The 135,728-nt window shown below is 42.8% G+C and overlaps 1 protein-coding gene across 1 annotated transcript; it reads left to right on the top strand.

The window, feature by feature from the left end:
- The first annotated feature begins 14,526 nt into the window (after positions 1-14,526).
- FGD6 (FYVE, RhoGEF and PH domain containing 6) lies at positions 14,527-97,036 on the top strand. Its single transcript, XM_075860107.1, has 21 exons — positions 14,527-14,670; positions 28,845-30,990; positions 53,136-53,274; positions 55,852-55,919; positions 56,015-56,045; positions 67,409-67,560; positions 68,934-69,090; positions 69,449-69,536; positions 72,522-72,572; positions 73,661-73,719; positions 73,860-73,931; positions 75,805-75,873; positions 76,766-76,849; positions 76,937-77,016; positions 77,273-77,375; positions 78,683-78,826; positions 83,960-84,062; positions 88,753-88,877; positions 89,895-90,023; positions 93,217-93,365; positions 96,709-97,036. The coding sequence occupies exons 1-21, from the start codon at positions 14,661-14,663 to the stop codon at positions 96,743-96,745; spliced, it is 3,996 nt and encodes a 1,331-aa protein (XP_075716222.1). The 5' UTR covers positions 14,527-14,660; the 3' UTR covers positions 96,746-97,036.
- Positions 97,037-135,728: the final 38,692 nt, after the last annotated feature.

Here is a 135,728-nt window from a genome sequence, read left to right as displayed (position 1 = left end):
AGCCAGCGGGTGGGTATAATTATGTCCCGGCTCCAGGAAGGGCCCCAAGAATGGGCCTTCTCCCTGGCCCCTGACGCCCCTGAACTTTCCTCCGTTGACCGTTTCTTTTCTGCTCTCAGACTCATTTATGACGAGACTGACAGGACTGCCTTTGCCGAGAGTCAGCTGGTGACCTTACGTCAGGGTAAGAGACCTGTGGAGGAGTATTGCTCTGACTTTAGGAAGTGGTGCGTAGCTTCTCGGTGGAATGACCCTGCCTTAAGGTGCCAGTTTAGGTTGGGTCTGTCGAACGCCCTGAAAGACCTGCTAGTTAGCTATCCCTGTTCTGACTCCTTAGACCAGGTTATGGCTTTAGCGGTATGACTTGACCGACGTCTCAGGGAACGACAACTTGAACGGTTTTGTGTTTTCCCCTCTGACTCCCCCATGATGCCTCCCGAGGTCCCGTTGCTTCGTTCTTCCACGGAAGACTCGGAGGTACCTATGCAACTCGGGGCCTCCGTGTCCCCCCAACAATGTAAAGAGTTCCGCAGGAAGAATGGTCTCTGCTTCTATTGTGGGGATGACAAGCATCAAGTGAACACCTGTCCTAGGCGTAGGAATAAGCAGCCGGAGGAACTTCCGCGCCTAAGTGACCATCGGGGAGGTCACTTGGGGCGCACAGGTATTTCCCGTAAATATGAAACGTAATAAAATCTTGCTTCCCTTTCAGGTCTCTTTTGGTGGTAGGTCTGCTACCGGCAGTGCCTTCGTGGATTCAGGGTCTTCTGCTAATATCATGTCTGTGGAATTTGCTATGTCTCTAGCTATGCCTTTGATTGATTTGCTTAAACCTGTCCCGGTAGTGGGTATCGACTCCACTCCCCTTGCTAATGGTTATTTTACTCAGCATACCCCTGTTTTTGAACTCCTTGTTGGCTCCATGCATTTGGAGCAGTGCTCTGTACTGTTGATGCAGAGATTATCGTCCGATTTTGTTTTAGGCCTTCCCTGGTTGCAGTTGCATAATCCCACGCTTGACTGGAATACTGGGGAGCTTACCAAATGGGGTAATGAATGCTTGACATCATGTCTTTCTGTTAATTCTATTTCTCCCCCTGAGGAGGTGAACACGCTACCTGAGTTTGTTCAGGACTTCGCCGATGTTTTCTCTAAGGAGGCCTCCGAAGTGTTACCTCCTCATAGAGAATACGATTGCGCTATCGATTTGGTACCAGGAGCTAAGCTCCCTAAGGGTAGGATATTTAACCTTTCTTGTCCCGAACGTGAAGCCATGAGAGAGTATATCCAGGAATGCCTGGCCAAGGGTTACATTCACCCCTCTACTTCTCCGGTAGGTGCTGGCTTCTTCTTCGTAGGGAAGAAGGATGGTGGTCTTAGGCCATGCATTGACTACCGTAACTTGAATAAGGTCACTGTAAGGAACCAGTATCCCCTTCCTTTGATTCCTGATCTCTTTAATCAAGTCCAGGGGGCCCAATGGTTCTCTAAGTTTGATCTACGGGGGGCGTATAACCTTATCCGCATCAAAGAGGGGGATGAGTGGAAGACTGCGTTTAACACGCCCGAAGGTCATTTCGAATACCTCGTCATGCCCTTTGGGTTGTGTAATGCCCCCGCGGTCTTCCAGAATTTCATAAATGAGATTTTAAGAGATTACCTGGGGGTATTTCTTGTAGTGTACCTTGATGACATACTTGTGTTTTCCAAGGTCCTTCGGGAAAACAAACTGTTTGCTAAGACCGAAAAATGTGTGTTTGGGGTGCAAGAGATACCATTTTTGGGTCAAATCCTCACCCCTCATGAATTCCGCATGGACCCCGCCAAGGTCCAGGCTGTGGCGGAATGGGTCCAACTTGCCTCCCTGAAGGCGTTACAGTGTTTCTTCGGGTTCGCTAATTATTACAGGAGATTTATTGCTAACTTCTCGGTCATCGCTAAGCCTCTTACGGACCTCACTCGCAAAGGTGCTGATCTCCTCCACTGGCCTCCTGAGGCTGTCCAGGCTTTTGAGGTCCTTAAGAAGTGCTTTATCTCGGCCCCGGTGCTGGTCCAGCCCAACTAAATGGAGCCATTTATCGTGGAGGTTGACGCATCCGAGGTGGGAGTGGGGGCTGTCTTGTCCCAGGGTACCAGGTCCCTCACCCATCTCCGTCCCTGTGCCTACTTCTCCAGGAAGTTTTCGCCCACTGAGAATAACTATGATATTGGCAACCGCGAACTCTTAGCCATTAAATGGGCATTTAAAGAGTGGCGCCACTTCCTGGAGGGGTCTAGGCACCAGGTAACGGTCCTTACCGACCATAAGAATCTGGTTTTCCTAGAATCTGCCCGGAGGCTAAACCCGAGACAAGCTCGATGGGCGCTATTTTTTACCAGATTCAACTTTTTGGTTACCTATAGGGCTGGGTCTAAAAATATTAAGGCCGATGCACTGTCGCGTAGCTTCATGGCCAGCCCTCCTTCGGAGGAAGATCCTGCTTGTATTTTGCCTCCTGGTATAGTCGTTTCTTCTATTGATTCTGATTTAGTCTCTGAAATTGCTGCTGATCAAGGTTCAGCTCCCGGGAACCTTCCTGAGAACAAGCTGTTTGTTCCCCTGCAACTCCGGCTAAGGGTACTTAGGGAAAATAATGACTCTGCACTATCTGGTCATCCAGGCATCCTGGGTACCAAACACTGCATTGCCAGAAACGATTGGTGGCCTGGGTTGCCTAAAGACGTTAAGGCCTACGTCACCGCTTGTGAGGTTTGTGCCAGGTCCAAGACTCCCAGGTCCCGACCAGCGGGCTTACTACGTTCTTTGCCAATTCCCCAGAGACCTTGGACTCATATCTCCATGGATTTTATCACCGATTTGCCTCCATCTCAAGGCAAGTCGGTGGTGTGGGTGGTAGTAGACCGCTTCAGTAAGATGTGCCACTTTGTGCCCCTCAAGAAACTACCCAATGCTAAGACGTTAGCTACCTTGTTTGACAAACACATCCTGCGTCTCCATGGGGTCCCTGTCAATATTGTTTCGGACAGAGGGGTACAATTTGTTTCATTGTTTTGGAGAGCCTTCTGTAAAAAGTTGGAGATTGATCTGTCCTTCTCCTCTGCCTTCCATCCTGAAACTAATGGCCAAACTGAGAGGACTAATCAGTCTCTAGAACAATATTTAAGGTGTTTTATCTCTGACTGTCAATATGATTGGGTCTCATTCATTCCCCTCGCCGAATTTTCCCTTAATAACCGGGTCAGTAACTCGTCAGGGGTCTCCCCCTTTTTCTGTAATTTTGAGTTTAATCCACGGTTCTCCTCCGTTTCACCTGGTAGTTCCAACAATCCCGAGGTAGAGGTCGTTCATCGGGAACTGTGCACAGTCTGGGCCCAGGTTCAGAAGAACCTAGAGGCGTCCCAGAGTATACAAAAAACTCAGGCTGATAGAAGACGTTCTGCTAACCCCTTGTTTATGGTCGGGGATCTGGTGTGGTTATCATCTAAGAACTTGCGCCTTAAGGTCCCGTCCAAGAAGTTTGCTCCCCGGTTTATAGGGCCGTATAAGGTCATTGAAGTCCTCAATCCTGTCTCCTTCCGACTGGAGATGCCCCCATCTTTTCTTATACACAACGTTTTTCATGCCTCCCTCCTTAAACGCTGCTCCCCGTCCTGGGCTCCCTCGAGGAAACCTCCTGTTCCCATTCTCATCCCTGAGGGGGTGGAATTCGAGGTGGCCAAGATTGTGGACAGCAAGATGGTCCAAGGCTCCCTCCAGTACCTGGTCCATTGGAGAGGATACGGGCCTGAGGAGAGGACTTGGGTACCCGCCCGGGATGTTCACGCTGGGGTATTGGTCAGGAAGTTCCACCTTCGTTTCCCCAATAAACCAGGTCCACTTAGAAAGGGTCCGGTGGCCCCTCATAAAACGGGGGGTACTGTAAAGGATCTGCCAGGCACCTCTGTGTATACGCCCATGGGTAATCAGTCTGCACCTGGTTCTATGTCTCTGAGACTGACTCCATCTTCCACCACTCAGGATGGCAGGCTTAGGAGTGGGAGAGCCTATCACAGCCTGGCCAGACGGAGCTAGTTCCGCCCTCTGTCTATTTATACCTGCCTTTCCTGTTCCTCCTTTGCTTGTGATTCTTCTCATGTGGTTTCCTGGCCTTGCTGCAGCTCCTAGCTATTTGACCTTGCTTCATACTGACCCTGGCTTTCTGACTACTCTCCTGCTCTGCGTTTGGTACCTCGTACATTCCTGGTTTGACTCGGCTCGTTCACGCCGGGTTATTGCTTAGGAAGTTCCATCTTCAGTTCCCCAAAAAGCCAGGTCCACCTAGGAATGGTCCAGTGGCCCCTCATAAAAGGGGGGGGGGTACTGTAAAGGATTTGCCAGACACAGCTTATGTGTCAACGGCCGTTGTTAATCAGTCTGCATCTGTGCCTAGGTCTGCTAGAGTGACTCGTTCTGCTACCACTCAGGCTGGTAGGCTGAGGAGTGGGAGAACCTATCACAGCCTGGCCAGACTGTCCTAGCTCCCGCCCTTGGTCTACTTATACCTTCATTTGCTGCTTGTCCTTTGCCTGTGATTCTCTTGCTTCCTGGCTCTGCTGTTCTGCTTTTCCTATTGACCTCTGCTTCATATTGACCCTGGCTTTACTGACTACTCTCCTGCTCTGCGTTTGGCACCACGTACACTCCTGGTTTGACTTGGCTCGTTCACTACTCTTGTTGCTCACGGTGTTGCCGTGGGCAACTGCCCCATTTCCCTTTGCTTGTGTCCCCTTGTCCGTTTGTCTGTCGTGCACCTACTGAGCGTAGGGACCGTAGCCCAGTTGTACCCCGTCGCCTAGGGCGGGTTGTTGCAAGTAGGCAGGGACTGAGTGGTGGGTAGATTAGGGCTCACTGTCTGTTTCCCTACCCCCCTGTCATTACATTACCATCTCTCCGTGCTGACAGAATCACAGGCTTCTTGCAGGACGGGCTGTGTGCGGAGCTTCCTCCCCTGCTCATCGGCTCCTGTTAACTCCGTCTGTGTAACTAAGAGCAAGGGACAGAGTAGAGGCAGAGCCCAGTGGCGCACCCTGCATATTACCACTACATTGTGACTGTGTAATACTAGCCTACTAAATAATCCATAAGGGGAGAGAAGAAAACCTGGACGGCACATCCACTTGCCATACTTGATCTATAGCAGCTCAGTAAAATATAAAAATGTATGAACATGAGGTTCTTAGTTTACATTTTGATCAAACTATATAAGCCCACCTGCTGAATAATACCTTTGCATCATAATCACATATTACCACCATATAGTGACTGAATAATACCACCACACTGTTACCGAATAATACTTCCCCACCATGACCACACATTACCACCACATACCATAGTGAATAAATAATACCACCATACGGTTACTGAATAATATCGCCATACCATGACTACATATTACCCCCACATTGTGACTTAATAATACCACCATACTGTTACTGAATAATATCTCCACACCATGACCACACATTACCACCACATAGTGACTAAATAATACCATCATACTGTTACTGAATAATATCTCCACACCATGACCACACATTACCACCACATAGTGACAGTCATGCAGTTACTAAATAATATCACTATACAAGGAGCAAATATTATTACCATACATATTACCATCATGCTGTTACTAAATAATACCTTCACACCATGACCACACATTTCCCTTACATAGTGTCTAAATCAGGGGCGTAACTAGGAAAGACTGGGCCCCATAGTAAACTTTTTACTGAGGTCCCCCTCCCTTCGGTGCCATACACTGCCCCCTTCTAGATAGTGCCCCCTGTAAATAGTGCCCCCTGTAGATTGTGCCATACAGCCCCCCAGTAGACAGTGCTTTACAGCCTCCACCTGTAGTGTCACACCCCACTTGTAGATAGCTCCCTCAACTCCTCCTTGAACATAGTGCCACACAGCCCCCTTTGTATATAGTGTCACACAGCCCCTCTTAGTAGATAGTGTCACAATGCCCCTCTCTTGTATGTAGTGCCACACAGCCCCCCCTTGTATATAGTGCCACACAGCCCCACCTTGCATAAAGTGTCACACAGCCCCCCTCCCTTGTATATAGTGTCACACAGCCCCCTTCCCTTGTATATGGTGCCTCACGGCCCCTCTCCCTTGTATATAGTGCCCCACAGCCCCCTGTAGATAGCGCCACACACAGCCCCTGTAGATAGCGCAACACAGCCCTCCTCCCCTTGTAAATAGTGTTATACAGCCCCCTTAGTATAGTGCTACAAAGCCCCTCTTGTATATAGTGCCACACAGCCCCTCCATTAGTATAGTGCCACACAGCACCCCCTTGTATAAAGTGACACACAGCTTCCCCCTTGTGTATAGTGCCACACAGCCCCCCTTGTATATAGTGCCACTCAGCTCCCCCCTTCTATGTAGTGCTACACAGCAACCCCCCCTGTATATTGCCACACAGCCCTCCCCCCAAAAAAATATTGTAGTTACCTTGCCCCGTTCCCGCGACGAACGGAGCACTGCATAGCCTCTGAGAGGCACGCTTGCGCAGACCAGCGTGATGCAGTGACGTCCTGGGGACGCAGATACAAGTGAATGTGACTGTCACTAGCACCGGAGCCCCCTCCGATGCTAGCGACACCACCTTGCATGAGCGGGCCCGTGCCGCCCGGCCCATAAGTTCTATGGGCCGGACGGCTTGGGCACCATAGCAGCCGCGGGATGTGGGCCCTGGGCAATTGCATCATAAGGACGCAGATACTATTGAATGTGGCATCACTACCGCTGTAGCAGCCATAGCGGCTGCTACCAGCGCCACCAGGCATGGGGGGGGCATGACGGAGGGTGGCACGGGCCCCCTCATGTCGCGGGCCCTGTAGCAGCCGCTACGGTAGTTATGCCACTGGTCTAAATAATACCACCACACTGTTACTGAATAAGGGTATGTGCACACACACTAATTACGTCCGTAATTGACGGACGTATTTCGGCCGCAAGTCCCGGACCGAACACAGTGCAGGGAGCCGGGCTCCTAGCATCATAGTTATGTACGATGCTAGGAGTCCCTGCCTCGCTGCAAGACAACTGTCTCGTACTGAAAACATGATTATACTACGGGACAGTTGTCCTGCAGCAGGGCAGGGACTCCTAGCATCGTACATAAGTATGATGCTAGGAGCTCTGCTCCCTGCACTGTGTTCGGTCCGGGACTTGCGGCCGAAATACGTCCGTCAATTACGGACGTAATTAGTGTGTGTGCACATACCCTAATATCTCCACACCATGACCACACATTACCACCACATAATGACAGTAATGCAGTTACCAAATAATATCAATATACAAGGAGCAAATATTATTACCATACAGATTACCACCATACTGTTACTGAACAAAACCAAGTATACCAAGACCAATATTGCAAAAAATAACACTATAAAAGGGCCAAAAAATACTGTGACACCATGATCACATATTACCATAGTGACTGAAAAATACCACCATACCTTTACCAAATAATACCTCTAGATCATGACCACACATTACCACCAAAGTGTTTGAATAATATTACCATATTGTTATTTAATAGTACCACCATAAAGCTACTGAATAAAATCTCAACACCATGACCACATATTACCCCCACTTAGTGTCTGAATAACACCACCATACTGTTACTGAATAATACCTCCACACCCGTGACCACATATTACCATCACATAGTGTCTGAATAATACAACAATACTGTTACTAAATAATAACTCCACACATTACCACCACATAGTGACTAAATAATACCACCACACTGTTACTGAATAATACCTCTACACCATGACCACATATTACCACTACATAGTGACTAAATAATACCATCAAACTATTACTGAGTAATACTGCCACATATTACCACTACATTGTGACTGAATAATTCCGCCATACTGTTAGTGGATAAAAGCCACTATACAAAGACCAATATAACCACCATATGGTGACCATATAGTGGTAGATACCAGATTTTCAAAGACGCTCTGCAGACCATACAGGTGAATACAGTACTGTTACATCCACTGACTCACAGGTGATGTCTTTTTCTTCTTCATCCTAGCCAATACCGCCATGATGACTTCTCCTGGCCGCTACTTGTCTCTGCAGAACTTGACGCATAGACATCTTTGGATCCTCGCTTTTCCAGCACCTTCCCCAGCTATTCCCCACCCTCTACAAAACTTGCCATCCAAAGTACCTGAGATGGTAATAATGCCACCCTTGGTACCTCACAGAGTAATAGTACCCCTCGCCGCTTTTGTGCCCCTTATAGGTCACACGGTAAGTGCTGCTTTAGTTCCCCGATACAGTAATAGGGACCCTTTAGACACACCCACTCAGTAATAATAACCCTTTTTTTTTAACATTCTTTTTATTGAAGAATCAGAACATACATGTAGTAATCAACAATATGTATATATAAAACGTATAATTTTGTGCAAAATAAAGATTTTACAAAAAGTACAATAGAAAAAGTGCAATTCTTGCAGTTTTCTCTGATCCATCAATTATCTATTTTTTCCTTTAAAACTGACACAAATAGTAAAACACCCAAATCACATACAATGTGTATAAACATTTCCCCCCTCCTCCCTGTGCACCCTCACTTACCCCGTTGTCAGGGATTCCGAATTATGAATCCTTGATCTGCCTAGTGTTCCACTTAAACTTTCTTTGTGCTACCCTGTGGTGTATCGGAAGGGTTCCATCAATTCCTGAACATCTACATCATCCAGAACATGGCCAATAAAAGGCTTCGAATTCTTAAAAAAACCTTCAGGCCTCATGCACACGAACGTATTTTTTCCCTCCCGAAAATACTGGCGTAAATACGGGTCCTTGGTCACAGGTATTCGACCCGTATTGCACCAGTATTTACGGACCCGTGCCCGTAAATAAGGGTCCGGTGTCACCAGTATTCCACCCGTATTTACGGGCACATTTTCGCTGCAAAATTGCACTGCAATAATCGGCAACCCCTTCTCTCTATCAGTGCAGGATAGAGAGAAGGGGCAGCCCTTTCCAAGGTAAAAGAAATTCATACTTACCCGGCCATTGCCTTGGTGACACGTCCCTCTCTTGACATCCAGCCCGACGTCCCTGGATGACGCGGCAGTCCATGTGAACACTGCAGCCTGTGATTGGCCTGTGATTGGCTGCAGCGGTAACATGGGCTGAAACGTCATTCCGGGAGGCCGGACTGGAGGAAGAAGCAGGGAGTTCTGGGTAAGTATGAACGTCTTTTTTTTTTTTACAGGTTGATCTTTATTGTGATCGGTAGTTTCTGTCCAAGGTGCTGAAACATTTACTGCCGATCGTTTAACTCTTTCAGCACCCTGGACAGTGACTATTTACTGACGTCGCCTAGCAACGCTCCCGTAATTACATGTGCACACACGTAGTCATCCGTAATTACGGGAGCCCCATAGACTTCTATGGGCCTGCCCGTGCCGTAATTACGGCCTGAAATAGGACATGTTCTATATTTTTCAACGGCACGGGCACTGTAATGCCGGGGTAGGGAGACAGATAGGTGAGCCCTAATCTACCCACCACTCAGTCCCTGCCTACTTGCACGGCACGTCCTAGGCGACGGCGTACAACTGGGCGACGGTCCCTACGCTCAATATGTGCACAACAGACAAACAGACAAGGGTACACAAAAACTAAGGGAAATGGGGCAGTTGCCCACGGCAACACCGTGAGCAACAAGAGTAGTGAACGAGCCAAGTCAAACCAGGAGTGTACGTGGTGCCAAACGCAGAGCAGGAGAGTAGTCAGTAAAGCCAGGGTCAATATGAAGCAGAGGTCAATAGGAAAAGCAGAACAGCAGAGCCAGGAAGCAAGAGAATCACAGGCAAAGGACAAGCAGCAAATGAAGGTATAAGTAGACCAAGGGCGGGAGCTAGGACCGTCTGGCCAGGCTGTGATAGGTTCTCCCACTCCTCAGCCTACCAGCCTGAGTGGTAGCAGAACGAGTCACTCTAGCAGACCTAGGCACAGATGCAGACTGATTAACAACGGCCGTTGACACATAAGCTGTGTCTGGCAAATCCTTTACAGTACCCCCCCCCTTTTATGAGGGGCCACTGGACCATTCCTAGGTGGACCTGGCTTGTTGGGGAACTGAAGATGGAACTTCCTAAGCAATAACCCGGCGTGAACATCCCGGGCGGGTACCCAAGTCCTCTCCTCAGGCCTGTATCCTCTCCAATGGACCAGGTACTGGAGGGAGCCTTGGACCATCCTGCTGTCCACAATCTTGGCCACCTAGAATTCTACCCCTTCAGGGGTGAGAACAGGGACCGGAGGTTTCCTTGAGGTAGCCAAGGACGGGGAGCAGCGTTTCAGGAGGGAGGCATGGAACACGTTGTGTATTTGAAAAGACGGGGGTAACTCCAGCCGGAAGGAGACAGGGTTAAGGACCTCACTGATCTTGTACGGCTCTATATACCGGGGAGCAAATTTTTGGGACGGAACTTTAAAGAGGCTCTGTCACCAGATTTTGCAACCCCTATCTGCTATTGCAGCAGATAGGCGCTGCAATGTAGATTACAGTAACGTTTTTATTTTTAAAAAACAAGCATTTTTGGCCAAGTTATGACCATTTTTGTATTTATGCAAATGAGGCTTGCAAAAGTCCAAGTGGGCGCGTTTAAAGTAAAAGTCCAACTGGGCGTGTATTAAATGCGTACATCGGGGCGTTTTTACTACTTTTACTAGCTGGGCGTTCTGACGAGAAGCATCATCCACTTCTCTTCAGAACACCCAGCTTCTGGCAGTGCAGACACAGAGCGTGTTCTCGAAAGATCTCGGCGGTGCCTGCCCCCTTCGGCTTTAATGCATGCACTGCGCATGTCCGGAACTCCCGTCACGCGTCGGGACTCCGGATGTGCGCTCCAGCTTGCGGGGCCGGATGTGGGGCATGCCTTGCTTCCGGTCGCGTCATCGGACAAGCGCCGACCTCCATCTCGGCGATAATGTGGATTCACTGGGGTATGTGGACACACTATATAAGAACCACATATATTGTGGGTTGAATGTACCCCCTGAGGAAGCGACTAAGAACAGCGAAACGCGCGTTGGGGTTTTCTGTGGGCGACTCAGCACGGACGTGCATCGATATCCCTTACTCTTTTCTGAAATGGGTAAGACTGCACTGCTATAACTGCTATAACTGCTCACTAATCTCATTATTGATCCTCCCCGTGTGACTCTCTCTTGACTTAAATAGTATCTTTTATGCTTATATAACTGAGAGTACACTGTGGATGATCAGTATATAATCCACATGGATGTAATATATTATAACTACTTTTGTGGGTAGTATATACTGGTTTGCGGTATACACCTTTTCGTCTGTGTTACATATAATCGTTCTGTGCTGAATGTCGTACCATAGTACTAGTACTAGAGTCTTTGAATGATGTGTTTTTAAATGTATGTTATTTTGTATTAATAAAATTGATATATTCTTATATACTCCTGACTATATGCTCTATTCTTTCTTCGGTATGGTTCTATATTACGGAGCAGTCTATCCGATACATTATGGGGGAAGTTGGTCTGATAAACTTTACCTAGCCTGTAACCAATATATGCTTGGAGTCTATTTATCTAAAATGAAGGTATAAGTAGACCAAGGGCGGGAGCTAGGACCGTCTGGCCAGGCTGTGATAGGTTCTCCCACTCTTCAGCCTACCAGCCTGAGTGGTAGCAGAACGAGTCACTCTAGCAGACCTAGGCAAAGATGCAGGCTGATTATCCACGGGTGTTGACACAGAAGCTGTGTCTGGCAAATCCTTTACAGGCACCTTCCCGTAAGCATATGGGGAGGTGCCCGTGGCCAATAGAAGTCCATGGGCCCGTAAAAACGTGCCGTAATTATGGGCGTTTTTACGTTCGTGTGCATGGAGCCTTAGTGTATTTATCTTTGCTACGTTCTGGATCATTTTTATCTAATAGCATTAAATGTTTAATTATATATTTTATTTCTTCCATTGTTGGAATCTGCGGTTGCAACCAATATCTCAGCAAACATTTCTTTGTTATAATGCCCCCGTTTATGTGCCTACTCAGTAATAATGCCCCATTTTTTATAACCCCACCCAGTACTTTTATGCCCCCCTACAGTAGTGAAAACACTGAAAATAAAACACAGAAAAGAAAGAAAAACTTATACAACTCTGTATGGCTGTTCCCACGATGAGTTGGTCTACGAGAGTAAATTGTGGGGCAGGGAGCCAACAGCTCTCCACTCTCCTGTTGTTTTCGGGCCACCCCTGGCGCAGTGGGCCCCAGGACCTTCCCAGTTTTGCCAGGTGCTAACACAAGCACATTTTAGGGGCAAATGGGGCCCCAGAGCTGAGGGACCACCCAGAGCCCTGGGCATTGGGCGGTCGCCCCGTCCACCCCTCTAATAATCCGCTACGGTGTACCTCCCAAACTTATTGGCTGAGAAGCACCGCATCATCATTTCTCCTTTCGGCACTAAAGTACCGTGGGCACAAGTATGTGGTGCCTATTGGCAGATCAGATCGAGAGGCACATTAAGTTACATGTAGCACAAGATTATGCTCCTTTCTCCCGGCAGCCATTTTTCCTTTTTGTTTTTTCCTCCCCACGGCCCAAGATTCATAACTTTTTATTTCTCTGTCCACATATATTTTTATTAGTTTTCTGCCGTATGAGAGCTTGTTATTTGCGGGACGAGTTGTAGTTTTTAAAGGCACCATTTATTTTACCATATAATGCAGCAATTACTTCATTGTCTTTCGGATTTTGCTTTTATGGAATTCACTGTGGGGTAAAAAATGACATGTTAACTTTATTCTGCGGGTCAATACAATTACAGTGATACCAAATTTATAAACCTTTCTTTTATATTTACCACTTCTACAAAATAAAAGCCATTTGGTAAAAAAAAATTTTTTTATTGCTGCCATATTCTGAGACTTTTCTACATTTCCGTTAATGGAGCGGTTGTGAGGGCTTCTTTTTTTGCAGGGTGAGCTGCAGTTTTTAATTGTACCATCTGACTTTTGATCACCGTTTTTCAATTTTTTTTTGGTAGGTGAGGTGATCATAAAACATCAAATATGGCGGTGTTGTTTTTTTTACGCTGTTCCCCGCGAGGGACAAATAATGTTATATTGTAATAGTTTGGACTTTTACAGATGGGGCGATACCAATAATGTTTACTTTTTATATTTAAAAATGTGACAGAAAACGCACACAAACGCAGCAAAATGCTGTGTGTGAATCCAGCCCTAGGGTAAATTCAGATCGTGCGGATATATATCGCAGTTACTGTAATTACAACGATCATCGCAAAATTTGCGGTGGTTCTGTAATTAACCGCAATTTTACTGCACCGTGTAAATATAACCATATTCCTTTAAACTGTGCGGTTTTAAGAAACTCCCATTTTCTACAGTGTAATATATGTAACGCACCATAGCGACAGAACGTCGAAAAGCTGTTGTGTGAATACGGAAACTGACTAGATAGTGACGTGTATTGTGAGGCATTTATGAAGGTGAGCTATCTTTAAAAGTTATGTTCACACAAAATGTAGTCAATTTATGAACGGTTTTCCCGCGTGTAGATGAGATTTGTTTGAGGCTGGGTTCACACGACCTATTTTCTGACGTAAACGAGGCGTATTATGCCTCGTTTTACGTCTGAAAATAGGGCTACAATACGTCGGCAAACATCTGCCCATTCATTTGACATACTGTGCAGACAACCTGTCATTTACGCGTCGTCGTTTGACAGCTGTCAAACGACGACGCGTAAAAATACAGCCTCGGCAAAAGAAGTGCAGGACACTTCTTTGCAACGTAATTTGAGCCGTTCTTCATTGAATTCAATGAAGAGCAGCTCAAGATTACAGGCGTCAAAGACGCCTCGCATAATGCGAGGAGCTTTTACGTCTGAAACGACGCAGCTGTTTTCTCCTGAAAACAGTCTGTCATTTCAGACGTAAAAGCCTGCTACCGTGTGCACATACCCTTAATCTCATCCACTCTGTTGCTACTGTAATATCTATCATATGCTGCATTTTTCTGCAATGAAAGCCGTTGCGGAAAATCCGCAGTATTTACGCTACGTATGGACTTATCCGTGGAAGATAAAAACTTTGCATAGGAAGGACAGGTAGTGTCACAAAAGAGCTAGTTTTATGGCTGATCCATATTCTGTAGTGTCGTCGTGATATCTGCACAGACCTACAGCAGAAGCTCTAATTCATGTAAGTGACCGTATATGTTATATATGAGCCATATGCCCCTAGTACTGGGTAAACTCAAGACTAGTATTGCATTGTGCCCGAGCAGTCAGCCCATATGCGTTATCTAGTCAGTCAGAACTCAAGTAGGTAGAGGAGCGTCTTGTGGAGCGCTTTATTTGCCACTGACGTCACTCGGGCACTCCCCTCCTCCTCCTCCATAGTGGGAAGCGGCATCTCCCAGCTCCAGCAGGCGGCCCCTCGTCTGGACCGTGGGGCACAGAGCAGAGTTTGCTGCCCGGGCACCCGCAGGAGTAATGCACCGACCACACGTTGTTATTATGGATTAAAAGCGACACTCCATGGGAGAACATGAGTTCTGGTGAGTTGTGAGGCTGGGAAGAAGTTCGTGGAGGATGGGGGATTTTCCATTCTCACACTGCTCAGGATGTACAATGAGGTTTAGGGCTGTGTGCAGGAATCGCTGCCGGACGGTGCTCGGAGGTCTGGACGGTCCTGCAGGTTCTATTACTCGTATACAGCCATCCATCCATCCCGTATTATCAAGATGGGGGTGCAATAAAGATCGCCCGACACAAGCGGACGACAAGTTTATTTTAACCATTTCAAGGGGTTTTCCGGTTTCAGTGCATTATGACAATTATCTGCCTATATAGTGTATGTACCAGTCCCTCGCCATTTTCCATATGGGTTTGCTGTCAGTGAATGGAATTTTTTTGTTTGCATCCAGAGGCTGAAGCAGTGTGGCTGTACTAACCACGTCTATTGTAGCTAAAAAGTTTGCTGCGATTCTATCTAATCAAGGCAGCACACATCAGCAGCACAACTATCGTTCTGCTACAATGTATCAGTGTAAATAAAAGGTCTTATGTCAAAGAATCTTGCCTAGAATGGATACAATTGTAGCAAAATTTGAATGTAAATCAGAATGTTTATGATGTTCATTGACCGCAGAAAGTGGTGAAGGATCCAAAGTATATTAGAAAGTTACTTTTCATCACACACAAAAGACTTTACTCCATATTCCTCGATATGTCAGAAATAAACCGCAACCTGATCATGAGGTGACTATATAAGGCTTAGGCTCTGTTCACATCTGCATTGGAGGTTCCGCTGCAGATTCCATGACATCATATTTTCTATCCCGTCAGGGCTTGTCCACACGTAACGGAATTGCTGCAGAAAATTTCTGCAGCGATTGTGTTGAAAATAGTAGCTGCGTAATAGTAAATGAACATTCCCAATATATGTTTCGCACTATGTGTGGGTGTCAATGTGTTATACGAGTGGTGAACAAAGTTACATGTCGTCCCCGTGGACAACACATCATTGCGCCGGTGCACACGCGAAGTGGTGGTTGACCGAGCAACCGGTGCGGTTTTTCCCCTGCACAAACCCTTTCATTAAAAGCCTCAGTCCTTGTGTCCCCTTCTGTTAAGTTGTTAATTATTTTGTGCCAGTTAATGGTTGCCATGGCTCATCCCCCATCTTTCCGAGACTCCTCATGGGCAAGCCTTCGGCGTTCTGCTGGGTTGGCATCTAGTGGTGCTGGTGTACACCCGTTATTTCGGTAGGCATGCGTATCCTGGCTCTCTTTAGATTGGTAATAAGAAACGAGCCATATATTGTACTTTCCCTTAGTCACAGTAGTAACATTCTTTTGCCATGTAAGTTGCCATGTTTTTGGTTGGGTCACATTGGACATTACAAGCCGTCCAGTGTCTTCAGGAAGGAAATGTTTCGTATTACTGTCTGTCTATAGCATGACTATAGGGGTGACACTTGAAGAGGTGAAGTGCTTCCCCTTGTATGCCGGCTTGTTCTTCAGAAACAGGATGTTTATTTTACATACTGTAGTTTGCTACTTCCAACTGGAGACATTTCCACATGTTCCTGCAAAACATTTACAAAATATGCGCTGTACTGTATCAGCATAGCAGATGGCTGAGAAGTCAAAGAGCGTTGCGAAATAAGTGTTCTGCCATAGTCCTTCAGTTCTAGTTCATACAGAGCTTTACGTAACTTAAGACCAGCGTTTCAAATACAAGTATATGCATATATTCGCGCTCCAGCCGCCTAGTGACACTTACTGTGAATAGGTAGGAAAGTGTCAATCAGGGGGTGTGTGAATATATGGATATACTTGGACTGTGCCGCAAGTATAATTTCAAAATAGTCCTAAACTACTTAATATGAAATCGGCGCATCTGTCGTGTGAAGTCCCACATGGCAAATTTTCCTCATGTTTCCGCTGTGGAAAACGTTACAATGTGCAATGGGGAAAAATATTCCGCAACAGATTTCTCAATTTCTTGCGTTGCAGAAATTTTTTTCCTCAGGATTACATTGTAACGTTTTCTGGAGCGTATTTTTATGTTGTGGAAATACAAGGAAAATACGCCACATGTGACTGCACCCTTAGGGTATGTGCACACGACCTCTTTTCAGACGTAATGGAGGTGTTTTACGCCTCGAATTACGCCTGAAAAGACTGCTCCATTACGTCGGCAAACATCTGCCCATTGCTTGCAATAGGTCTTACGATGTTCTGTGCAGACGAGCTGTCATTTTACGCGTCACTGTCAAAATACGGCGCGTAAAATTACGGCCGCGTCAAATGAAGTGCAGGACACTTCTTGGGATGTTTTTGGAGCCGTTTTCTCATAGACTCTATTGAAAACGGCTCCAAAAAACGGCCGTAAAAAAACACTGAAAATGTGACAGATAAAGGAAATGAGAGATTTTGGTTCAAAGAATGATTATCTTTCCCGGGACATCACAGCTCACAAGTCGGCATTGTCAATGGAGGCAGTTAAAAGGACTATGTCTGTAAATGGATGCCATTCAACCATGATGGAGTATCTATGGGAGCTGTAATTGGGTCTTAGGAAACAGCTTTTTTTTGTTCTTTATCGGTTTGTATTGGATAGCAGAGTGGCTCATTGTATACAAGCCGATAAAAAGTCAAAGCAGCCTATTTAGCAACATTTAGCAGCTTGAAAGCAGACTACTTCAGTTCCCTATAGAGCTGTCGCAATTTGTACAGCAGAAGGCATACTGGCTTTTAAGCTCTCTTCACATCAGCGCTGGTCTACGTACCATCAGTTTTCAATTGCGCGATTCTTTCTTGTAAAGAGGAAAAGATAAAACGGAAAGCTGATGGACCTATTAACCTATTATGTCATTGGAGTCTGTCAAGATCTGTTTCAGAACAGATCCCTCATAGCTGTCTTCACTCTGATAACAGAAGCCGTGACTCTAGTGTGAACAGCGCCTAATAAGGCTCCTTTCACACTAGCGTTAAGCTCAGCTTAGCTCTCTTCCGTCAGAGGAAGAGATGAACGAGAGTCCGAACAGACAGCATCGCGTCCATTAGAATTACCATTGATTTCAATGGTAATTATTTTGTTTCAGAGGCTCTCCGTTGGCTAGGTTTCCGTTTTTTTTTCATGGAAGCAAAAGTTCTGCAGACTGCTCTTTTGTTTCCGTTTCAAAAAACGGAAAGCAACTGATGCAAAAGAATTACCATTGAAATCAATGGTAATTCTAAGGGCCTGTTCACATCACCGTTCGCTTTCCGTTCCGGGGTTCCGTCGGAGCTTTCCGTCGGGTGAACCACGCAACGGAAAGTGAAAGTGACAGCACAGCTTCCGTTTCAGTCACCATTGATCTCAATGGTGACGGAAACATCGCTAATGGTTTCCGTTCGTCACCATTCCGGCTGGTTTCTGGTTTTCCGACGGAATCAATACCGGAGTCGACTCCGCTATTGATTCCGTCGGAAAACCGGAAACCAGCCGGAATGGTGACGAACGGAATCCATTAGCGATATTTCCGTCACCAATTTAGATCAATGGTGACTGAAACGGAAGCTGTGCTGTCACTTTCACTTTCCATTGCGGCGTTCACCCGACGGAACCCTCCGACGGAACCCCGGAACGGAAATGAACGGTGATGTGAACAGGCCCTAACAGAACGGTTGCTTTCTGTTTAATGTATCTATCCTCTTCCTCTGACGGAAGAGAGGTAAACTGATAGGAACGGTAGTGTGAACTTGGCCTTACAGACACTGAATGCCAGAACTAGGCTACTGCGACACTTAAAGGGAACTTTTCTGTGACTTTATGCTGCCCTCTCTGAGGACAATATAAAATAATGACAGACACACTGATTTCAGTGGTCTGCCACTTTCGTCTGGTAGGATGTGACATTGGATAATTTACGTTGAAGCATGACTCAAGCCCTGGGAGGAAGCACTCCGACATATTCATGAGCTGCTGTTTCCCCTACTCCACCACTGATTGACAGCTTTCTCGCTATGCACAGTAAGGGTATGTTCACACGCTTAATAAAATGCGGCTGAAAATTCGGAGCTGTTTTCAAGGGATTTTAAACCGTTTTTTAAGCAACTAGCGTTTTTTGCGCCGTTTTTTACGGCTGTTTTTGGAGCTGTTTTTCTATTGAGTCAATGAAAAACTGCTCCAAAAGCGGGATCGGAACAGAACGCTCTATTTTCCGTTGAAATCAATGGGCAGATGTTTTTAAGCGTTCTGCTTGCCGTTTTTAAGGGTGGACATACCCTAATTGGGAGTAAGCTGTCAATCAGCGGTGGCTGGATGAGGGGAGCGACAGCTCATATGTATGCAGGATTTCTTCCTACGAGTGCTCGCATTGTGCTGCAACGTTCTCAATGTAAGTATTCCAATATTACATAACCATCAGACATAACTGATAGACGCCTGAAATCAACGTGTCTGTCATTACTTTATGCTGACCTTCGAGAGCAGCATAAAGTCAGTGACCGGTTCCCTTTCCGAGCAATTCTGTCATGTTGACAATTCGTTACAATCTGCGGGCAGCATTTTATAGGTAGCTGAGTAGGCTGATGTATATTTTTGTAGCAATAAATTCAGTATAACTTGTAATTTCTTCATTTAAACCTCTGCTCATTCTTGGTTTAGGAGTCCAGTGGGCGGTCCTACTTAGTGATTGACAGCTATCTCTATATTCACACATACAGTTAAGTCTGTCAATCAGTGATTAGAATTGGCTCCATAAATATAGCATTTGGCCTGTGTTCCTCCATGTAAGTTTCCCATACATTTAAGATAATTTTCGTCCGAATGCACGTTCAACCGACCGCCATTTCTTCCAAATGCCACATACACATGCACACTCTGCTGAGCGTGCGTATTTATTCAATGGGGGAGACGGGAATAAAAGGATATCCGACACCTCAGGCAGCGGCTTATCTCCTGCGGGTGCAAAGGATCGGGTGTGTTGAACATACCCTATCCTTCTTTCCCCCGACATCTGCCATCAGGGGAAAGTCAAGAACACCCCATTCATGTACACATCATGTTTGGCCCACTGTCCTCTGATGTTATGGCTATATGGTACACTCGTGTAGACTACATAGATTATGGCTATCTGTATAATACCTTAAATGACCAGGGTTCCCTCACCTAATCTTTCCAGTTCTACACTATATTTTATCCAAATACTATTCTATGTAAAGAACCATGAAAACTGATGGCACAATGTAAATAATAGTAGAGTATCAAGATGATCGCTCAGGAGCCGTTTTTGTTGGGGAATCCCTTGCCGTCCCATAGCAACGCTTCCGCAATTACGGCTACAGATGCATGTCCGTAGCCGTCCGCAATTTTGCATGGGCGGGTCCGTGCTGCAATTGTAGACAGGAATAGGAAATGTTCTATATCTTGCTAATCATTTTCACAGCCCGGACACACATCCGTAAATATACGGAAAGGTGTCCGTGGCCACTAGAAATGAATGGGTCCGCAGATTATATGTAATTACGGATCCGTTTTCGTAATTTTCGTGTGCATGGGGCCTTATACTTCACTTGGTCTGAATTTTGAATAATTTCCCATGTTGTATTATTATTTTAAGCTATAAATTAACTAAACTATTTGTAGCATGAGGAATCTCTTGTAGTTACCCACATGCCTTATAGCGTTGGCCTCCTTGTGACCCTTAGACGGGCTAAAAATATAGGTTGACCCCTAACCTAATTTAACCAGCTGTTCAAAGATGCTTTTCTTCCAAGGACGCTTTTATCCCCAAGCTGACGACTTAATCCATTGATGGAGTATTGCTTGCCTCCTTTGTGCATATTTTATCACCAATAAGTCATCTTGGCAATAGTAGACAGTATTTTTTTCTATGTATGTATTAATACACATGCGTACTTTATGTGCCCTGATTTTGATTTTTTTGGGGGGTTTTTAATGCCCAAAATTACCCCATTACAAGGAAAACTGGGTTAAATAAATTGTATTCTGTTTAGGCGTTACATGTATTCTAGGCGCAGACATAGCAGTTAAAGTTTTTTGTAATGTTTTATGGGAAAACAAATTTGTTACGTAGTAAAACGCGTTTTACTACATTTATTGTAAATGTTTGCATTGTGATTAACGCCATGCACAAACCTTGTAATGTAACATATCTAGAGATTCAGTGCCAGACAGCCGATCATTAGGACTGCAGCTGTTTGTTTATATAGAGTGCCACCGCAGACAAGGAATATGTGCATAGGGATCTGGGTCACATTCCTTGTCCGGGTGAGCAAAGCTACGTCTGTGGCTGCGGTCCACTAAGATCTGCTCCCGAAGACTGTAAAGTATAATCTGTAGTGATGCATGTACAGTTCTCACTTTATGAAAATGGTTCTGATGGTCCTGGAGATGGCAATTCACCACTATCCTTGTACAAATACAGCTTTAGGGCATAATAAAGCCATATTTTAGTATCCATATTATGCCCACAATACTCATCCACTGCTCTTTTTAACTAAACGGTCTATTGTGATGTTCTGCACCTTGTTATAGCTGGTGCAAATTCTACTTGGTACTTGGAAATCCACCTAAGCAAGTCTGGCTCCGCCAAAGTCTTCTGATCAAGGTTGAAATTCTAGGCTGAACATTTATTTTGAAAGTGAATATTCACTTTAAAGTTCAACTCCAGGTAAAAACTGAAAATTCAGCCCTTTGCCAGACATAGAGCTGTACTTGCCCTTAAAGTTAAAATGACCTGACCGGCGCTATTCTCGGGATCCCCCTCCTTTTCGTTTTTAGGCCTGGGCATCTTAAGCCTTTGCTGGCCATGGCATTGCAAGTTTGTTTTCCTCCTCCTGGAGGGGAACTATCTCCTAAATGACTCCTATTGGATGTAGCTTCCCTGTCAGGCCTCTCAGCCAGCCAGCACCCTGCTCTATAGATGGGTTTCTCTTCCTTCTTGAGGATATTCTGGCTTGGCTAAAATACCTAATCAAGGCGCTCGACTGCGCTATTGGTTCCATCAAAACAACGGAACCCTGTCACAAGGGTGACCAACGGAAACCATTAACAACGTTTCCGTCACCATTGAGATCAATGGTGAGGGAAACGGAGGCTAAGGTTTCCATTTGCCTTTCCGTTGAGGGGTTAACCTGACGGAAACCTCAGACGGAGCCCCTAAACGGGAGGGCAACGCTGATGTGAACAGGCCCTAAGACTGCTGAAGTTTGAACATAAATTAGAATGCAAATGTTTAATGGTGCTAAAATCGTGACACCCTCCCTTCTGCTGGTGCTCGCTTTTTGACAAAGCAAAAGTCAGTTAGTCATCATTAAAAGTTTCCTTGAGGCTATTGTATCTGGGTGAAAGAAAGCCATTGTTCTCTCTAGTATCAAGAGTTCGTCAAAAGATCAGGCTATTTTCCTAGTGGATGTAGGTTACTTCCTAACTTTTCTAAAAATAACTGTTTATCTGACATGGTGTTTCAGTAGTACGCAACGTGATGTAACAGATTTACTACAATTTGTGTATTCTGTAAGTATGGAATGTGTATGTGGGAAGAACATAACACACTATCTCCCCATGCATGGAGAGAATTGGACACTTACAAACATACATACATGTAGCTTGCTTCTTATTAAAATTGAATATCAATCCTACCAATAAATCTACATGCAAGTTGGCATAGTTTTATCCTTCGCAAATGATTCTCTGTATGTGTCGTCTACAAACAAAGGTGTGTTCACGTTCCAGCTCTACATAGTATACCTCAAAACCATTCATCTACTCCTATAAGATTGTCTTTAGGAACACCCACCTTACCACTGGTAACTTCTCTTTTATTTCCTAAATAAAACTTACTTTAGACTTTTTTTTGTGAAACTTTTGCTCTCTGGAAGTAAAAAGGGGCATCCTTTTATTTTGATTTTCCCGGTTTTCAATGGTGTGTGAAATCTTAAAGTAGGGATGTGAGTTACAACAAAAAGTAGATGATTTAGTGTAATTTCCTGTAGAAGTAATTTTGTTTCCTTTGAAACTGATGAATAGTTGAGGACTCGGCTTATAGCCCTAAGGCAGACTATGGTAGGGGGTTTTCACTGTAGCATTCCTTTATTGCCCATATTCTTTACTAAAGTATGTGTTTTATCCTTTTCCGTTCTCCTAAGGGCTTATTCAGACGAGCGTGTAACCCATCGTGTGACGGCTGTTAAAACAACGGCCGTCACACAGACGTATGTATTTCAATGGGGCTGTTCACGCGGCCATTCTTTCAACAGAGCATGTTAAGGGTCCGTGGAAAAATAGATGTCCTATTTTCCTGCGTTTTCATGCATTCCTCCATAGACTCTAGTCTATGGGGGAATCCGTGATAACGCGTCTCGTACGGGTGCACCTCTGACTTGAAAAACTGTCGTTTTTCACCTCCAAGGTTGCCCACGCTCGTGTCAATGTAGCCTTCAAGTTGTGAACACTTGTTTGTTCTCATTGTTCAGAGATATTATTTTATCTCTTTTTGGATGACGTTTTTATGTTTAGGATACATTTAAGAGAAGTTTCGTAGTGGAGAATAGCACTGCTTCTAACTTGTAAGTAAGGGTATGTTCACACGAGGTCATTACGTACATGATTACAGTACAGGACAGTTGTCAGGCAGCGAGGCAGGGACTCCTAGCAACGTACATAACTATGATGCTAGGAGCCCGGCTCCCTGCACTGTGTTCGGTCCGGTACTTGCGGCCGAAATACGTCCGTCAATTACGGACGTAATGATCTCGTGTGAACATACCCTTAAGGTGGCAATACACCTTAGCCTAGCATTGGCCGAACCCGCCGATTTTGGTGGGACTGGCCGACCATTTAATGTGTTTTAAATGGTTGGCTGACGTTTGTTTGGTAGATTTTGGGGGGGATATTTGGCATATTGAATTTTGACATGCATGATCCTTTGTTTTCAAGGATGATAAGCTGCCATCAGAGGTGTCTGGCAGTGGCTTATTCCCCTCTACCTATCGAGTGTGCATGTGTGTGGGAGAGTCGGGAGGAATAGCTATCAGTCGAAAGAGCGTTCGGACGACCACTATTAAAGGTGTATGGCCACCTTACATCTTATTAATTTTCTGTCAATCAGTACTATATTCGTATAGATAGAGGTTGCTCCATTTTCTTTGTCATAGTGACTTTGCATTTTGACGAATGACAGGCAACATCTTCTTTTTGTTCCCCTTTATTGGTTGTCCACACATCTATCCGAATAACCTTGTGCTTTCAATCCTTAATGAGCTTTCAAAAAATGAAATGTTACATACCTGACGACAAAACTACGTATTAGACTTTACATGGTTGTATTTAGTCTTTATTGTGAGTCATTTTAGATCTGTGTAGTCTTGCCCTGTAAGATTGTTCTAGCTTTTATGTGCAGTGTTTCCGTATTTTCATACTACATCACACATTCAGCACACAATATGGCAAAACTTGACGTGTATTTGACAAAAAATCCAAGACGGAAATCCGAGTCTGAAACTGATTTCTGCCGGGGATGCGCCAGGGGATCGGTATACTTATTACCCCACTCATGTGCGTTGGATGATCACATAATGTGAGCGGATTTAGTTAGGATCTGGGCAGCAGATTATGCACTGTCCAGTGAGAAGCAGTACAGCAGAGATGCTTCTCTGTAGAGGACAGCGAGTAATTACAGAACTACTTAACCCTTTCTAATAAAGGCAGTCGTGATTAGAGCTGATGTTTGTGTTAGAGGAGAATCAACTGTAGCCCTTTACATGGTAATCAGGCCCACAGCAAGCCCTAGAAAAAATGAAAAGCAATAGAGCTTCACAGATCTTGGCAAAATAGTGAAAATAAAAAATAACTGCTTCTGAGCTATGATGGCATCATCTGGTGAGCTTTGAGATACATACAGGTTTCTGTGTTAGTTCGGTAAACACCTTTTTAAAGTGGTTTTCTGCTTTGTTTAATCCCTAGTTGTTAATTTACGAAGAAATTCGCTGTAATCTGTGGGTAAACCATGACAGTAACTTTTTTTCACTTTTCCTGCAGCACCGCCACAGAGCAAATGTAGGCATTACACACTGCTTATTCGTATCAATGGATTGTCTGTGTAATGCAGGACGGGACGGGTCCTCCAGAACAGGAGATTCTCTTTTAGCCACTTTCCATTCTGACAAACGGGGGTCCCCGCTATTAACTAAGAATTCCTTAATAGGGTAAAAGAAAATGGATTTTCTAAACGGGACAATACCTTTTAAATAAATCTGCAGAACATCACTGGTTGAAGGCATTTAACCCCTTCCCGCCGCAGCACTTTTTCAGATTTTTCAGTTTCGTTTTTTCCTCCCTACCTTCCAAAAGCCATAACTTTTTTTTATTTTTCCGTCGATATAGTCCTATGAGGGCTTGATTTTTGCAGGACGAGTTGTACATTTTCATAGCACCATTTATTGTGCCATATAATGTACTGGGAAAAGGGATTTTTTTTGTGGGGTAGAAAATGAAAAAAACAGCAATTCCTCCATTGTTTTTACGGAATTCACTGTGCAATTAAAACCACATGTTAACTTTATTCTGTGGGTCACTACGATTACGGCGATACCAAATATATATATATATATATATATATATATTTATTTTTCTATATTTTACTACTTTTGCAAGTAAAAACATAAGAGTAAAAAATAAAATTTATTTTGTGTAGCCAAATTCCGAGAGCCATAACTTTTTTTTATTTTTCTGTCGATTAAGTGGTATGAGGGCTTATTTTTAGCGGGATAAGCTGTCGTTTTTAATGATACCATTTTTGAGTACATGCGATGTTTTGATCACTTTTTATTTCATTTTTTGTGGGAGATGAGGTGACCAAAAAAATAGATTCTGGTGTTTACATTTTTTTTTTTTTTTTTTTTTTTTTTTTTTTTTTTTTTTTTTTTTTTTTACGGCGTTCACCGTGCGGGTTAAATAATGATATATTGTAATAGTTCAGACTTTTACGGATGCGGCGATACCAATTATGTTTATTTTATTTTTTTACTATGCTCTAAGGGGAAAATAAGAAAAGGGATTTTTTTTTTTGAACTTTTAATTTTTAAAAAAATTTTTTGCAGAAAAAGACAACAATTTTATTTTACTAATTTTTACTTTTTTTTAATTTATCAACCAGCGATCGTTAGATTGCTTGCACGATATACTGCAATACTAATGTATTGCAGTATATCCTGATTCTGACCGGCTTCTATTAAGCCCTGCCGGAGGCAGCGCTTAATAGGAGCACAAAGATGGCGGACCTAAGGGCCTTCATTAGGCCCGCAGGCAGCCATAGCAACCATCACCCCCCCCCCCACGAGATTGCGTTGCGGGTGGGTCCAATTAGCTGTTAGAGGGGGTTGCTCCCTCTTTCTAACGATTAAAATCCTGCAGTCGCTATTGACCACAGCATTTAACGAGTTAAACGAGCGGGATCGCGCTCGAGCGCAATGCCGCTCGTTACTCTGAAGTGTCGGCTGTAACATATAGCCGACACCGGCATCGTATGGAGCCGGGTTCACTCCGTGAGCCCGTTCCATACTTCCCCCGACTTTGGCGTATGGATACGTCAAATGTCGGGAAGGGGTTAAAGGGGTTGTACAGGAGTAGAAAAACCATGGCAACTTTCTCCCCAAAACAGCACCACATCTGTCAACAGGTTGTGTGTAGTATTGCAGCTGTCTTATTCACTTCAATGGAGTTTAGCTGCAATACCAGACACAACCCATAGACAGGTACGGTGCTGTTTTTGAAAGAATGCAGCCATGTTTTTCTAACCCTGAACAACCCCTTTAAGGACTAAAAGTGACAAAGTAGAATTGGATTTAAAGAGGTTTTCCAGTCCCTAAAAATTGATGGCCTATCCTTAGGATCGCTCGGGGACCAACTCCAGGGAAGCTAGCTGATTTGAAGGGGGTACAGCGATTGTACGAGCGCTGCTTCCCCTTTAGTTTGTACTTGCTCTCTGTGAATCGTCAGCACAGATTTAGCAGCGATTCACAGTATTGCAGCCTTCTCCCGATGAAGTGAATGGGAGAAGGCTGCAATACTTTGAATCGCCACTACATCTGTGTCGACGATTCACCGTGAACAAGTAGAAATTAAGGGGGTGCAGTTCTCGTACGAGCGCTGGACCCCCTTCAACACAGCTGATCGGCGGGATTCCAGGGGACCCCGAGCAATCAGCTATTGATGGCCTATCCTGAGGATAGGCCATTAATTTTTAGGGACCGGAGAACCCCTTTAAGTATGAATGCAGAAGTATAGGGCTCCATGGAAAAACAACGTCACTAGCTAGTTGCAGTAAGATCAAGGGATGACCTGCATCAACTTCAATATTTCACAATGGGAAAGAAACATGTTCAGATATTTTTTTTTAGTGCAACCTAGACTAATTACATTACACATTGATGTATGTTCAAATACCTCCTTATTTCTGCTCATCATAGGGGACCGTTTTACATTTTATACAGCTTTTGAGAATGAGGTTTAAGTTATAAAATTAGGAATATATTAACTCTATATTTAACGTGCTGCTTAGAACAGATGCCATATTAAACACCCCCTGCTGTTGAGTGCAAGACCTTGACAGCTGAGAGACAATTTCAGGGTCAGTTTTAAAGGAGTTAAGTGCATGGACTATACTGAGCGGAAATTGGAGGTTGAATGTTAGGCACAAATTGATGCAAGGACTTTCAAGGGCAATTTTTCATTTATGTAATATTCCCTGCACTCGGGTATTTTTGTTGTCTTAATTGGTTGGTTTAAAAAATGTTGTTTTTTTTTTATCAGTAGGAAACTCTGTCTATGAGAATTTTGATTTACTGCACCCTTTCTTTTGTGCTTTTTGGGAAATTCTGCCCAACCAATAAGTTCTGCCTGCACAAATACCGCAATTAGCCTGTCATAATATCGCAGCCTATATATGTAGCTGGCTGCTAAGAAATACAAACATGATAAATTATTCTGTAGTGAATAGGATTTTATGACATCCCATTCTCACAGAGCAGTTTAAAAAATAGCCATTCTGCCATGTATGCTACATTTTAAAAAAACAAACAAAAAAAACAAAACAACCACAAAATTCCCTATAAGAGGTGGGTTGTGGTGTTTTTGTAATTTTTTTTTTTTTCATTTTTTTTTTTTTAAAAGTAACAGTATTGAAAATGGAAAACAGTGGATTTACTTGATAGTATTCCAGTCGTTCTAAATGTTATGAAACAGGATATTTTATGAAATGTTTAATAAAGTAGAGTTGACTTTATGATGGATGCTAGTATTCACAATATCCTACAAATTTGTAGAAAAGGTGTACTGTCTTAAAAAACAAAAACTCCTTTAATAGTTCTATGGGGTGCATTTGAGCATTTCAAGGTAAGCCACTTTTTTATTTCTCTGGTATTTGGTAAATTGATCCTTACAAATTACTAATACAAATGCATTAAAAGGATAACATTTAGCTCACATGTATTTCACAGCACTGCGTTCATTGTAAGAAAAGCAATACTATGTCAATGTTTATAACCTATTGAAAACAAGCTTTGCTTTTATATTTTATTGCATTTAACAGCCATTTTTATTGCCATTTAAAGAGGCTCTGTCACCAGATTTTGCAACCCCTATCTGCTATTGCAGCAGATCGGCGCTGCAATGTAGATTACAGTAATGTTTTTATTTTTAAAAAACGAGCATTTTTGGCCAAGTTATGACCATTTTTGTATTTATGCAAATGAGGCTTGCAAAAGTCCAAGTGGGTGTGTTTAAAAGTAAAAGTCCAAGTGGGCGTGTATTATGTGCGTACATCGGGGCGTTTTTAATACTTTTACTAGCTGGGCGCTCTGAAGAGAAGTATCATCCACTTCTCTTCAGAACGCCCAGCTTCTGACAGTGCAGATCTGTGACGTCACTCACAGGCCCTGCATCGTGACGGCCACATCGGCACCAGAGGCTACAGTTGATTCTGCAGCAGCATCAGACCTAATGAAATAATAGTAATTTGTGGTTTGTGTAAAAATGAATTTAGCACTTGAAGGTTAAATTTATTTTTATTCTTTTTACTTTAAAAGGTTGTTCAGCACACTTGTGCTTTATTGGATACTATGCTTCAGGCTCTCTACTTTTATTATTAATAAGAATTTTGAAGTTATAATAACAATTCTTAAGTTATTAATAATTTTTGATTCTTTTTCCCCAACAGATATTAAGAAGCCTCCAGTAGCCCCTAAACCTAAACATGCTGTGGGTCGGAAGCCTAGCCCACCACCTATTGCACCCAAGCCAGATATAGTCCAGCCTAAAGCGGTACCAAAAAAATCAAAGCCAACAATTGCTCCAAAACCAAAGGTCATTCAAAGTTCATCTGTTGCAGAAGACCGGCAACATAATACCGTCACGTCAAGTATTGAAAGCCAGGAGGAGCACAAAATCTCTGAAAACATCATATGTAAACTAGAAACGCCAGCCGATAATGAAAGTTTTCCATATATTATTTCACCATGCTCATGTAATAGTGACTGCACCCACAAACTTGGAAATGGGGAGTACTTGCAGAAAAATCAGAAAGCAATAGAACAGCTGGAAAATATAGAAAATACAAAGATGTGTGGGCAGCCCATGCCATGTGTAAGAACAAGACGAAAACCTTGTAGTCAACAGTCAAAATCTTTAAAAACAAACCAAGTTAGTTTGAAGACCAGCATTATAGAAGAGAAGTTCAGGGATGTATCCACACGTAACGACATTGTCAATGGTTATACCTGCAAGCAAGAAAATGCTCAAGAGGATGTAAAGATTGTCACTTGCAATGTTATTGCAGGTTCTGGTGGGTTTGATATATTTATAAGTAACACAGAAAACTATAGCAAGTCACATTATCAACCAACCGCTTCTTTTTTCAATGGTGCTTCTCCGTTTCATTCAGTTTCTGAATCCATGGATAATGTGATACCATGCAATGGTTTATTACTTGACAATGGACCATTAAATACTGAAGGCAATGGAAAACCTAGCCTTCTAACACGGACTCCTCCACCACATAAAAAACTTCCAGTTCCAAAACCAAGAAAGCTGCGGACCCCATGCTTGGTGCGTCAAGATTGCGTGGATGGAACATCAGAAAGTAGTGAGAACTGTGTTCAAACAAAACTTGAACCGGTACAAAATGAAGTTGACCATTTCAAAATACACAGTGATTTTTCTGAAAAACCCATTGCAGATAGGGAAGACCGTCCAAATTGCAAAAATATGCACCACAACCGTAGTGAAGATCAAAATGGAGATTTAAATCTGAGTTCAGATATTGTATTGATTCCAAATGATACCGAAAGAGAAAGTACTGGGAAATATGTTGAAGAACTTACAGATTCTGAAGAAAACAGTAACTTTAAAAGGTGTAGTACTGAATCAATGAGTTTACCAAAGCAGCTGAAACTTATTTATGAACAATTGCCTGTGAAGAATACTGCCGCAGGTAAACATTGTATAAAAAATGAACCAGCTGTAAGTTCACCAAGGGTTGCCCCTAAGAAGCCACAAAGATACAGCTTACCTGCAGCTGGCCTGCTCAAAAAAGCTGCTTCAGAGGAGAAACTCCTAACTTCTAGCAATGAGCGTGCTTCAAATGGCACTACAGGATATGAAGAATTATTCTCAAAACCGTTACCCACTTCTGAAAAACCAGTATGGAAGTTGCAGCACCCGATTTTACCTTTCTTAGGTAGTCCAGAGACATTCAAGACTTCTTCAAGTAATGAAGCACGAAATCCCTTAACCAAGCCTCGGGCTAAATCTTTATCTTCTGTTGATATGGATAGAATAGAAAAACCCTTACCCGACAGTCCTAAAAGAAACTCCTTAAAGAAGTTGCTCAACCTCAAATTATCTGTATGTATCATAAAAAGTGACTTTCAGAAATTTCTTTCTCGAGGCAATCTCCTGGCAGACAATGTGACATCTGATATATTTTCTTGTACTGGCCATTCTACATCACCTACTTTAGAAAAAAAGATGAAACCTGCAAAGGCACAATCGGCTGATTCGTTCAGTCCTTTATCGAAGAAACGACAGAAACACAAGAATGAGTTCAACAGTGTGAACAACCCAGCCTCCGTGTCTTTGGATGAGAATCTTCTTTTAACACAGAGACCACAGGTGGCATCTTCAGTGGACAAATCAGACCCCGATATACCTGAATATGAAAATGTTTGTCACTATGAAGAAATCCCGGAATATGAAAACTTGCCATTCACTCTAGTTTCAGATGTTGATGAATGTGATGCAACCATTTATGAGGTGGAGGACCCAAATGAAGCTAGTTCTTCAATGCTTATGCATGTCCCCCACAGGTATGATTGTACTAGCTCTGCTACTTATGTTTATTTTTTCTTAGGTAACCTCTAAAATAGTCTCTAAATTCCGATATTTTCAACACCTAAGGAAAATAAAGCATTGAGGTCGTAGTATTCACTATAAGGCCTAATATGAAACCAGACACCTCAGGAGAGGTGATAGGTCATCTTTAAAGGGATTGCCCCATCACAACAACTTCTTTCATGTTGGAACTGTGTTAGATGGTGTCCATTCAGGTCTAGCTTCTCGCCTCTGATGTCCACGTGCCTTATTAGAGACAGCCGCTTTTAACTGTTTTTTTTCAATATATACCTATAGTATAACTATGAATATGTCTGGGTGCATTCTTTTTTGGCTATGAACAGGGTGGATTTGCTGTGGAGAAATCAACGAAATCTGCATCAAGAATCGACACCGTACTTTTACATATTTTAAAGAGGTTATCCGGAATTTTAAAATGTATGCATTATTCTTAAGATAGACTATCAATATTCGATCGGTGGGGGTCTGACTCTCAGCAACCCAGCCAATTAGCTGTTTGAAGGGGCACTCATTCAAGTGAATGGGACAGTGCTGCAATACCTCACACAGCAGCTACGAAAGTAACAGCGTTTGAAAATACAAACAAAACCTTTGCAAATAATGAGGAGACTGAAGTGCTCGGAAGATCGCTGCATCCCCTTCAAGCAGCTGTTTGGCAGGGTGCCAAGAGTCGGCCCTCCACCGATCTAATATTGGTGGTCTATTTAAAGGATAGGCCATTAATTCTGATTGCACCATGTGTAAGGGCAAAGTTAAAATCCGTGGTGAAATCTACCACCTTTCCGCAGCAGAATAGAGTAAGCTGGGGATTTGAAACTGACCGGAAACCCTAAAATGTGTGCTGATTCTTTTTAGCAATGTGTCTGAATCTGGTTTTGAAAACCCCTTATTTACCTGCATTGTATTCTAGTTTGCTGCGGATTCCATACAGCAAATCTATCCCATGTTGACATGCCATTTAATAACCTATGAAATTGTTTCAACCAAAGTATGCTAGAGGTTGTATTAATGCGGACCAACATGACTTGCAGAGTTTATCCCCACTCCCATGTTTTAGGCTTGTTCAGCTGACTGTGTGTGTGTATATATGTGTGTATGTGTGTGTGTATGTATGTATATATATATATATATATATGTGTGTGTGTGTACACATATTGGCCATGAAATGCTTCCACTCGACTGACTCTCCTCTCCGCCCTGTCTGGCCTGCTCCTCTTTCTTTTACTTCACTTGTAGAGACATGCATTTTGTATACGGTTTCCTCACTCTGTCAGCACTGCTCTGACTTGCCATTCAGGAAGCGCTGTCAGCTGACATTATTCCAAAGATAACCATGTTTTCCACAGGGTATGTTTTTTTTTTTTTTTGTTTTTTTTTGGGGAAACTTCTCTTGAACTATTAACCCAAGACCATAATACTTCTAGGTGATCTTTTGCATAAATTACTTTTTAGTGACAATGCGAGTACTTCAAGTATATAATACTATGTTCGAATACCTAACATCTTACAATTGGAATGAGACCGATAATGCCTTTGCGACATGTGACGCAGCTGTACTGAACAGCCTCCAAGGGGTAGTATGGAGTGGGCTCAAGGGCTGATCCTGCTCCATACTCAGCGGGTGTCTGCTATATCTTAGGTTGGGATCCCACAGTGCAGATTTGCTACAGATTTTGCGTGCGGTTTTTAAGACTAAACCGAAGAAATATATAAAGAAAGGCCTTATAGGTCTGCTCTCCTGGATCCAATTCTGGTTTTGGCTTACAAAGTGCAGGCAAAGTCTGCAGCAAATCTGCACTGTGGGAACCCATCCTTACAGCGACACCTCAGTGCAATAGCCGGGATTAGAGAACTCCGATCCCGTCCGTTTAACAATTTAGATGCCATCAGTCAATAGCGACTGCGGCATCTAGGCCGTTAGAATGAGGGGGGGGTGGCGGCCCCTTCCAGCAATCGTGGGGTGCTAATAATTGTCATGGTAGCCTGGGGGCCTAATGAAGGCCCGAGGTTTCCCATATTTTTGCTCCTTTTAAGCTCTGTAGGAGCCGGTTAAAGTACATAAGTATATTGCAGTGTATTGTATCAGCGATCAAAGGATCGCTTGTTCAAGTTCCCTAATGGGGACTGAAAAATAAAAGGGAAAAAAGTTATGTCGTTTTTTATTAAACAAAACAATTTCAAAATTGTTACAAGTACAAAATAACTTTCCAATTATGTAAAAAAAACAAAACACTACCATTATTGGTATTGCCTCATCTGTAAAAGTCTGAACTATTCTAATATAACTTTATTTTACCCGCACAATGAACGCCGTAAAAACAAAATGCTGTTTTTTTTTAGTCACCTTAGCTCCAAAGTAACCCAAATTGGTGCCATTAAAAACTACAGCTCACCCTGCAAAAAGCAAACCCTCACACCACTCAATCAATGGAAAAATAAAAAAATGATGGCTCTCAGAGTATGGCAACAGAAAAAACATTTGTCAAAATAATTATTTTCTTTGTAAAATTAGTTAACATGTTGATTTTACCCCACTGTGAACACCGTAAAAATGAAACCCAAAAACAGCAATTTCCCTCTTCTAAACCAGTTTTTTTTTTTTGTTTTTTTTTTCAGTTTCCCAGTACATTTTCTGCTATATAAAATCGTGCAATCAAAAACTTCAAGTCATTACACAAAAATCAAGCCCTCATACGGCTTTATCGACAGAAAAACGAAAACTTTTTGGCTCTTGGAATGTGGGGATGAAAAAAACAAGTGAAAAATGGCTTCCGCGCCAAGGGGTTAAAAATACTACTTGTCATGCTCCCCAAAGATGTCGATAGATATAAGATATTTCTTGGCAGATCCCACACAGTTTGAGTGGTGTCTGCCAATGATCTAATGTTTATTCACCCCCTCCCTTGTCAAATGTCAGCAGAGCCCACCAAAAGCATTTCTTCCAAGAAGGAACTTATAATTAAAATCTCCCATGATTACTGCAGCACCCCCATGTGCTGTGCACTCCATCTGTTTGTATAGCTGAACTTCCATCTTCTTAGTTATATTGAGGGTCTATAGATTACACCAAAAGTAATTTTTCCAGTGTTTACCTTTGTAATTCCACCCACAAGGTTTCAACCTCCTCACAATCTTCACCTCTAATGTCTCTTTCACACTCGCCTTCATATCACTTCTCACATACAGACATACACCACCGCCTTTCCTATTTGTCCTGTCTTTCCGAAACCGTGTAAAACCCTGTAGATTTACAGCCCAGTCATGTGAAGAGTCCAGCCATGTTTCAGCAACACCAACTATATCTATATTTTCTTCCAGTACCAAGGCCTCCAGCTCTTCCATTTTGCTTGCTAGACTTCTGGCATTTGTGAACATAGACTTTAAAGAGGCTCTGTCACCACATTATAAGTGGCCTATATTGTACATGATGTGATCGGCGCTGTAATGTAGATTACAGCAGTGTTTTTTATTTAGAAAAACGATCATTTTTAACAGAGTTATGACCTATATTAGCTTTATGCTAATGAGTTTCTTAATGGAAAACTGGGCGTGTTTTACTATATGGCCAAGTGGGCGTTGTGGAGAGAAGTGTATGACGCTGACCAATCAGTGACCAATCGGCGTCATACTCTTCTCCCCATTCATTTACGCTGCAATAGTGTAGCTAGATCACTATGTGCAGTCACTTACTCACATATTAACGTTACTGAAGTGTCCTGATAGTGAATAGACATCACTACAAGCCAGGACGTGATGTCTATTCAGAATCCTGACACTTCGGTAATGTTTCTGTGAGATTTACAGCACAGCAAGCGTAATCTCGTTTTAAATGACCGTTTACAGCGTAATCTCGAGAGATTACGCTTGCTGTGCTGTAAATCTCACACAAACGTTACCGAAGCGATCTAGCTAGGTCATTGTGCAGTGTAAATGAATGGAGAGACGTGTATGACGCTGATTTGTCACTTGTCTCCACAACGCCCACTTGGTCATATAGTAAAATACTCCCAGTTGTTCATTAAGAAAGTCATTAGCATAAAGCTAATATAGGTCATAAAAAACACGGTTGTTAATTACATTACAGCGTCGATCATATTATGTGGGAGATAGTCCACTTATAATCTTGTGGCAGAGCCTCTTTAACTTGGCTAATCAGAGTAAACCCTATTTTTTTTTTTTTTTTTTTTTACTTTGACATAATTTCTATAGTCCTAAATACAAGATTTCTTAGTTTAGCATTTTAAAACTATGGGAATGGCAAATACTTCTAAAATAAGGTTGCGTTAACATTTTATCAAAGGTGAGATTATTTACAGGTGTCAACATATGGCTAGGATGTAACGACAGATCTTTTTGGATGTATCCTGTCCATAGGGTGTCTATATGGATAAGCTGCAAGTAAATAAACATTCCAACCCCTGCTATGATCCCAGAGATCATCACGTGGGACCAAATTTCAGCTCAAATGTATATGGGGAAGTTATCTAAAAATAATAGAACCCTTATAACCCATATAGATGGTGCCTCTGTTCCCTAATTTCCTTTTTGTTGTTGATGGCTTTGCCTAATGTCATAAATTATATCCTATATGAATTTCATTGTGGGTAGACTTTTTATGTTCAAATAGCTTAGGTTCGTATTCAGAAAATGTTTACTGTTTTCTATACGTCATGTGATGTCCCGGTATGTCTATTTTATGGCTTGTAGCACAGAGGTTTTTGCTGCGAAACCGCGGCAAAAAACAGCCAAAATTCACTGCCATTGATTTCAATGGGAGGTAGAGGCGTTTTATTTACCGCGAGCAAAAAAAAACGCTCGCGGTAAAAGGAAGCGACATGCCCTATCTTGAGGCGTTTTCCGCCTCAAAAACCCTATTGAAAACAATGGGAGGCGGCAAAAACTGCTTGCGGTTATTCCATCTTTCTGTTGAAGAGATGCCTCAAAAAATCACGCCAAAAAACGCTTGTGGTGCAAAACCACTTAAAAAAACTGGAGCTGATTTTTCCAGGCAGAATTTTCTGCCTGCAAAAAACTCTGTGTGAACATACAGATGGCCTTTTCTGTAGCATTTGTCCTTGGGGAAGGTTCACATTTGGTAATCCTCTAATGACCCTCGTTCATGGTCAGTGAGCTGGTCTAGTGAAAGGAAACATCTGCTGAATTTTCAGCCGTGCTATGCATTTTACCCATCATTTTGTCCTGCTGATGGTGAACTAATTATTTTTGGGACTGGTAATAGTTCCTTATTAGATGTACGTACAAAGAGTTTCCGCATTGTAACTTTGTTATATGCAGTAAACCTAATTAGACAAATACATTAGGGACTCAAAATTGTTGGGTTACAGAAAGCCTTTGTATCTCTGGAAGGGTGGGGAATGTTCTAGTTTTATAACTTGATCTAAAATCTGGTATTTTGGACATCAGACAAATAGGAACAATTTGGAATGACTAGGAATTTAAGTTAGATGTGTATTTTAACTTTAGCTATTAAAGTTTATTATATAATTGGAGTATACCTTCTGTATCAATTGCTCATGGTTGTCAAGATCTCTGCTTGCAATCATTCAGTGAGAATCTTCATTGTTCTGTCCTGGTCATGTGATAATTACACAAGTACATGACTCATTACAAGCGAGCGGAAGCTCTGATAACTCTACTGTAAGGCTGAGTCCACACGCTGCGGACTTGAAATCTGCGATGAATTACATGCAGACTTTTGTGCTGATTTCACTCTATGCGTTGTGAATGGGGAAAATCTGCCACAAATCCGCAACTGAATTGACATGCCGTGGATTAGAAAATCCACAGCATGCCCTCAATTCCATGTGGATTTTTCTGCTGCATGTGAATAGTTTTTCAAAACTCCCGCTCAACATTTATTGTACTGTAAATTGCAGAAGATTTTCATTATGGAATCCACAGCAACGTCGCAGCATGTTAATTCAACCTAATGGCATGTTTACGCTTGAACATATACAGCAAACTACAATGCAGTATAAGTGAATAGGGTTTTCAATACCCCATTCACATATTGTGGATTTTTAGGGCTTGCTGCAAATTCTTTTATAAATCCCAAGCATGCTCTATTTTGCTGCGTCCTCATTTAATTTTGCATCAAAGCTTAATGTTGTGTAAAAATGAATACAAAGCCATGTTTGTGCTGAAGTCTAAGGTCTCATGCACATGACCGTAGCCATGGGCACGGCCGTGATTTTCGGGTCAACCGGCAGCCGACTGTCAGCCGCGAGCCGCCCGCAAATCGCGGGCCATGCACATGGCTGCGGCCATTATTTGCAATGAACCTGGACCACAGAACACGGCCGTAATAAGACATGTCCGTTCTTTCTGCGGTCCAGGCTCCCGGGCCATGCACAGACCGTGAAAACCACATTCGTGTGCATGGGCCCATAGGAATGAATGGGGCTGCAATTCTCCCGTGGATTTTCAGGGGAATTGCGGCCGCAAAAGCACGTTCGTGCACGTGGGGTCTTAGGCTGGGTTCACACTGAGTTTTTTGCAGGAGGAAAATCTGCCTCAAAATTCCATTTGGAATTTTGAGACAGATTTTCCCCTGCCTGCACGCCGATTTTCGCTGCGTTTTTCACTGCATTTTTTGCCTTCGGCCATTAAGCGCCGCAGGCATAAAACGCTGTGAAATACGCTTTTTCTGCCTCCCATTGATGTCAATGGGAGGTCAGAGGCGTAAACCGCATTCCAAACTTTTATGAAAATGTTATTTTCCGCTGATTTTCCTAAATAGTCGATGCAAATGACAGTCAGTATAATCTTCAAGCCATCAACCGTTGGAGTATAATGCGAATTGTATTGAACAAATCTCCTAATGATAACAGATTTATTTTTTTTTTTAGAAGTAAAAAACTCAAAATGCACAGTTTCAAATTATTATGCACAACAGAGATCAAAACATTTTAAAGGTTATAAAGAGAACTAAAATGGGAATTTGTTGAATTTGCAGCGTCAGGAGGTCATATTTACAGAAATCAAAAGCTCTTTCAATCAAAACAAACTTAACAGCCCAAGTTACATGTTAACATAGGACCCCTTCTTTGATATCACCTTCACAATTCTTGCATCCATTGAATTTGTGAGTATTTGGACAGTTTCTGCTTGAATATCTTTGCAGGATATCAGAATAACCTCCCAGAGCTTCTGTTTTGATGTGAACTGCCTCCCACCCTCATAGATATTTTGCTTGAGGATGCTCCAAAGGTTCTCAATAGGGTTGAGGTCAGGGGAACATGGGGGCCACACCATGAGTTTCTCTCCTTTTATGCCCATAGCAGCCAATGACACAGAGGTACTATTTGCAGCATGAGATGGTGCATTGTCATGCATGAAGATAATTTTGCTACGGAAGGCACGGTTCTTCATTTTGTACCATGGAAGAAAGTGGTCAGTCATAAACTCTACGTACTTTGCAGAGGTCATTTTCACACCGTCGGGGAACCTAAAGGGGCCTACCAACTCTCTCCCCATGATTCCAGCCCAAAACATGACTCCGCCACCTTCTTGTTGACGTTGCAGCCTTGTTGGGACATGGTGGCCATTCACCAACCATCCACTACTCCATCCATCTGGACCATCCAGGGTTGCACGGCACTCATCAGTAAACAACACTGTTTGAAAATTAGTCTTCATGTATTTCTGAGCCCACTGCAACCGTTTCTGCTTGTGAGCATTGTTTAGGAGTGGCCGAATAATAGCTTTATGCACACTTTCAAACCTCTGGAGGATCCTACACCTTGAGGTTCGCGGGACTCCAGAGGCACCAGCGGCTTCAAATACCTGTTTGCTGCTTTGCAATGGCATTTTAGCAGCTGCTCTCCTAATCCTATTAATTTGTCTGACAGAAACCTTCCTCATTATGCCTCTATCTGAACGAACCCGTCTGTGATCTGAATCAGCCACAAATCTTTTCACAGTACGATGATCATGCCTAAGTTTTCTTGAAATATCCAATGTTTTCATACCTTGTCCAAGGTATTGCACTATTTCACGCTTTTCGGCAGCAGAGAGATCCTTTTTCTTTCCCATATTGCTTGAAACCTGTGACCTGCTTAATAATGTGGAACGTCCTTCTCATGACACTTAAATCCAATGTGCATAATAATTTGGAACACGGTGTAAACGCCCGAAATAGGGTATGTCCCTTCTTTTTCCCGCGAGCCAGTTTTTCCGCTCGCAGGAAAAAAACGCCACCGCCTCCCTTTGAAATCAATGGGAGGCATTTTCGGACGTTTTTTGGTGCGTTTTGCGACGCGGTTTCCACGTCAAACGTGTAAAAAAAACTCAGTGTGAACTGGCCCTTAGGCTGGGTTTACACTGTTTTTTGCAGGCAGAAAATCTGCCTCAAAATTCCGTTTGGAATTTTGAGGCAGATTTTGCTCTGCCTGCACGCCGTTTTTTGTGGCGTTTTTCGCCCGCGGCCATTGAGCGCCGATGGGCAAAAATGCAGCGAAGTACGCTTTCTCTGCCTCCCATTGATGTGAATGGGAGGTCAGAGACGTAAACGCCAGAAGATAGGAATGTCGCTTCTTTTACCCGCGAGCCGTTTTGTGAACTTAGCCTTAGGGTCAGTTCATACAGTTTTTTTTTGACACATTTTTGGATGTGGAATGATCATTAGCCCCGATACCCCTGAAGACGCTGCATCTGCAGTGAAACATGTCGGGGGGGGGGCTCTTTTGAAATTTTAACTTGTTACTGCTGATCTCTGATACTGACTTTGACCTTGGTCAGAGTGCAGCGTGCTGCAGCCGCTGACACTTTGAATTTTGCTACTAACACTTTGAATCTTGCTACTGGCACACAATGTACTATGCTGGTTACTATAAGCAGTGAACATAACTTTTAATTTCTATGTAGTGTGTCTTTGCTATAATAGCCTAATAAAAATTTATTTTATCTTGCTTGTAGTTGTTAAAAAGAGCCTTTTGCCGGCAGGCAAATATTTCTATTGTGTATTCAGAATCCTGACCTCTTCTCTACACTTCTCTGATTTACAGCATCATAGGTGTAGTCTCGCGAGATTACGCTGTAAACTGTCATTTACAGCGAGATCTCACTGTGCTGTGCTGTAAATCACAGAGAAGTGTCAGGATTCTGAATACACATCACGTCCTGGCTGGAGGAAATGTATATTCACGGTCAGGACACTGCAGTAACGTTATAGTGTGTTTATGTGGCTGCACATAGTGAGTTAGCTATATCGCTATGTGCAGTGTAAATGAATGGAGAGAAGTGTATGACGCTGATTGGTCACTGATTGGTCAGCATCATACACTCCTCTGTACAACGCCCACTTGGCCATATAGTAAAACACGCCCAGTTGTCCATTGAGAAACTCATTAGCAGAAAGCTAATATAGGTCATAACTCCGTCAAAAATTATAGATTTTGTAAATAAAAAAACTGCTGTAATCTACACTACCGTTCAAAAGTTTGGGGTCACCTAGACAATTTTGTGTTTTCCATGAAAACTCACACTCCTATTTATCAAATGAGTTGCAAAATGACTAGAAAATATAGTCAAGACATTGACAAGGTTAGAAATAATGATTTTTATTTGAAATAATAATTTTGTCCTTCAAACTTTGCTTTCGTCAAAGAATGCTCCATTTGCAGCAATTACAGCATTGCAGACCTTTGGCATTCTAGCTGTTAATTTGCTGAGGTAATCGGGAGAAATTTCACCCCATGCTTCCAGAAGCCCCTCCCACAAGTTGGATTGGCTTGATGGGCACTTCTTGCGTACCATACGGTCAAGCTGCTCCCACAACAGCTCTATGGGGTTGAGATCTGGTGACTGCGCTGGCCACTCCATTACAGATAGAATACCAGCTGCCTGTTTCTTCCCTAAATAGTTCTTGCATAATTTGGAGGTGTGCTTTGGGTCATTGTCCTGTTGTAGGATGAAATTGGCTCCAATCAAGCGCTGTCCACAGGGTATGGCATGGCGTTGCAAAATGGAGTGATAGCCTTCCTTATTCAAAATCCCTTTTACCTTGTACAAATCTCCCACTTTACCAGCACCAAAGAAACCCCAGACCATCACATGACCTCCACCATGCTTGACAGATGGTGTCAGGCACTCTTCCAGCATCTTTTCAGTTATTCTGCGTCTCACAAATGTTCTTCTGTGTGATCCAAACACCTCAAACTTCGATTCGTCTGTCCGTAACACTTTTTTCCAATCTTCCTCTGTCCAATGTCTGTGTTCTTTTGCCCATATTAATCTTTTCCTTTTATTAGCCAGTCTCAGATATGGCTTTTTCTTTGCCACTCTGCCCTGAAGGCCAGCATCCCGGAGTTGCCTCTTCACTGTAGACGTTGTTACTGGCGTTTTGCGGGTACTATTTAATGAAGCTGCCAGTTGAGGACCTGTGAGGCGTCTATTTCTCAAACTAGAGACTCTAATGTACTTGTCTTGTTGCTCAGTTGTGCAACGGGGCCTCCCACTTCTCTTTCTACTCTGGTTAGAGCCTGTTTGTGCTGTCCTCTGAAGGGAGTAGTACACACCGTTGTAGGAAATCTTCAGTTTCTTGGCAATTTCTCGCATGGAATAGCCTTCATTTCTAAGAACAAGAATAGACTGTCGAGTTTCACATGAAAGCTCTCTCTTTCTAGCCATTTTGAGAGTTTAATCGAGCCCACAAATGTAATGTTCCAGATTCTCAACTAGCTCAAAGGAAGGTCAGTTTTATAGCTCCTCTAAACAGCAAAACTGTTTACAGCAGTGCTAACATAATTGCACAAGGGTTTTCAAGTGTTTTCTAATCATCCATTAGCTTTCTAACACAGTTAGCAAACACAATGTACCATTAGAACACTGGAGTGATGGTTGCTGGAAATGGGCCTCTATACACCTATGTAGATATTGCATTAAAAACCAGCCGTTTGCAGCTAGAATAGTCATTTAGCACATTAACAATGTATAGAGTGTATTTCTGATTAATTTAATGTTCTCTTCATTGAAAAAAACTGTGCTTTTCTATCAAAAACAAGGAAATTTCTAAGTGACCCTAAACTTTTGAACGGTAGTGTACATTACGGTGCCAATCACATAATGTACAATATAGGCCACTTATAATGTGGTGACAGAGCCTCTTTAAATGTCAAAGCACATATTCTGTGAAGAAAAGTTCATGTATAATCCTACTGAGGTTCCTGGAGGGAGACCTTTGACAGTATCACTTTGATCTTCCTGCTGTCACTAACAGCTTCCATCCTCCCTTACAGAGACCCAATTCCAGGAAGCAAAACTTTTCTTGCTTCACCCCAACTTCAAATAAGTGGTGCACTCCAAAAGAATCTCCTACAACTTTGCTGCATCCTGGTATCGTTTGAAAGCTAAGATCCTGGGCTTTAATATGATACCTAGATCTAAGCTCTAGTCTTATTCTAGACGTGGCAAGCCTTCAAAGTAATAATATATTCCAAACGTCCTCGTCAGTGAAAAGTTCAATAAAAACTACAGTTCGTCCTGCAAAAAACAAGCCCTCAAACAGCTCTGTCGACGTAAAATAAAAAACGTATGACTCTTAGAATATGGCGAGAGAAAACAAAATTTCTTTGTATAAAAAATAAATTTTATTGTGAAAAGTTGTAAAACATAACAAAATAATATAAATTTGATATTGCCATAATCATACTGACCTGCTGAAATAAAGTTAACGTGTCATTTAGAGAGCACGGTAAATGCTATATTAAAAAAACCTCTTACAAACTATACAGGAATTGCTGTTTTTTGATCACCTAAGGCTCTGTTCACATCTGTGTTGGGGACCCGTTCTGACGTTCCGTCGACTACGCTATTGCATCTGGAAAAACGACTGATCTGGTGCATAATAGAGACAAACGGAAACCATGGGCATCGGATCCGTCACCATAGAAATCAATGGTGATGGAAACGGAAACCTCTTGAACGTCAGAATGGCACCCCAACGCAGATGTTAACAGAGCCTAACCTCCCAAGAAATGGATCAAAAAGTCGCATGTACCCCAAAATGGTATCAATAAAAAACTACAGCTTGTATCACAAAAAACAGTCTCGTATAGCGGAGTGTATGAAAAAAATAAAGTTATGGCTCCCATGAGGAGGGGATATAAAAAAACAAAAACATCCTGATGTGCAAGCCAGAGGGAAACATTTCTTCTGTTCCAAGAGGTGGTTATCAAAGCCCTAATAATTGGGAACCAGGAATTGTGCCAGGGCAACGCTTCCCCAGTAAAATTCCCTAAGATACAAAGGTGCAGAATGTGTTCTAAAAAGGGTATAAGAAGGGACACCATTTATCAGTGCATCACATGCCCCAAAAAATCTGGCTTGTGCATAAAGGAATGCCTCAAAGCGTACCACACCTTTATAGATTATTTTATTATTTATTTACGTCATTATTGTACTTTATTATGCCCTGATTAACTCTGCAAAGTTTACATATGCCCCCACACTGAAAAATTGAAATACTAGTAAAACCCCCAAACACTACTACCAAGCAAAACCTGCAATCCAAAAGCCATGTTGCGCTTCTTCCTTTCTGAGCCCTGCAGTGTGCTCAAACAGCAGTTTACGCCCACATATATGGCATTACCATACCCGGGAGAACCTGATTAAACATTTATGGGGTGTGTGTCTGCGGTGGCACGAGCCCGCCACGACATAATACACACCAGAATGGCATATCTGTAGAAAAATGAATAATTTGTTTTGCACCATCTGCTGTGTAATCATTTCAGGAAAACACCTGTCAAAATGCTCACTACACAAATACCTTGACGGGTGTAGTTTACAAAATGGAGTCACTTTTTGGGGGTTTCTTTTATTATTTCAGACCAGAACCGCTGCAATTGTGGGCCAACGCTGTGTAAATCCCCAAATTAGGCCTCAAATGCGCATTGTGCTCTTTTACACCTGATCCCTGTCCATATGTCAGGCAAAAGATTAGGGCCACATGTCAGGTGTTTCTAAAACCAGTCCGCACCGCATAATAATTAGAGTTGTCCTTTCACAGTGACACAAGCTAGGCAAAAGATAATGGGCGCTGAAACGTCTAATTTTACATTTTCACTTTGCAGCATCCACTGCGCCTTAATTTCTGGAAACCGCTTGTGGGGGTCAACGTGCTCACTACACACCTAGGTGAATACCTTGAGGGTTGTAGTTTTCGAAATGTGATTAATTCTGGGTAGTTTCCACAGTTTTGGTCCCTCACTGGCTTTGCAAATGCGACATGGTGTCTGTAAACCATTCCAGCAAAATGTATGCTTCCAATGCCAAATGGAGCCCCTTCTCTTCTGTGCCCTGCCGTGTGTCGAAACAGCAGTTTATGACCACATGTGGGGTATTGAAGTACTTGGGAGAAATTGCTTTACAAATGATGGGGTGCTTTTTCGTCTTTTTTTTTTTCTTGTGAAAATTTGAAATTTTAACCTAACACTGCATCTTAATTGATTAGATTAAATTTTCCTTTCTAATCTATGAAACATCTACACCCATAAATGTGTTCTTTAGGGGTGTCGTGTTTTTTTGGGGGGGGGTTTCTTATGTTTTGGCACCTCATGGCCTCTGCAAACCTATGGTGGTGCCTAGAAAACATCCTTCTAAAAGAAGCCAACAAAATCCACAAGGTGCTCCTTCATTTCTGAGGAGGGTGTTTCAGTCAAGTAGCACATTAGGGCCACGTATAGGATATTTTTATAGATTGCAGAATCAGGGCAAGGCCGGAGCTACAACTAGACTTTTTGTAGCACTACGGATTGATTTTTAACCATTGAGTGACAGCTGCAGTCCAAGATTGCATGCACTCAATACCTGGACTTCAATGCCAATAGTTTGCATAGTATTGCGATACTTTGCCAACAATAATATATTTAAAAAAAAGTTCTTCCATTTTCTGATGTAAGGCACGTGGTGTGATGAATGTTGAACCTCCATGTGCTTCACATTAATAGTAATTAACCCCATCATGTTCCTCAGTCATAATGGACAACATTGGGTTAATTTTAATGTTAGTCACATGGAGATTCAAAATTCCTAATACCTTGTGCCTCACATTTAATAAGTGAAAGAAGGCAGTTTTTATTTTATATTTTTTTAACAGCGTAAACCTCATAAATGACATTATACATTTGTTATTACAGTCGCGACGATACCGAATGTGTATTTTATGTATTGAGACTTATTTTAATGTTCATTGTAAAAAAAAAATATATTTTTTTTAAATTTAATTTAACATTACTTTTTTTTTTTCTTACTTTTTAATTTTTAAACTTTAATGTACTGGCATATATCTATATGCCAGTACATTAGCCTGAGTACTGATAGTACACAGGCAGTTGTTAAGACATACCTAAGTTTGCCCTAACAGGAAATATGGTCAGACAGCTCTGAGCTCCTTCAATGGACCTTGGGCTGTCTGCCCATATATGGTATGTCCCTCGATCGCGTCACAGGGACACGTCATTTACCCCTCGAATGCTTTGATCGCAGCATTCAGGGGAATAGCGGCGGAGATGAGAGGTTTCTGTGATCTCTGCCATTAGGCCCCATGCACACGAACGTAAAAACGCCCGTAATTACGGCACGTTTTTACGGGCCCATGGACTTCTATTGGCCACGGGTACCTCCCCGTATGCTTACGGGAAGGTGCCCGTGCCGTTGAAAAATATAGAACATGTCCTATTTCAGGCCGTAATTACGGCACGGGCAGGCCCATAGAAGTCTGTGGGGCTCCCGTAATTACGGGTGACTACGTGTGTGCACCCGTAATTATGGGAGCATTGCTAGGCGACGTCAGGGCATAGTCACTGTCCAGGGTGCTGAAAAAGTTAAACGATCGTCAGTAGCTCTTTCAGCACCCTGGACAGTGACTTCCGATCACAATATAGATCAATGTGTAAAAAAAATAGAAGTTCATACTTACCCAGAACTCCCTGTTTCTTCCTCCAGTCCGGCCTCCCGGGATGACGTTTCAGCCCATGTGACCGCTGCAGCCAATCACAGGCTGCAGCTGTCACATAGACTGACACGTCATCCAGGGTGGTCGGGTTGGATGTCGAAAGAGGGACGCGTCACCAAGACTACGGCCGGGTAAGTATGAATTTCTTTTGCTTTTACTAGGTAAAGGGCTGTCCCTTCTCTCTATCCTGCACTGATAGAGAGAAGGGGCTGCCGATTACTGCAGTGCAATTTTGCAGCGAAAATGTGCCCGTAAATACGGGTGAAATACTGGTGACACCGGACCCGTATTACGGGCACGGGTCCTTAAATACTGGTGCAATACGGGTCAAATACATGTGACAAAGGACCCGTATTTACGGGAGGAAAAAAATACGTTTGTGTGCGTGAGGCCTTGCACAGCTCTAATACAGCCATTGACCCACTCCTGACCATAAGTGCGCGCGTACAGTCAGCATGAGGTGATGCAGCCGGCGCTGCACTAATGAGCGGCGGCGCAGGCACTGAAGACAGAACATGGGGGTGTTTTGTAGTGCGGTCGCCATGTTCTGATCATTAGTGCAGCGCTGGTCACATCATATCCTGCATCAAACTACTAAATAATAATGCATCCAATACATCAGGTTTCTTTGCCAAGTACATATTTGTCTTTTTTTTTATTTTTTTTTATTGTTTTTATTATTTTAATAGAAAACAACATATTGTCGTCGCAAGCGACCCAGTGCATTTGAAAAGCATATACTGACGTGAGTCAGGCAAGTAGATACATTCAAACAGTACGCTGTCTTTGCCTATAAGCAGAACGAGTACTTATACATGACCTCAAGATGGTTTATTCACAAAGCAACAGACTAGGAGGGAGATCTTCTACTCAGACCTCCCCGTGGAAAGGAAGTTCCAGTGTGGCCATCAACACAACTGTCGCCTCCGTGCATATCTCGTCTCAGAAGGGGAATAGTCATGCACCCTAGACTGCGTATCAGCCACACAACCGTGGGCCATATTCGACAATCCAGTAAATAAAAAGAAAACAAACAGGGAATAACATCAGTTAATATCAAAAATAAAACCTCCATTGCCCGCCGCCTCTCCTGTTACCAAGTGGTGTCCCCCTATTCCTCCTTTTAGAAGTCTGTGTCATCCATCCCCTGTCCCCCACTACCTGCATATCACCATTTGACTCACAGTATTGGTATAAATGGAAGTCTTACAGCGGAGTATCCCCCACTAACCTCTGTTCCTGATACCGTGTCGTGGGTTGGAAGCATGTACGTATTTTATCCTTTATTCGTTGAGGTAATAAAATATGAAAACCCCCCCCCCCCCATATCTGAAAGAGCGTCTGGACCCTTTTCTCCTTCTGGTGGAAAGCCTCCACCCAATCCATCTTCATCATAAAATATAATTTGTCCAAGAAAACATGGAGATGCGGGGCCTGGGTGTGATTCCAGACCTGTAGTATGGCCTTAGGGGGGACGGACGCTTTATGTAATTTGTCCAATTCAAGCTGTTCAGCTTTTCCGCTGGCTATTTAAATAAAGATTTATTTTAATATTCCACAAGGAGTGCTGATCTTTTCCTCCTGGATATTGTAGTATGGCCTTCCTGTCTACTGCTGCCAGTAAATGTAGGATGTGAAGTTCATGTCTAGTATGGTCCTGTGTTCCTGTTTCCACATGTCCCAGTATTGCCCATTGGAAAGTCAAAGCGAACTGTCCAGTCATATTAGTCTTTGCAAAGTCTCCCCCAGAATTCCTGAATTTGAGGGCATGCCCACAAGAAATGGTATAAATTGGCTTCCGTCTGTCCGCATTTAAAAGTCAGAGGTCTAAAATATTCCCATCCTGTTACCCCTTTGAGGAGTAAGATATGCTCTATGAGTCACTTTAAGCCACATTTCCACATATCTTGCTGAGGACAAGAATTTGTATGCAAAAGTTGTGGCCTGAAGTATGACTGAAGGGGTTAATGACGGGTCATCAGCCACCCATTTAGCTAAGCCCAAGCTGGAAGTGCCATAATCTATGGAAGGGTGAAGAAATTTGTACAGTCTAGATATTCGGGCGGTGTGTGTTCATGGCTCTAGTATCATTGATCTAAAAGAGTATGTCCATTCATCTGGCGAGATACGGCTCAGCACCGTCTGCGCATAACTCTGTGCCTGTAAATAGTTAAAGAAGGGGAGGGAGATGTGTGGATATTTAATTTGTAAATCCTGCAGAGAGAGTATTGTATGAAGCGTGGGATGCACAAGGGCCCCCAAGGAGTTAATACCATTATTATCCCAGGCAGTGAAAATATGATGTGAGTTACCCCGTTGGAACTTCAGGTTCCTGACCAGGGTAAACACTGGTGACAACTGGGTGTCTAGGTGCAGCATATGACGGATCTTGTGCCAAGTCGAGATTATAAGCGGGTTGGTCCCAGACTCAATGGGTAGCATATCATATGGGAGGTGTAGAAGGTTTATAAGGGAGATCCCTGGAGTGAAAGACTGATCCACCTGAGGGGTGGTATAATATGAGGTGCCTAAGTACATATTTTTCATGCTGTGAATCCCTGAAAACAGGGTAAATTTGGCTGTAGGACTGACACAAATAGGAGTTCTACTAAATGACTGTTAGTACTCTAATACAACAGCCTTTCATGCCACACATATATCTTCCATGCTGTGATTCCCTGAATGCAGGGTTAATGTGAGTGTGGGACTGATGAATATAGGAGCTAAACCAAATGACGAACTGGTAATGCTCTTAACACAACAGTCCCTCCTGTCACTAGCATCTGTATGTTAATAAACCACCATAAGAAATATCTGCTATAGACTATTAATGTAAAATGAGCAAGCACTGAATGACTTGAATGGTGCTTTATAATCATTTTCTTTAAGCTCTCTACTTCTAAACATACCCACTATTGGGGTAATCGCGAATACGAGCATATCCCATGGACTAGGGACCTCCGTCATTTATTTATATGTGAACTTTTTTTAAGTCACCATTTTTGTTGATTTTTAAAGCATACTCCATAAGTTATTTATTAATATTAGTGGATACCCTATTCCAGTGATTACGTTTTTCCACGGGTCTATAGAACCAATTTTTGGTTGATAACCAGTGATTATTTTCACTAACATATAGACCCCTCAAAGCCACTTTAAAAAAAATTTGGGTGCAATTAAAGTTTTGAACATTTTCTTGAAAATGAAATTTGCCTAACGTTCTAAAATTTCGAAAAAGGATGATCAAAAAAATGATGCCCGCATAAAGTAGACCTATGGGAAATGTTAATTAGTAACTCCTTTGTGTTGTATGGTTATCTGTATTACAAGCAGAGAAAATGAAAAATGTTTTTTAAAAAAAAATGCACATTTTTGATAAATCTAGGTATTTCTCACAAACCATGAATTCAATTTCTACTAGCATAAAATGTGTCAAGAAAACAATCTCAGAATCACTTGGATAAGTAAATGTGTTTCAAAGTGATTACCACATAAAGTGACACATGACAGATTTGAAAAATGTGGTTCTGTCAGGAAGGTCAAAACTGGCTGCAGCGGTAAGGGTTAATGCCATGGAAGTAAACCATGCAGGATCCCATTGAATGACTGCAAGCACAAATCAAGAAGAAGTAGAAATTTATACAGAATGTATACTGGAAAGTTGTATCGTTTTTTATTATTATAAAATGAATAACCTTTATTTGCTGAAATCATAATGCCCCTTTAGCTGTAAGTGGGTACAAATATAAATGATGGGGTTGTACAGGATTAGGAAAAAAAACAAACCATGGATGCTTTCTTAAAAAAAAATGCTTTAGTGGAGCTAAGCTGCCATCCCACACACGACCTGTGGACAGGTAAGGCACTGTTTTCTGGGTGAAAGCAGTCGTGTTTTTTTTTTGTTTTTGTTTTTTAATCCTGTACAACTTCTAGAGTGTGTTTTTTGTTTGGAATTTCAGTTATATATTCCATAAGTAAAGACTCTCACCTGAGGGCCCAATGTGATTTTAAAGGGGTTCTCTGAGACCATAACATTGATGGCCTATCTTTAGGATATGCTATCCGTGTTTGATAGCTGCTAGGAATCCGATTTGCAGTACCAGTCCTAGCCGTCTGTTTGGATGAGCGACTGTGCCTTTGTAAACCATGAAGGGAACATGGTGCTTGCATGAGCGCCGTGGACCCTTCATTATGCAAATTGCTGGGGGTCCAGTAGATCACACCCAGGTGATTTAATATTTGTGTTTTAGTCTTAGGAAAAGCCTAAATGTTATAGTTTTGGAGGACCTTGTGCTCTTACACTTTTGGGGATAAAGAAAAATTCACTTTTGCGTGAAAGGAATGGCTCAATAGCAAATACATTTTTGTACCCCAATATTTTATTCACTAATCTCTTCCTACTTCCCTACTTACATTTGGTCTTACGGTAAATAATGGCATTGTGTTTCTTTTGTTCCTTATCTTTTTTACACTGTTCATTGTATTGATAAGACCTGTTCTTTGATTGACTTTACTATTTTTTCAGAACCTTCACTAAAAACTAAAATGAGCAAAAAACCCCCAAAAAAACAACTATTTAAACAAGGCTGACTAAATACCTCTGTAAATCTTGGATGTAGCACTTCTTCAGCAGGCCATTGCATTACAGGAAAATTAAAGGGGTTGTCCAACTTCTGACAACTGACCGGATAGGTCATCAGTGTGGGTCCAACACCCGGAACCCTCACCGATAAGTCGCTCCGGTGGACTGTGGGCACCGGATGTTATGGCACATAATGCTGTGTACGGAGCCCGGAAACAGTTGGCTCCATACATAGCATAGCGGCCGTGCTGCAGGTCTGCTCTATTCACTTGAATAGGAGCAGTACTGCAGCTCGGCCGCTATTCCGTGGCCGGAGCTAACTGCTTTCGGCTTGTATGTCCAGTGCACGGAGGCACCGAACCAGCTGATCTGTGCAGGACCCGGGTGTCGGACCCCCACAGATCACGTACTAATAACCTATCCGGTCAGAAGCTGGAAAACCCCTTTAAGTATTACCGGTTGGGTAACAAACCTGATCACTTATTGGCTTCCCTTACTAAATCTTTAAGAATTCTGTAAAATCTCCTATACCAGATTTTGAGGCTAAACTGCTGCCCTTACCCCAAGAGTTAAATTACATATTTATTGAATAGAGAAAAGGTAAAAGTTCGCCATAAAAAGTAATCGGTCATAATGACAGGCCCCTTTAACTCAGAGAATGTTCCGGATAGTCTAAATAAAACGTCAGCCAGTGGAGTTGCATCCGCTGAATGGTACACCAACCTCCGCTTCAGGGCTCCTGAACAGACAGTGTGCTGTACGCAAATTGCTACGTTGCGGAGTAGCCCAAATTTACCTCTGTTTGACTTGGCATTAGACCCCTCTTCCGTTTATTGGAAAACTTTCCCTCTTTCATTGGTAGAGCAATATTTTGTGTGAGGCGCCTGCACATTATAGCACATTAGATGTTTTTAAAATTAGGCAGTCATAAAAAACATATAGTATTTTTTGTGGGCCATGTGTTCTAGTTTTTGCAAGGTGGATGCGTGCCTATCTATGTGACTATTTAACAGATTGCTGATCTATTCATCTGCTCTAGTCCTGAATCTGGATTTCTGACTACATCCCGATCAGACATTTTGGTACCACATATTGCAGCCTTGGTTTGGCTTTTGGTCTGGCTGTGACCTGACATCTGTGATTTGCCCTATTGAATTTCTTTCCTTGAAAGTTTTTTTGTATGTAATAAATTTCAGGTTGTTTGGCTGAAGAGAACTTCCTCAAGGATATAACTTTTGGTTTGCACGCCACTAAAGTTGGGTGATCATTTTTAAGTCCGTTTCATATATGACATATTTCTCATACTTACTGCTGCTCTGAATTCATAAGTTCATGTTCTAATCCCATGCAAGTGTGGTTCTTACCGTGCATGTTCCTGTAGTCCCAGGTAGGCCTTCAGAGCTTCCGCTCCTTTTGTACAGTACACTAGATTAGGGTAAAGCATGCTATATAAATTATAATGGTAATTTCATTAGAAGCTGTTGGGCTCGTTTTATTGGGTGGTATCATTTTACCAAGAATTGAATAAACACAGTTAATATGTTGTCTCCCTAAAGTCTGCTGACATTTATACACACACACATACAGTGCCTTCACAATTCAAAGACCGAATCCCTTCTCTATATTTGAAATTATTTAATGTTTTATGAAGGTATTATAATTTTCAACCTTTCACTATTCCTAAATTTGAAGATAACTTTACCATGAACTCAGTTGTCAGTATGGAAAACTCTGCCTTTTTTAAAGGGTAACCGTTTTAAAAATGTTTTTGACCTGTCCGTGACATGTCAGAAGTTTTGATTCGTGGTGGCTCTGGTGCTGAGATCTCTACTGGTCACTGGTACCAAAACAGAGATTTTTCAAGACTAATTCCTATGCTCCTTTAGCTGCTGTCGGCTTTTTGGAGCTATTTTTGGAGAGCAGTGAAGTTTAATACAGTTTACTGGAACTTAAAAATTACTAGTAAAGATAATGGAAGCTTTTAATGTGGGCTTGTTCAAGGGCAGCATTGTTTGGGCACAGGACTGGTCTATTAGCCCAAACTGCACCAAAAATATTGTGCAGTATAGCTAATAAAAGGTTTCAAAGAATACAGCATACTGATAAGTATAAGTCCGCTGTATTCATGAGGGGAGAGCTCCCGCCACGGCCACTCTTAGCCTGTCAGTCACTCGTGAGCAGGGCGAAGGGGCGCTCCCCTTATGAATACATTGGTCTTGTTACTAGGCGTTCGCTGTATTCTTTGATAGCTGCTATTATCCAAAGGGAACAGTAGTTTTTTATGCAGTTTGGGCTAAGAGTAGACTGGACCTGTCCCCCCTACTATTCTGCAGGATAGCATTCTGTAGTGACAAACACATTAAGTTCTCTGTGGCCAGACATTAGGCCGCAGTAGCAAATTTCTAGGTACACTGGCTACTGAGTTCTGTCTTTTTGTGTCATCATTTCCATGACTTCTGCTGGGTTATCAATGGAGAAAAAAGAATTATATAAGCTATCTAGCATGATCTTCATATTTTTCTGCATTTTGTCATATGCAGTGAGCCATCACAAGAAGATCCTGATGATGACTTGGGTCTTGTTCACTCTGATGAAGAGGAAATTATCAATAGCTCAGATGAAGAAGACTTCAGCTCAGACTCTAGCAAGACTGATCTTGATAACCTGGATAACAAAGTGGTATGTAGACTTGTGATTCATAGTAAACATGTTTTGCCAAATCAAAATCTTTACGCGTGACTAAAGGCTTAGTATGGTTTTAACCTTGTGACTCACGTTTCTGGTGTCCTCTCTGACACTGCTTATGTGGTTTCCACTTTTCCTAATAAAGCCAGCACCTAATAGATCAATATGCAGTCTTTACCTAGACATTGAAATAAACTGCAGTGAAACCTTGCTAGATTTAGCTGATCCTTTGAATGACTGGATTTCTATTTGTTTGTTTGTTACCTAAATGTATGGCTAAGGTATGTGTCTTATTTTTGAGTAATCTTGAACTATATAATGGAAAATGGATGATATTTATCTGAATCTGTTTGCTAAACAGATTTATGTTCAGTTAGCATTCTGTTTTAAAAGTTACTGCTGACTAGAATATACTGTACTGCATTACTACTTTATTTACTATACATATTTTGATTGAATTGTGTGAGCCCACCTGCCACGACAAGGTGACTTCGTAAAGCTAGGTCCCTTCAGTAAATATTCTACCTGTACAATAGGAGACTCGCCTCTCACTTGGGCCTAGGCCTACAAAATTAACTCTAGGTTGGTAGCAACCTGCTCTATTCTCTTATTAAAAAAATAGCCTTAAACATGTGGGAGGAGTGTAAGTTACCTCCCCCAAATGTACAATGTGAGGCTGGGTTCACACAACCTATTTTCAGGCGTAAACTAGGCGTATTATGCCTCGTTTTACGCCTGAAAATAGGGCTACAATACGTCGGCAAACATCTGCCCATTCATTTGAATGGGTTTGCCGACGTATTGTGCAGACGACCTGTAATTTACGCGTCGTCGTTTGACAGCTGTCAAACGACGACGCGTAAATGGACTGCCTCGGCAAAGAAGTGCAGGGCACTTCTTTGCCACGTAATTTGAGCTGTTCTTCATTGAACTCAATGAAGCACAGCTCAAGATTTACGAGCGTCTCAGACGGCTCACAAAATGCGAGGAGGAGCATTTACGTGTGAAACGAGGCAGCTGTAAACAGTCTGTCTTTTCACACGTAAATGCCTCTCATCGTGTGAACATACCCTAAAAGGCACTCGCATCAGATTTGCACCAGCCCATGGATTTCACTTTGTTAGGAGGTGTTGACTAAATATGTTTATTAGAATATACAGTACTGCTCTATAAATAATTTCATACCTCCTAAGAAAAAGATCTATCCAGAAAAACCTGGTCTTTTCCCCCCTCCATATAGTCCTGAAATATATAATTGTTGAAAACACTTTGAAAAAGTAAATTGTCATACAAAACAATGGTTGAATGTCTATTCATTTGTGGAACAGCACCAGGTTTTCCCTATGCAGGTCTCAAAGACAAAATTAGTTGCTAGCTTCCCATTATAATATTTATTCATTAAGATAATGAATACAAATTTGTATAATTCATTCCTTTTCATAATAAATCATTTGACCATTTTGTTTTTTTTACTGTATGAAATATTTATAAAACTTATTTTTTCCACGTATTTTTAGAAAACTAATATGAATTAATAGGAATATTTAATTTGAATACATAAAGCTAGCAAATAATAGCACAGCTGACAGCTGTGTTATCCATACCACTGGCCCAGGTCCAAAAAATTCTTGCAATGATTACGCCAAAGTCTATTCCCTTTTTTCCCATTTCGTACAGGAATTGCTTTAAGTTTTAAAAATGAAACTTTACAAGATGCTGAGATATGTGCAAAAATAACAAATGCATTTCCCTTTGCTAAATGAATAATACAGAGTTTTGTACATGGAGTATAAGCTTTGATTCTTTTTCTTATTCCGCTAAATTGAACTTACATTTTTCTTCAGAGATTTGTTATGGGATTCTCCTCTTCGTTTGTGCCAATTTTTCTTCAGAGCCTACCTGTTCATAGGCTCCTCAGCAATGGCAAATCAGGGAGGGAGGAACCTATGTGAAAATCGTATCACCCTCTTATCCTGCAAGAAGGATTGAGGGATACAGTTTCCAAGTTCTCCTCTTCCTGATATGGGTGGGTTGTGGTGGTGTGAACTAGCAACAGAAGGTAGTGCACTATTTTGATTCCTACTATGGGGGCCATCGTGTGTGTGTGTGTGTGTGTGTGTGTGTGTGTGTGTGTGTGTGTGTGTCAGTCCAAAAGCAGATAAACACAGCACTCCAACATACCATAAATTAGGCCATGTGCTAGTTTCCAGGGGATGAATCCGTTCCCAAATTTCAATATAAAGCGACCATAGAACAATAGTAACCGCACCAGCACTATATTCCCCTGGCTGTCTCACCAACTAGGCAGAAATCACAGCCTCCAAACATAACTTGTAGCCAACAGACAATCTTTGTATTATGCTTTAGGAACTATTTCCAATTCTTTCTTGCAGAATGCATCCTGTTCAGAAATCTTCCTATGATGTGATCTACTTACAAATGTTCAATAATAATTTAGTTTCTTAAATAATTTATGGTTAATTTGAAAGTTGCCTTTATGTATAGGTAAACAGTTATTTGAACGTCAATAAATAGCAAATTTTTTTATCTGTCACTTTATTCACAAAACAGGAAAAGAAGCCAAGACTGAAGACCAAGATTTATTACATTGCCAAGGAGATCATGAGCTCAGAAAAAGTGTAAGTACAAAATGTAGACATGTATTTGCTTCTTTTTGTCAAATTTTTTTTTCTATAACTGACTATATTCTTTAACTATATATATTTTTTAACAGGTTTGTTGATGTCCTTAGGCTTCTGCATATAGTAAGTACGATACTCTGCACAATTCCTGTAATTGTCTATTATACAGACCCTTTCTACAAAATTCTGTCATGTATTATTAGTTTTCTTCATGTCCCTCAATGAATTAATTTAAAAAACAACACCCTAAAACTAGCCATAAACCACCTTTTATACCCACATTCAGTCATACAGTATGTTCTTCAAACTCTGAAGTAAAGAGAGGTGGGCATGTTGTGTGTCTCTTCAGTGGAGCCCGGTTTATGAATTTGTGGTCCCTGACTGTAAATGAGCAATATCTTTTATTTAGTTGTGCCATCGTTGGTGCTATTTAGGACATTTAGCAATAGCATACCCTGGTCTTGGAATAAGCAGACCATAACAAAACTAAACCTAATCATGGCAAACCCACAACATTTTTGCCAAAATTACAAAACTGTAGCAAAAAAGCACCCCCCAAAAAAGCACAAAAACGGGGAAAAAAATCTTGCGTAAATAAACCTTATATAGGCCCAAAGATCCTGAGACATTACATAAAAACCTCTAAAAATTGTCTGTATAAAGATGTCATTTGAGTCCGCCTTGCAGTCTGGGAGGAGACAGCTGCTGTTGAGTTTGCGGAGACTGTTGGCTTATCACTAGTATTACATCAGGAGGAAATCCAGAACGGCTGAGGAAGTAGAGTGCTTGTAAATATAATAAAGTTTATATAAAGCTTTAAATCCCTCACAACAGCTGCAAAAGGTGTAATGCTAATGCCATTACTGAAATTACAAAAATACAGACCAGTAACTACCTCTGCAAGTGTGCAGTCAATCTGTCTACAGCACATACAGTATGTGTAGTTACTGTAAATGTTCAGTGTGTTTTATTAAAAACTCCTTTTGAGGGATGCTGTTTATCTCAGTGAATTTTAAGTTATGTACGAGGTGCGTCCCAAAAGTAATAATGTTTTTTTACGCTCCCCATGAGGGCTACTTGAGTAAAGTGGGGATGGAGGTTGTTGCGGCGGTATCAAGTATACAGCCAGACCATCCTCGGTTGAGCCAAAGCCTTTTGAAGTGTCGGTACGTTACAAAAGTGCATCGCCCCCCGCCCCCCGTTAAGCAATCAAATTTTGAGTGAAACTTGGAAAAACAGCTTCAGAAACCTCAGAGATCCTGAAGACAGCGTATGGGAAAGCTGCTTTGTCGTCAGTCCAAGTTATCAGATGGCACAAGGCCTTCAAGGATGGCAGGGAAGCCGTTGATGAACAGTGCTCAGGGCGACTTTAAACGTCAAGAACCAATGAAAACGTGGCCATTATCCAGGCTGATCTGGATCAGGACCGATGTTTAAATGTCAAACTAATCGCAGAAACATCCAGGGCTCTGAACAACCGCTCACATGAAGACTTTCCAGCACTTCTACAAAGAATGGCAGTGTCGCTGGAATCGTGTTCAGCCCCAGTTGACTTACTTTGAAGGTGATCGAGCCTAATTGTATGTTTTTTGAATAAAAGGATTTTTTTTGGAAATCGTCGTTCTTTTTGGGACGCGCCTCGTAATGCTGAATTAGTCAATGGGATGATTGTTCTCAATCTCTTCATCCATCACTCTAGTGGCTCAAGGAAAATAAAACTAAAACAATAAAGTAAGATGCACTATATTTTATTTAAAATGTAGATAAAAAAAACAGATTGAAAACTGATGTATTTTATTCGCTTTCTAACCCATTTACTGTATCAAAACAAAATATACTCCTCCGCATTGAAATCGCAACACCAAAAAGGAAAAGTTTTGGAATTGTGGCAATCACCGAAATTATTAAAAAATGGAAACAAAATATTCCAAACATCTTGATTTATTCAGTATTGGGTATTAATCCTTGTGCAGAAATACACACACTTACATGCCTTTGCATGCTATCAATGAGGATATTAATGGTTGTCTGAGGAATGTTATGCCGTGCTGAAATGCACTTGGGCATGCAAATCATCAAGTTTAGATGCTGGCAGCTCCCTCTGCAATTGCCAACCAATGATGTCCCAGATGTGCTCGATGGGAGACAAGTCCGAAGACACTGCAGCCCATGGTAGCATGTTTAGGACACACAGGCTGCTCACCGTAGCATGAGCAACACGCGGGCCTGGCGGACACTTTGGAGGAATGCCATACCACTGGTTCCACGACAAAATCAATGTAACGCCGAGCTATTAGTTTACCTGAAATTAAGACAAGAGGGGTTTGGCTACTGTACATTATGCTACCCCACAATCTAGGGTGTAGGACCGGTGTTGATGTTCCCTTGTGAAGGCCTCTTCATGGCGTTGCCCACGTGGTCTTCAGACCAATCTCCGGCTATCATTGCATCCAAGACAAAAGCAGGTCTCATCACTGAAGAGGATAGACCTCCATTCCAGCCTCCATTGCTGTCTTGCTGTGCACCATGATAGACTTTGAGAGCTGTAGCGTGTGGTCAATTTAACTGGACATCTGGCTCGTAGCCCATTGTTGTGCAAATGCCTTCTGATGGTTTGTGTTGACACTTGTTGCCGCCCTAGTCTTGCGATGCGACATCCAATTTCACTTGCAGCACAGAATAGATCACTACGTGCCATTCTTCAGACGATCCGTCCGTGCAGAGGTTCACCTCCGTGCACCTCTTGCTGTCATTCCAGTTCGTTGTTCTCCCAACCTCCGGGACACACACACTGAATGGTGCCGGCATCTCGGCCTAGTCGTGTAGCAATCCCTTGAGGGATAATCAAGGTCTCTCAGTTCAAGGATTCTGTCCCTCTCAGATTGCGATAACTGGCACGTTGACTAACAGGAGGCATCACACAATCATCCCACACTACTTGATCCGATTTTTAAGGTTTCAGGTGGCTAACAAACTTTTGCTTTCAAGGTGCTTAAAAATGTGATCATTTGCTGATCTTAGCGACACCTGCTATTTCCTCGTTTTGAATAATCTTACGGCTTGCCCTTGGTGTAGCAATTTCGATGTTGAGGAGTGTATAACATTAATGGTGTATGGTTGAGATAAAAATAAAATAACGAAAACCGCATGCGGTTTGACTACAATTTGATATGCTTTACGGTGCAGTTGCGTTTTTACTTCAAACGCATATAGTAAAATTACTGAGGGTACTTGAAAGGTGTCAGATATTTTAGATTACCAGACCGTCATAGAAAAGTTTAGACCATTCAGTAAAAGTCCATAAAATGTAAGGCTCGGTTCACATCTCGTTACTTTCGGCATGTGAACTGGAAAAGCTCCCTGTGCATTTGTCAAATTCACCTGAATCCTTTTGTCTTTTTGCCCTCTGCCAGGGTGGTATTCGCCTGAAATCAGTTTTTTTTATACAGTGAACCAAAGGCCAATGTATGTTCCCCTTTGACTATACAGTGGCGTACATCGGGGAAAGCTTCCGACATGTACCACCGACCCATACAAAAACCAAATGTGAACAGAGCCTTAAACATGTATTTGGCTGCAATCACTGTTATTTAGTCAGAAGAATTTCCCTTTGGTCTTGTGAAATTCCACATTCTATTGTAATTTTGTGCTGGAAACAAGTATCAGATTATCCTATTTCCTAGATTATCAGATGCTGAATTAAAGGAATTGTATCAGGTGCATGTATGGTTGTATGCAGTCACATATAAGGATATGCATAATATCAAAAATACGTAGTCCACTACTCTAATCAAAGGGAAAATACATACACAATAGGGTAAATAAAATCTACAACCGTATGGAACATCCCCCTAAGAGTATAGATATTTTGTTCAATGTTGTAGTGTAGATATTTAATTCTAGATTTGCAGCAATACATTCTTGCAGGAAACAAGTACAAATGCGAGGTTAGCCATTCACCTTTCCTGTTTTTCAGGAAACGCTGGCGATTTTTAATTTTTCTTTCCCTGCTGAAACCACAGAAAGAACAATCTTACATTTAAATCCCCCAAGTCCCTATTAAAATGAAGGAAAACATGGTGGTATAGATTTGTATACGTATTGTGAAATGTAAGCGAGCTGTCGTAGAAGTATATAATAAAGGAGCCAGTGTTATGTTCGAGGTATTTATCGTTCTGGGGAATAGATGGTGTGTAGGCGAGTCAAGGCATGCAGATAACCTGCTTCAATTGTAAATTGCAAATCCACATCTGTTAATGTTTTCATACAGGAAAAGCCTAGCAAAAATATACATGTACAATTCATATCTTCACAGCCCTTACAGATTTTAAAAAAAAGGAGTATTCTAAAATGTAATATTGTTATGTTCTAAATTTGAATGCACATACATTTGTTTTGATGTGTACATCTTATTTCCTAATTTTCTCAACAATCCCATACTATGTGATAGCCCCCTCCTCAAAGTTGTTTTGATCGTAGAGGGTCCAGCTGTTAAGGCCAGTGGAAGCAGCCATCGAATGTTAATTTGCCCCTAGACGGTGATGCATTACATAATGCCCATTGAAATCGGTGGGCCATCCGTGGTTCTGGCTAATAGAGAAGGGTCCTAAAGCGAGCATTCCTCTCTATAAAGTGGTTGCCTAAAGTAAAGAACCAGCTTGGAAATTTCTTTCACGAATAGCATAGTTTGCAATTGCCTAATATAGAGATATGCATATAGCGAACATGCTTCTCTGTTCGATGTACATGGTCTCTATGTATAGATAATGCTTAGTATTCATACTGTTGCGTTCTTCATGTGCGGATTTCATCCCTGTTATTCCGTATGCAATTAACATTGGAATTGCTCCCTTTGCCGGCCTGATCCCTGTAGGTCTCCAATGAATTTCACGTTGTCTGCTGACTATATCTGGGCCAAATGGCCCTTCATTACAAAACACGCAACACAATGTGCATTTCTTAAAGGATCTTGAAACCATATAATAAACATGTCGGACTAGGCTAGTCACATATAACAAAAAGAAACATTGAAATAAATTATAAGGGTATGTTCACACGGGCTATTTTTGGAAATTTTAGGGCCGTAAACGCCCGAAAAACTGCAGAAAAATCAGAAGCAGAACGACTCCAAACATCTGCCCATTGATTGCAATGGCAAAAATGGCGTTCTGTTCCGATGGGCCTTTTTTTTTTTTTTTTTTTACGTGGTCGTTTTGAATAACGACCATGTAAAAAATCTGCTGCGAAAAAGTAGTGCAGGTCACTTGTTGGGCCGTTTTTGGAGCTGTTTTTCATTGACTCAAAAACTACCGCAAAAAACGCAGCGAAAATCGTGAGTGGCTTAAAAACTGAAAATTAGGAGCGGTTTTCCCTTGAAAACCGCTCCGTATTTTCAGATGTTTTTGAGTTTGCGTGTGAACATACCCTGAGGCTGGATTCACACGAGCATGTTCAGTCCGTAAAGGACGGAACGTATTTCGGCCGCAAGTCTCGGACCGAACACACTGCAGGGAGCCGGGCTGCTAGCATCATAGTTATGTATGACGCTAGGAGGCCCTGCCTCTCCGTGGGACTACTGTCCCGTACTGAAAACGAGAGGAGAGGCAGGGACTCCCAGCGTCGTACATAACTATAATGCTAGGAGCCCAGCTCCCTGCAGTGTGTTCAGTCCGGGACTTGCGGCCGAAATACGTTCCGTCCTTTACGGACCGAACATGCTCGTGTGAATCCAGCCTAACTGTGCAGTATAATGAAGTAAATAGTAACCTCTCCATCCCCACTAGAAACCGTCCGACTCCTGTTCCAGAAAGAAACTCTCTTTCAGCCCTTTCCCTCATGTTATTCTAGTTCACTTTCAACCTGCCCAAAGAACCCTTTACGTTTTCCAAAAGATTCCACTTTGTCAATGTGAATGGAGTCATAATTTGTGTAATCTCTTCTACTGTAAGATGTCGTGTAACAAAGGCCATCCCCTTTCTAAAGAAATGTGTGGTTTGCTTTTCTGCTCCTCTTTCCGTCTCATCTCTTTCTAAATACAATAATTTCTTTATTTGCTCTAATATTTCCTGCAGAGCCAGGGTTGCCAACCACCATATTTATTTTTTTCTGGATAAGTTGGCCCAAAATCACAGACAAACCTAAATTTTTACGGACTGTTTTTGAAAATTGAGAATAACCTGTTTCTTGAACTTAAAACATTAATATAACCAGGTTAGATATGTTAATTGTGAATTAGAAAGTGCTAAAAATTAAAAATTATAATAGGTTCAGGTCAATTGTGCATTTTTCTTTTTGTAATGGTCTTATTCAGTTCAAGGCTGCAGCACTAAAACGTGCAGACAATACGTACTCTGCTCTAGGAAGATCGGTGCAATTAAAAAAGAGTGCGACATGGATCACCGGAGATATAGCTACATACTACATATACACGCACTAAACACACACACACACACACACACACACACACCCACATATACATAGCATACATACTGCACACACACACACACACACATACATACATACATACATACTGCCCACACAATACATGTACACACTATACTGTACATGCACACATACATGCATACATGCACGCATACATACTGCACACACAGTGCATACATGCATACATACTTCACACATACATGCATACATACTGCATACATACATACTGCATACATGCATACATACTGCACACATACATTCATACTGCACACATACATACTGCACACATACAGTGAAGGAAATAAGTATTTGATCCCTTGCTGATTTTGTAAGTTTGCCCACTATCAAATACATGAACAGTCTAGAATTTTTAAGCTAGGTTAATTTTACCAGTGAGAGAGAGATTATATATATAAAAAAAAAAAAGAAAATCACACATTATATATATTATATATATTTATTTGCATTGAGCACATAGAGAAATAAGTATTTGATCCCTTTGGCAAACAAGACTTAATACTTGGTGGCAAAACCCTTGTTGGCAAGCACAGCAGTCAGACGTTTTTTGTAGTTGATGACGAGGTTTGCACACATGTTAGATGGAATTTTGGCCCACTCCTCTTTGCAGATCATCTGTAAATCATTAAGATTTCGAGGCTGTCGCTTGGCAACTCGGATCTTCAGCTCCGTCCATAAATTTTCGATGGGATTAAGGTCTGGAGACTGGCTAGGCCACTCCATGACCTTAATGTGCTTCTTTTTGAGCCACTCCTTTGTTGACTTGGCTATATGTTTCGGGTCATTGTCGTGCTGGAAGACCCACCCACGAGCCATTTTTAATGTCCTGGTGGAGGGAAGGAGGTTGTCACTCAGAATTTGTCGGTACATGGCTCCATCCATTCTCCCATTGATGCGGTGAAGTAGTCCTGTGCCCTTAGCAGAGAAACACCCCCAAAACATAATGTTTCCATCTCCATGCTTGACAGTGGGGACGGTGTTCTTTGGGTCATAGGCAGCATTTCTCTTCCTCCAAACACGGCGAGTTGAGTTAATGCCAAAGAGCTCAATTTTAGTCTCATCTGACCACAGCACCTTCTCCCAATCACTCTCAGAATCATCCAGATGTTCATTTGCAAACTTCAGACAGGCCTGTACATGTGCCTTCTTGAGCAGGGGTACCTTGAGGGCACTGCAGGATTTTAATCCATTACGGTGTAATGTGTTACCAATGGTTTTCTTGGTGACTGTGGTCCCAGCTGCCTTGAGATCATTAACAAGTTCCCCCCCGTGTAGTTTTCGGCTGAGCTCTCACCTTCTTCAGGATCAAGGATACCCCACGAGGTGAGATTTTGCATGGAGCCCCAGATCGATGTCGATTGACAGTCATTTTGTATGTCTTCCATTTTCTTACTATTGCACCAACAGTTGTCTCCTTCTCACCCAGCGTCTTACTTATGGTTTTGTAGCCCATTCCAGCCCTGTGCAGGTCTATGATCTTGTCCCTGACATCCTTAGAAAGCTCTTTGGTCTTGCCCATGTTGTAGAGGTTAGAGTCAGACTGATTAATTGAGTCTGTGGACAGGAGTCTTTTATACAGGTGACCATTTAAGACAGCTGTCTTTAATGCAGGCACCCAGTTGATTTGGAGCGTGTAACTGGTCTGGAGGAGGCTGAACTCTTAATGGTTGGTAGGGGATCAAATACTTATTTCTCTGTGCACAATGCAAATAAATATATATAATTTTGACAGATTATATTTAAAAAAAAAAAAAAATCAATCTCTCACTGGTAAAATTAACCTAGCCTAAAAATTCTAGACTGTTCATGTCTTTGACAGTGGGCAAACTTACAAAATCAGCAAGGGATCAAATACTTATTTCCTTCACTGTACATACATACATACATACATACATACATACTGCACACACATATATATATATATATATATATATATATATATATATACTGCACACATACATACATACATACATACATACTGCTCACACACGACATATACACACAATGCACACATACATACTGCACATACATACTTCCCACACTACATATACACACAATGCACACATACATACACTACATATATACGCACACTGCACACATACTACATATATAGACAGAATGCACATATATACACACACACACACATTACATTACACCACCGTGCGCGGAGGATGGGAAGGCTCGCTAACAATGTATTACATGAGAGGTCATAACACAGCCTGCATGTGACGAAGGCACATACAAATTGCACATGCGCAGCTCCTTAGACACCAAAAAAATATAGAAATCACGGACACATTCTTTTTGTTCCGGAAACAACGGACAGTTGCCAAAAGTCCTCTAATTTCACGGACTGTCCATGAATTAACTGACGGTTTGCAACCCTGTGCAGAGCGGGTACAGTTCGCCAAAGCCAATGGAGTAAAAGAGCCAAACATATTAAATGGAACAGAACTGGTAAATGTCTCATTGCGCTTGCCGTTGTCCGTTCCCCCATCTCCCAATAATGAAAGATAAAAGGAGCAGGTTCCAGTGGAATATCTATGGTCCACATGGAGGATATAAAGTGTATAATTTGATTTTTTTTTTCCCAATTTTTGTGATTTAGGGCAGGACCAAATGCCATGAAGAAGATCTGACTTGTCAAAAGTACCCTTTGGACAGCGAGTCATTTTGTCTGTCTTGAGTGGTGTAGGTGGCAGATTGAAAGCATATATTGCTTTGTGCATTAGTCTAAAGTGCGTGTCTCTCCATTTCCCATGCCCATTCATTTTAATGTAGTACTATAGCCACTGTAGAGAAAATGTATGGCAAGAGGCTGCTTTCCCTGGTGATAACCGCTGATCGCTGAAGGGTTTCTGATACTGTGCTACCTTTTTTTTTCTTAAAGGGATTGTCTCATCAACCCCATTTTAAATTAAAGACCCATTAGTAGTGTTTGTTATTCTGTAACAGACTCAGAATTACCACTTTACAGTGTTCGTAATACCTCTTCCTCTAGTGTCCGCTAAAATGATAAGCTTTGTGCATGAGTGGTGACTCTTTTAAGCCTCGTTCTTAGATTGTTTACTAGTCTTTGTAGGGTAAAATATGTGGATAAATTTCATGCAGTGTGAACATCATTGGCCTGTGTGTAAGTTATGGATTCATATATGGTTAATATCTATCTAAAGACTGGGAATTACTTTATTTTTGTAAACGCTGTGGGTGTGACTTATGGCTTTAAACCAGTATCATGGCGTTAAAAAGTCACAAATGATGGTGCGTATGTCATATTTGCGCAGTAGTTTGTGCATATTAGCCGTTTACACTGTCCCCACCACTTTTCAGAAAGTAGACAGGGCTTAGGCCCCATGCACACGACAGCAAAAAACTGCGGTCCGCAAAAACTGAGCCATTCACTTTCATTGAACACTGACACTTTTCCATAGCACTACGGAAGGGTGTCAGTGCCGTGGAAACGTTCCGGGAATTATGGAACATGTCAGTTCTTTCGCATTTTGCGGGCCGTGCTCCCATACTTTGTATGGGAGCACGGCCCGAAAATGCGGCTGTCAGTCAGCGGCCGGCCGTGCCCGCAATCACGGGCCGTGATTGCGGGCACGGTCGTGTGCATGGGGCCTTAAAGTAAGGGAGCGGGGCCACACTTGTAAATTCTAGTGGAAATCTTTGCCAGCTTGTAGATGTCCCTTTCTGGCGCGCAGACAGCAGAAGATACAAATTTTTTTTATTAAGAGACGTAAACATCTTAATAATTTTAGTCACATCTTACTCCCGCAGACTTCATACTAAGACTGGCGTTTGAAATGGCAGTCTTAGTAAATCTGCCCCATAGTCGGACACCTCTCTCTATTTCAAAGTGGAGATCTACTGCACTCACCAGTCTAGTTACTGCACTCTGTTCACGAATGCTACAATATATCTGACTGGAAATCCTCAAGCTGATACATGCTGTGCAGAGCATAGAGGTGCCCTGTGTCATAGGTTATATGTGTCCCATGATTTAACATGGTAGTTACAAGGGTGTCCATGTTTAAGTAAATTATATCTGTTGAGTAACAGCGTACGCCAGCATGGGAATATGGCTAAATCATGGCTGTCCTTAAATGTCTGCAAATAAAAATCACTGCGGAAATGTCCAGTAACAAAATTGATGTCTAGAAAGTCATAGCACAGTTCTTTCTTTGTACATGAGCTGACATTATCAATGTTGATAATAGTTTTCCCCTTGTGTTGTGTAGATTAGGTTTCTCGCTTATAAAGATTTCTGCCGAACCATTCACCCATCCTCTTTGCCCCTGAGTTGGGGTTAACTGGACATTAACATTAGCTTAAATATAAAAAAAGAAGCAAATCCTCCAGCAATGTTTGAACCGAGTATTGGATGTCCCACCTGAGTGGCTCAAGTTTGTATGGGTCAAGTGACATAAAGATGGTAAATTATGGATAAAGTTCATTGGTTTATTAATGCATTTAATGAACATAAACCACGTTTTAGTATTCGTTTATGGGTTTGACCAAACAAGTGTTAATCATCGAGATTTATTTATAGTGGCGTAGGATGCATGCATGGTGAAAATGTTGCAAATTACGGCAAATTTATCAAAGTGGTGCACGTGGTATGATAACCTTTGTGAACCCATTAAGCATGTTTCCCTATCTTATACTACCTCATGTGGAGTACATATACACCTATATGCTTTGCCAAAAACATGGCACACATCTTTAATAAATTTAGGGCATTTTACAACTACTCTAAGCCAAACCTCCTATTTTAAGACCCTTTTTAAAACGTTTAATACATTTGATGTTGTGTTCCCTTTAGAACATGGTAATTTTTGTTAAATTGTAGCATTCACAAGGTTTTTTTCATTCGCTTGTTTTTCTACCTCACTTTATTTCGTATTCCTCACTGTATATAAGTGTCAAAGTGGTCTAGTAAATTCTATTAATTCTTAGCATATACTGTTTTCATGTAGAGGAAATGACTTTGCTCAGACCAGGGTTTGTTATCCTTACTTTGGCAGGATTTCCGCTATGCTGTGGCTCAAGCTTCCAAACATCTCGGGAAGCCAGTGATTGAGGACAAGATCCTAAATCAGATCCTGTACTACCTGCCCCAGCTGTATGAACTGAACCGGGATGTGCTGAGAGAACTACAGGAGAGGATGTCTCAATGGTAGTTTTCACAGTATATAAATACACAGACAAATTGGGAAAAAGAAAATGTGATTTGTACATTACATTTTTTTATATTTTTTTTCAAAACAAGAAACCCATCACGGGCCAATTTTTTTTTTTTTGTTGTTTTCCTTTTTTTTGTAATGGGATTCAATGGCAGAAGCTCGCAACTGTATAGTCATACTTTAGACATTCAAAGAAAAGGGAGTATATAGCCATCCAATAGTATAAAAATAAAAACATTTGATTAATCATACATATAAGACCGTAAACATATAACACGCATATGCATGGCAAAGACTCCCAGAATTGTACATTGGTATGGTAAACGGTGACCAAAAAAGACTAATCAAAAAAGTGTCTTACATATATCCTAAGCAAAAAAAGTTTGTCAGAGGATCAAAGTAAAATAATATCAATATACCAAAATAGGTATATCTACGTAATAGCGGGCTTGTGGGGGTTAAATTTCTTGTAGATGTATTTCAGTTCATTCAAAAAGTCAGTAAGTGCCTATAAGGTGCGCATGTGTGTTGGGCAGAGTGAGAGGTGAATCTTTGCCTTACTCCGGCTCCTTGGAGGCACTGCACGTACCCGGGATTCTTGTTGCGCACCAGCAACCCAGATGTGCGCTATAGCACTGAGAGCTGGAAGTGGGGCGTGGCTCTCTTCCGGTCACACCAACACACGTGCCGGAAGCTTAATGGCGCTAGTTATCAATTGTAGACACTTGTCCTCCACACCACATAAGGGCTAGGCAGTATCCGGACACCATACACCCCCTGAGGAAGTAGATCACCCCGAGAGGCATGTCCGGGTATATACCGGTTGCGTACAAGTGTTTGACCGTTGAGATCCGTTACGTTGGCTTTATTTAAAGCTTTACAGTTAATGGACTTGCACTTTATTTCACCCCCATGATGGGTATCCCCGGGTGGGAATATTTATGTAATGGTTATACTTTTGCATATATTTGGCGGCACAAACGCCTACAATGTCTTCTTTATTTGCTTTAAAGGAAAACTCGGGGCAATACACTTATGCCTGGTGCAGGGCCTGACATATAGATTTAAAGAACATCAAAGAGAGAATTGCGCGAGGATCGCTTCCTAAAACCTTGCACTAGGCACAATACAATGTATCACTTTTGCCTTGAGTGGTCATTTAATAAGAACAAAAAGAATATGGTGTGTTTTGTTTTTTTTTTGTTTTTTTTTGTTGGGGCCCCCCAAAAAAGCTATGGATTGAAATACTAAAAAAAAAATGTATCTTAAATATTTTATTGTTCCATTATAGAGCTGTTAGAAGTTCCTTTTGATGTTTAACGCAATTGGCCGTATTTATCCATTAAAAATACTTTTTGCTCTATAGGAGTGAGCAACAGAAGATTGCTGACATCTTTGTGAAGAAAGGGCCATACCTCAAGATGTATTCTACATACATTCGAGAATTTGATCGTAATGTGGCGTTACTTGATGAACAGTGCAAGAAAAATGCTGCTTTTGCTGGAGTTGTTAAAGATTTTGAGGTAATGACTTGTCTAGTGCTTAATGATTTAAGAATCTGCTTAGATTGGTGGCCAAGAGTGAATGTAAAAGGTGACAATAACTTTGTATATGTATCCGTGCCATTGCTTTATGGCTCGCATTGGTTGCAGTTGAAATCGCCTGCTAAGCCAAGGGGGCACATAGGGCTAACACATAACCCATAACGTTACAGTTGTTTCTAGAATGGAGTAATAGATTTTATGGTGACTACAAAAATCTTATTTTTTTTTCATTATTGCTTAATATTGTGTGTGGGTTGTAGGCTCACAACTGGCTTGTTTGTGTTTCGGGAATATGCTGTATAACACGGTTGTAAAGTAATGTATTGTTTTCTTTTAGATGAGCCCTCGTTGTGCTAACTTGGCTCTGAGGCATTATTTACTAAAACCGGTTCAAAGGATTCCTCAGTACAGATTACTTTTAACAGGTACACAAGAAAGCTTCTTTAAATAAACCTCTCTGTATGTGTAGATTCAGGACAATTTGATTCCCTAAACTGCTTAGATACCGATGTTTTCTTAGAACATTCAAGTAATGCATATATTTCTGATTGTAAGATCCAGTAAAAACTTGAGTTACCATTTATAATTCTTCATTAGGGAGTCTTCATAGCCAGACGGGTTAGCAGAGGTTTGAATATGGGATGCTGTTTGGTAAAAGCAGAGGCATCTTGTGGGTGACAAAACTGGATCTGGATCATACTTGTGCAGATCCAATGTGGCATTTTTTTTTTTATAAACTGCTCTAGGAAAGGGAGAGGCTTAAAGGGAACCTGTCACCAGCATTTCACCTATTAAACCAGCAATACCAGGGGGTAGTGGGTGAAAAATCATTTCTATATAACCTATAATTGTCTTCTTAGTCGGCTCTGTAGCTTTAGTCTTCAGTTTTTTAGTGTTCCCACACCGTATGCTAATGAGCATAAAAGAGTCAGATCTTCATTTGAAAAGAGTCAAATCTTCGTTTGAAAAAAGTCATATCTTCATTCCTCAATTCTTTCCGAGTTTACCCCGCCTCCTTACTTTTGATTGGCAGCTCGCTGCCTTCCCCCAGCACACACAATCCCGCGCTTGTGCATTGATGTCCTGTTCTGTGTGAGTGCACAAAGGGACACCGGATTATAACGATAAAAGCCGCAAAATATTTGCGGACCGTTATTTACAGGCGGAGGAGGAATTTAGGAGAGGGGATAACGGCAATGAACTTTTTATAGCAGCGGCCAGTGAGGGATAAACAAAAGTTCAATAGGTGAAATGCTGGTGACAGGTTCCCTTTAATTACCAACCTGTTTCTATGCCCGAGATATGGAAATAATACTGAGACCCACTGCGAACATAGACTGATTTAAAGAGGACCTGTCATCTGCACAAAAAAACGCAGATATCTGTTATGTTCACACGCAGAGTCAAAAATGGCTGAAAATTACAGAGCTGTTTTCAGAGAAACACAATGAAAAACCACTCCAAAAACTTCTCAAGAAGTGACATGCTCCTTCTTTTTATTAATGCGCTGTTTTTTAAAAAGGCGGCGTAAGAACACACCACTGTCTGAACGAAACGCTGTTTTTCCCATTGAATTTAATGGACAGATGTTTATAGGCATTTAGCTAGCATCTTTTCAGGCATATTTCGAGGCATTTACGCCTGAAGACTGTGTGTGAACATACGCTTAGTTTGCAGACGCCTCACAGATTCTGCCGCTTTTTATTTTTTTCTTCTAGCCCCTACCATTTCTGAGATATTGGGGCCATTCTTTCTGGTGTCCAATATGCAAATGAGGCCATTGACTGTCAAGTGGGCGGTTTCCCCTTATCAAGTGACCGGTGTTACACGCCTACTTGACAGTCAAAGGCCTCATTTGCATATCCGACACCAGAACTAACGGTACCGATATCTCGGAGACGGTGGAGACGGAATCAATAGTGGAGTCGACTGCGCTATTGATTCTGTTGGAAAAACGGAAACCTGCCTGAATGGTGACGAACGGAAACCATTCGCTATGTTTCCGTCACCATTGAGATCAATGGTGACTGAAACGGAGCTGTGGTTTCACTTTCAGTGGCGGGGTTCACCCGACGGAAACCTCCAACGGAACCCCAGAAGGAAAGCGAATGGTGATGTGAACAGGCCCTAACTGAGATGTTTCTCGTGAGATCACACTGTGCTGTGAATAAAGCTGAGCATGAATGAAGAGAAGTTTGTGACGTTGATTGGTTGGCGTCATACACTTTTCTTTACAATGCCCACTTGGTTAAACGAAAAAAAAAACGCCCAGTTGGGCATTTAGAAAAAATTAGCATAAATCTAAAAATGATCAGAACTTTGTCAATAATAAACGTTTTTAAAAACAAAACAAAACCGTAGTTATCAGCATCAAAGCGTTTATTAGATTGAGTAGGAGATAGGGAAGTTATAAACTGGTGACTGAGCCCAAAGCTAATGATAATGTTTTGCAATAATGTTAAACTGCTGGTAACGTTGCAGCTGCTATCGGCAAACATTCTGTAATGGAATAACGGCTCAGCAGTCTTATCTTCCCCATCTCCATTTGTCCCCTCTGTGATACCTCAGAGGTGTGTGTTTATCATTGCCTGTGGAATAAAATATTTGTTTTTTAAGCTCCTTTTGAAATATTTAAGCCAGTACTCCACATCAAAGTAAAGCATTTCAGTGCCTGCTGGAGAGGGGGCCTCCCGGTTGACTCTAAAATGTGTAGTATTTCTGCTCTTTGAGTATCAACTATATATGTTCACCTCTTTGCCACATCAAAGCAGACGGTTTCACGAAAGACATGCTCTTCATATTAATGAAAGTCTTTTCTGCTTTATTTTTCGGGTAATTGATGGTAGATTTATTGGCCTCCTACTGTATACTTCTTGCATTCCCTCTGCTGAGAAGTAGCTGAGCAGCATTTCACAACTCTTCAAGGGATTTTTGGGTGTGTGCACATTTTATATAAAGATGTTGATGTCCATCTCTTTATGGGTAACGCTTCAGTCATCTGGTCTGTTTTTATTTTTCTATTCATTTTTATTTGGTGATAATTTATTAAATACAATAATTGATTAAATTATAAATAGATATTGCCTCCTTATAATGGGTGGTAAGATTCTTGCTCCTAGACCAGTGCTTGCTCTGTTATAATGTAGAACACGTCCTATGGGACACAATCAATAAGCTAAACTGCTTCTGTTTTCTTTCAAATAGCCACCTAGTGGTTATAAAGAGTATAGTCCTTTTCCCACAAGAGTATCTACTATAAAATGACATGTGCAATATTTCTGTTGAACTAAAAAATATTCATGTATGACTGTAATTAATATTAGATGATTGTACAGTTGGATTTAGTCAGATTTTTCAGTATTATAAAGCATGTTTTTCTTTAAGGCTTAATAGACCTATATTTTTTTCAGATTACCTCCAGAATCTCTCACAGGAGTCATCAGACTACAGTGACACACAGGGTAATGCATATTCGTTTTCAGAACACAGTATTTTAAATTGTGTTAGTTATTCAGTTGTAGTTTTGCTTATAATGAAACTCTTCTATAACCATGGGTAATGTGCTCCATATATTCTCATTGATTTAAGATTACATATGTGCGATTTTAGATTGCATATGTGCTAATAAGTGCCTTTCTTTTCACACAGCATCAATACTAGACACCTATCTACACATTCATACTACAGATTTTCAGCGCAAATTCCATTTTGAAAGGGTAACTAAACTTTCAAAAAACTTCTGACATGTCAGAAGTTTTGATCAGTGGGGGTCTAAGCACTGAGACCCCCACCGATCTCTCTCTCTCTAAAACAAAGTGGCAGAAGCACTCGTTCCCGAGAAAAGCTGACCAAAAACGAAGCGGCTCAGCAATCGCCTGAGTGCTTCTGCTGCTTCATTTTAGCGATCTGTGGGGGTCTCAGTGCACCGATCAAAACTTCTGACATGTCAGAAGTTTTTTTGGGAAGTTTAGTTACCCTTTAGAATCTGCTTCAAATGTTCAACACAAATCCCCATCCACATGATGCGGAAAATAAATTTGAGGAGACACTGCTCATTTTCATAACTGCAGCATGCTCTATTCTGCTGCAGATTCCCATGGTTGTCACCAATTTGTATATAAATTGGAGAAAACTTCATCAAAATCTACATGAGTATTTTATGTATTTTTCATGTTGATTTTTAAAGCGGATTCTTGCTGAGCTTATGTTTGTTTGTACTTGCCACATAGATCATTATAAACTTAGAATAGACATATACTCCGACATCCACAGCATGCCCTAATATTGTGTGACATAAAGTGGCAATAAATGTGTTTTATAGGGCGCGCTTTAGATGTGTTTTTGGTGTATAAAACATGTCTGTTCCCATCCCGAGCTGGTCATGTTAGATAATCACTCATTACAGTTTATGCCACCTCTATGACCGACTGCCCCCTTCCACCATTATTAGATAAACTTCCTGTAAAAGGAATGGTCTGTAAACGAACATCCTCTCTAATATTTAGGGTTTTAAGTTATTAACAAAATTGTATATTTTTACCCCTTGTAGCCGCCTTGAGTGTCGTCATTGAAGTTGCTAATCATGCGAATGACATCTTAAAGCACGGGGTAAGTATTGTTACTGGTTGGCCCTGGAATACATAGTTTATTTAATGGTTAAATCCAGTAAAATAGGATACCCTTATTTGTTTACTTGTGTATTTCATTCATAAATAATCCACAATGATTTTTTTATTTCTATTTGTAAGGACAATTTTCAAAAGCTTATACAGATTCAGTACAGCCTGAATGGTCATCATGAGATTGTGCAGCCAGGGAGGGTATGTACTGAAGTAATTTTCACTTTTTATGTTTTATTGTTAGGACATTCATTCATTACTTTTGCATGCATGTCTTTTATTGACTGCTAGTATAAGCCGAATGTGGCTTCAACTAATGCTACAACTAATAATTTCATTTAGGTGGAGTATTCTTATTAACATTGTGGAAGTGAGTGCCTTGAGGTTTTATATTAAATACATTATGTGTGCTTCTTTTGTTTGTTTTGTCTTTGCAATTAACATTTTTTAGAAAATTTAGAATAGCAACAGCTCATAGATACATATGTTAAAGGGGTTTTCCTGATTTTTACATTTTTGTTTGTCCACTAATTCTACACTCTCCCACACACTAAAGTTCAAATGTACTTACATTTCAGAAAGTGCCCCTGATCTCCGTTCTCCCTCGATGGTCACGTGACTGGTGATGTCACATTTTCACCATTCTCCAGTGCCGCACTGCATACCAATCACATAGTTCTAGATCAGTATATGGCAAGTCACTAGTGACGTTACTTTATGTGGGCGACTTCCTTCACTGCAGGGACCGTGCATGCGCGGCTCCCTGTTACTCTGTAATGTGCATTAAACAAGAGGGAGGAGCCTAATTCACACTTCTTCGCTATGGAAACAAACTAGTCCCAAAATCAATGTAAACAAATGGTGCGTGACGTGAATGCTAAGTATAGATATTTTTTGTGGAGGAAAAGTGTCAGCAGGTTGTTTACAGTAGGGAAAGTGCATTGATCGTATTTTTTTGGGGAGAGAGGATCTCGGAAAACCCCTTTTAAGCTTGTAAATAAAGTAAAAGAATAAGTGTCCTGCGTAGATGAGCATACTGCATAGATACGGTATAAGCGTACTTCATGGATGCACTAAAACAACCAAGCTTACTGAATAGATACGATAACAAAACCAAGCTTACTGCATAGATACACTAACAAAAACGTAAAAAAAAAACACTGTGTGTTTGGGTGTACCAGAAATGCCCTATGTCGCCACTGAGGGACGAATTCGGGGGAAGGCGACTTGGCTGCTCTTAAATCAGGTTTCTCTGTCTCTCACTGCTGTAATAAGTATGTTTTTGCAAAATAAACATAGGATGAGAAACCTATGTATTTATTTAGGCTCTGAGCAGTTTTATGATAATTTTCCAGCTGATCCATATGACCCCTTATTGAAGTGGGTAGACCTTTAATGAATCAGATTATAGCAGGTTTATAACCACAATGAGTCTTGGTAAATCCTGTGAGAGCGCTACATTTCTGTATAGTTTCAGCTGTAAAAGCAGATGTTTTCTAAACTCTTAGCTGCAATAACTGTGACAAGTGAAAGCCGAGAATTCGTCTGCCTTCCCATATGTAAATGTTTGCCTGAGATATTCTTGCATTCGCAGGTTATTTAGCTATTACAGGAGCCAGTGATTTAATCTTTACTACAGCCGTCATTTCTGGTTACCGCCTGGCACACTCATCCCAAAATTCTCTTTTATAGCATATTAAGGATGAGTTTAGACACTGCAGAATTTTTCTGCTGCACATTTCCATATCTGCAGCATTCCTTGCAGCTTTGAAAACTCCATTCTTGTGAATTGTACGGTGCTTTGATGCAGATATTTTGTGCGAATTAATCTGCCACATCTAAATTTAAGGAAGCGTTCCTATTGGTTGAGATGAAGAATAGAAAGGCTCAGAGAAGTTATTCGGAGAAGTTATCCAGAACTGGGTGTGATGTTTCAAACTGTAGAAGATAGACTGTGTTGTAAAATATACAACTATGTGTAACACGATCAGCTTGTTATTCGCGAGCACTGTCATAGCTTTTTTTTCTCCATCTTTTTTGCTCCTGGTTTCAGTGTTTCATTTTGCTTGCTCAGGTTTTTCTGAAAGAAGGGACTTTGATGAAGCTTTCCAGGAAGGTCATGCAGCCACGAATGTTTTTTTTGGTAAGTTGCCAGATTAGTGAAAACATGCCTGAGGAAGCTGTTATTGACCATAGGCCATGGTACCCCTCTGTACATAGATGAACAGAAAGCAAAACAACTTTTCTGCAACTTAGCCTGTATTTTTATGTTCTTTATTCAGCCTTTTCACAATTTTTTAAGGTTACTCTCGCCCCATTCTATGTTGAATATAAAGACACTTGAATTAATATACAGACTTTGTCATGTCTTTAAAGCCCTAATAATGTTGACTAGGAGTATGTAACGAATTGTAATACATTACACCCAGTCACTAAAGAGTTTTCATAGGGTTTAGAAAATTCACTTGCATGATCGATCTCCAGTTATGAACTACATTAACACAGTGGGGGACATTTCTGAAGCCCTTGGAGTACAAAAGTCGCAATTTGCACAAAAATCTATTATTTTTTTTGTGAACCAAATTTTGCGACTTTTCTATCTTATTACCGCCTCCGCATAGTTGTATAAAAGTGGGTGGGGCTTAACATGAGGGGCAGGGTCACCGCTGGCCAATAAATTTACTATACTTTGCCTGTATATTCTAGCGCAAATCTACTCTAGCTTACAGCTGGAGGATATTTGATTTTCTGGTGCACGTACAGCCAGTAACGCACCTAATTTATTAGACGTGCGCCTCTTAATAAATTAGGCGCATCTTCCACTTTCTTTAGATTAAGGCTGGCGTATGACATGCCAGTCTTAAAATAAATTGTCCCCAATGGGTATCATTTATTAAAAGCTACGAATCGGAGACAAGCTTTCATTTTTAAAACTGCTCTCGAATAATGAAAACTGCACTGTGATGAACTGTTAAGTCACGTGTTATGTAAAGCAAGGCTACAGAATCTAACTTTTTTTTTTCCCCACCCTTCAGTTCAATGATACTTTATTATACACAACCCCCGTCCAATCAGGAATGTATAAACTTAACAACATGCTCTCTCTGGCTGGGATGAAGGTAGGTGTTTTGTATTGTCTAGGCTATATTTTTTATTATTATGCAGTAACACACACTATATTTTATTGATGTGCTTTGCTCTTTAAGGTGAGGAAGCCAACCCAAGAAGCCTATCAGAATGAACTGAATATAGAAAGTGTGGAGAGATCCTTCATTTTGTCTGCCAGGTACTCTACAATGTTGTTAGTTTATTTTAAAAAAAAAACTTACAGTAAGTTCTGTTCTCGTCTGAAACGTATTCATATTTCAGATTTATTTTCCTCATTTAGGCATGACACTTGGCTATTTACTGGATGTTTTTATATCACTATTCAATACAGATAGTTGTCTCCCATTCCTAAACAAAAAAAATAAACTATGTGGTTTTTTTTCGGTCAAAGCAAACAACATTCTAATAGGGCTTCATTTTCTTCTTTATAACAGCTCTGCCACTGAGAGAGATGATTGGCTCGATGCAATCTCTGCAGCAATAGAGGCTTATGCCAAAAAGAAAATAACCTTTAATCCCAGTAAAAGTCATGAAGAGGTATGTCTAATACATGATCACAGCTTGTGATTTTTAAAGGGGTTGTGTCTGGTATTCCAGCACCGCGCTGTTGAAGTGCATGGAGCTGAGCAGCAATAGCACACACAACGTGTGGATAGGTGTGGCACTGTTTTTGGGAGAAAGCAGCCATGTTTTTCTAATCCTCGACAACTCCTTTAAAGAGGCTCTGTCACCAGATTTTGCAACCCCGATCTGCTATTGCAGCAGATCGGCGCTGCAATGTAGATAGGAGTAACGTTTTTATTTTAAAAAAACGAGCATTTTTGGCCAAGTTATGACCATTTTTGTATTTATGCAAATGAGGCTTGCTAAAGTCCAACTGGGCGTGTTTAAAGTAAAAGTCCAACTGGGCGTGTGTTATGTGTGTTACATCTGGGCGTGTTTACTTCTTTTACTATCTGGGCGTTCTGACGAGAAGTATCATCCACTTCTCTTCAGAACGCCCAGCTTCTGGCAGTGCAGACACACAGCGTGTTCTCGAGAGATCACGCTGTGACGTCACTCACTTCCTGCCCCAGGTCCTGCATCATGTCGGACGAGCGAGGACACATCGGCACCAGAGGCTACAGTTGATTCTGCAGCAGCATCGGCGTTTGCAGGTAAGTCGATGTAGCTACTTACCTGCAAACGCTGATGCTGCTGCAGAATCAACTGTAGCCTCTGGTGCCGATGTGGCCGACACGATGCAGGACCTGGGGCAGGAAGTGAGTGACGTCACAGCGTGATCTCTCGAGAACACGCTGTGTGTCTGCACTGCCAGAAGCTGGGTGTTAACGAACAGAAGTGGATGATGCTGATTCGTCAGCATCATACACTCCCATTCCTAACGCCCAGCTAGTAAAAGAAGTAAAAACGCCCCGATGTACACACATAATACACGCCCAGTTGTACTTTTACTGTAAACACGCCCAGTTGTACTTTTGCAAGCCTCATTTGCATAAATACAAAAATGGTCATAACTTGGCCAAAAATGCTCGTTTTTTAAAAATAAAAACGTTACTGTAATCTACATTGCAGCGCCGATCTGCTGCAATAGCAGATAGGGGTTGCAAAATCTGGTGACAGAGCCTCTTTAATGTACACAGTAGCTCCACAGACAAATCAGCAAGGACATTAGTGTGGTGATTGAGATCTTTGGTTGAAAACACAACTTTATTACATAATCCACATATACAGAGAGCTCATTTTAATTGATCTCTGTAGAACATAAAATGCACTAAATAAAACAAAACTCTCAAATATATAATTACTTACCCAACAAAAAATTCTGTATATCCCCTTTTCAGACTGATCCCGAAGAGGAAGGAGACAATACTCTTGGTTCAAAGGCACCAATCTGGATCCCTGATGGTAGAGCCACCATGTGCATGATCTGCACTAGTGAATTTACTCTGACCTGGAGAAGACATCACTGCAGAGCTTGTGGAAAGGTTTGTCCTTGTTGGGCTAACATGCTGAATTTTGTACACTAAGGCGGGATTCACACGACCGGGTCCCGTCCGAGCCCGAGTGTCGGCCGGTAAAATCGGCCATTTTGCCCGGCCGGTTTACATAAAGTTTTGCATCCGTTCTGGGCCGGGCAGATCTGGACAGTGACATCAGCGGCAACTCCTGAAGGGGAATCCCCATGTGTTCGGGGATTCCGCTTCAGGAGTTTCCCCTGATGTCACTGCCCAGATATGGACAGAGACATCAAGCGCTCTGTCCAGGAGCGGAATCCCCGAAAACACGGGGATTCCGCTCCTTCAAGGAGCTAAAGTGCGACTAGCACATAGCAGAGCGGGGAGATACCTCCCTGCTCTGCTATAGTTGCGTCGCTACAGTAGTAGCAGCAGCAGCAGCTGCTAGCGGCGCCATCGGAGGTGTCGCCGGGCCAGGGTGCTTTAAAACAAGCAGGGGAAGGGAGCCAGCGCAGCGCTCCCTTCCACCTGCTGTACACCCCTGCCCTGCCACACAGTGTACAGCCATTCGTCCGAATGGCATCAACTCCTCCTCCTCACATGCACTCTGCGTTGTGAGGAGGAGGAAATAGAGCGCAAGCGCCGGAAAACCCAGCCATCACTCGGGACACATTCCGGTGATGGCCGTGTATTACCCGGCCCCATAGACTTCTATGGGGGCCGGGTAGCCGGCCGAAAATAGAGCATGTCCTATTTTTTGACGGCTGGTTTTCCCGGCCGTCAAAAAATCGGTCGTGTGAATAGCCCCATTAGGGGTCTATTATTCCTAATGCAGCCGGGTGCCGGCCGATTTATGAACGGCCGGCACCCGGCCGGGAAACCCTGTCATGTGAATGAGGCCTAAGAAGTTAATTCCACTGCATAGGATATTGATGAGATATCTGTATATAGATTATTCTGCAGTATGGACATTGACCGCAACCCTGCATTCTGAATTGCACAAACAGTCTTAAAGGGAATGTGTCGCTAGAAAAAAATATATATTTTTTTTAGTTAAGCGGTTAGTCAATAAATGATTACACATTGTTCTAATTTTGTTATTTTTTCTCACAAGTCAGGAAATATTATAAATTAGATTCTAATTTATAACATTTCCCTGTGCTGGTCACTAGAGGGAGCAATTCCCAAAATTGCAGCATTGCAATGTGGTAAAGCAACCTCATTGCTTTATGCTGCAAATTTGGTGTAGACACACACGCTCTAGTGTGCTCGCACAATGCACCCTCCTTTATCCTGGCTAGTGCCAGGATAAAGGCCGGGGTTGAATGTTCAAACCTCCTACACTGTGTGCTGCCAGTTTTTGAGCGATTGCACAGTGTAGGAGGATTAGATACAGTGTAATCGCACAGTATAACACACACAAACATAACTTACCTGCTCCTGCCGCCGCCGCTGCCTCCGCTCCGTCAGCTCCCTCCGCTCCCAGTCCTTGCTTCTGAACATATGGACGGAAGCCGCGACCGGAAGTAGTCATTTTACTCTCCGGCCGCAGCTTCCGGTCCACATGAAAATGGCGCCGAATGTCGCTCGGCCGAAGACCTTCCTTTTGGATTCTGTGGGAACGGCGCATGCGCCGTTCCCACACAGATGGCGTACGCTATAGTGAATGGAACAGCTCCCGTTAGCATTCACTATGGGGATGTATGTGTCGTTAATCGACACATACAGAGATGGAAAAAAAAATAGCAGCCTCCATAGAGAAGTAAAAGAAAGTAAAACACAAATACAATTTTTTTAATAACATGCTAAAAGCAAAAACCTATAACAGCCAAGCCTCTTGCTCTTGGCCAATCAGTCAGAAAGGCACCTTCATTTGCATACAACGTGAACACTCACAGCTCTATTTTTTATTTTTTTTGCTCCCTGTCCACATTCGCATATCTAGGGTTCCTCCAGTGAGGATGGAGACTAGAAGAGGCTGTCCTGTCTGAGTTGCGACGGTGCCAGAGGTTATTGGTAGCTGGAGAGAGAGCAAATAGAACATTACGATGTCAGTCCCCCATGAGAATGGGCACGACTTTGGTTTCTTAGACTATAAGCATTCAATGATTTCACTACTAATCTTTAAAGGGGTTGTCTGGGCATGGGGCAGTTTTTCGTACTGATGACCTATCCACAGGACAGGTCATCGATATATGATCGGTGGGGGTTCGACACCCGGACCCCGCACCGATTAGCTGTTCCGGCTGCCTACAGGCACCGGATATTATTCAGTGGTCGGTGTTGGAAGCAGATGGCTCTGGTCATAGCGGCCGTGCTGCAGGAGCTCTGCTCCTATTTAAAGCGGCTCTGTAGCCAGTTTAATAATTCCCTATCTCCTAACTAATCTAATAGGCGCTTTGCTGCTGATAACTACAGTGTGATATTTTTTTTTTTCAAAAACATTTATTTGCAAAGTTATGAGCTTTTTTTTAAAGGGAAGGAGGGAAGGTGTCATAAATGTTTTTTTTTTTTTTAATCATATTGCTTTTAATATGATATTAACATAAATTTTATTTATTTGTGTTCTCGTATTCTACTTTTTACTTTTACTTCTTTATGAGGGCTGCCATTTTGTTTTAATCTCTGTATGTGTCGATTAAGGATGGAATACGGCACATACAACCCCATAGAGAATGCGAACGGGAGCCGTTCCATTCTCTGCAGCGTAAGCCGTCTGTGTGGGAATGGCGCATGCGCCGCTCCCACACAGACCAAAACGAAGCTCGTTCGCAGAGCAATATCTGGCGCCATTTTCTTGTGGACCGGAAGCCGCTGCCAGACAGTAAGATGACTACTTCCAGCCGCGGCTTCTGGCCATATGTTCAAGGAAGCGAAGGCGCAAGGAATAGGAGCGGAGGCGGCGGCAGGAGAAGGTAATTTATGTTCGTGTATGTGATGTGTGTATTATGTTCATGTATGTTCGTCTTATACTGTCGTCTGAGCACTGTATCTAATCCTCCTACACTGTGCAGTCGCTCAGAAAATGGCGGCACACAGTGTAAAGAAAAAGTTTAAATAAAAAAAAGAAAATGGCGGCACACAGTGTAGGAGGTTTGAAGATTCAAACCCCTCCTTCTCCTGGCACTAGCCAGAATAAGGGAGGGGAGAGTGTGTCTACCCCAAATTTGCAGCATAAAGCAATGAGGTTGCTTTACCACATTGACCATGCTGCAATTTTGGGAACTGCTCCCTCTAGTGCTCAGCACATGGAAATGTTATCAATTAGAATCTAATTTATAATATTTCCTGACTTGTGAAAAAATTAAAACAACGTGTAATCACTTAAATAATAATTGTTTAACTAAAAATAGCCAAATAGGAAGTGACTTTTTCTTTTCACTCTGGGTGGTGTAATGTTTTCTGTATGATTCTGTCCAATCAGTATACAGCTTCTCCCCCTTCCCTGCCCAGCAACTCAGTGTGATCACATAATATACAGCTTCCATTCCCGACTGTTTTCAACTGGCGATGCCTACGGTTGTTTCACAGCTAGAGCTGCGATCCTGTTGTCCTATGAAAGATTAGAATCTCCTCTTTCATATGCCTCTGTTCTAGGTGATCCACAGCCCGAGATATGGCTGTTTGAATAGATCCCCCTTCCCTCCAGCCTCAGTCTCTCACACTGTGTGAAGCATCTTCATGCTGATAGGACAGCGTCAAAGACTGTGAGGTAGCTCCACCTCAGGAGAATCGCTGGTGTTAACACCCATTTGTCAAGTATAGGCTCATTTGCATACTTCTAAAACAGCTCATAACTTTTAAAATAATAAATGTTTTGGGACACAATTTTCACCAGCATTATCAGTGTGACAGTGCCTATTAGATTAGCTAGGAGATAGGGCATTACTAAACTAGTGACAGATCCTCTTTAAGGAGGCTCTGTCACCACATTATAAGTTCCCTATCTCCTATATAATGTGATCGGCGCTGTAATGTAGGTGACAGCAGTGGTTTTTATTTAGAAAAGCGATCTATTTTAAACCACTTTATGAGTGATTTTTAGCTTTATGCTAATGAGTTTCTTAATGCCCAAGTGGGCGTGTTTTTACTTTAGACCAAGAGGGCGTTATACAGAGGAGTGTATGACGCTGACCAATCAGTGACCAATCAGCGTCATACACTTCTCTCCATTCATTTACACTGCACTAGCGATATAGTTATATCGCTATGTGCAGGCACATAAACACACATTGGTCTGTACAACGCCCACTTGGTCTAAAGTAAAAACACGCCCACTTGGGCATTAAGAAACTCATTAGCATAAAGCTAAAAATCGCTAATAAAGTGGTAAAAATAGATTGTTTTTCTAAATAAAAAGCATTACTGTCACCTACATTATAGCGCCGATCTCCTTATGTAGGAGACTGGGCACTTATAATGTGGTGACAGAGCCTCTTTAAGTGAAAAGGAGCCGAGCTGCAGTAACCCAGCATGGCTGTTATACAGTGTACGGAGGTCATCCGTATGAAAAACGCGCCCCATGCCTGGACAACCCCTTTAATTTTAAATGACAAAATGCCTTGTATTTTAACATATATCTCCTTAAGTGTAATTCTCCTTTTAAAATATGTAATATTTGTAATGGGTTACAACTCTTCTCTTTCTGCTCCATATCGTGGAAACTTTTGCCTATTATTTATTTATGTTGCTTATATAGCACCAACATACTCCGCAGCGCTGTACACAAATTGGCATTACTCACATCAGTCCTGTCCCCTATGGGGTTCACAATCTAATTTTCCTATCTGAAACACACACGCTAGGCGGAATTTCATAGGAAGCCAATTTAACCTATCCCTTTGTTTTTGGAGTATAGTGGGTATCCCAGAGGAAATTAAAAACAAGAAAATATATATATACGGTAAATAATTATATATATGCACTTTGCAGCATATGTCTATTACAAAAATGCAGTTTTAGTGTCCCATGGACCCATCCTTATTACTTGATGTAACATGGATGATTCTCGCTTATGTCATTTCCACTCACAAATCTAACTAGCCGCTCCGTGGAACCTTATTATGAGGTGCTGTATATCTGATCAGGATCATTAATCTAATACACTGTATCCAAAGTACTCCAGCTGGTTAAAGTATCACGTTATATATTTGATTTTTTTAGATTGTGTGTCAGGCCTGCTCAACAAACAGGTACAGCCTGGAATATCTGAAGAATCATTTAGCACGTGTGTGCGATCACTGCTTTCAAGAACTCCAGAAACAAGGTATTGTAGCCCAGAAGTCATTACTTATTGCCGTCTTCCTTATGTTTTTATGTTACTCTTGGCTTCATAGATAAAATAAACTAAATGTAGCTGCTGAGATGCATCAGTGATTTAAATTCTCAATCTAGATCGTAAGCCTTGCAATTCAATGAAATCCATTATTGAATATTAGCATTATCCACAAGTATTTGGGTATTATAAAGACTTGGATATCCAGCAGTACAACCAGCAATGGAGACGGAACAGTATCCCAACTTAATGGGGTGTGCACGCAGGTAAGTATCCCCGGTCCAAAAGAGATCACCAATCCATATATGGGTATTATCAAGTCCACTTGTCTCAATATGTGTAAACGGCGGGCTTTTCCTGGGCATTCTCACTAATCTTTACTTAAACGGTGTATAGCCAACTTTAGTCAACTTAAACTACTGCTACAAATATTCCAGTATTCCATTATACCAAAATGTATTTTGCGATAACCCTAATGGCATCTGCAATAAGCTATATAAACTGAAAAACAAACCGCTTCTAGAATGCTCTAAATTAAGAGTCTACATGACAAGAGGTTGCTAAGTAGCTTTATTAGACTTAGAAAGCACTAACCACGGAAAAGGATGTGTCCAAAAAACCAGAGCTGGACAAAACATCAGTTGGCTTCTCAACCCTACCATATGGCGTCCGTCCAGGCCTAGCAATGGCATGTGCACGGAAGGCTACAAGCATCAGCAGGACAATACTGTAAAGCACAGTGTTAAATTCAAGCTACAAGTTGTAAGTACACAAGTCAGACAGACATCAGTTGCAGTGCAGATATAATTTAATGGAATGCATGAACGGCTCAAGCCCATCCGTTTTTGTTCAGAGAGTGAACGTCAATATGCCCTGATTGGGCATATGGACATTGGTTGTCTTAATGACAAAAACCCTCTAATCCCCAACCGCTAAATCCGGATAGGTCATCAGTACATGATCTGTGGGGGGCCAACACCCGAACTCCGCACAGATCAGCTGGTTTTAATTTTGGTTCCACCTGACCAGCTTAATAAAAGCCATAACTTTTTTAATTTTTCTGTCGACATAGGCGTATGAGGGCTTTTTTTTTTCTGTAGTTTTTAATGGCACTATTTAATGTACCATATAATATACTGGGAAACACTTTAAAAATTATTTTGTGGGGGGAAAAAAACAGCAAATCCTCCATTGTTTATTTGGGCTTCACATATTATATTCACTTACACAGTTTTGTTTTTCTTTTACAAAATTACAATTTGTTAAAAAAAAATAGTTTTGTGTCCGCATATTCTGAGACCCAATAAATGTCTTTATTTTTTGTTAATAAAGCTGTGGGTGCTTAATATTTGCGGGGCAAATTAGTTTTTATTAATACCATTTTGAGGTACATCACTATTTATTTTTTTATTTTTTTTGGGGGGGGGGGGGAGGCAAGGTGACCAAAATAAGGCCTAAATTCTGGTTTTCTGAACGGACTTTCCCTCATCGCTTGTCACCTAGCAGGTGGAGAGGTAGCTAGTAATCCCACTATATAGGTAAGGTGACACCTGAAGGAGAGTATGAAAACACTGCCCTTCTGGAGGCTCTATAGGGGGAATTCCTTCATAGGGCAATGACATCCTATCTAAGGGAGTATGCAGATTTACACCTTCTATGAGACCGTTCTGTGAGCACTGTGCCGTTTTGTGACACCTATGCCACTCGTCCCATCAGCGCTGCAGACCAGGTCCTTGCATCGTTGCTAGCCTGCAATCTTTGGCTACACGTGCCATGCCCCTGGTGGTCACATGATCCTATTGACTGGCCGACATCAGTTAATTAAATACATGGGGAGTCTTTTTTTTTTTTTTTTTTTTGAGGAGGTGGGTTTAGAAGCAGGGCGGCTGTTTCCAAAGCGTAGGCTCCTGAATCTCCTCCTCCAGAAGCCATTTTCTTCAGCCTCTCCAGTCTTCTACCAAATGGCTACAGCATCATTGGTCTGGTAGGCCACCCTCCGGGTTGAATTATCTGGGGTTTTTTTTCTAGGCGTTATTTTTATTTATTTTTTATAGCTGCAGCTTCCTTAGGGGTTCACTCTTCCCTCTGACACTGTTGCTTATTGGTTACTTGTCTGTTTTCCTGTTCTTTTATCTCTTGTGACATGTCACAAGGATCCCACCAGGCAGCCGACACTGATGGGCATGGCTACATAATATGCCTGCGGCGAGTGCAATAGGTTTACATGCGGTCATTTTACCCTACAGTGTCTACAATCCCCCCCAAGTTGCTCCAATCCTACAGGAAGTGGCACCCCCGGAATGTGCAAAGTCCTTTGCTCTGGCCTTAGGGGACATTTTCAGACTCTCCCAAATCATGGTTGAGTCTTTAGAGCGCTTGCCTTCCCAGATAGTGGCCAAACTCAATGTCCCTCCTTCCCCTCCCTTGAATAATACAGTCTGCAAAGATCCCATAAGAGCCGCGGAAGTGCCAGGGACAAGCGCCGCTCCTCATTCGGCTCTCTCCAAGTGTCCCCTATTAAGGTCATTAAAAGAGCAGCTGCTTCCAATCAGAAGCTGTCTCTTTCCTCCAGTGTATCCTCCTGTTCCTATTCAGAGCCAGAACAGGACCCACAATTGACAGCTGCTAGGCAGGCGTTGATGCGGGCTGTCAGGAATACCATTCATGTAAAGCAAGAGGCACCTTTACCGCGCCAATAGCGCCAAAGGCTTTGCTTTCCAAACCATAGTGAGTTTGAAATTTTATGCAAAGAATGGAAACATTGTGACAGACAACTGTCTAAATTAAAACGCATTACTACTCCAGTTTCCTTTCCAGGATGATTTGAAAATTATCTGTTTTTCTTTCTGTGAATCCGCCTATCTCACGGCTGTCAAAGAGCACTGCTATCCCACTATCCGATGCGGCATCACACAGAGACCCTCTTGACAAGAAGTTGGATTCCCAAACCAAGTTTGCATTTATGGTCGCAAGTTCTGCTCTGCGCCCAGCTTTTCTCTCCGCTTGGGTGAGTAATGCTTGCCCGGTTTCAAGGAAACCGCTCCACCACGGTATCCGAGAAGGACCCCTGCAGCAGGATATGGCTGAACTCTCTTCTCAGGTGATCCACCCTTCAAAGTTCTTATTTGAGGCTTCCCTCAGGACAGCCTGTTTCAATGCCCATGTATGTTCATTTAATTACCATTCGGTGCTCTATTAGGCCTAAACCTTGGGTCGCTCAGGCATCCAATAAAGCCCTTTGTTGGCAGCAAACATTTTGGAAAACATCTGGACGAAATTTCTGAGGCTACTGGCAGTAAGAGTTCTCTTCTGCCACAGAACCGTCTGTGCTGTACGCAACTGTTTTTGGTTTTCAGAGGTTTCGGTTCTTTCCTAAATCCCCCTCCCAAAGGTCATTCTCTTCTCAGAGACCAGACAAGAGGACTAGCAATCCCAGCCGCTCATCTTTCAAGCCCAGAAGCCCTCCTCTGCCAAGACCTCTTCAGACTGAAAGTGTCTTCCCACTTCTGTCTGCTCTCTGAGTGAGACGACGACTTTCCTTTCAGGAGATATGGCTCGCTCATGTGGACAATGCCTAGATTCAGGAGGTGGCGTCGATCGCTTACAAGATAATGTTTCTGCTTTTTTTTCCAGGCTGTTCGTATCCCTTATCCTACAGAAAGATATCTTCCCAGTTCCTCAGTCGGAAAGCTTTCAGGGGGTCTAGTTAAAGCTCTACACAGTCCCCATAAAAAACGAATACGTCCGTTCATTTCTGGAGTTGAAGAAGTTGAACCACTTAGTTCACATTCAGAAGTTTTGCATGGAATCCTTTAGGTTGGTGTTTGCATCGTGACGTTCGGGATGCATACCTTCATGTTTCTATCGCAAGTACCCGCCAACGCTTCCTCAGTTTCGTGAAAGGTTCTCAACGTTTCCAGTTTGTTGCCCTCCACTCTCTGCTCCATGGGTCTTCACCAAGGTACTGGCGACTCTTATGGCTCTTCACCTCGCCATAGCAGCCTGACACTGCTGAGTATCTAGATCAGGCGCAAGACGGGTGCCAGAGCAGCAGGGAAGTAGGCATCCGTTGCCTAGAAACCATACAGCTGTCGGCGGAAGCCGCAGCCATTCACCAGAAAGCATTGTTAGAAATGGCCAAGGTGAGTATCAAATACTTTAGTTGTTTGTGCACTCTAATATCAAGCGTATGTATATATTTAAATGGGAACTACACAGAGACCTATTAAAAATTTGGATCGGTGGGGGTCCGAGCACTGAGACCCCCACCGTTGCTAAAACGAAGGTGCAGAAGCACTCAGCTGAGCGCTTTGCTCCTTTTGGCTGTGATCAGCGCTCATATCCAGGCTGAAGACCGCTCACATAGAACGTCTATGTGAGACGCCTTCAGCCTGACAGGGAGCGATGATCACAGCTGAAGGTGCAAAGTGCTCAGCTGAGTGCTTCTGCACCTTCGTTTTAGCAACGGTGGGGGTCTCAGGACCCGGACCTCCACCGATTCAAACTTTTGATATGTCTCTATGACATATCAAAAGTTTGAAAGTGTAGTTACTCTTTAAGTACAAAATTCTGTGTTTCTTCATGTAATAAAATATCTTTAGGGTCTATTCACACATTGCTGTAATATCCGCGATTTTTGTAAAATCAGGAGTTTTTTTTAAAGAACTTTTTTCCTACATAGATAGCCAATGCACAGCCAAGACCGGTTCTCCTGCAAACCAGAAGTCCCCTTCTAGTGCTCTTTCATCAGTGCTCCATAGTATTCCATCTGGGAGGAAGCATAAGAAAATCCCTGCAGCTCTTAAAGTAAGTTTGTTTATACTTTGGAAATTGTAGATCATTTTGTAGAGATCTGTTTTCACTTGGACATCAGCTTTTTTTTTTGTTGATCAGTAAATATGTCAATCTTCTAAGGGTACGAATCTAGTTTGCCAGGAAAACTGCATAAACTGCAAATATAATTTTATAAAAACGGTTGCCTCCTCTTGGCAACTCCTTTCCATATGCCGTTTTAAGCCATGTGGTTATTAATTTGGATGGCCAGCATTAATGATACATTCCCCCTGTAGTGGCTGTGGAAATGAGCAGCCAAAGGCAACTTCACCTAGCAAAATTAGCTGTTTGCTGGGGGTCTTGGGAGCTGGATAGATGAGACAACCCCAAAAGGGAGACTTTTCTACCAGCCCATTAGCAGGCTATAGGTTATTTCACAAGTTTGTAGCTTGCATTCAATTTGCAAACTCTAGACACTCCTAAAAAGAGATTTCGTTTATAACTGAATTTTAGGGAAAATGCAGGGAATTGGAACATTTTCTCTGCTTCCCTGAGGCCAGAAGCAATACGTCCATTTCTAACAATATTAGAGAATAGCTCTATGCAACATCCAAATTTTATGCACCGTAATGTTTTTTGGGGGGATTATGACGCGTTTTTTAGCAAGAAAAATAAATCTCGCCCAATAGTGTGTGCTAAGGTAGAGAATAAAATATGAACTCCCTTCGTTTACCCCAGACTATCAAGTAAGGGGGCACTACCGGAGACCACCAGGAGAGGTTTGAATAGTATGAAATATTTCTCTTTCTTCTGTTGTCTAAACCTGTGCGTCCTATAGTCCGGTGCGTGTTCTATTCCGAAGAATGCGTAACTTTATAATCCCAGTAATCGTACTTAAAAGAAAGGTTGTAGTGAAAATCAGACGTTTGTGTGCCTCTTTAGATTTAACATGGTATGCAGACACTAAAACTGGAATGTTAACTAGACAATTTTACACTAACTATTCCATATACTGAGCCTAACTTCTGATTTTGGTATATTTAAACCCAGGTGTCGGCCAGCACAGAAGATTCCACAATGAGTGGTTACTTACATAGATCAAAGGGCAGTAAAAAACCTTGGAAACAAATGTGGTTTGTGATGAAGAACAAAGTCTTATACACATACGCTGCTAGCGAGGTAAGATGCTGTTTCTCTTCATGTATCCTTTAAGAAAGCCTATATGTATATATAAAGTATGTGACTGTATATGCAGACTAGGATCTACAGTATGTAATATGTCATAAAGGGAAAACTTGTAATTGTATTATTTAGACCTGAAGACACCTCTTCCATCTGTATCCATGTGGCTGCCTTTCCAAATCATTTGGTGCGTCCCTATACTAGAGTACCTCATCTACCAAATATTTGCTCTTTTCTGTTGTTCTGCGTGTTTACAGTTGCAATCAAATTAATTCTACCCCCATTGCAAATTAGGTTTATTGCGGTTTGCAAAAAATCAAACACGGGCAATTTAAATAGCTCACCACAACTAATATAACATAAAAGTGGTTTCTCCAAATTCAACACAAAATGACACTTTTAATGACAACTGCAGTTCCAGAATTATTCAACCCCTTCATGACAAGAGTCTTTAGTACTAAGTAGAGCACTGTTTTGCTTCTATGACCTGCTGCAAACGTGATGCATGGCCAGACACCAGCTTCTGGTAGTGTTTGAGGAATCTTGGCCCATTCCTAACATGCAATTAGATATGAGCCAAGATTCCTCAGGAACACTGCCAGGAGCTGGTGTCTGGCCATGCATCACGTTTTCTGCAGGTCATAACAGCAAAACAGTGCTCTACTTCGTACTAAAGACTCTTGTCACGAAGGGGTTGAATAATTCTGGAACTGCAGTTGTCATTAAGTGGCATTTGTGTTAAATTTGGAGAAACCACTTACGTTCGTTGTGGTGAGCTATTTAAATAGTTCTTATTTCCAGTTCACTAATATTCTTGGGTTTGCGTGCTGCCACTGCCTCCTTGAAATCCCACCAAAGATGGTCAGGCGACAGATGGCCACTTCAAAATCTTCCAAGACTTCTTTTGAAACAAAGTCTTCACAAAAGGCATAATGTTTTCTCCTAGGATTTCCTGAAACTTGATTGAATCCATCTTGCCCCCCACATGCTGCAGGTTTCCGGTGCCAGAAGCAAAGCAGCCCCAGAGCATCACTGAGCCGCCACCGTGCTTTACTGTAGGAAGGGTGTTCTTTTCAGCGTATATGCTTCATTCTACTTGCTCCAGACATACCACTGATCCATAGGTCCAAAAATTTCCAGTTTTGTTTTATTGCTGCACAGAACAGAATCCTAAAACTTCTGTAGCTTAGGCCTCGTGCACACGAACGTATTTTTTTCCTCCCGTAAACACTGGCGTAAATACGGGTCCTTGGTCACACGTATTCGACCAGTATTTAGGGACCCGTGCCCGTAAATACGGGTCCGGTGTCACCAGTATTCCACCCGTATTTACGGGCACGTTTTCACTGCAAAATTGCACTGCAGTAATCGGCAGCCCCTTCTCTCTATCAGTGCAGGATAGAGAGAAGGGACAGCCCTTTCCGTAATAAAAGTAAAAGAAATTCATACTTACTCGGCCGTTGTCTTGGTGACGCGTCCCTCTCTTGACATCCAGTCCGACCTCCCTGGATGACGCGGCAGTCCATGTGACCACTGCAGCCTGTGATTGGCTGCAGCCGTCACATGGGCTGAAACGTCATCCCGGGAGGCCGGACTGGAGGAAGAAGCAGGGAGTTCTGGGTAAGTATGAACGTCTTCTTTTTTTTTTTTTTTTTTTTTTTACAGGTTGATCTATATTGTGATCGGAAGTCACTGTCCAGGGTGCTGAAAGAGTTACTGACGATCATTTAACTCTTTCAGCACCCCGGACAGTGACTATCCCCTGATGTCGCCTAGCAACGCTCCCGTAATTACGGGTGCACACACGTAGTCACCCGTAATTACGGGAGCCCCATAGACTTCTATGGGCCTGCCCGTGCCGTAATTACGGCCTGAAATAGGACATGTTCTATATTTTTCAATGGCACGGGCACCTTCCCGTAAGCATACGGGGAGGTACCCGTGGCCAATAGAAGTCTATGGGCCCGTAATTACGGGGCGTAATTACGGACCGTGATTACGGGCGTTTTTACTTTCGTGTGCATGGGGCCTTATTTATATGGTTTTGAGCATATTGGAGTCAACACTTCTTGTGCTTTTTGGTCAGCAGTGGTGTAGGTCTTGGAGTTCGGTAATAGAGACCTTCAACGTTTAGTATGCGCCTTACTGTGCGAACTGAAACCTCCGCGCCTGCTGCCACCAAATTTTGCTACAGGTCTTTAGCAGTCACTCAAGAGTTTTTGACCACCTGCCTCCATAGGAATCTGGTAGCAGCCGTGGTTCGCTTCCTCTTTCTGCCACTTCTAGGTAGAATAGCCAGGGTTCCTATAAGTTTGAAACTGTCTCTATAGGAACATTCAATGATTTTGCTATCTTTTTGTATCCTTGCAGTGATCTCTTCTCTTTTAGCTTTTTGGACCGCTCTCTTGACTTGCCATATTTCTAACATGCAATCAAACGTCACAGTCAACAAACCCCTAGCTAGTCCAGGTATTTGATGTGTTTTATCGGACGCACAACTGATGCAACTAATAAAGTCCTTAATAAGTTGAATTAGGTTCGCTTGAGTCAACACCTGCTTTGAAAATGTGTGCTCTTAGGCTGGGTTCACATGGTGCATTTTTTAGTATGCGTTTGTTTTAGTTTATGACCTACCATTGAAAGACATGGGAGTTATCTACCAAAACAAAAACCACATGCTGAAAACACACCATGTGAACCCAGCCTTATGAGGTATTCTATTCAAGGGTTGAATAATTCTGCGGCTGCAGTAGTCATTAGGTGTCATTTTATGTTGAATTTGGAGAAACCGCTTGTTATATTAGTTGTTTTGAGCTATTTAAATTGTTCTTGTTTGATCGTTTTTTTGCCAACAGCTGAAAGTTTGTCAATTTTGCTAATAAAACCTAATTTGCAATGAGGGTTGAATAATTTTGATTCCAATTGAATTTTGATGGCAGTATTTATTAACTGGTCTAATAACTGGATTTATGTTTTATTTATATTTTACCAATATATGTATAATGCTGCATTTTTAAAGAGGATTTCCATCCAAAACCTGAAGAAAATCTCTATCTTAGAAGGATCTGGTAATTGACTTTGTTTTGTGCCACATAAAATGAATCCTTTTAATAACAATCGGAAGCATTGTGGACAGGAAAATGTTTGGATTCTTCTATGTTCCTAAATGGAAATGCCTGTATAATTCTAGGACATTGCAGCCTTGGAGAGCCAACCCCTTCTAGGATTCACAGTTCAAGTAGTAAAGGAAGATGGTTATGAAAACAAAGTAATTCATCTACTGCACAAAAACACGTTATTTTATGCTTTCAGAGCTGATGATGTGCACACTACTGAAAGGTATGTTCCGTAACCCCACCAATGTTCATCCATTGGGCTCAAAGCGCACGTTGCATTTTTATGTCGTTTTTGCATTCATGTTTAAACCAAACCGGCAAAGGATTAAAAGAAGAGATTTATAAATCGTTCAATTATACTTTTCCTTCTATAGGCTGCACTCCAGCTTTCACCTGATCTATGACTAGGGGCCCATTTTGTCATTTAGATGCCAGTTTACATTGCCAGGTCAATATTTATTTTTTTTGGTCTGAAATGTTCGCTTGCATGTGCTGCTTTAGAGAAAACATGTAAAAACGCTCAGATCAGTCTTGTTCTAGCAATATTTCTGTGCGTTTTTAAGATTAACACTTTAGCTTGTTCTAAATTGGCAACATTTAAAAAGTACAAAATGGGAATTACACTATATGGACAAAAGTATTGGAACATCAACACATTACACCTACAGGAGATTTTATGACATTCCATTCTAGATCCATAGGCAATAATATGAAGTGCCCCCCCCCCCCCTTTGCAGCTAAAACAGCTTCCACTCTTCTGGGAGGGCTTTCTACAAGATTTTGCTGTGTGTCTGTAGGAATTTTTGCCCATTCATCCAAAAGAGCATTTGTGAAGTCAGACACTGATGTTAGACGAGAGGGTGTGCCTCGCAATCTCCGTTCTAGTTCATCCTAAACGTGTTTGATGGCCTGAGGTCAGGGCTCTGTGCGGGCCAGTCATGTTCTTCCATGCCAAATTCACCCAACCAACCATGTCTTTATGGACCTTGCTGTGTGCACTGGGACTCAATCATCCTAGAACAGAAAAGGGCCTTCCCCAAACTGTTCCCATAAAGTTTGAAACATACAAATGTCCAAAATGTCTTGGTATGCTGAAGTATTAAGATTTCCTTTCACTTGAACTAAGGGGCCTAGGCCAACCCCTGAAAAACAACCCCATAGCATTATCCCTCCCCCACCAAACGGTACAGTTGGCACAATGCAGTCAGATAATTTGGCATTCACCAAACCCAGACTCGTCCATCAGACTGCCAGATAGAAAAGCGTGATTCATCACTCCACATAACAGGTTTCCACTGCTTCAGATTCCATCTGACGCTTGGCATTGTTCTTGGTGATGTAAGGCTTGCATGCCGTGAAGCTCCCAACGTAGAGGAGGTTTGGGACTCTTCAGTTATTCAGTCAGCAGAGTATTGGCGACTTTTACGCACTATGTACCCAACACTCATTAATGCACGTGGGGAGTGAAGGCAAGCCCGTCTGGTCCGATTCCACAGAATAGCTACTTTAGCACAAATTGCTGAAAAAGTTAATGTTGGCTATGATAGAAAGGTGTCCAAATACACAGTGCAAATATTGTTCAAGAATGGTTTGAGGAACATAAACAGTTCAAGGTGTTGACATGGCCTGCAAATTTCCCAAATATCAATCCGATCAAGCATCCGTGGGATATGCTGGAAAAACAAGTCTGATCTTTGAAGGCCCTAACCTCGCAACTCACAGGACTTTAAGATCTGTTGCTAATGTCTTGATGCCAAATACCACAGGACACCTTCAGAGGTCTTGTGGAGTGCATGCCTCAATGGGTCAGAGCTGTTTTGGAGTTATGAGGGGGACATACCCAATATTAGACAAATGGTTTTGTTTGTTATGGCTAAATGGTGTGTGTGTGTATATATATATATATGAGTAATGAGCGTGATCTGTGGCTGGATTGACATTTCAAGATAATGAAGGTAAGCGATACAGGCGATAGAGGGGTCAATGTAAGGATAGTTGACAAGTAAAGCAGGATGGCTTTTTACCACACACAGGGTTTACTAATATTCTTCCTGAATGGTACAGGTGAATGGAAATATAAAAGCTCCATGCAGGATAGGGTCCAATTCTAATCTCCCAGGATGGTATCCAGTCACGTACTTGGCACTTAATATACAGCTGATGCACAGAGCCGCTGTAATATGGCCATGTGCATGAGCATACATGGTGTAACACTTCAGGTTCACCTCATCTGTGAAATCTTGTTTAACCCCTTCCCTCCACAGCCATTTTTCGCATTTACCTCCCCACCATCCAAAAGCCATAACTTTATTTTTCCGTCGATATAGCCATATGAGGGCTTGTTTTTTGGGGGACAAGTTGTAGTTTTTCACGCTATTGTTTATTGTACCATATAATGTAATGGGAAACTGGAAAGAAAATTATTTGTGGGGTGGAATGGGAAAAAAACCTGATTCCTCCCTTGTTTTTTGGGTTTTGTTTTTACGGCTTGCACTGTTAAAACGCCATGTTAACTTAATGCTGCGGGTCAATAAGATTCAGCGTTACCAAATTTTTATCGTTTTATTTGTTTTACCACTTTTACAAGGAAAAAAATAATTGTTAAAAATAAAATTTGTTTTGTGTTGCCAAATTCTAGGAGCCATAACTTTTTTAATTATTCTGTCAATTTGAGGTTTGTGAGGGCTTGTTTCTTGCGGGACGAGCTGTAGTTTTTATTGGCGGCGTTTGGACATCAGAGGGGGTCACCCTCTATTTCTAACGGCTTAGATGTATTGATCGCGGTATCTTATGGGTAAACAGGCGGGATCTCACTCTTTGTAGTGAAGTGTCGGCTGTTTCATACAGCCGACACACTCAACTTATGGAGCGGGCTCAGCCTGGCCTCTGACGTATATAAATGGCACATGTCGGAAAGGGGTTAAAATAAAATTTCCATACTTGATAGATAAATAGATTCACCCCTTTACACTCCAGATAGATTAACATTTTTCTGCCTGTCAAAACAATGTCTTAGAAAGTTCCCAACCCTTGATGGTTTTTAAGGTTATCTTTACATTTTTATTTATTTGTAAAAAATTTTTGCAAATCCACACCATTCATGTAACAGCCACAGTTATAAAAATTGTGGCATAACCGTGCCGGTTTTTGCAAGAATGGTGCGGGTTTTTTATGCGATCATGAAAATTGCGACAAGAATGCCCCCTGTAAATACACCTTAAAGAGACTGGATCCATGGCCTTGAAAAGAGGCAAAACAGCTGTGCCCAAGGTCATGGATGGTGTCAAATGAATAACACACCTGGCCCCTGCATTTTTTTCATGCACAATTGTTTACATACCACATCATTCTTCTGAATCTACAAATAGGTACAGAATGAATACACAAACTAAATGAGCAATGGGAATATAAGTGTAACTAGCAGGAAATGGTGTGAAGAGAGCCTAAAAATGTTGTGGTCATGAGTTAGTGAACAAACATGTTGACTTCTTGCTGCAAATGGGAAAAAAAATGTACATTATAAAGTGCAATGTGACCTTTTTCTGTTTTTGTTTTTTTTTCTCTAGGTGGATTGAAGCATTTCAAGAGGAAACTGTATTGTAATATTAAAGTGCCTTCTTGTGACATGAACACTAGTCAGCCATGATGCTTTGGATCATTTTCTGTTTTAGCAATTCTTCATCCTTGAGCGTGTGCAGTGTTTTACATTTTTGTATATTAGTTTGTTAAACCTAGTGTACATATTATTTATTAAATAACAGATTTTGAGTCCAGCAACAGTTTACCAGTAGATTGGGTACACCTGAAACTGCCATTATTTGTACATATACAGTAACATTTATTTGACATGTTTTTATACATACTATGTTTTATATAAATGTTTGAAGAACTTAAGTGTACTATTGTCTGTGTGCACTGAGGGGATCAAACGCTGTGGTGCTGTACCTGGTTTTTACATAAATTATCTCAAGTTAGATGAAAATGTACCGTGCTGGCCTTTCTGGTGAAAAGTGAACAAATATGCTGTTTTATGCACAATAAAAGTATGTTAAAGGGGTTTTCGAGTCCCTAAAAATTGATGGCCTACCCTCAGGATAGGCCATTAATAGCTGATCACTCTGGGTCCGACTGCCACCTATCAGCTGTTTTGAAGGGATACAGCACTTGTACGAGCGCTGCTTCCCCTATATTCTGGTCACTTCTCGGAACTGTGAATCGTCAACGCAGCAGTAGTGGCGGTTCACAATATTGTAGCCCTCTCCCATTCACTTCAGTGGGAGAAGGCTCTAATACTGTGAACCGTCGCTACTGCTTTATTGGTGATTCACAATACGAGCCGTGACCGGAATGATGGGGAAGCAGCGCTTGTACGGCCCCTTCAAAACAGCTGAGCGGCGGGGGTCCCAGCAGTCGGAGCCCGAGTGATCAGCTAATGATTGGATTTCCTGAGGATAGGCCGTCAATTTTTACTGGCTGGAAAACTGTCGGGGTCCTAATCCCGTCACCGATGCCGATCAGCTGTTTAGTAGGGGCCGCAGCGCTTGTGAAGCTTCGCCTTTATTTCCTTTACTGCTCACACAGTGAATGGCCAACACACTTGTAGTGGCGGTTCAGTTTTACAGCCTTCTCCCATTGAAGTGAATGGGAGAAGGCTGTAATGCTTGTACAAGTGCAGCGGCCCCTTCTAAACAGCTGCTCGGCATTCAGATATTGACCATCAATTTCTTAGATCAGGACAATCCCTTTAACACGGTGCGGACATATCGTGTTTTTTACAACACCATGTGAAAAGGACACTCCGGCCCAAACTAAAGGTTCCCATGTGAACCATTATGGTATCCCATGTGTCAGTCTCTCAACTGTTATTTTTCTTGCTGCTTCGGTCGCTATATATCAGACTGGGATGGTTGCTTAGCAGCAGTGTGAATCAGGCTCGGTAACCCGCTTTCTCCACTTGAGTCTATGGAGATCTATGTGTCACCTATCACAGGCTTCAGCAGTTCCCGTACCACACTAGTCTTCCACGGGGGGACAGAAATGTCTATCACCAGCTACCACTGATACTTAGACAGGTTCCTGTCACACAGGTATAATGTAGAAGAATATAGTTCAGCCTCCCTGTCTGTATACTTATGGTTTCCGTGTCAGTGTCCCGCAGCATGCAGAAATGGTATTGTCTTTAGCTGGTCATGTGATGCTGTGCTGAAGCATGATGGGATTGAGCGCAAAGCAGAGAGGAAGAGAAAGCTGGGGAAATCTAATAATCAAGATGGGTGCGTGAAATCACGGACAGCGTACGGACGTCTTATGTGTGCTGTCCGTGATTCACGCACCAGTTGCTAAAGAAGTGTAGAGAAAAAAGAAATAAACAAATGTGCAACACATACTGATGCCACGCAGAACTGCAACGCAGAACAAACGCGGTTTTTGTGGACGCAAAATTGACACGTTTTGTGTGAATCTAGCCTAAGGCCAGCATTCTGTAGCTGCTCCCAGTATGTTACAACCTGTGATCACTTAGAGTGCTGAGATCCATTTTGTAGTAGTATAGTACCATGCTGCACTATAATATCCAGTTAAGAAAAAAGGAAATCTATTTGATAAAAAAAAGGTTACACAATTGGATGAAGAAAAGTGTCTTGGTGGCTAGCACTACCTCTATTCATCTAAAGATGTATTCAGATGGCCCTATTTTCGACCCTTGTTAGAGTCCGTACAATTCTCATAAGATGAAAACAAAACAAACGTTTTTATTGTTTTTGCTACTTTCTTATGCTGGGTTTTGCTCTAATTTTTCCCAAGAAATATATTTACCTAAAATGCACCACAAATATTCCCTTTATGTTCAACTTCTGTTTTCATCTGCATATTCCATGATTCCATATTTGTAGTAGTGCAAACAGCAATTATCCATGGCGAGCAGATTTTGCTACTGAAATTTTAGAAAACGAAGTCTGTGTAAACAAGCTTCAGCTCAAAGAAATACTAAACATCATAGCGTAATAGACTATGCTTTTCCATCCTGCGGAATTCTGCAAAAAAGCATACACCACACTATATTTTTAACGCGGAAGTCTGTGCGTGACTTACGCCACTGTTTGGCACACGTCAAAGGTATACATACGTTCAACGTACACATCGTGGGCTATATATGACGTTAAACGAATACCATACTAGTCTATAGGTGACCGATAACTAACACTGGCATCCATCACCCATAGACTCTAATGGTATTTGTTTAACGAATACTTCATGAACCGGGTCATTGGAGTTAATGACGTAAACATTTAAAGTATACCATTTAACTCTATGGTGACAGATGCCACTGTTAAGGCATCAGTTACAGCCTACATTAAACGTAGACCAAAAATGTGATGTGCACGGGGCCAAAGTATGGCCTTTTTCTGTGATTTTAAATTTAATCCCATTTACTGTTTGGCTAATAGGAGCGATTTATTTTTTTTGGTGCCGTTTTGGCTATTGAAAACACGGGACCTATAGCTGTAATATGCTCTCCCACATAAAGCAGCATATTCAGCTGACAGAACTTTAATACTGAAAACATTTATAAGGAATTCTTATATTATTTTCAAGGAGATCAGCCATTTGCCCCTTTTCCTCACAATCCTTTGTCTGGCTGTAAGACAATTGGCTGCAGCAGGAGCCTACTCCCTCTGCAGTAGAGCACACAGATCATAAAGCCCCATCCCCTCATCATTCAAAAACATGGAACAGATCAGCACGAAATTAGTTAGTGGCAGTAGAAAGGGGTCCAAGAAAAGGCCAAGCCAAATTGGGTGATGATGCGAAGGTGTCGGTCTCAGAAATGGCAGCCCTAGTGGATACTGATCTCCCAAACAGTCCGGGGAGTGGTAATGCTGGTAGAGCAAGACAATAAGTCGTTGTAGGGGATTCTATAATCCTGAAGACTGATAGAATAATTTGTAGCCAAGACCACCTCAACCGCATGGTTTGCTGTCTGCCTGATGCCCGGGTTCGGCATGTGGTGGAACGGGTGGATAAATTACTGGGAAGGGATGGTAATGATCCAGATGTTGTGGTCCACGTGGGAATCAACAACAGAATACATGGTAGGTGGAGGAGCCTTCAGAATAATTTTAAAGAACTAGGCTACAAGCTGAAGAGAAGGAGCTCCAAAGTTGTATTCCTAAGAATACTGCCTGTGCCATGCGCATCACAGGAAGAACAGCGCAGGGACTTAAATGCATGGTTTAAGTCTTGGTGTAAGGGAGAAAATTTTGGGTTCTAGAGGACTGGGCTGACTTTCGATTGGGGTGCGAACTGTATTCTGCAGAAGGGGGTCCGCTGTGCTGGGGGAGAGAATTCTAGCAGGGGTGGTGGATTATTGAAACTAGGGCTGAGAAAGCAGGTGTAGAAAAAAAAGGGGTAGTTAGGTTCGAGAGGTCAGACTATTTTGGTGGGAAGAGAAAAATAGACTGGGGAAAGGATTAGGCAACAGGATAAGGAAACGCTTGTGTTACAAACAAAGTTATAGATAAATATGCCCACAAAATAAAAAAGCACCAGATTATCAAATCCCTATCTCCTATTGAATGTGGTCGGCGCTGCAATGTAGAAAACAGCAAAGTTTTTTTGTTTTGTTTTTTAAAACGATCATTTTTGCCCAAGTTATGAGCAATTTTATATTTGTGCAGGTAAGCATAGTAAACTCCCTAGAGACGAGCATATTAGCCCCTCGGACGGCTGGAGCCCATGTATCTTCTCTGTCCGACGCCAAGGTTGAAGGACGTGTGGGTGACGTCACGCTGTGTGTCTGCAGTGAAAGAAGCTGGGTGGGAACGATGAGTGTGTGACGCTCATTCGTCAGCGTCATACACTTCTATTCACAACGCCCAGTTGGTAAAAACACAATACACGCCCAGTTGGTAAAACGAGAAAACACGCCCAGTTGTCCATTGAAAAGCTCATTTGCATAAATATAAAATTGCTCATATCTTGGGCAAAAATTATCGTTTTAAAAAAAAAAAAACAACAACTTTGCTGTTATCTACATTGCAGCGCCAACCACGTTCAATAGGAGATAGGGATTTGATAATCTGGTGACAGAGACTCTTTAAATTGTATGTTCACAAATGCAAGAAGTCTAGCAAGCAAAATGGGGGAGCTTGAGTCCTTGGTGCTGGAGGAACAGGTCTATACTAGTCCTCAGTGAATTAGAATTCAATTCAAAAAGTGAAACTCCTATATTATATAGATTCATTACACACAACGTGATCTATTTCCAGCATTTTTTTTATTTTAATGTTGATGATTATGGTAACAGTTAATGAAAACTCCAAATTTAACGTCTCAGGAAATTAGAATGTTATATAAGCCCAATTTCAAAAATGATTTTCAAAACCGAAATGTTGATTTACTGAAAAGTATGTATAGTATATGCCCTCAGTACTTGTTCGGGGCTTCGACTGCATGAATTACTGCATAAATGCGGCGTGGCGGCGATCAGCCATGACTGCATCTCTTGGAATGAGAGTAGTGGAGCGAATGGATTCCATCTTAAATCATCTGTATTTTATTAATTTGTTCAAAGGCTTTAGGTATATAATGGTACAGTAGTGAATATGAATATGGTTTCGTGACAAGGAAAAGACTCAAATAATGTCCCTTTACTTTCTCATGTTCTGGAACTGCAGAAATGACATTCATGTGAAAACGTTTTAAGACCCGTTCTCCTAACCAGAAGCGTAGCTAGGTTCTCCAGCACCCGGGGCAAAGATTCAGTTTGGCGCTCCCCCCCAACCTCTTTCCCGACATCTCCTTCACCCTTGCCGTGTTTGTTTTCTCTACCAATGACGTGTCATTTCTTTTCCACATTTCTTTTTACGTAACTCGAGCATAAAAACATTTGTACATTTTACAAGCAATATAGTTCTATACACAACACCAGAACCAAGCTCATTGCATATATACAGCACCAGCACAAATACAGCTCAATTTAGTGCAACCCCTGCCGTATAGGTATGTACGGCGTAAAACTACAGCTCCCAGCATGGCCCGAACAATGATAAGGATATGCTGGGAGTTGCTGTTTCACAAAAAAAATAAATCGTATCATATAATCATACCACCCATCATCTCGCTGCAGATCATACAGTGCTGATTAGAGGCACAATGAACATTTACATTAAGTGACTCACCGGTGACTTCTCAGATTCTAGTTCTTTTTCTCCATCCGGTCCAGACCTCTATGATGACTTCTCTCGGTCACAGCCCATTTCTGCAGTTTGCCGCTCAGATGTCTTCAGCTTCTCACTTTTCCAACATTTCTACACCTATAAATAAAGATAAAGTTATCATTATACCACACACTACCCCCCTAAATATAATAGCGCCATACACTGCACCTCTAATTATAATAGCACCATACACCGTGTCCCATACACATTCACACAGTGCCCCCTGTAGATAGTGCCCCCATATAGCCCACCCCTGTATATAGTGTCCCACAAATAGCTCCTATAGTGCTCTACAGATAGCCCACCCCTGTATATAGCCCCCTGTAGATATGGCCCAGCCCTGTATATAGTGCTCCACGTATAGCCCAACCCTGTATATAGCCCCCTGTAGATATAGCCCACCCCTGTATATAGTGCTCCACAGATAGCCCACCCCTCTATATAGCCCCCCTGTAGATATAGCCCACCCCTGTATATAGTGCTCCACATATAGTCCACCCCTGTATATAGTGCTCCACAGATAGCCCACCCCTCTATATAGCCCCCCTGTAGATATAGCCCACCCCTGTATATAGTGCTCCACATATAGTCCACCCCTGTATATAGTGCTCCACAGATAGCCCACCCCTCTATATAGCCCCCTGTAGATATAGCCCACCCCTGTATATAGTGCTCCACATATAGTCCACCCCTGTATATAGCCCACCCATGTATATAGTGCTGCATAGATCGCCCACCCCTGTATATAGCCCCCCTGTAGATATAGCCCACCCCTGTATATAGTCCACCTGTAGATATAGCCCACCCCTGTATATAGTATCTCACATATATCTCCCCCTATAGTGCTCTACAGAATGCCCACCCCTTTGTATAGCCCCCCTGTAGATATAGCCCACCCCTGTATATGGTGCTCCATAGATAGCCCACCCCAGTATATAGCCCCCCTTTAGATAGACACCCACCCCCATAGATAAAGCCCCCCTGTGTGTAGATAAAGCCCCTCTGTGTAGATAAAGTCCCCCTTGTAGATACAGCCACACACTTTTTTATTACAATAAAAAAACAAAAACTATTCAAACTCACCTTAATCCCGGCAGCAATGGAGACCTGCTCTCTTCTGCGCAGGTCTCCTGGGGGTTGAACGAAGCATCTATGAAAGGCGCTGATTGGCTGGGCAGGATGACTTTGCCTGACATTCAGCGACGGAAGCTTCACTGGTACAAAAGGTACCAGTCTCTTCACTGGTACAAAAGCACTGAACGTACCCGGCAATTCATTGCTTCTAATTGTACCTGTGTCCTATAGACACAGGTACAATTATAGTGCAGGAGGATGTGGCGCTGGCGCCCCCCTCTAAGTTCCGCCCGGGGCACATGCCCCGCCCTAGCTACGCCCCTGTCCTAGCTCTGTCTGAATCATTGTCTGGTAATCACAAATTTTGTAGGAGGGAGAGACACAAATTCTATCCTGTGGTCCATCTGGACTGTGTTCAAGACCCAAGGATTGGAGATTAGTTTTCACCAATCTGAGATCCTGCCTCCTACTGTACTGGCATCATTGGTTTTGTCCTGAGAACCTCTATCTGTATTGCCTCTTCCAGCTTTTGGATAGCTCCATCTACCCATCTTTCCTTTACCCATGAAATTTTCTTGGTTTCTAGGGGGACAAAAGGAATCCTTTATTTTTTTTTAAAGAACTTTTTTTTTCCTTTCTGAACTTTTTTCCAGTATCTTTTCTAAGACTGGTCCAAATACAAAACTTCCTCCCAAAGGAATGCCATGGACTTTTGATTTGGAGGTATTATCTTCCAACCACAGTTTTAGCCATAGGGCTCTTCTTGTGGAGTTAATGAGAGCTGTCGATTTTGCTGCCATCCGGACTGACTCAGCAGAAGCATCCACCATAAAAGCTGTCGCCATCTTTAGCAGAGGAATAGAGTATAATATCTGATTTTTCCTGTCCTGTCATTTAGATGGCCTTCTAGTTGTTTGATTGAGATACCCATAGATCTAGCAACGCAAATCTCAGAAATATGTCTTCAGTAATGTGGCTAACGTCTCCCATGAATGTTTAAGCAGACTTTCAGCCATTCTATCCATGGGGTCCTTTAGTTGCAATGATCCTTTGAATGGCAGTGTAGTCTTTTTAGTGACCTTCGCTATCTGCGCATCAATCCTGGGGATCTCTTCCCAATCTCGGACATCCTAGTTATATTAAAAGCATTTTCTAATCTCACCTGGCATAGCTAATTTTTTTTCTGGCTCTTCCCATTCGACTGAACATTCTCATAAATTGGGAACACCACTTTCTTTTTTGTTTTGAGACCAGCAAACATTTAGTCCTGCACAGACCTATGTTCTTATGGTCTGTTCAATATTCTTAGTATTTTTTTTATGGCCCTTAAATTGGTCTCAGTGTGTTCGGAGGAGAAAAAATATTTCCTACCATCTTCTGGTGGAGCAGCGAAAGTGTCTTCACTAAGGGTCCTCGGGATGGTTTTTCCGCTATAGGGGCAGGAGATAAAGTAGACTTAGGCTGGGTTCACACGACCATGTTACGTCCGTAATGTATGGAACGTATTTCGGCCGGAAGACCCGGACCGAATACAGTGCAGGGAGCCGGGCTCCTAGCATCATAGTGATGTACGATGCTAGGAGTCCCTGCCTCTGCGTGGAACTACTGTCCCGTACTGTAATCATGATTACAGTACGGGACAGTTGTCCTGCAGCGAGGCAGCGACTCCTAGCATCGTACATCACTATGATGCTAGGGGCCCGGCTCCCTGCACTGTGTTCGGTCCGGGTCTTCCGGCCGAAATACGTTCCGTACATTACGGACGTAACATGGTCGTGTGAACCCAGCCTTAGAGCTCTGAATTTCTTTCTGCACCATGTGTATTAATTCCTGTATTAATTAATGTTTGTCTTCAAGGATTTTAGACGTTTGACAAACATTTTCTGTATGTGGTGGATAACTTTTTAGAACAAATGACACATTTACATCCTTGAGTTCTCTTCTGGGAAGGTGCCTTGTCTACCTAATATGTTAACCCTCCCCCCAACAAAAAATACATCCCATATCCAGAGTACTTGCTGGGCTCTGCTAACGCAGAGCGTGAGGTCATCTCAGTTGAGTTCAGAAGTGCAAATTCCGATCGCCCTGTTGGGGGAAGCGTGAGTCTGTGCACCCCACGTCACTGGATTCTGACGTTACTTCTGCCGGAAGCGAATCGCACACCGAGACAGACCGAAGCCGCACGCATTGACCGCCCAACTTTAAACAACTTAGGAGTGCAGGTGGACAGCTATGGAGGACCTGCTCCATAGAACTTAGATGTGATCATTCAGGACTGCGCCATTTTAGAGCTTTAGGACTAAGCCAGATTTTTTAAATCTGGTATGTGTCACTTTATCTGAGAATAACTCGCCGATGGTTTTGCATATCTAAGTAATTCTGACATTGTTTTTTCGTCACATATTGTACTTTCTTTTGATGTCAAATTTAGGTCAATACGGTTTACATTTTCGTATTAAAAACCACCAAGAATGGCGAAAAAAGTTATTTGAATATAGATTTTTTCTTTTACTCCAACATGTATATGCAATATATTGTATAAATATGTTACATTTGTTTTACCCTTTGTCAATTAGATTTTGACCACAATTTTTTTTTTAAACCTTTTGTCAATTTTAGGGTATATCACAATGGTTTAGTAAATTGTCATTTTTCTATAATTTTGTATGAACTTATTTTTATGCACTAAGCCACTTTGGAAGAGCATTGGAGGTGCTTGAATGTTGGAAAAACCCCAGAAATTAACCCATTTCAGAAACTACACCCCTCAAAGAATTGATCACTTTTTTGACCACACCATTTTTTTTTTTTTTTTGCAGAATCTTGGGAAATCTGGCGTTAAAAAAAAAAAAAATTTCAATTTTTTTTTTTCACAAATGCTTCATTTATAGGACAGATTTTTCAGACACAGAGCATGCAAATGAAGAAAAGCACCTCAACATTTATTAGGCTATTTCTTCTGAGTTTAGAAACACACCCAAATTGGCCCTAATCTGGTGCTGCTGGACATATGGCAGGGCTAGCAAATATTGGAACACCACAAGGATTTTGAGGCCTTATTTTAGTTGGATGGTTTTTGGGCGTGTCATGTTTGCATAGGCCTAAAAAATTGTGCAGATACTACACAATATTACAAATCCTAGATATTCATCTAGGGGTATAATGAGAATTTTTAGTTTTGTTATGGGGGATTTTCAATTTTTAAATGGTAAAACGGTTATGGTAAATGAAAGGGAAGGATGAAAATAAAATTTAGAACTCCAGAGAGGTGTGGTATATCCAGAAGCACTCCTTTATACACAGTCCAGGGTGGGTGGGACAGATATTACTGGTATGTCGTGTCTTTTCTTATGCCTCTTCTGGCACAGACCCGTCACCTTTTCCGGGGGTGGCTTTTTTTCTCTGTGGGCTGCACTTCACCAGGGAAGTGCTACCCTGGACTATCTTGGGAACCCCACTACTTGCAGAGGTAGAACTTTTTCCTACCTCTGCCACATTCCCAGAGAAGGGATTACCTTCTCTTGATATTCAAGGTGTCCCCTCGTGAACAGTGCTCCTGTAAATTACAAACGAGCTGTACAAGGCCATTTGGATGAAGTACATCGCCAGTTTTTTGTACCAAATTTTCGATTTCCGCATGGCATTGTACGGCTTGAGCATCTGGTCAAAGGCATACTCCCCTCATAAATGTATTCTACACCTGGATGGAGACAGGTCGTGACGTGGTGGTGGATATCGCACCACGCATGGACAAGGGAGCAGGTGGCGTCATGGATTGATGTCAGCATTCGGACATCCTTGTCCCTGAATTTTAAGAAATGGACCCCTTCGCTATGGAGTGCCCTGCTCTACCCAACCTGCAGGGTTTCGCTGAGAAGGGTCTTTGGGAGCTGGCTTTGTTTTTTGCAGACCATTCCACACGCCAATGTTCCGCCAATTGTGGTCAGGACGGGGGGACAGTTTGGGGGCTCAAGGTGACTGTCCCCTCCCTCATAAATTTTAAAAGTGTGCGTGTAGTTCAACTCTGACTCGCACAATTTATACATTTTAATGCCATACCTGGCAAGCTTGTTGGGCACATGCTGCCTGAATTTCGCCCTCCACTTGGAATGCACCAGGGACTCGTCAATTGCAATTTCTTTTCTAGGGGTATATGAAGAGGAATATTTTTGGGCCAAATAAGATATAAGGGGTCTAAATTTTAAAGAGTCGGTCGAAATTGGGGTCATCCTGGTGGGGCACTAGGAATTATCATTGTAGAGGATTAATTTTTTAATTGCCTCAAAACGAGGCCTGGGCATTGTGGTGCGGTATAAGTGGTAGAGCACATCAGTGAAACAATTTTCCCTCATCGATGGCTTCTTAGTTAGGCCCATATTCAGGACCAATCCCCAGTATTGCAGCATTTCTGCTTTGTTGGTGGGATGCTAGTTATAGGGCCTGGCATAAAAAGTACGGGGGTTCGCAGCAATAAATTTCTGAGCACAAAGATTCATCTGCTCAACAATTTTTTCAACAAGGCTGTCAGAAAAGAAGAGCTGGAAAAATTATACTTCTGAAAGCCGCACTGCTGTCTGTAATTGGACCTCTGCGGTAGCAGTAAAGTCTGGTACTCGGGGGGGGGGGGGGGTGTAGGAGGTTGCAACCAATTCGGTTCAGGTATAACCTGAACGCTAGACCTCGTAATGAGGAGGATTCTTTGTGTCTGTTGAGGACAGAGCAAAAGTGGATCCAACATCACTCGCACTCTGTGTCTGATGCGAGCATCTCATACGCCTCTTCTGCGGTATATGTTCCGCGGGCCATTTTTATGTACAGTAAATGTATATGTGTACTTGTGTACTGTAGAGAGCTGTATACAAATTTTTTTATAAAATAGTGTTTTATGTAAAAAAAAAAAAAAGAAAAGTTCTAAGGCTTCTTTCAGACTTGCCTTAGTATTTGTTTAACTCTCTTCCGTCAGAAGAAGAGAGGATTGAAAGATTAAACGAAAGCAACGATTCCATTAGAATTACTATTGATTTCAATGGTAATTATTTTGTTTCAGTTGCTTTCCATTTTTCTCTTCGCTAGGTTTCCGTTTTTCTCACAAACAAAAGTTCTACACACTGTACTTTTGCTTCCGCCTCGCACGGACCTATGTTAGTCAATGGAGCCGTTCAGACAGTCCGTGATTTTCACGCAGTGTGTCCGCTGCGTAAAACTCACGACATGTCCTATATTTGTGCGTCTTTCACGCATCACGCACCCATTGAAGTCAATGGGTGCGTGAAAATCACGCGCAGCACACGGAAGCACTTCCGTGTGACGCACGTGATTCGCGCAACAGCAGTAAAAACTATGAATGAAAACAAAAGCACCACGTGCTTTTGTTTACAAACATAGTGCCATAATGATGGCGGCTGCGCGAAAATCACGCAGCCACGCATCATATGCTGCTGACACACGGAGCTGTTATGTACCTTTTGCTCGTGCAAAATTCTGCGTTTTTTTGCGCGCGCAAAATGCACACGATCGTGTGAATCCGGCCTAACACTGACTAAGCTACGCTGACAAAGACTATTACTAACTGATGCTGACTGACAATTGCATACTGATGCTGACACAAATTGACTGAGGCTAACGGACTGACGCTGATTAATTGACGCTGACTGACAGACGGTCTGACACTAACTAAATTGACATTGATACTAACACTTTTTTTTGTGTTTTATGAATTTTGAAAAAACAAAAACAAAACTCCCTTATACACTGGGAGACAAAGAAGAGTGATCAGTGGGGGAACTGTGATCAAGGGGTTAATTATTTTTTTTTTTACTTTCAACGACGATACAAACGATGAAACTTTACGACAGGCTCTGATATACTCTGTTGGTGTATAAAAGTCTGAGAGATCAGAGCCAGTCATAAAGTTTCATTATACTACTAAGTCTGTAAAGACTAACCAATTGGAGCAATCTTCAAAAAGGGACGGCTTTGATAGGTCCCTTGGACTCTACCTGGAGACCAGGGCAGACGATCTGTGCAGTTAACCGCCGCTGTGGTGTAGCGCTGCGCGGCGGTTAACTTTTAAAGTGCAGACGTAACTGCACGGGAAGGGGTGAATAACTATCATGCGGTTCAGAGACACGCAGGACCAGTTTTCAGCTGAGCCATTAGTCAAGCTGACCTGACGGAATCGGCTTAGGTAGCAACATACTGGTTCTATGTATACAGAATACATAGAAGCTGTATCTCAACGTTTAGTTTTTCTTAATAAAAAACAATTTAAAAGTTGCTTGAAATTACCTTAAACATTGTTTTCATTTAAAAAAAAGTATGAGTTCGAAGGTGTACATAGCCTTTAAGTAAAGAGCATCTATAATATATGAAGTGATTCCGCAGGTGCTATTAAACTGTAATTAGAATACACACTGCGCTATTGAACAGTGCCCCAAAAGTTTAAGGGTATGTGCACACACACTAATTACGTCCGTATTTGACTGACGTATTTCGGCCGCAAGTACCGGACCGAACACAGTGCAGGGAGCCGAGCTCCTAGCATCATACTTATGTACGATGCTAGGAGTCCCTGCCTCTCCGTGGAACTACTGTCCCGTACTGAAAACATGATTACAGTACGGGACAGTTGTCCTGCAGAGAGGCAGGGACTCCTAGCATCGTACATAAGTATGATGCTAGGAGCCCGGCTCCCTGCACTGTGTTCGGTCCGGGACTTGCGGCCGAAATACGTCCGTCAATTACGGACGTAATTAGTGTGTGTGCACATACCCTAAGCTGGCGCTCTTTTTATAAATCTGTGACCAGAAAAAAAAAAAGCAAGAAATGTGCTTACGCACGCATGCACGCATGCACGCACGCACGCACGCACACGTACAATTGTCCACTAAAATACTGTAATAAAACTGAGTACATAAACTACAAATTTTTAACAAATATGCTTATATATTCGAGGTGCATAACCAGGTGTGAATACCTGTTTGTATAAAGTTTTGAAAACGGGATTCACAAATAAATTACATCAACAATTTATCTTAACAGGGGGTGCCCCACAAATTTCTCTCTTAGATCACGCGAAACATGAAAAGCTTTTAATCAAAAGAATTTTATATAAAAACTGTGTCTAGATCTTGCTGTTTCATACTTGTGTTCGTTTGATTCTCTATGGACACACACATGCTCAGTCTTAGGGCGACTAATAAGAGGCGTGTCACGAAGGGTTCGTGGACCCACTGGGCCGTAGTGCCTTGGCGGTAAGACAGCTGGACAACAGGACGCAGGTCAAAGTCTACAGTTCGCATAGGGTACCTGTAGCAGCTTGGACAGTAGCAAGCGGGCTAGGCAGGAACTTGGCAGCAGGTGGACGTCAGGTGTGGAGAAGCAGGTCAGGCGTAGAATACTGCACGGCAACAGCAAGCACGACACTAGATCAGGATACAGGAACAGGAAACACTGGGAGCAGGAAACACTAGGGGGCCATTTTCCTAGACAGACTAGGGATACAACAACAAATCTCAGGCATAGAACTAGGGGGCTGGACCCCTCTTATAGTCCAGAGTACTCACGGATCAAAGTTCAGGAACGAGGTCCGGTGCGCACGCTGCCCCTTTAAGAGCGGGCACGAGCGTGCGCGCTCACCCTACGGGATCCGGCAGTGGTGAGTAGACGCGAGCACTGGATTCTCCTAAGGAGGAGGCTGAGTCCAGCGCTTGACGACTCGTGGCTGCGACTGTCAGGGGGAGGACGGAGCTGACAGCCCGCAGCCACGGACATGACAGTTCCCCCCCCTCTTACGTCCCCTCTTCTTGGGACCAGAGCGAGAGAGAAACTTTTTAAGAAGAGCAGGAGCATTGAGGTTCTCCTCTGGCTCCCAAGACCTCTCTTCAGGACCAAATCCCTTCCAATCCACCAAATAAAAGGTCTTTCCTCTCACTCTTTTGGTGTCCAGGATCTCTTGAACCTCAAAGGTGTCTGAAGGGCCACTGGCGACAACCACAGGGCTAGGAGTCTTGGTGTAGCTGTTCAGAACCACTGGCTTCAGGAGGGATACATGGAAGGAGTTAGGGATCTTGAGGGTAGGAGGCAGCCGAAGCTTATAGGCGACAGGGTTGATTTGTTGTAGGATCTCGAATGGTCCGAGGAACCTGGGAGCAAACTTGCATGACGGTACTCTTAGTCGAATGTTCCTGGAGGACAGCCAGACCGTTGTGCCAGGAAGAAACTGGGGTGGTTATCTTCTCCTTTTGTCCACCCTCCAATTCATACGGTCAACTGCCAGCAGGATGGAGGATTGAGTCTGCCGCCAAATCTGTAGAAAGTCCCTAAAGGCCGCGTCAGCAGCTAATACCTTGGATGAATCAGGAACCGGGAGAGGTATTCGTGGGTGTTGGCCAAGGACTATGAAGAACGGAGTGTTCCTTGTGGACTCGCTGGTATGATTGTTGTAGGAGAATTCAGCCCACGGAAGCAACTGTACCCAGTCATCATGTTGCCTAGAGACGAAGTGATGCAGGTAGTTCTCCAAGATTTGATTGATCCCCTCGACCTGTCCATTGGACTGAGGATGGTAGGCCGAGGAAAAGTCCAACTTCACACCTAGAAGTCCGCAGAGGGCTCTCCAGAACCTCGAGGTGAACTGAAACCCCCCGATCAGACACAATATGCTGCGGAAAACCGTGCAGGTGGAAGATGTGTTGGATAAACAGTTTGGCCAGTTGAGGAGCAGACGGAATACCGGTTAGAGGAACGAAGTGAGCCATTTTTGAAAATCGATCCACCACCACCCAGACAGTGCTGCATCCGGTAGAGAGAGGCAGGTCAGTAATAAAGTCCATAGCTATATGCTGCCAGGGAGCATCGGGCACAGGCAATGGCTGGAGCAGACCAGCGGGTCTGGAGTGGGCGACCTTATTAGCTGCACACACAGAGCAGGAGGAAACAAAGTCCATAACATCTTTGGGCAGCGTGGGCCACCAGAAATGACGGGCAATCAAATCCCGGGTCTTATGGATCCCCGCGTGACCTGCCAGTCTAGAGGCGTGTCCCCAGCGGAGGACTCTCCTTCGGTCAGCCATGCGCACAAAAGTCCTCCCTGGAGGGATGTCCCCAACTTGCAGTGGATTGACTGAAACAATACAGGACGGGTCGATAATGTTCTGGGGCATCTCCATAGTGTCTTCCGTCTCAAAAGATCTGGACAAGGCATCGGCCCTCACATTCTTGTCAGCCGGGCGATAATGGAGCTGAAACTGGAACCTGGCAAAGAACAGTGACCACCTGGCCTGACGAGGATTCAGCCGTTGGGCTGTCTGGAGGTAGATGAGGTTCTTGTGGTCCGTAAAAATCAGGATGGGTTGAGCTGCGCCATCTAGTAGATGTCTCCACTCCTCCAGGGCCAATTTGATGGCCAGTAACTCCCGATCCCCAATCGAGTAGTTGCGTTCTGCGGAAGAGAAGAGCTTAGAGAAATATCCACATACCCTAGACTTGACCTTGGAACCTCTTTGGAACAGGAGTGCACCAGCACCGACAGAGGACGCGTCCACCTCCAACAAGAACTGTAGGGAATCGTCTGGATGATGGAGGATAGAGGCTGACGTGAAGGCACTCTTCAGGGTATTGAATGCGGACTCTGCCTCAGGAGTCCACACCTTGGCGTTCATGCCCTTCTTGGTGAGGTTAGAGATAGGAGATGTTAGTGAATAGAAGTTTGGGATGAACTGTCTGTAAAAATTGGCGAATCCCAGAAAGCGCTGTATGGCCCTCAAGCCTTGAGGACGTGGCCATTCCAGGACGCACTTTACCTTTTCAGGATCCATCTTGAGACCTCTATTTGAGATGATGTAGCCCAGGAAGGGTAGAGCATCTCTCTCAAATACGCACTTCTCCAATTTGGCGTACAGATGATTCTCCCTTAACCGCATTAAGATTTGACGAACATGTTTCTGATGAGTGATAGGATCTGGAGAAAAAATTAAGATGTCATCAAGATAGACTACTACACAAACATAGAGGAGGTCACGGAAAATGTCATTCACAAACTCCTGGAAGACCGCGGAAGCATTACACAGGCCGAAGGGCATTACTAGATATTCACAGTGTCCATCCCGGGTGTTAAATGCCGTCTTCCATTCGTAACCCTGGCGAATCCGGATTAGGTTGTAAGCCCCCCACAGGTCTAACTTGGAAAAAATCTTTGCACCACGTATACGGTCAAATAATTCTGAGATCAATGGCAATGGATACTTATTTTTCACTGTGATCTGGTTGAGACCCCGGTAGTCAATACAGGGACAAAGAGAACCATCCTTTTTCTTGACGAAGAAGAACCCGGCTCCTGCCGGGGAGGAAGACTTGCGTATGAAGCCCCGCTCCAAGTTCTCTCTAACATAGGCGGACGTAGACAGAGTCTCTGGCAGAGAGAGAGGATATACCCTGCCATGGGAAGGGAAGCATAAGGAACCAGCTCGATAGGACAGTTATACGCCCGATGTGGGGGCAGTGTCTCCGCCTCTTTCTTTCTGAAGACGTTTGAAAATGAAGCAAAATGACTCGGCAATCCTGCCAGTGACTGAGGCAGAGGCGACTGAGCCAAACTAATCTGTCCCAGGCAACGATTGTGACACTTGGGGCCCCACTGGAGAACCTCTCCAGAGTTCCAGTACAGGACTGGGGCATGGAATCGGAGCCAAGGCGAGCCCAGCAACACAGGATCAACGGCTCTGGGTAGGACATAGAACGACAGCAGTTCGGAGTGGAGAGCCCCTACTTGGAACCTCAGTGGTTTGGTCACAGCAATAACTGGGTCAGGCAGGGGTAGACCATCCACTGAAGCAATTGTCAACGGGCTCTCCATAGGGGTGGTAGGCAACTGAAGAAGGTCCACCAGTTCTCTACGGATGAAATTAGCAGCGGATCCAGAGTCCAGATACGCAGAGACCTGATGCATTCTCTCGCCGGACACTATTGTCGCTGGTATGGACAATTTGGACGAAAGTACTTTTTTACCCAGGGTTGTCACTCCTAGCAACCCTAGGCTTTGGGGCTTTTGGGGGCACAGGCGCACAAGATGGCCACCGAAGCCGCAATAAAGACAAAGTCCCGAAGTGCGTCTGCGTTGTCTCTCCTGGGTGGATAGCTTACCCGGGTCCATCATCACAGACTCCTTAGGAGGATCGACATCTGAGGACAGCAGGGGCAGCTGCAAAGTAGGTACCAGACTAGGTCTCCCTTACGACGAACCTCTTGGAGGCATTCTCGGATCCGCATATCAATCTGGGCGGACAGAAGGATGAGGTCATCCAGGATAAATGGAAGGTCTCGAGCAGCAAATTCGTCCTTAATTTTAAGGGTATGTGCACACACACTAATTACGTCCGTAATTGACGGACGTATTTCGGCCGCAAGTACCGGACCGAACACAGTGCAGGGAGCCGGGCTCCTAGCATCATACTTATGTACGATGCTAGGAGTTCCTGCCTCTCCGTGGAACTGCTGTCCCGTACTGAAAACATGATTACAGTACGGGACAGTTGTCCTGCAGCGTGGCAGGGACTCCTAGCATCGTACATAAGTATGATGCTAGGAGCCCAGCTCCCTGCACTGTGTTCGGTCCGGGACTTGCGGCCGAAATACGTCCATCAATTACGGACGTAATTAGTGTATGTGCACATACCCAAAGAGACAGTCCATTCCAGAATGCATCTACCAGGGCCTCATTGTTCCATAACAGTTCTCCCGCCAGGGAAGTGGATGGCGTACACACTCACGGAGGTGTCTCCTTGGCGTAGTTTAATCAAGGCAGCCGCTGCAGATGAGACCCGTCCAGGCTCCTCAAACACCATTCGAAAAGTCCAGAGAAAGGCTTGGAATTCACAGGTCTCAGGTCCTTGTCTCTCCCAGATAGGGTTCGCCCATGCAAGAGCCTTGCCAGTGAGGAGAGCGATGATGAAAGCGACCCTTTGCGCCGTCAGAAGAAAATGTCCTAGAATACAGGCTGAAATGGATCTGGCACTGGTTCAAAAATCCACGACAGGAACCTGCATCTCCATCATAGCGGTCCGGAAGTGGCAAAGAAAAACGCGGGTCAACACTGCCAGGAGGTGTAGTCTGAGGATCAACACTGCCAGGAGGTGTAGTAGGAGGAACGGCAGCTCTTGCTTCCTGCTGACGAACTAGAATGTTCAAAGCTTGGAGGAGTTGGTCCTGTCGAGACTGGAGGTCCAGCAAATCCACCTGCATGTCCTGTGACGTTGTCATGGTCTTGGATCAACCAGCGGGGTCCATGGCCTGAGCTTACTGTCACTAAGGGTTCGTGGACAAACTGGGCCTTACCGCCTTGGCGGTAAGGCAGCTGGCCAACAGGACGCAGGTCAAAGTCTATAGTGTCATATAGGGTACCTGTGGCAGCTTGGACAGTAGCAAGGCAGGCTAGGCAGGAACTTGGCAGCAGGTCAGGCATAGAATACAGCACTGCATGGCAACAGCAAGCACGGCACTAGATCAGGATACAAGTTACAGGAACAGGAAACACTGGGAGCAGGAAACACTAGGGGGCCATTTGCAAGACAGACTAGGGATACAAAACAAAGCTCAGGCATTGGTGAGTAGACTACGGGATCCGGCAGTGGTGAGTAGACGCGAGCACTGGCTTCTCCTAAGGAGGAGGCTGGGGCCGGCGCTTGCCGACTAGTGGCTGCGGCCGTCAGGAGGAGAAAGGAGCTGACAGCCCGCAGCCACGGACATGACAAGGCGTCTTCTCTCTGGCACTGGACTCATTAGGTGGATGTTGAGAGGGAATCAAAATAGCAGGGGCGCTATAAAAAGTATGTAACCGCAATATCTAGACAACGGAAGCATTTTTCAAACATTATTCCAATTGAAAAATTGTTTGGTGTGATCTAGCAAAGAAATATACATATTTAATTTTGGGTCAAAACTTAAAGCATACCTAAGTATTCTGAAAGGAAAATCTGCAGGATTTTTGTCCTGTGTGAATCCAGACTTTTGGCTCTAAAACACCAAAGTATATGGACCCTGGTGTTTAACAAGATAATCCATGGGCTCTTTGCAAAAAAATAATTATATATTTATCAAATGAGTTAATAGTTAAAAAAATAACTTTATTTGCCACACTTTTCTATGTTAACTGTAACCACGGAGCCCTAACGCAGATGTGAACGAAGCCTAAGTTCTGCAAATGATCAAATATTTAAGCACCTAGCTCGAATCTGTGGTACGTAGGAGGGGCATAAAAGCCAGATTGAAAGCAATGTTTTTTGGCCACATGAAACCTCAAAAATCGGATCAAGTGGTGAGGGATGATTGTGCGATGCCTCCTATTTGTCGTGCCAGTTAGGGCCTGTTTACATCACCGTTCCGGGGTTCCGTCGGAGGGTTGCGTCGGGTGAACCCCGCAACGGAAAGTGAAACTTACAGCACAGCTTCCGTTTCAGTCACCATTGATCTCAATGGTGACGGGAACATCGCTAATGCTTTCCGTTCGTCACCATTCTGGCTGGTTTCCGGTTTTCCGACTGAATCAATAGCGTAGTCGAATTGTTTCCGTCACCATTGAGATCAATGGTGACTGAAACGGAAGCTGTGATGTCAGTTTCACTTTCCGTTGCAGGGTTCACCCGACGGAACCCTGCGACGGAACCCCGGAACGGAAATCAACGGTGATGTGAATAGGCCCTTATCGCTACTTGTCACAAACTGAGAGGGACAGAATCCTTCAACTAAGAGACCTTTGTTTATCACTCCGGCAGATCGCTACGCCCCTAGGCCAAGATGTCTGCACTGTTCAAAGTTGTGTGTCTCGTCTCGAAGGTTGGGAGAACAGCAACGAACGGGATAGACAGCAAAAGGTGCGTGAAGGCAAACTTCTGCACGGACAGATCGTCTGATTGAGAGAATGGCACATAGTGATTCATTCTGTACTGTAAGGGAAATTGGAGGTCACATCCCAAGCCTAGGGCGGCAACCAGTGTTGACACAAACCATCAGACTGCGTTTACACAACATTGGACTACGAGCCAGCCGTCCAGATACAGGTTTTCCATTGACCACACACCATCGCTCTCACAGGCTATCATGGTGCACAGCAAAACGCCAATGGAGGCTGGAATGGGGGTTTAGCCTCTGCAGCGATGAGTCACGCTTTTGTCTCGGATGTAATGATAGCCGGAGATTGGTCTGGAGACCACGTGGGCAACGTCATGAAAAGGCCTTCGCAAGGGAACATCACACCGGTCCTACTCCTGGAATTATGGTGTGGGGTGGCATAATGTATGTTAGCTGGACCTTCTCTAGTCTTCATTTTCGGTACATTAACATCTCGACATTACATTGTTTTGGTCGTGGAACCAGTGGTATGGGGAGTCGAGTACGATATTCATTCCGAACCCTTGCACAACTGAGACGAACTGAATCCATTGGCACCGGATCCGTCACCGGAACGGAGCCCTGACGCAGATGTGAATGAAGCCTTAGCGACACTTGCTACCTATGACCCTTTTTAACGTGCCATGTCACACGCGAATTACACACAGACAGTCCCTCATGTGTTCGTTCGTTCTCTCTGTCTCTCTCGCATTAAAAAACACCTGAAAATCAGGAGCTGGTTTCCCTTGAAAAGAGCTTCATATTTTGAGATGTTTTTTATTTTGTGTGTGCACATACCCTAAAGTTCACACATTAAATAAATCGAATTACAAATGAATTTCGGCAAAAATAATGAAGTTTGTAAATTTCACCTCTACTTTGCCTTAATTCCTGTGAAACGCCTAAAGGGTTAAAATACTTTCTGAATGTGGTTTTGAATACTTTGAGGGGTGCAGTTTTCAAAATGGGGTGATTTATGGGGACTTTCTAATACAGAAGACCCTCAAAGCCACTTCAGAACTGAACTGGTCCCAGTAAAAATAGCCTTTTGAAAATTTCTTGAATATATGAGAAATTGCTGCTAAAGTTCGAAGCCTTGTAACGTCCTAGAAAAATAAAAGGACGTGAAAAAACCGGATGCAAACCTAAAATAGACATAGACATATGGGGGATGTTAACTAGTAACTATTTTGTGTGGTATTACTATCTGTTTTACAAGCAAATACATTTAAATTTAGAAAAATGCTAATTTACAATATGTCACGAGAAAACAATCTCAGAATCGCTTGGATGGATAGGTGAAAGCATTCCGGAGTTATTACCACATAAAGTGACACATGTCAGATTTGAAAAAATCATCTGTGTCCACAAGGGCAAAACAGGTCCTAAAGGTGTTAAAAAGGTATTGTGGTGCCAAAAATAAAGGAAACACCCCAAAAAAGACCCCACAAGGAATTCATCTAGGGACGTGTAGTGAGAATTTTGACCCCACAAGGGTTTCATAGATTTTATTTGAATATGTACGTAAAAATAAAAATAATTACATTTTTCCAATAAGATGTCGTTTTAGTTAAAAGAAAAAAAAAAATCCACAAGTAGTAAAGAAGAAAAAGCCCCCCAAAATTTGTAAAGCAACTACTCCAGTGTATGGAAATACCCCAAATGTAGCCATAAACTGTTGTTTGGGCACACGGCAGGGCTTAAAAGAGAAGGAGCGCCATTTGGCTTTTGGAGCACAGAATTTGCTGGATTGGTTTCTGGGCACTATGTCACATTTGCAAAGCCCCTGTGGGACCAAAACATTGGAAACTCCCCAAAAGTGACTCCATTTTGGAAACTACATCCCTTGAGGAATTTATCTAGGGGTGTAGTGAGCATTTTGACCCCACAGGTGTTTCATAGATTTTATTGGAATTGGGCAGTGAAAATAAAACTTACACTTTTTTCCAATAAGACGTAGTTTTAGCTCAAAATGTTTCATTTTCTCAACTATTAAAAGGAGAAAAAGAACCCCAACATTTCTCCAGAGTACGGCTATACCCCACATGTGGTCATAAACTGCTGTTTGGGCACACAGTAGGGCTCAGAAGGGAAGGAGCGTAATTTGCCTTTTGGAGTGTAGATTTTGCTGGATTGGTTTCTTGGCGCTATGTTGCATTTGTAGAGCTTCCTGAGGTACCAAAACAGTAGAAATCCCCAGATGTGACCCTATTTTTGAGACTTTACCCCTCAAAGAATTAAATTAGTTGTGAAGTGACCATTTTGACCCCACAAGTGTTTTATAGATTTTATTAGAATTGGGCCGTGAAAATTAAAATCCAGATTTTTTTCTAAGAAGTCGTTTTAGCTCAACATTATTTCATTTTTACAAGGACTACAGGAGAAAAGGCACCCCAAAATTTGTTAGACAATTTCTCCTGAGTAAGGCTCTAAAGGGAAGGAAAAATTTGGGTTTTGGAGTTGAGATTTTGCAAGATTAGTTTTGTGACACCATGTTGCATTGAGCTAAGGTATCAGTACAGTGAAAACCCCCGAAAAATTACCCAATTTTTGGAAACTACATCCCTCAAGGAATTCATCTAAAGGTATTGTGAGCACTTTGACCAAGCAAGTGTTTTGCAAAAATTGGTGCACAGAAGATATTGCAGATTGAAAATTGACATTTTTCCACAGATGTCATTTCAGTGCCCAATATGTTGTGGCCAGCTTGCGCCACTGAAGAGACACACCCCATAAATTGTTAAGTGGGTTCTCCAGAGTACAGTAATACCCCATATATGGACATAAACTGCTGTTTGGGCACACTGCCAGGCTCAGAAGGACCGCCATTTGGCTTTTGGAGCGCAGATTTTGCTTGGTAGTATTCTTTGGGGTTTTACTGGTATTTCAGTTTATAATTTGGGAGCATATGTAAGCTGGGCGGAGTACATCAGGGTATATATATAAACTGGGCGGAGTACATCAGGGTATATGTAAGCTGGACGGAGTACATCAAGGTATATATAAGCTGGACGGAGTACATCAGGGTATATGTAAACTGGGCGGAGTACATCAGGGTATATGTAAGCTGGACGGAGTACATCAGGGTATATGTAAGCTGGACGGAGTACATCAGGGCATATGTAAACTGGGCGGAGTACATCAGGGTATATATATAAGCTGGGCGGAGTACATCAGGTTATATGTAAGATGTGCGGAGTACATCAAGGTTATATGTAAGCTGGATGGAGTGCATCAGGGCATAATAGGATGATGTAATAATTGGGTGAATGAATAATAAAATCAATAATCCATGGATTGGTGTGGTACGCTTTGAACCAATCCTTTATGCACAGGCTGGGTTTTCGAGTATTATATAAAATATCAACGCTCCAGTATTGGCTAATCTTTGACTTCTTCACTAGCCCTCTAAGCAGCACAAGGCCCTAAAGTGTCCTCATCTCCGCTGCATCTACGGGGTCCACTTGTGGGGTCTAGCAAATGATGATGTGGGGTTTTTAGTGAAAAAGTACTGGACCTAAAAAATTAGTCTGGGCCGTCATTTAGCATCATTTAGTTCTGAGAGTTATAAATTGTTATATTTCCGTTGACGGAGATGTGTGAAGGATTAGTTTTTGTGGAACAAGCTGTAATTTTTATTGGTCCCATTTTGGGGTACATGGGATTTTTTTATTACTATTTATTCAATTTTGTGGGAGACGAGGAAACAAAAAAACAGCAATTCTAGCACGTTTTTTTTTTTTTTTTACAGTGTTCACCATGCAGTATAAACAACATGTTAACTTTATTCTGCGGGTCGATACGATTACAGCGATACCAAAGTTATATAGATGTTTTTTTTTTATGTTTTACAACTGTTGTGGAAGTCAATGGCTCAAAATATATTAGACTGAAATTTAGACGAGTGGTCCAACAGACACTCACGCCAGGAACTTTATCCAGCATCCTAATCAGGATATTTCATACCGATATATATCGAGAGAGGAGAAAAACCACATACGCTGCTGGAATGCTCAAAATACTCCTCTGGGGGTTTAACCCCTTCCCTCTTTGGCCACTTTTGACCTTCCTGACAGAGCCTCATTTTTCAAATCTGACATGTTTCAATTTATGTGGTAATAACTCCGGAATGCTTTTACCTATCCAAGCGATTCTGAGATTGTTTTCTCGTGACACATTGGACTTTATGTTACTGGCAAAATTTGCCCGATACATTCAGTATTTATTGTGAAAAACACCAAAATTTAGCGAAAAATTGCAAAAATTAACATTTTTCTCAATTTAAATGCATCTGCTTGTAAGACAGGCAGTTATACCACACAAAAATGTTGCTAACTAACATCCCCCATATGTCTACTTTAGATTGGCATCGTTTTTTGATCATCATTTTATTTTTCTAGGACGTTACAAGGCTTAGAACTTTAGCAGCAATTTCTCACATTTTCAAGAAAATTTCAAAATGCTATTTTTACAGGGGCCAGTTCAGTTGTAAAGTGGCTTTGAGGTCCTTAGATATTAGAAACCGCCAATAAGTCACCCCATTTTAAAAACTGCACCCCTCAAAGTATTCAAAACAGCATTTAGAAAGTTTCTTAACCCTTTAGACATTGCGCAGGAATTAAGGCAAAGTAGAGGTGAAATTTACAAAGTTCATTATTTTTTTCCAGAAATTCATTTTGAATCCATTTTTTTTGTACCACAGAAGGTTTTACCCAAGAAATGCAACTCAATATTTATTGCCCAGGTTCTGCAGTTTTAGGAAATATCCCACATGTGGCCGTAGCGTGCTACTGGACTGAAGCACCGGCCTCAGAAGCAAAGGAGCACCTAGTGGATTTTGGGCCTCCTTTTTATTAGAATATATTTTAGGCACCATGTCAGCTTTGAACAGGTCTAGTGGAACTAAAACAGTGGAAACCCCCCAAAAGTGACCCCATTTGGGAAACTACACCCCTCGAAGAATTTATCTAGGGGTGTAGCAAGCATTTTGACCGGCCAGTTTTTTTGCAAAAATTTTTGGAACTAGGCCATGAAAATGAAAATCTACATTTTTTCAAATAAAATGTAGGTTTAGCTAATTTTTTTTCATTTCCAAAAGAACTAAAGTAGAAAAAGCACCACAGCATTTGTAGAGCAATTTCTCCCGAGTAAAACAGTACCCCACATGTGGTAATAAACGGTTGTTTGGACACACGGCAGGGCTTAGAATGGAAAGTGCGCCATTTGGCTCTTGGAGCTCAAATTTAGCAGAAATGGTTTGCGGAGGCCATGTCACATTTGCAAAGCCCCTGAGGTGACAAAACAGTGGAAACCCCCAACAAGTGACCCCATTTTGGAAACTATACCCCTCGAGGAATTTATCTAGGGGTGTAGCAAGCATTTTGACCAGCCAGTTTTTTTGCAAAAATTTTTGGAACTAGGTCATGAAAATGATAATCTACATTTTTTCAAATAAAATGTAGGTTTAGCTAATTTTTTTTCATTTCCACAAGGACTAAAGGAGAAAAAGCACCATAAAATTTGTAAAGAAATTTCTCCCGAGTAAAACAATACCCCACATGTGGTAATAAACGGCTGTTTGGACACACGGCGAGGCTGAGAAGGGAAAGTGCGCCATTTGGCTTTTGGAACTAAAATTTAGCAGGAATGGTTTGCGGAGGCCATGTCACATTTACAAAGCCCCTGAGGGGACAAAACAGTGGAAACCCCCAACAAGTGACCCCATTTTGGAAACTACACCCCATGAGGGAATTATCTAGGGGTAGAGTGAGCAGTTTTACCCCACAGGTTTTTTACAGAACTTATTGTAACTAGGCCGTAAAAATGAAAATCTACATTTTTTCAAAGAAAATGTAGGTTTAGGTATTTTTTTTTCATTTCCACAAGGACTGAAGGAGAAAAAGCACCACAACATTTGTAAAGCAACTTCTCCCGAGTAAAATAATACCCCACATGTGGTCACAAACATCTGTTTGGACACACGGTAGGGCTCAGAATGGAAGGAGCACCATTTGGATTTTGGAATGGTTTCTGGGTGTCATGTCATATTTGCTGAGCCCCTGTAGTACTAGTACAGTGGAAACACCCCAAAAGTGACACCATTTGGGAAACTGCACCCCCTGAGGAATCATCTAGGGGTATAGTGAAAATTTTGATCCCAAAGGTTTTTTGCTTAATTAATTAGAATTAAGCCATGAAAATGAAAAATATTTTTTTTTTCCAACAAGATGTAGTTTTAGATCAACATTTTTCATTTTTACAAGGAATAGAGAAGAAAAAGCACCCCAACATTTGTAAAGTAATTTCTCCCGAGTACGGTAACACCCCATATGTGGTTATAATCGACTGTTTACATATATGGGAGCATTCAGAAGAAAAGGAGCGGTATTTATCTTTTGGAGCGTAGATTTTGCTGGAATGGGTTGCGGATGCCATGTTGCATTTGCAAAACCCCTGATGTACCAAACAAAAGTGACCCCGTTTTAGAAACTACACCCCTAAAGGCATTTATCAAGGGATGTAGTGACAATTTAGACTCCACAGGTGTTTTTCAGAAATGAATACGCAATGGATGGTGCAAAGTGAAAATTGCAATTTCTCCACTGATCTGCCCATTCACCGCACAAGATGTTGTGCCCCTAGAGAATCTTACCCCATAAATTGTTAAGCGGGTTCTCCCGGGCATGGTAATGCCTTACTTGTGGCCATAAATTGCTGTTTGGGCACACTGTAGGGCTAAGAAGGGAAAGACCGCCATTTTGAGCATGGATTTTGCTTGGTAATAGTTCTGTTTGGGGTTTTGCTGGTATTTCAGCTTATAATGTGGTGGCATATGTAATCTGTGCGGAGTATATCAGGGCATAATAGGAGGGTATAATAATGGGGTAAATAATACAATTATCCATAGATGTGTGTTACGCTGTGAAGCGATCCGTTATGCACAGGCCGGCGTCACACTGATAAACGGTTTTCTTTCTTATCCCCCTTCTGTAACGCTCTGCACCTTTTGGGGACATTTTCTCCTTCGTAGTTTGGGAAATATTGCTGGGAAAGTTTTGCGCTGGTATAATACGGGCGCTCTCGCTTCCAGCGGATGTGCCATGTCCATTCCCTTTCCTAGTTCCTAAATACTAGGGCCCTAAAACTGCAGGAATGTTCCCCTCCGGCCTGCGCATTGAGATGTTTTTCATCACCGCATTACTAGTGCCGTAACTTTTTTATTTTTCAGTTGATTGAGCGGTGTGCGGGCTTGTTTTTTGCGAGACGGGCTGTAGATTTTATTGGTACCATTTTAGAACACATACGACTTTTTGATCACTTTTTATTTCATTTTTTGGTAAAGGAAATTACCAAAAACAAGCAATTCTGGAATAGTTTTTTATTGTTTTTTTTTCTCTGCATCCACAGTGCGCCCTAAATTACATGTTAGCTTTATTCTGCGGGTCGATACGATTACGGCGATACCAAATTTATATAGTTTTTTTTATGTATTGCAGCTTTTGCACAATAAAATCACTTTTTTTATAAAATCATTTGTTTTCTCTGTCGACATTCTAAGACCCATAACTTTATTATTTTTGCGTGCACAAAGCGGTGTCAGGGATTATTTTTTGCGGCACGGATTGGCGTTTTTTATTAGTACTATTTTGGAGTAAATGTGACTTTTTGATCACTTTTTATAGCATTTTTTGGAAGGAGATGTGACCTAAAAACAAAGATTCTGGCGCTGTTTTTCATGTTTTTTTTTTACCGCGTTCACCGTGCGGGATAAATTACATAATAGTTTTGTAGTTTGGGTCGTTACGGACGCGGCGATACCAATTATGTATAGTTTTTTTTATTTTTACGGTTTTTCCCATAATAAAATACTTACTATGGGAAAAAAGTCAGTTTAGCTTTATTTTTATTTGAAATGTGTGTGTTTTTATTGTTTTACCACATTTTTATTTACTTTTTTTTACTTTTTTTACTTGTCCCACTAGGAGACATGAGGGCCTGATGCCCCGATCGCTACTCTAATACACTGCACTACATACGTAGTGCAGTGTATTAGCGCTGTCAGTTATTCACTGACAGCAAGCCTATGAGGACTCGCCGCAGGCGGGTCCTCATCGGCTCCCGTACAAGGCAGACTCGGACGCCATTTTCTGGCGTCCGATTGCCACAGCAACCCAGCGATTGCATCACTGGGTTGCCGATCGGGTGAAAACCTATCAGATGCTGCGCTCTTTTGAGCGCAGCATCTGAGGGGTTAATCTGCCGGATCGGAGAGTAGCTCCGGTCCTGGCAGTTACAGGAGGGTGCCAGCTGTATAATACAGCTGTCACCCCGCGGTGATGGTGCCGGCTCTGCTTCTGAGCCCGCACCATCACTGCGCCGTATATATACGGCGCTTTGCGGGAACCACCTCCCGACAGCGCCGTATATATACGGCGTATGTCGGGAAGGGGTTAATGCCAAACTCAATTACAATAATATCATTCAAAAGGGGTGTAGGCTTGAGGTTAACCAATCAGAGGCAATGTGACAGTATTTCTTATTCAGCCAATAGCATACCATCAGAATATTTCAAATACATAATTATAATTCTTCATTAAAATGCTGACATCCGGTAACACCTGGAGACAAACATACAATGGGGGTGTTGTTAACTGTTCTTTCCCATGAGGGAGTTTGTTGCGATAACGAGAAACAGTTGCATTTTATGTCTAAGCGTTCAGCCAACCCGCTAGCATAGATATATGAAGGGCAGATATTGAACACATAAAGATAACACATTTCTTTGAGACTCGTAGAACTATGTAGAGGAAAGGTCATTAAAAAAAATGGAGAATACATATCGTAGTAATTCGGCATCCTGCTTGATAATTCATAATGTAATTTAATACAGAGAATATAAGAAAATAAACCATCCTTCACACTACATTCCCAAAATAAAAATACTCTTTTCTTAAAAAAAATCATGTTTTAGTGCTGCCATTTTCTGACAGCCATAACTTTTTTAATTTTTCAGTTGATATAGCTGTGGGAGGGCTTGTTTTTTGCCTGACTAACTAGTTTTTGTGGGCACCATTTTGGGCTACTTGCGACTTTTTGATCACTTTTTATTAAAAATTTTTTAGATAAAGGGACTAAAAAAAAATTCTGTCGTGGTTTTTTTTTTATTAAAGAGAACCTTTCACCTCCCCATACATGTGCAGCATGTAATGGGGAGGGCTGCACAAACCCTGGGGCACGTTACATTTTTTTTCTACCTTTATCCGTTATTTAGATATCTGTGCTGTTATATTTGGCGCCCGATATTTAAATAACCCCCTGAACAGTCAATGGGGCGTGTAATGGCAAGAGGGCGTGTAACATGGCTGTGACACTGTCCAATGGACAGTGCCACAGCAAGAGCGAGCAGAGAAAGTGCCCACTCTCTCTTCAGCTTTTAAGATCAGTCTTTTCACCCGAACTGGCAAGGGGGCGTGTCACTGCTACGGACAGTTTAAGAGCTGGGGAGTGCTTACACTGTCCGTAGCAGTGACACGCCCCCTTGCCAGTTCGGCAGACAATACAAGACTGATCTCTCACAAGAGCTGAAGAGATGTGAGCGCGCTCCTCCCCACAGCTCTTACACTGTCCGTAGCAGTGACACGCCCCCTTGCCAGTTCGGCAGACAATACAAGACTGATCTCTCACAAGAGCTGAAGAGATGAGAGCGCGCTCCTCCCCACAGCTCTTAAACACTGTCCGTCGCAGTGACACGCCCACTTGCCAGTTCGGCAGACAATCCAAGACTGATCTCTCACAAGAGCTGAAGAGATGTGAGTGCGCTTCTCTCCACAGGTCTTACACTGTCCGTAGCAGTGACACACCCCCTTGCCAGTTCGGGTGAAAAGACTGAGCTTCAAAGCCGAAGAGAGAGAGCGTGCACTTTGATCGCTCTTGCTGTGGCACTGTCCTTATCTGATTGGACAGTGTCACAGCCATAGTAACACACCTCCTTGCCAGTACACGCCCCGTTGACTGTTCAGGGGGTTATTTAAATATCGGGGGCCAAATATAAGGGCACCGATATATAAATAACGGAGGTAGAAAAAAAATGTAAAGTGACCTAGGGTTTGTGAAGCTCTCCTCATTACATGCTGTTACATGCTGCACTCAGTTGCACATGTATGGGGAGGTGAAAGGTTCTCTTTAATTATTTTTACGGTGTTCAGCGTGCAGTAAAAATATATTTTTATAGTTCGGGCCGTTCCGAACGCGGCGATACCTATTATGTAATTTTTTTTTCCAATTATGAAGGACTTGATCAGGGAAACAGGGCGATTCTTGTTTTTATTACTTAAAACTTTGTTATTTATTTTTCTTAAACCTTTTTTTTTTTACACTTAGGCCCCATGCACACGAGCGTAAAAAAACTCTGTAATTGTGGACCCGCCTGGTTCTATTAGCCGCGGTCACCTTTCCATATCGCTACAGAAGGGTGTCCGTGCTGTAGAACCGTGCTGGGAAATATGGAGCATGTCTGTAAAGGATCTGCCAGGCACAGCTTCGGGATTAACGCCCATAGATAATCAGTCTGCACCTGCTTCTATGTCTGTGAGACTGACTCCATCTTCCACCACTCAGGGTGGCAGGCATAGGAGTGGGAGAACCTATCACAGCCTGGCCAGACGGAGCTAGCTCCCGCCCTCTTATACCTGCCTTTCCTGTTCCTCCTTTGCTTGTGATTCTTCTCGTTTGGTTTCCTGGCCCTGCTGCAGCTTCTTGTACCATTGTCCTTGCTTCATATTGACCCCGGCTTGCTGACTACTCTCTTGCTCTGCGTTTGGTACCTCGTACACTCCTGGTTTGACTCGGCTTGTTTACTACTCTTCTGCTCTGCGTTTGGCACCTCGTACTCTCCTGGTTTGACTCTGCTTGTTCACTTCTCTTGTTGCTCACGGTGTTGCCGTGGGCAACTGCCCCTTTCTCCCCCTAGCTCTGTGTACCCTTGTCTGTCGCGCACTTATTGAGCGTAGGGGCCGTCGCCCAGTTGTACCCCGTCGCCTAGGGCGGGTCGTTGCAAGTAGGAAGGGACTGAGTGGTGGGTAGATTAGGGCTCACTTGTCAGTCTCCCCACCCCCGTCATTACATAATCACAAGCCAATACCTAGTCTACCCTGGTCCCTCACACCACTATGGACCCCCTTGAGACCCTGGCTCAGCAAATGCAGGGTCTCTCCCTACAGGTCCAGGCCTAGAAGGTCAACCAGCCTGATGCTACAATGGTAGTCCCCCTCACCTCACCTCTTGAACCCCACCTCAAGTTGCCCGACCGGTTCTCAGGGGACCGGAAGACTTTTCTCTCCTTTCGGGAGAGTTGTAGGCTCTATTTTCGTTTAAAGCCCCACTCCTCAGGTTCTGAGAGCCAGCGGGTGGGTATAATTATGTCCCGGCTCCAGGAAGGGCCCCAAGAATGGCTTGGCTCCTGACGCCCCTGAACTTTCCTCCGTTGATCTTTTCTTTTCTGCTCTCGGACTCATTTATGACAAGACTGACAGGACTGCCTTTGCCGAGAGTCAGCTGGTGACCTTACGTCAGGGTAAGAGACCTGTTGAGGAGTATTGCTCTGACTTTAGGAAGTGGTGCGTAGCTTCTCGGTGGAATGACCCAGCCTTAAAGTGCCAGTTTAGGTTGGGTCTGTCGAACGCCCTGAAAGATCTGCTAGTTAGTTATCCCTCTTCTGACTCCCTAGACCAGGTTATGGCTTTAGCGGTACGACTTGACCGACGTCTCAGGGAACGCCGACTTGAACGTCTTGATGTTTTCTCCTTTGACTCCCCCATGATGCCTCCCGAGGTTCCGTTGCTTCGTTCCTCCCCGGAAGACTCGGAGGTACCTATGCAACTCGGGGCCTCCGTGTCCCCCCAACAACGTAGAGATTTCCGCAGGAAGAATGGTCACTGCTTCTACTGTGGGGATGACAAGCATCAAGTGAACAATTGTCCTGGGCGTAAGAATGCAGCCGGAGAACTTACGCGCCAAAGTGATCATCGGGGAGGTCACTTGGGCGCACAGGTATTTCCCGTAAATATGAAACGTAATAAAACCTTGCTTCCCTTTCAGGTCTCTTTTGGTGGTAGGTCTGCTACCGGCAGTGCCTTCGTGGATTCAGGGTCTTCTGCTAATATCATGTCTGTGGAATTTGCTATGTCTCTAGCCATGCCTTTGATTGACTTGCCTAAACCTGTCCCGGTAGTGGGTATCAACTCCACTCCTCTTGCTAATGGTTATTTTACACAGCATACCCGTTTTTGAACTCCTTGTTGGCTCCATGCATTTGGAGCAGTGCTCTGTACTGTTAATGCAGGGATTATCGTCCGATTTGACTTTAGGCCTTCCCTGGTTGCAGTTGCATAATCCCACGTTTGACTGGAATTCTGGGGACCTTACCAAGTGGGGTAATGAATGCTTGACGTCATGCTTTTCTGTTAATTCTATTTCTCCCCCTGAGGTGGTGAACACGCTACCTGAGTTTGTTCAGGACTTCGCCGATGTTTTCTCTAGGGAGGCCTCCGAAGTGTTACCTCATAGAGAATATGATTGCGCAATCAATTTGGTACCAGGAGCTAAGCTCCCTAAGGGTAGGATATTTAATCTCTCTTGTCCCGAACGTGAAGCCATGAGAGAGTATATCCAGGAATGCCTGGCCAAGGGTTACATTCGCCCCTCTACTTCTCCGGTAGGTGCTGGCTTCTTCGTAGGGAAGAAGGATGGTGGTCTTAGGCCATGCATTGACTACCGAAGCTTGAATAAGGTCACTGTAAGGAACCAGTATCCCCTTCCTCTGATTCCTGATCTCTTTAATCAGGTTCAGGGGGCCCAATGGTTCTCTAAGTTTGATCTAGGGGGGGCGTATAACCTTATCCGCATCAAAGAGGGGGATGAGTGGAAGACTGCGTTTAACACGCCCGAAGGTCATTTCGAATACCTCGTCATGCCCTTTGGGTTGTGTAATGCTCCCGCGGTCTTCCAGAATTTCATAAATGAGATTTTAAGAGACTACCTGGGGTTATTTCTTGTAGTGTACCTTGATGACATACTTGTGTTTTCCAAGGACTGGTCCTCCCACATTGAGCATGTCAGGAAGGAGCTCCAGGTCCTTCGAGAAAACAAACTGTTTGCAAAGACCTAAAAATGTGTTTGGGGTGCAGGAGATACAATTTTTGGGCCAAATCCTCACTCCTCATGAATTCCGCATGGACCCCGCCAAGGTCCAGGCTGTGGCGGAATGGGTACAACCTGCCTCCCTGAAGGCGTTACAGTGCTTCATGGGGTTCGCTAATTATTACAGGAGGTTTATTGCTAACTTCTCGGTCATCGCTAAGCCTCTTACGGATCTCACTCGCAAAGGTGCTGATCTCCTCCACTGGCCTCCTGAGGCTGTCCAGGCTTTTGAGGTCCTTAAGAAGTGCTTTATCTCGGCCCCGGTGCTGGTTCAGCCCAACCAAATGGAGCCATTTATCGTGGAGGTTGACGCGTCCGAGGTGGGAGTGGGGGCTGTCTTGTCCCAGGGTACCAGGTCCCTCACCCATCTCCGTCCCTGTGCCTACTTCTCCAGGAAGTTTTCACCCACTGAGAGTAACTATGATATTGGCAACCGCGAACTCTTAGCCATTAAATGGGCATTTGAAGAGTGGCGCCACTTCCTGGAGGGGGCTAGGCACCAGGTAACGGTCCTTACCGACCACAAGAATCTGGTTTTCCTAGAATCTGCCCGGAGGCTAAACCCGAGACAAGCTCGTTGGGCGTTATTTTTTACCAGATTCAACTTTGTGGTTACCTATAGGGCTGGGTCTAAAAATGTTAAGGCTGATGCACTGTCACGTAGCTTCATGGCCAGCCCTCCTTCGGAGGAAGATCCTGCTTGTATTTTGCCTCCAGGTATAATCATTTCCGCTATTGATTCTGATTTAGTCTCTGAAATTGCGGCTGATCAAGGTTCAGCTCCAGGGAGCCTTCCTGAGAACAAGCTGTTTGTTCCCCTGCAATTCCGGCTAAGGGTACTTAGGGAAAATCATGACTCTGCACTATCTGGCCATCCAGGCATCCTGGGTACCAAGCACCTCATTGGCAGAAACTATTGGTGGCCTGGGTTGCCTAAAGACGTTAAGGCCGACGTCGCCGCTTGTGAAGTTTGTGCTAGGTCCAAGACTCCCAGGTCCCGACCAGCGGGCTTACTATGTTCTTTGCCCATTCCCCAGAGACCTTGGACCCATATCTCCATGGATTTTATCACCGATTTGCCTCCATCTCAAGGCAAGTCGGTGGTGTGGGTTGTAGTAGAACGCTTCAGTAAGATGTGCCACTTTGTGCCCCTCAAAAAACTACCCAATGCTAAGACGTTAGCTACCTTGTTTGTCAAACACATCCTGCGTCTCCATGGGGTCCCTGTCAATATTGTTTCTGATAGAGGGGTACAATTTGTTTCATTGTTTTGGAGAGCCTTCTGTAAAAAGTTGGAGATTGATCTGTCCTTCTCCTCTGCCTTCCATCCTGAAACTAATGGCCAAACTGAGAGGACTAATCAATCTCTAGAACAATATTTAAGGTGTTTTATCTCTGACTGTCAATATGATTGGGTCTCATTCATTCCCCTCGCTGAATTTTCCCTTAATAACCGGGTCAGTAACTCGTCAGGGGTCTCCCCCTTTTTCTGTAATTTTGGGTTTAATCCACGGTTCTCTTCCGTTTCACCTGGTAGTTCCAACAATCCCGAGGTAGAGGTCGTTCATCGAGAACTGTGCACAGTCTGGGCTCAGGTTCAGAAGAACCTAGAGGCGTCCCAGAGCATACAAAAAACTCAGGCAGATAGAAAACTTTCTGCTAACCCCTTGTTTATGGTCGGGGATCTGGTGTGGCTATCGTCTAAAAATTTGCGCCTTAAGGTCCCGTCCAAGAAGTTTGCTCCCCGGTTTATAGGGCCGTACAAGGTCATTGAAGTCCTCAATCCTGTCTCCTTCCGACTGGAGTTGCCCCCATCTTTTCGAGTACACGACGTGTTCCATGCCTCCCTCCTTAAACGCTGCTCCCCGTCCTTGGCTCCCTCGAGGAAACCTCCGGTCCCTGTTCTCACCCCTGAGGGGGCAGAATTCGAGGTGGCCAAGATTGTGGACAGCAGGATGGTCCAAGGCTCCCTCCAGTACCTGGTCCCTTGGAGAGGATACGTGCCTGAGGAGAGGACTTGGGTACCCGCTCGGGATGTTCGCGCTGGGATATTGGTCAGGAGGTTTCACCTTCGTTTCCCCAGTAAACAAGGTCCACTTAGAAAGGGTCCGGTGGCCCCTCATAAAAGGGGGGGGGGGTACTGTAAAGGATCTGCCAGGCACAGCTTCGGGGTTAACGCCCATAGATAATCAGTCTGCACCTGCTTCTATGTCTGTGAGACTGACTCCATCTTCCATCACTCAGGGTGGCAGGCTTAGGAGTGGGAGAACCTATCACAGCCTGGCCAGACGGAGCTAGCTCCCGCCCTCTGTCTATTTATACCTGCCTTTCCTGTTCCTCCTTTTCTTGTGATTCTTCTCATTTGGTTTCCTGGCCCTGCTGCAGCTTCTTGTACCATTGTCCTTGCTTCATATTGACCCCGGCTTGCTGACTACTCTCCTGCTCTGCGTTTGGTACCTCGTACACTCCTGGTTTGACTCGGCTTGTTCACTACTCTTCTGCTCTGCGTTTGGCACCTCGTACTCTCCTGGTTTGACTCGACTTGTTCACTTCTCTTGTTGCTCATGGTGTTGCCGTGGGCAACTGCCCCTTTCGCCCCCTAGCTCTGTGTACCCTTGTCTGTCGTGCACTTATTGAGCGTAGGGACCGTCGCCCAGTTGTACCCCATCGCCTAGGGCGGGTCGTTGCAAGTAGGCAGGGACTGAGTGGTGGGTAGATTAGGGCTCACTTGTCTGTCTCCCCACCCCCGTCATTACAATGTCCTACTTTTCATTTTTTGCGGCCCGTGCTCCCATACTTTGTATGAGAGCACAGCACGAAAACGCAGCCCGCGTTCTCGGGGGCCAGCCGTGCCCGCAATTGCAGGCCGTAATTACGGGCACGGCCGTGTGCATGAGGCCTTACTGGGGGACTTGAAGACCTAGTCTTTCGATCCCCGATACAATACACCGCATTACTTATGTAGCTTCCTCTCTCTGTCAACCATTTAAATGCGGCAGTCGCTATTGACTGCCGCATTTAAGGGGTTCAACTGTATATTACAGCTGACACCCGCTGAAGATGAAGTGAGCACAGCTCCTGTGCCCACTTCGTCTTCAGGACGTGCCTGGTAAGTCGGATTGAACTAAGTTACTTTCAATACCGACGTACCAGACAAGTCGTATTGCGGGACAGGGTTAAAGAGGCTCCGTCACCAGTTTATTAATTCCCTATCTCCTAACTAATCTAATTGGTGTGTTTTTTTTTAAAACAAATCCCACTGCAGTTATTCGCATCAAAGCGCCTATTAGATTAGTTAGGAGATAGGGAATTAATAAACTGGTGACTGAGCCTCTTTAAGGCCAAAAAAGGTCTGGTCGTTAAAAAAAAATCCCCCAAAAAACCTGTTTCCATTTTTCTTTAACAACATTCTCCATGAGGGTCTGTTATGCCATCCATTGTGGTGTTTTAGAAGCGGAAGCCTTGATGTCTAAGGATGGTTTTACACATGCACATTTTCTGCCTGCTAACGAGCAATGATAACCGCATGCAGGGCCGACGTCAGCACCCGGCAAACCCGGGCAAGTGCCGGGGCACACTCCACTTGGGGGGCCAACTCGTCTGCTGACGTCGTTAAGGCATCACTGTCCATATATGGACAGTGATGTAAGAAGGAGAGGATTCCCAGGCAGAGCGCTAGAAGCGGCTCTGCTTTGGGACTCCGTCTCTGGGAAAGCCCCTGACATCGCTGTCCATATATGAACAGTGAATATGGACAGCGATGCCAGGACCAGAACAGTGTCCCAGCCTGGCCGCGCTGGTCCCGCCTCGATTCAGTTGGGTTGAATGCTGGAGCCTCGCTCCAGCTTTCACTGTGCCGTGAGATCGGCACAGAAAGGCGCGATGTAGTGACGTCACTACCTATCGCCTGTCCGTGACGAGTCACTCACAGGACAGTGCAGAGGAGAAGGATCCTCCATACGTCGGTAGGTAAGTAATTATGTTGTTTTTTTTCTATTAAGTACATATGGGGGCATTTAACTAGGTATCGGAGGGGGCCCTATTGTAGCTGCTGAGGGGGCATTATACTGTATGGGACAGCTGTAGGGGGCATTATACTGTATGTGGCAGCTATGGAGGGCATTATACTGTATTGGGGCATTATACTGTATGGGACAGCTATGGGGGGCATTATACTGTATGGGGCAGCTATGGGGGGCATTATACTGTATGGTGCAGCTATGGGGGCATTATACTGTATGGTGCAGCTATGGGGGCATTATACTGTATGGTGCAGCTATGGGGGGCATTATAGTGTATGGTGCATCAATGGGGGGCATTATAATAATAATATTTATTTATATAGCGCAAACATATTACGCAGCACTTTACAATTTAGAGGGAACATGAAACAACATAGTGACAAAGTAAATTTACAATTCAAACCAGAGTGGTGAGGACCCTGCTCGCAAGAGCTTACAATCTATGAGGAAATAAGGGAGACACAAAGTGTAACAGTGTTTATTCTGTACAATAGTCCAGCCATTTTTTTTATACACATGGGGTGGTACACATAAAGCTGCATGAGCCGGTCACCATCCAGTATCCATGTATGACAGACATGAAGAGAAGGAGTGTGAGGAAATCTTATTCTGATGACTAATCTAAAAGGGGGCCATGGAAAGGAGTCCGATTAGGGAATGTTATAGGCCTGTCTAAATAGATGTGTTTTCAGGGCACGTTTAAAACTGTGGATATTGGGAATTAATTTGATTTTCTGGGGTAGCGCATTCCAGAGGACTGGTGCAGCACGAGAAAAATCTTGGAGACTGGAGTGGGAGGTTCGGATTATGGAGGATTTTAATCTAAAGTCGTTAGCAGAACGTAGAGCCCGAGTAGGCTGGTAGACAGAGATGAGGGAGGAGATGTAAGGTGGTGCAGTACTGTGGAGAGCTTTGTGGGTAAGAGTAATAAATTTGAATTTTATTCTGAAGGGGATGGGCAACCAGTGCAGTGACTGGCAGAGGCGTTGGTGTAGCGGTTGGTCATAAATATGAGCCTGGCTTCTGTATTAAGGATAGATTGGAGAGGGGAGACTTTAGTGAGGGGAAGACCGAATAGTAATGAGTTACAGTAGTCAAGACGAGAGTGAATCAGAGCAACAATGAGAGTTTTGGCTGTTTCCTCCGTAAGAAAAGGGCATATTCTGGAGATGTTTTTGAGGTGAAAATGAC

The sequence above is a fragment of the Rhinoderma darwinii genome, chromosome 3, assembly GCF_050947455.1.
Source record: "Rhinoderma darwinii isolate aRhiDar2 chromosome 3, aRhiDar2.hap1, whole genome shotgun sequence".
Taxonomy (NCBI): domain Eukaryota; kingdom Metazoa; phylum Chordata; class Amphibia; order Anura; family Rhinodermatidae; genus Rhinoderma; species Rhinoderma darwinii.
Note: the sequence above shows the minus strand (reverse complement) of the source record. Positions and strands in the feature narration are given on the sequence as shown.

Coding starts and splice junctions, on each gene's coding strand:
- FGD6 (XM_075860107.1), top strand. Junction 67,561..68,933: donor CAGGAGAGGATGTCTCAATG/GTAGTTTTCACA, acceptor TTTGCTCTATAG/GAGTGAGCAACAGAAGATTG. Junction 90,024..93,216: donor ACACATACGCTGCTAGCGAG/GTAAGATGCTGT, acceptor GTATAATTCTAG/GACATTGCAGCCTTGGAGAG.